The 144,179-nt window shown below is 40.9% G+C and overlaps 7 protein-coding genes and 1 long non-coding RNA gene across 10 annotated transcripts in view; 7 read left to right on the top strand and 1 right to left on the bottom strand.

Moving 5' to 3' along the window:
- LOC121526279 overlaps positions 1 to 1,691 on the top strand; it is a 4,060-nt gene extending 2,369 nt beyond the window's left edge. The window contains exon 4 of the long non-coding RNA XR_005993300.1: positions 1,076 to 1,691. This is a non-coding gene — a long non-coding RNA (uncharacterized LOC121526279). The remainder of the gene's footprint in view (positions 1 to 1,075) is intronic.
- A 21,882-nt stretch (positions 1,692 to 23,573) lies between these two features.
- LOC121517377 lies at positions 23,574 to 26,448 on the top strand. Its single transcript, XM_041799083.1, has 2 exons — positions 23,574 to 23,857; positions 26,323 to 26,448. The coding sequence occupies exons 1-2, from the start codon at positions 23,738 to 23,740 to the stop codon at positions 26,446 to 26,448; spliced, it is 246 nt and encodes an 81-aa protein (XP_041655017.1). The 5' UTR covers positions 23,574 to 23,737.
- Positions 26,449 to 33,138: 6,690 nt separating this feature from the next.
- LOC121526607 (sodium/potassium-transporting ATPase subunit beta-3-like) lies at positions 33,139 to 66,189 on the bottom strand. The gene is made up of 7 exons (XM_041813257.1): positions 65,838 to 66,189; positions 57,490 to 57,618; positions 57,156 to 57,254; positions 47,835 to 48,022; positions 42,450 to 42,500; positions 37,135 to 37,221; positions 33,139 to 37,017 (listed from the first exon to the last, which is right to left on the bottom strand). Exons 1-7 carry the CDS (start codon positions 66,118 to 66,120, stop codon positions 36,850 to 36,852), a joined length of 1,005 nt encoding a protein of 334 aa, XP_041669191.1. The 5' UTR covers positions 66,121 to 66,189; the 3' UTR covers positions 33,139 to 36,849.
- A 3,038-nt stretch (positions 66,190 to 69,227) lies between these two features.
- On the top strand, positions 69,228 to 88,007 carry nyap2a (neuronal tyrosine-phosphorylated phosphoinositide-3-kinase adaptor 2a). The gene is made up of 7 exons (XM_041810844.1): positions 69,228 to 70,546; positions 76,687 to 76,902; positions 79,629 to 79,939; positions 80,755 to 81,807; positions 81,995 to 82,117; positions 82,327 to 82,421; positions 87,675 to 88,007. Exons 2-7 carry the CDS (start codon positions 76,700 to 76,702, stop codon positions 87,897 to 87,899), a joined length of 2,010 nt encoding a protein of 669 aa, XP_041666778.1. The 5' UTR covers positions 69,228 to 70,546; positions 76,687 to 76,699; the 3' UTR covers positions 87,900 to 88,007.
- A 595-nt stretch (positions 88,008 to 88,602) lies between these two features.
- Positions 88,603 to 104,537, top strand: LOC121517370 (zinc finger protein 708-like). The gene is made up of 7 exons (XM_041799075.1): positions 88,603 to 88,676; positions 92,976 to 93,101; positions 96,594 to 96,720; positions 98,120 to 98,460; positions 98,667 to 98,709; positions 99,953 to 100,784; positions 102,081 to 104,537. Exons 2-7 carry the CDS (start codon positions 92,985 to 92,987, stop codon positions 102,847 to 102,849), a joined length of 2,229 nt encoding a protein of 742 aa, XP_041655009.1. The 5' UTR covers positions 88,603 to 88,676; positions 92,976 to 92,984; the 3' UTR covers positions 102,850 to 104,537.
- A 1,619-nt stretch (positions 104,538 to 106,156) lies between these two features.
- Positions 106,157 to 118,242, top strand: rnf168 (ring finger protein 168). Of its 2 annotated transcripts, none has more exons than XM_041805023.1 (8): positions 106,157 to 106,332; positions 109,180 to 109,345; positions 110,139 to 110,376; positions 110,522 to 110,592; positions 113,861 to 114,016; positions 114,092 to 114,183; positions 114,693 to 114,753; positions 116,812 to 118,242. In XM_041805023.1, exons 2-8 carry the CDS (start codon positions 109,229 to 109,231, stop codon positions 117,355 to 117,357), a joined length of 1,281 nt encoding a protein of 426 aa, XP_041660957.1. In that variant the 5' UTR covers positions 106,157 to 106,332; positions 109,180 to 109,228; the 3' UTR covers positions 117,358 to 118,242. The 2 variants fall into 2 exon arrangements, with proteins under 2 accessions (XP_041660957.1, XP_041660948.1); XM_041805014.1 differs by having other exon boundaries at positions 106,157 to 106,391.
- A 559-nt stretch (positions 118,243 to 118,801) lies between these two features.
- LOC121518418 (transmembrane 4 L6 family member 1) lies at positions 118,802 to 134,306 on the top strand. Of its 2 annotated transcripts, none has more exons than XM_041800713.1 (6): positions 118,802 to 120,366; positions 122,102 to 122,278; positions 122,466 to 122,534; positions 123,727 to 123,881; positions 126,502 to 126,694; positions 134,211 to 134,306. In XM_041800713.1, the coding sequence occupies exons 2-6, from the start codon at positions 122,102 to 122,104 to the stop codon at positions 134,229 to 134,231; spliced, it is 615 nt and encodes a 204-aa protein (XP_041656647.1). In that variant the 5' UTR covers positions 118,802 to 120,366; the 3' UTR covers positions 134,232 to 134,306. The 2 variants fall into 2 exon arrangements, with proteins under 2 accessions (XP_041656647.1, XP_041656655.1); XM_041800721.1 differs by lacking the exons at positions 126,502 to 126,694; positions 134,211 to 134,306 and adding exons at positions 123,139 to 123,229; positions 123,341 to 123,450; positions 123,541 to 123,621 and having other exon boundaries at positions 118,802 to 122,278; positions 123,727 to 123,858.
- A 9,576-nt stretch (positions 134,307 to 143,882) lies between these two features.
- spint2 (serine peptidase inhibitor, Kunitz type, 2) overlaps positions 143,883 to 144,179 on the top strand; it is a 15,003-nt gene continuing 14,706 nt past the window's right edge. The window contains exon 1 of the mRNA XM_041813192.1: positions 143,883 to 144,179. This exon is cut by the window's right edge and continues 457 nt beyond it. Within this exon, the coding sequence (XP_041669126.1) occupies positions 144,120 to 144,179 (60 nt within the window). The 5' untranslated portion in view covers positions 143,883 to 144,119.

Raw genomic sequence — 144,179 nt, 5'->3', positions numbered from 1 at the left:
CTTACAGTGTTTGACAGTTGGGTTCTTCAATAAATACACAACTTAAGAAATGAATATCAAATGTACATGTTGAAATTTTTCATTTTCAAAATATTAAAAAACACTATCTACTTCTTGATAGAATTAAGTGAAAATAAACCATTGGGATTATACATTTAAATATCTTTTAAATCACTTCTTAAAACTCATTTTTATAGACTGGCTTTTATGTGATGTCGTCTTCATCTTCTTATTATTTAATTTTTATCTTCTCACAGATTCTTACATATTTTAGTTTAATTTCGTCTTAATCTCTCCTTTACTCCCTGTCAACCTAATTTTATTTCCTTGCCCCCTGGCTGTTTTTGATTGTTACTGTCTTCCTCACTTTATTGATCTTACGTCTTCACTGCTTCCCCTTATGTTTACCTCTGTTATAATACTTATCAATTTTACTGCTTTTACAGGTTTAGAGCTGGTTTCACCCTGTTTTAATATCTGTTTTTGCCCTCTTATTTACATTTTACTGTTTCTCTTTTAATTTCTTATGTCTTTAATTTTGGTCCTCTCGGTCTCAGCTTGTGTAGCTGGGTTCCTACTTTGCCTGGGTTCCTATCATTTTATGGTACTGATGTCTGTGTCTTGCCTGCATCCTGATGTTCATGATGTCTTAGCTGTGCAGTTCATGTCTGCAATCTGATTGATGTCTGTGATGTCTTAGTTTGCATGGCATCACAGGTCATCTAGGTTTGGTTCTATATTGTTGCTCTTTATCGATGTAGATGAATTATTATCTGTCTACATGTCACGTTCTGTTTCTTGTCTTTTGTCTGGGTTGTTGCTTTGTTTTTGTACTTGCTTCTGCACTTGTCAAAGCACTTTGTAAACCCATGTTTTTAAAAGTGCTATACAAATAAAGTTATTATTATTATTATAAATATTTTCAGAATTTTGAGTGAAGTTTGACTTAATTAAAGATATTGCTTATTGTCATGAATATAGACATCACGTTTTGTACACTGATGAAACCCATTTTAACAAAGATGATTAACATTGATTTATTGACACCCCTATTCGATGGTTTTTTTTTTTCCAGATTGGAACCAGCATCCCCAGCTTCTGAGCCAGCAGTCCATCAGCTCAATCTTTCGCGTATAGGACACCCCAGCACAACAACTCAGTATGCCACTGCAGTAAAGAACGACAAAGTCACCATTCCACTTCAAGATGATAGTTTGACTTGAGCCACAGACAAACTGTTCTAAGCTGTTTTGGAACAAGTCAATTTCAGTAATGTCTCAGAGGATGCAGCAAGTGAATGGTGCCCCCTGTCTTGTGCTTGTGCAGTTTGATGACAGCATGGCCTGATGGATCAGTTATTTGTAGGCTAGTGCACTCTTGCTGAATTCTATTAATTGAACTTCTGTGAATTTTCTCGCTGAATTGTTTTTTTCAGTTTGATTTTTAGTTAGTGCTTCAAATGTCAGCATACAAATGGAGAATGATTTGACTTTTCTAATGCATTTACTTTATTTTGTGTCTTGTAAAGTTTTTACGGTCACCATTTTTGTAAGACAGACGTATTCTCCAGTACAAAATGCAATATTATGGTCTTAAAAGCTTATTTTCCATCCGTACATTAGACTCACCAAGACTGTATGTTGTTACACTTTATATATATTGTTTGAAAAAATAAATAAATCTGACCTGAATTTTATGCCGTCATTTTGTGATTATTTATTTATTTGACTTTTAGCATACAGGTAAAAAAAAAAAAAAAGCATTTTAGGATAATTGAAAAAAAAAATTAACACATTATGTGTTATTTTTATCATATCTGTTTTGAGAGTGTACTACGGGGATGGAGTGCGCACCATCATCCGTGTACCGAGCCGTTAAGGAGGACGATTTAGAGCGGCTCCTACTCTCGAGAGAGGTTCCAAAGAAAAGAGGCCAGTTATATCGGGATCATAATACCTGAATCGGATATGCTTGTTATACATGTTTAGTCCCCACTATTACAGCAGTCAGTTTGGTTAAAGTGGTGGCGCAGGCGTCTGATTACCGGAGGTTGGAGGGTGCGATCCCAGTCTTTGGAAGCTGCTATTTTTCATATATGTACATTTATATAGGCCTATACTATCATTACTAAAAATGATAACATGTTTGAATTTTTTTTTTATTGAAATTGGATTTAGCAATAGTAATGATATATAAATACATGTTATCAACTTTGATAACTGAAATGAGACATTAGCGCTACATGAGAGCGAGCTTACTATCAAGCCAAACCGCTGTTCTAAGAGTGTAATTCAAAACATCACACATATGAGAGCACACTGCTTTAAAAGATAAAGTATGAACTTTTGGGAGATCTCCCCCCTGCCAAACACTCACCATCGACAAACAGCTGGTGACCTCCATCCTGGGCAGGATCATCCCACACAAAGCCCCGGGCCCTGACAGGCTCCGAGGGAGGGTGTCCACTCAGTTCTCACCAGACTGAGAAAGTTGTGTTTGCATGAGTTTATATTCAGTACTTATTTATATAAAAATGAATTTGACTTTCTAGTTATGTTGGGCTGGTACCAACTTCTTACCACCGCACATCGGATGGAAATCTGAGTGACCATTATGAAACTCCGGGCTTTTTTTTTTGTCACCTCATTCCTAATTGGACAGGCTTATCTGGGCCCTTTTTCCAGATATAAAGGTAGACCTAAATAAAAGCCAAAAAAAAAAACGTATTTCCCACAGAAATAAAGTTCCACAACCATCCGTTTCATGAATGTGACACATTTATTGGATATGAAAAAACATGGTGGTGTGTTGTTCGAGCTGGGTAGGGGTATCTCGAAACTAAAGCCTTTTTTGAGGTCATGCTGCCAGAATAAATCCATATCCACGTATAAATCACTGGGATGTTTATAGGGGATGATTGAAGGCAACGTTGACGCACGGCGACACCTGCTGGTCATTTAAATTACCTACTCTCAGTGTGCCTCGTCGGTCTTGTCTTGTTGTGTCTTGTGGCTGACAAATATCTCTCTCTCACTCAATAGATAGCCTACTTCCGTGTAAACCCTGTACTGTACACAACTTGCTTTAATTTAGAATAGGTGCATATGGGGGCAGGCAATACAACGAAAGTCAGCTTCTCCATGCCTGCCAAAGCAGGAGCTTTATTTTAAAGGGTAGGACCTTTCACTGATTCTTGAGAATTTGGATAAAACAGTTTTTAATTTTGAAAATAAAAAGTAAGTCAAATTACAAAATCTGAAGGTATATCATTATAGACGAAGGTCTTGGCTGTTCAGCAATGTACTGGTGCGACCTCCTGTTTTTTTTTTATTTTTTTATTTATTCATTTTGTATATATATATATATATATATATATATATATATATATATATATATAGGCGTTTTCCCGATTATTACTTTGTTTATTACAAGGTTGCAGCCACACCAGCTACCATGCAGCTGACTACCAACACCCCACGTTTGATTGTGGCAGGTAAGAACTGTATGTGATTTTCAATGAGAATAAAACATGGGCAGCAACAGCTATTATCTTTCATACGGAGTTGGGGGTGGCAGGTGCAATCAAAATCAGTATACAGGAAAAATCATAATAGCCTTACAGTGTAACTGTTGCACATACTATGGACATGAGTAACCACTGAGCAAATCATAAGCATTTTGGGGGGAATCCAGTGTTTTTGCATCCATATTTTCTCCTGCTGCTTCACCTGGCTTCTTGACCCGGCTAACAAAATGAATTACTTCATATAATCATGATTTCCAGAATAATACCCCTCTGTGGTTATACTACATACATAATTATAACATTGACCCTCAAAATTTGGATGCAGACGAGACATCACTTTTGACTGGCAAATGTAGTCTTTGTCAGTAGTTCTCACACTTAAACACTGAGGACCCCTAAACTGATGCAAGTTAGACGGACACCCATTCAGTAAGATTTAGAGTTGACAAGAGCAGAAACACTTTGTGAATTATGGGGAATTTTAAACAATTTCTTTGGAATATTTTATCATCAACTTTTTAACAGTCATACATATAGTGCATAAACCCCAAATTCCCTCCCCTTCCCTTATAAACCAAACTGGGGAAGGAAAAAGAAGACAATATTAATAGAAATTAGAACAATAATTCCAAGACAAAAAAATGAGAGGAAAAAAAACAAAAGAAAAAGAGAGCCTGTGAAAGCAAAAGTTATTGTTAACTAATGTAGAAGAGAAAGCTCAGTTGCCCAGAGCATCCTATACTTTAGTCTGTCTCTTCAATAATGCACAATGTATCAATAACTGGTCAACATGTTTATTTTCATAATGTTAGAATCAAATTGATCAGATATTAATTCTTTCTGGGTTTTTTTACATTTCTATTGTTACTTTTCTAATCTGCAATATTTTTTTCAGGCCCACTGACTGACACAAACTGTTGGATGATGAGCATAGATAATGAGGAACTGTGTGAGCGAACATCTTTTGTGGATGGGCTGGCTGTGCTGTTCCCCTCCTACTATAGCTTCAATCTCCAATATCAGCAAGATGCAGCTTGCACGCTGGAATTCATCCAGAGATAAGAACTATTCCACACATACAATACTCAAATCTTAACACAAATGAAAACTACTGACACAAGTACAGCAAAAACAAACATATCTAACAATCCACAGTAAAAAACGTTGTCTATCTATTTTGCGAGTGAGTGTGTGCCTGAGCTGCTGCACTACATGACAGGAACAGGAGTAGAGTCACAACGTCTAAATTACAGCCTCTGAAAATGCAGTGTTACCCCTAGAATTGTCTTCAGGTTCAGTAAAACCCAACAAAGAAACTCAAAAAGCTAAGGGGTGCAGTGTGCAGAATGACAGGCATACTGGTGCAGTTGGATTTTTATTTTTTATTATTATTGTTATTTGTTTATTTATTTTACCATTTTTGGTGGATATTTCCTTTTTGCCATTTTTGCTTTTTTTTATATTTTGGTGACATTTTTGGGAATTTTTTTGTCATCTTTGCGATTATTAATTTTTGAAATTATAATTGAAAATTTTACATTTATATTTTCTTTAACTTTTCAAAGTCATTCAGTGGGACATATGACTTTGCTTATCCCGTGCAAACGTGTTGGCACTACTCCTTTGCACAACAGTCAACATGTCTCATTAATAGATTGTCACCTGAAAGACTGATTTTGTTGTTGTTTTACTTTGTTTTTCTAGATGTTGCCTTGACATCAATCCAGAGAGGGGAACAAAACTACCAATGTCAAGACACCAAGCAAGAGGAGCGGCAGGATGGTGCAAAAGAAGGCAACATCAGTAAATCCACGTCTGCACACTCATTAAGAAACTTGGTGATTTCAAGTGGGGCTTTGTGTGATTTTACACACACACACACACACCCACACACATACACACAAGTTGTAGTTCTTTTTCTTGTTTTTTTTTTCTCAATATAAATGGCATGTTGTTTATAGCAGAACTGTGCAGTTCAGTACAGTGCTTAAGTCTAACACATTTAGAACACGTACACTGAGACACAAACATGCACAATCAAATGCATGCACACACACAAGTACACAAGAGTTTCAGCTAGGTTCTTTCTATTGAAACTGTGTTCCTACATTGGCCCTATGCCCAAACCTGTGATACAGTTGTTAAAGTCTCTGTTAACCTTGACAAATGCTGTGAGGCTTTTAATAAAAAAAGTTTGAAAAGGAACTAATACCTTTATAAGTATAATACTGTACTTGTAAGTACAGCAAGATACTGTAGAAAATTACAGTATTTTGCTGGATCACTGCTGCCAGTAAAATACTGTAATTTTTACAGTGCAGTAAAAACTCCTCTCATAACAACAAAAACAATACTTTATAACTGAACATTGAATCCTAATCTGGACACAGACATGAGAGGTCGGCATGTTTGATCTTGACGCAGTGCTAAATTGCGCGTGGAGATGCCTCAGTCCATGACGCGTGCAGGGACGTCAGGGGATTCAGATAGAGTGGACATGCAGAAGAACGACTGTGGGGCTCATACGTGTGTTTAAAGTCAAGTTTTCACTCAGCAGGTGAGGGTTTGCTGCTCTGTAAATGGTAAAAGGGCAGCAGTGCTTGAATCTCCGCAAGAAAGAGCTAGAGTCTCTCTCTCTCACCAGGTTAAACAGGGCTCAGATCAGGTTTTGTGAATAGGTTGCTGTTTTAAAGCCATAAACAGTCATATTGAATGATATTCCAGTCTTGTAAATTCATCATCAGTGGATTCTGAAAATGTTAAAATCTGTAAAACTTCTCATATGTTACAAGGACAGCATATTTTTGCCTGATCTGTTTAGAGTACTTGCAAATAAATTCTCCTTCTAAGGTAGCTAATTAACCATTTAGTCTGCAAACATGCTGCACTCATTAAATGGTACCTACATCTATTATTGGATCGTTTCTCTCTATAAACATTACAGCAGCCTATATATCAGCTGTTTGTCGTACTGATATTGCTAAAAACAATTGTGCGGCCCACAGGATATCTCATTGGAGCAAATCCGGCCCCTACCCTAAATGAATTTGAGACCCCTGTGCTACAGCCTCCTCCACTGCTGGAGTCAGAGCCCCAAAACCTGTAGCTCATTCAGAAAGACCCCAGAAATGGGTGTCACTGGAGGCATTTGGTTTCACTGCCAAAAAGGAGAAGAAATGAAAAGCAGGATAGCCGTTTACACAACTGCACTTAATTGTTCTTAATTGTTGGTGCTGCTCTGAGTTTTGTTTTTCTGTTTGGCTGTTCAAAGTAAAATAAATAACTTGCACTGAAAAGTTATGGAGATGGTTGAATATTTGTATGACTACATTATAGCTGAGTTAAGCCTTGCAAAAAGTGTTTTATTGAATAGATTGAAAACATTGAAATTACATGAAGGAAACTAACAGAAAAGCTATTCAAAATTGGCCTCTTCCTTTCAAATGCTATTGGTCCTGAGAATCTTAATAGTGTAGGTGAAAGTCTTTTTACAACTTGAGTGCTTTATTAGAGAACAGTATACTGTGTAAATGCCCTTGGGCTAAGGGTATGTACACAGTATACTCCTTTTTACATGAAAACCTCTGGGAAGTGACTGATAGGCAGAAAAAAGGCTCTTACACGTGTGGTATGGTGGGTTGATGGTCGGGTAAAATGATTTGGTGTCTAAAAAAATTTCAGTCAAAAGATTTTTTTTTTTTTTGCTTTAATCCCGGGGACTTCTGGGCTGATTTTGTGCAAAGGAATTCACTCTTTTACTGTTCTATAATGTTCATGTTTCATTGCAAAGTTATAGTTATGCATGTTTATTTATTGGTTCATGTTTTTAGGGGAAAGTATGACACCATGAGTGAGGGGATTATGCTGTGTTCAATTTTACTCGGAACTTGGAAAGATCTGAACCGGAAATTCCAACTTCCGAGGTAAATGCGTTTCATTGCATAAGCTCAGAAAACATGGCCGGCCACAGAAAGGATGTGTTTGTTTTGATGTTATTCGAGGATTAAAAATTACTGTTTGGGAATTATATTAGCTACTTGAGGGAGAGAGAGAAAGAGAAACGTACGTATGACTTGAACGCACCATCATTGAACTTATACGGGCATCAAAGCGAGCTGTGCAGAGGCCTGTACTGTAGTAACACAAACGCTAAATTAGACGACACATAAAAGTAAAAGTTGAGGAGAAAATGACTCTCACGGTGTGCGACGCCATATTGCTACGTCATTCCGACCGACTCGGGCTGCTTGGATCCTACCCGAATTCCTGAGTCAGAGTCTCGAGCTCAAGGGCCGTTCTATTGCACTTTTCCGATTCGGAGGTCGGATTTATCCGAGTTCTGAGTACAATCGAACGCAGCATTAATGCTGCAGACTACCCTGCCTGTATGTGTCTGCAGCTGTTGTTCTAAATAAAAGATAGCTGCTCATGCTTCCTGTGTGAGAGCTTGTTAAACTCATTCAACCTATCTATGAGCCACTCCTCATCACAGTTTGACACAATCTGAAATCACAGAGCAGTTTGTCTCAGGACATTCTGTTGTCACAGTGGTCTATGGATCATTTAAAGCATCATAGCAGAGATTTAAACAGACTTTATCTCTTCTTCTTAGGTCAACAAAAGGTCAAGAGACAGGCTAATGGCATGAGTGCTTTCCTCCATTCAGATTGTAACATTTAAAAACCTGAGAGGATCATGTTCTTCCTGAGTGGGCGTGGCTTCAGCTCATTCTGGAGCAGATTTTACTGCCTCATTTTTCATTTGAAGCTTCATTTTATAAACTTGGAGATGCTTTATGTTACTGAAATTTGACCAGGGGGTTCATGACACAGTGACCTATCATACGACAAAGGTAAATACAGATTTATTTTTACTTTACAGGGTCTTTAAGTAATAATCAATGAAAAGAGAAGGTTAAGCAATCAAACAAACCTCCTCACGTGTTTGTCCAGGGAGTGTGTGTGGCTCAGTGTCTGGCTCTGCTCTGCATGCTCCTCTCCCCTGCCACTCAAATTACTTACTCAAAATGCTACTCCTCCACCCTTAGTGCTAACAGCACTCAGGTGTGCTGCAGCCCACAGGTAGTGGGAGACCAGAGAGCCAGGGAGAGAGAGGACATGCAGCTCTTCATATAACCATGGATTGAAAATATTGTACTTGAGATGATAATTTTAGAGCGGAGGCATGTATAATTAGAAAGACTTGGATGTGATCAACTCACAAGCCTACACTGGCTTCCTCATTTTGGCAGGAGTTCACAAGTCAAGTTGTTTCCACATGCCCACACCACGAGAAGTATCAAAGTTCTCGTGGGAATAGTTGTTTTCTCCACCCCCCTGTTATGTATCAACTCAAAAGTATCAACTCTGCACCTGCAGGTGTGAGGATGTTAGGTCACACACTCAGACAAGTTTTACACAGCTAAAACAGTTTGGGGTCAAACTGACCCAAGAGGAACACCAGTGCGTGCAATATGTGTTCAGCACATTGAAAAATACATTATCATGATAATTTTATGTTTAATCAGCTGTCCCCATCAAATTAGGAAAAGTCTTGAAATATGAAGCAAAAACAAAAAAGTCAACTATTATTTTTGAATGATAAGCATTGAAAGGGATCAAATTGACCTCAAGGATAATAGGAGGGTTAAGGAAGGTAGCTTTATAGTTAAAAATATTTTGTTGTAAAGGCATTCAAAATGATAGATAGATAGATAGATAGATAGATAGATAGATAGATAGATAGATAGATAGATAGATAGATAGATACTGTGCAGAACGTTTAAGCTTTTTAAGGGACAAAAATTGTCCCTAGCAAGTAAGCAGCCTGAGGGCACCATCAGGCAGGAAGAGAATTGACCATCCCTGGTCATGTTCTGGATGTCCTTGCATATTACCAGGGGCATGGGGGAAAAAAGGTAAAAATATAGCAAGAGTCCACACCTTTAGGGCGGAGTAAGCCCAGCTAGGGTAACATTCAGGCGTGTTATAGGGTTGCCACAAGTCCCTGGATGTCCTAAGGGCTGAAAACCCCTGGCGGTCTCTGGGTGTATTTCTAGGGGTGAAAAGGCTCAGAGAAAGGGGGCCACCTAGCTTGACCTTGGCCACAGATTTGTTTTAGGGGTAGAAGGAGGGTTTCCCAGATCTACACATGTGTGAGATATACTCTTAGAAGTAAAGGTGCTGAATAGAACCGTATAAGGTTCTTCGGCTTGTCCTCATAGGAGAACCCTTTTTGGTTCCTGTTGGGATCCTTTATAAAGGTTCCACCTAGAACCCAACATAAAGGGTTATACCCGGGACCATCTGTGAAAGGTTCCACCCAGAACCCTCTATGAGAGGTTCTACAAAGAACCCTGCAATGGTGTAGTGGTTTCATTTATAACCCTTACTGAGGGTTCCATCTAGATCCCACATAGGGAGTCCCACTTACAAGCCTTTTATATTTCAAAGGTTTTATCTAGAACCCGCACAGGGACCACTTTATAAGGGTTTCACCAATAACCCTCATGTCTTCTAATGGTTATATAAGGAACCACATTGCATTCTTCAGATCAGGCAAAAACATCGACTAATAGACTAAACATGCATAATAACAACGTTGCAATGAACATGAACATTATTAAAAATGGTGCATGTTTAGTTTATTAGTTGATGTTTTTAGTGAGAAGTGTTTTTTGAAGTGTGATACCATGAGTGAGGGGGTCAATGTTGCAGACCACCCTGCTTTTATGTAACAGTATTTGTGGTTGAAAATAAATAATAACCACTCATGCTTTGTGTGTGAGAGTTTGTCAAAGTAATTCAAATTGTCTGAGAGCAATTCCTTGTCACTGCTCACCACAACACCAAACTACAAAAAGCACCCAGAGAACATAGACTTCCACCATAGGCCCTACCTTCCAATAGTGAAGAGTCCTTTAAAAATATCACTGGATCCAAACGGTGATCTGGATCAGCCTGTTACTCAGTCCCTGGTGGGATAAAGCCACAGTGAGGCAAAGAACTGGCCTCAACAGATGTGGAAATTATGGTAAAAGCATTGTCTGCTGATGTTAACAGATGCGCTGACAGTCTCACCAATGGTTTTTTTGAAAATTTTAAACAGCCCCTCCCCTTAAAGAACTAAACATACTAAGTTATCTCAGCTTAACATGATCATTGCATCTTTCAGCTGAATAGTACAAACAACTAATTTGATTTAGTAATGTCAACGTTTTTTGACAAAACATAAAAGAATAAGTAATGATTGCTAAAAAGTTTAAGTAGAAACAAAATCCGGGTTTACAGTGTAGCCTGTGATAAACCTTGAGCACTAATAACTTCCTTACCTAAGTACTCTACACAAAGAAATTATAGTTATTTGAACTGAAGTGCAATTGTTCTTTACTTAAAAAGCCTTTTAAAGTACAACGCAAAAATCTCTATTTTAATCTACTAGGGTCATAAAGTTAAAGTTACTTGGTTTTTTCAAGGCAATCAGTTTGCATGATTTTTTAAAGTGAGGTTAACTAATTGGATTTTACAGTGTACTAGTAGTAAACATGGGCAAGCCCAGGGGCCAACATGGAACCCATGGAACCCATATGGGTGCCCACATGGACATGCTGGCTGGGATTGTATGGCATGAAATGATGGAAAAGACATTTAAGACTGTGACAGAACAAGTACAATTAATTGATAAGGGTATTACAGATACATCTGCATTAAAAATACTATTTGAAACATGGCTAAACATTTGAATATTTGAGGGTGAGGATCTTCTAATACCCATGTTTTCAACAGCCCTCGAAGAACTCCTTCCAAAAAGGGTTCTCTGTATTGAAACGGTTCTTACAGGAACCCTTAGTCTTACAAAGAACCGTTGAAGAACGCTTCTTTCAAAAAAAAGTTTTTCAGAAGCAAATGGTTCTGGGTAGAACTTGTGCCCTTCAGGAAGAACTCTTTTGGAACCCTTATTTCTAAGAGTGTACTATGAAGATTAATACATCAGCTGCTGCTGCTGCATATGCCAACATTTCATTACAGACATTATAACAGATAACAAAATAAACAGTGGTATTAGAAATTATTTTAATTATTTTCAAAAGTTGAACAATCTTTGGTTTTTAGCTCTTAGCCATATCTATGTGCTTCTTCTCTCTCTTTAAATCATTGTGAAGTGAACATTTTTGTGATTTGTCTGTTGAAATCAACATTTTCAGACCTAATTACTGGAACAAAAATGAAGATACAACAGGAGAGGGAAGGTGTGTTGCTGCTGCTGCAGCCTTTCTACCAGCTTTATCTTAATCCGTCATTTGGATGTTTGTCACAGGACCAACTGAGGATGTGAGTATATCCTTCACCATTGTTTTGACTTTATTTTGCTCATGCAAACACAAACATTTAAATGAGTGAGACACTGTGGAGATGACTCACAGCTGTAAATGTCTTTGTACAGAGCTGTGATGATTCATTCAGATCAGTGGAAAACACGTTTGGCTCCCCAATCAGAAGGTTAAGAGGAACTATCACCACTGTTGACTGGAAGTGATCTGATTGGATAAACAGGTTAGATTTATGTGCTGCTGTTCTTACTTTTCTCCAAGGCCTACAGACGGACAAATATTTCAACTTGATGGTAAGAGTTGATAGATGAAGGGATGATGATAAAAGTTGAGGGATGAAGGGTTATTGATAAGGCAGCGTCCCCTGCTTTGGATTTAAAGCGTGGAACGGTCAGAAGACCGCTGCCTGTAGACCTGAGAGTTCTGGCTGGAGCATAGCTTATTAGCTTATCTTTACTGTACTGAGGCACCAGGACATTCAGTGCTTTGTGAACCAGCAACAAAATCTTAAAATTGACCCTAGTTTGGACCAGAAGCCAGTGGAGAGATTTGAGGACTAACATGATATGTTTAAATGTTTGGTTCTGGTAAGAAGTCTTGCTTGAATAAACCATTGCAGTAGTCTAACCTGCTTGTAATAAATGCATGTACTAATTTTTCTGCGTTGGGTGTTGGCAGAAGGTTCCTTATTTTTCAGATGTTTTCAGATGATAAAATGCTGATTTTGTGATCTGATTTATGTGACCTTTGAAGTTTAGATCACTGTCCATGATAACACCAAGAGTCTTTGCTTCTGTATTGCATTTTAAGGAAACTGAACTGAGATGAGCAGTGATTTTATGTCTTTGAGTTTTGGATCCAAATATGAGAATTTCTGTTTTGTCTTTGTTGAATTGTAAAAAGTTTTCAGACACCCACAGGTGTATTTCATTTAAACTTTGGTGGATGAGTTTATGAGATCGGGATGGTCTGAGGATAGAGAAATGTACAGTTGTGTATCATCTGAATAATTGTGGTCGTTTATTCTGTATTGCTGAATGATATGTAGTAGTGGTAGCATGTAAATGCCCAATAATAATGGTGCAAGAATTGATTCATGAGGTAGTCAGCACTTAAAAGCTACTGTATTTGATTTAAAATCATCTATGGACACAGAGAAATCTGTCTTGTAGATAGGTTTTGACCCAAAGTAGGGCTGTACCAGACAGCCCCACCCATTCCTCTAATCTGTTGATTAAAACAGTTGGGCCACTGTATCAAGGCTGCAGAGAGGTCACGAAGAATTAGATCAGATATACCGCTTTCCCACTAAAATTAGCGTGTAAAAGCAGGTTTTTTAAATGCGGGTAAACCCCCAGACCGATCGCAGACGAGCTGCATGGCGCTCTAGTGCGTCATCAGCGCACTGAAACACAGCGAGGTAAACAGCTAGGTGGGGGGTGATGATATGAAGGCAGATGGAATTTGTTGCTGAGATGGCAAAGAGTTGCAGAAGTTACAGACGGAGGAGACAACAATGACGGAGGAGACAGCAATGCTCGTCCCTCTACTGCCGGCGTCCTTTTGTCGCCCCAACTTAAGGGCACAATATTATGATGTAGGTACTTTACGCCAAAGTCATCCTGCGTTCACCCGGGTGTGACGTTCCCACTGGAGCCGATTGGAGTCCATTGCAGGGTCAGTCAATGCGGGTCTGAATGCCTATTAGAGCCTTTCCCACTGCTGACAGGAGCAGATTGTTAGCACGTTTAAATGGGTTTTTCGGCCAGTGGGAAAGGGGTAATAGTTTGTTGCAGTCTGTGTTAAAGTGCAGGTCATTTATTACTTTGATTAAGGCTGTTTCAGTGCTATGGTAGCAGCAAAAGCCAGATTGATAAGTGTCTGAAAGGTTATTTGATGTTAAGTAGTTGATGAGCCGTAAGTAGACTGTTTTAAGTATTTTACTGAAGGGATGATGCTAAAGGCTGAGGAATGAAGGGTTGATGGTGAGGGTTGAGGGATGAAGGTATATTTTACCCTTTAAGACAAGTTTATATCGGTCTCAGAGGTCCACAAAACATGACTGGGAAGTTTGTTGCAGAAAAACACTCCAGTATTGATTTCTGCATGTTCAAAAACTCCTCTGTTTCAGCCCTGCTCAGAACCAGCTGTTTCTGTGTCTGTGGCTTTAAATGTTACTGAGCTGTCTGACTCCGCCCCTCTCAGGAAGTGGATGTGGCTTATGGATGAGAGGAGGGTGGATCGTTCTTCCAAGCGGGGATGGCCATCAGAACCTGGGGGCGGTGCTAACTCCCCACATGACATCATGAGGGGAAAATCTGAGAACTGCTTCATTCAGCACACATTTTCTGAAAGTTGGAGAAAGAGAGGTGGGGGAGGGGATGGATTTTCCTGGTACTTGAGGGAATTGTGGACAGGCCAGGGGCACATGTTTCTGTTAGACAAGCCTGAAAAAGTGATTTTTGCATAATATGTCCCCTTTAATAACGTACCGTTACGGCTCCAAACATTTCTATGAATATATTCCATCAGCTGAGGATCTGTACCTGACAGGGGGAACATCATCAAGGTGGAATTATTAAAAACATGGCACTTTTCAGCTGTAGAGATAAGAAGTTTAAACTGCACTTGTTAAAAAGGGGATTAAACATGGAATAACCATGTTTAAAAACTTTTCCAATTTTTGAAAGATAAATATAATGTTGGGTGTCCATACTTCATGTATGCAAATTTTCAAACCGCAAGATAAACGAATGCGCCATTTATCTTGGAATTAGCGTGTGAACTGATGAAAACAGTTCGTTGAAAATCTCGCCGAGATTCTACCAAGACGAGATTTTGATGGACCAAACTGATGAGGTCATCACAATAGGATCTCCTGACTGGTTCGTCCATGCTGCCAGCAAAGCGGAACAGACCGCCCCACAAGGCTTTTTAGCCGTTAGCCACCTAGCAGCAGAATAATTAAACACTTACCAAACAGATACGTCCTGCTCTATCCTTCACTGCTGCTGGTTCCCCCCCCTTCAAACTATCAGGATCAGACTCTGGGTCTAACACGTATGGGTGTATATCAAAATTCGTCATATTTTACTCAGTCGGACCGGTTCATTCAAAGTTTTCAACTACGAGCATAATAACATTAGCCACATTGGAGGGGTGGGCACAAACATTGAGTCCTGCCGCCGGCCAGCCTCTGGACAATCGGCCAATCGGAGGAAAGCAAGTCTGTGGAGCAGGGGGAGTTAAAGAGACAGCAGCGAAAACAAAGCGTTTCAGACGGAGGTTAAAATAAGGGTTTTTCAGGACGCCAGTGTGAGAAACATGAGGAGTTTTTTGAGCTGTAAACCATGTGAAGCTACTACGTGGATATCAGAGAGATGGTGTAAAGCCTTGAAAAAAGGCAAAATACCCCCAGTTTAACCTTTAAATGTTTATCAGTCTCGTAACTTCGGCTGTGAATTCTTGTTTCACGGACAATATTCCCAAAATGATGCTTTCTGGACAAACGACTTAAGTTCTGAAGATTTATCATGAATAACAGGATTAAAATTTATAAATCACATAACTAATATTGACTATAATGTATGAATTAAAATGGACATGACTAAATGTAACAAAAAGATATGATAACAATCTGATTTGATGAAGGGTGAGTGTGATCTGAAATCCAGGAAAATATTAAACTGTGGAATTTGGAAATAGATTTTGGAAAATTTGATTTGTGGCTTTTAATGGAACCTGAGTGAACCACATCAGCCCGTTCAGGAGGACTTAGACCAGAATCACCTACTTTACCGTAGAGGGATGGAGTCTGGAGGTGAGCCATCTAGATGAAAGAAGGGAGTCCGTAGCTACCGCTTAGATCGGCTGACTTGAACCTTTGATCGGGTCGATGAAGGGTTGACAGATTCTGTAAAGTGGAGTGGAGCCTGGTGGATCTCTCCAGCTGTGTCACATCCCCTGGTTGATTTAGTGAAGTCTTTTTTATTTTTCCTCAGGTTTCCCAGTCTTGTCATTTCCTGTTTTATTTTGTAAACTTACCTTGTGTCTCTCTTTCAGATCACTTCTTCCTGCCCATCCCAAATTATATTTACCATGATTGATTTATAAAATCTTTTTATCTGTGTTTAATAGTCCTTAGAAGATTGTTCATGCATCAGGTTGATCCTATGGAGTCTTTATATAAAATAAGTGAGGTTAAAGTGAGCTGGATGACCTGATCCTTGGTAAAAGGGGGTGGTCTACCATCTGAGTCATTTTCTATCAGGATTAAACCTTCTGAATAACCCGGCCCTGTGACACTGAAGAGCCTGATAGGCAGTTTTCACCTGAATAAATTTGCATGTTACAAGGTTCCTATTTAACCCCAGCGTTATTCCAGCAGCTGCAGATCTTCATTCTGAGCTGAGGGAGGAAGAGAGAAGCGGCGAGGATGGAGAAGATTCTCCTGAGCATCATCTCTGCAGCAGGCAAGTCATCCTAACTCAGGGTGTTTAAAAGTGGGGCTCCTGGACCCTGGGGGGTCGCCAGGGCGCCACTAGGGCGTTTGTTTAAAGTTGGAGGGAAGAGGGGGAAAATCAAACAGAAATAAAAGTTTACAATGTTATTTGTGACAACAATAGTTCAATATATACGTCAGTTATAGATGTTAAATGTTATTTTTCCATGGCAGGCTTCAGTTTAAAAGAAAACATTAAATGTAATAATGCAGCGGTGTCAGTCACAGCAGGGACCGGATTCTGAACTTAGGTCTGACCTGAGAGCCTAGCAGGGTCAACATTAAACCATGAACTGTCAACCTCATTTTCACTAGTAATGAATTATGGGTATAAAAAACAAACTCAGCATTGATGATAAGTGAGTTTGAGATTTAAAAAGTCAAAATTAAGGCTCAAAGGCTCAAAACCTGGGGTCAAAGGTCAAAATTATAAGTTTAAAAGGTCAAAATACACAAAATTAAAAGTCTAAATTACATTTTAAAAAGCAAATATATTAAATAACATTCAAAATCATGAATTTTAAAGGTCAAAATATGAGATAAAATTCAAAATCATGTCCTAAAAATGTCAGATTATTAGTTTAAATTTAAATTATGTGTCTAAAAGATCAAATATGAGATTAAAAGTCAGAGTAAGGAGCTGACAAAGTCTAAATCTGAGAAAGAATTCTAAATTTTGAGTTTGAAAGGTAAAAAATTAGATAAAAAAGTCAAAATTACATTTTAAAAGGCAAATTAAATAAAATTCAAAATTGTGAATTTTAAAGGTCAGATGATGAGATTCAATTTTAAATTGTGAGTCTAAAAGATTAAAATATGAGAGTAGAGTTACAAGTTGACAAGCTTTAAATGTAAAATAAAATAAATAAAAGTCTAAATCATGAGTTTCAAAGGTCAGAATTTGAGATGCGTCAAAAATATGAAATAAATACACAAATTAATTCATTTTCCCACATTCCTAAATTTGTATCTCATTATTTTAACCTTCAGTTGTTCAGATTTTTCGACTTAGGCATATTTTAAATCATCAAGTTTGAGTTTATATTTTACATGAGGAAATCTGCAGACCTCATACCAGTGAACCAGTTAGAATAAAAATATGATCTGATCTTGCAGGCCGGGTATAACTGTACCAAGGGCCGGATTTGGCCCCCAGGCCCTGAGTTTGACATTCCTCCATATTTCCCAAAGAAGTTGGGATGTCATTCTCTATTACCAGTGAACCTACTGACCTCTAGAATGCATAAGGTACTGTAGGTGTTTGAGAATTGATCAAATGTCAGTCCTTTCTTGCTCTTGTCCCAACTTTTTAGGAATAGGAATCAAGTCCAGAATGCATGTATAGTTCCATAATGTCAAGTTTACAGGTTTGAACATTAATTATCTTGTCTTTGAGTTTTATTGAGTTGAAAGATTTAGTACTTGTGTATTCTGCTCATGTTTCACACAACGTCCCAACTTTTTTGAATTTGGGGGTTCTATGACGTTTGATTGCAGGAGTTTTCTCCCAGAGACGATGGAAGCCATACTTGAATTTCTCAGTAATGTTTGTGGCTGAATCTGATGATGGTGCTTCTCTCCTCTGCAGGACTGTGTGCCGTTCTCTGTCATGCTGAGCGTCGGTTTCATTTTGTTTATGAGAAGAAGAACATGACCGAGGCTCGGAGCTACCGCAGAGAGAAATACACAGACCTGGCCACCATAGACCACATGAACCACATGAAGATCCTGAATGACATTGCAGATTTGAGCAGAATGGTCGACAAAGTGAGTCGTCTGTTCTCTGGTTTATGACGTCAACACCATTTTTATCAGAGTTTTTGAGCTTTCATTCACTAAAACTAGTCTAATAATATAAAGATTAAAAATGACTAAAATGTGACTAAAGCCTAAGAATATTTTACCCTAAAAGCAATCACTAAATATAACTGCAAAGTCCAAAGTCTTCTTCTAGATCAGAAAGCTACTGCATCAAATTTCTTGGTATCAACATCTGCATACCATCTTTTTAGGAGTAGGATTATTTCAGTGGTAACTGAAGTGCAGCTATCAATCTTCCTTCTCATGTCTTGAGATGGTAAAGTAAGTGCACGTAAACCCTCATACTCTTGCTTTAGTTCTGACTCAAACTTTTCTATAGAATGGATCATTTCACCCAACTCAGTTTTAGAGCACTCTTTCTTAAGTTTAGATCTTGACAGTTGAACCTCTGCTTTGAAGTTTACATATGTTGACATAGACTTTCTTTTTCTTTTTGTTATTTCGTTTCATTTAAGCTCAACCAGTTTTTCTGTAGGGTGTTTCTCCCTTTCTGTCAAGAACCATGGACCAGAACACAGGATAAACAGGACCCAAAAATGCAGACTCTGAGACAGGTTGACGTGAGGCAAAAATCAGAATCTTTAATTCAGTCCGAAGTCAAAAACCAGAAGTTCCAAAACTCACAGGCAAAGGTACAAAATAAGCAGCAGGCAGGAGCGGAGTCAAAAGGGCTGGCGTGGTCGAGATCGAAAAGAAACAAAGACTTGAGTATACTAGGGAGCTGGTACGTGACAGAGAAGGTCAGCGGACTAACAAAGGAGGTGGGTGAGCAGGTGAGTATTATACTATGACTAATTAGTGATGCAGGACCGGTGTGAGGAGCAGCGTGCAGGACGGAGAACAGGAGAGGGAGGGGACGAGGTGAGTGACACAAGAGGTAAGGAGAGTCAGTGAGGAAAAGGCGGGGCGCGGTGAGTGGAGTGTGATCGATCTAAAACAGAAAAGAGAAATGAGAACAAGCAAAAAATAAAACAGACATGAATGTGCGAAAAAGGTGGAAAAAAATAAACTTAACAGATGGGGATTGTGACACTTTCTGATCGTCTCACCTGCGTTTTGACTTGAGATGATGAAGACTGTGGTAACCCTGTCTTGTGTATTTCAAGATCTCCACATATTTCTCCTACAAGTGTCTCAATTTCTTGTCTTTTTAAGTCGTCAAGTTCAGTTTCTAATTTCTCTTCCAACTTTACTTTCTCATCTTCTAGAGCTGCAAGTATTTCCTCTAATGCACGAAACTCAGTTGTGCTCTGCTCCATTTTCAAAAATGATTAGAACTAACACCTTTGAAATATTTACAGTGAAAGGAAACTTAGAAAACTGCTGGGAGAATATGCAATAGGACACAAGTTACACTCTTCAATAATATACAACACTTTTCTCCTTTTAACTTAGAAATTAAAAGTTTCCAAACGTAAAATATACCATCTGACCTGGTACCTCAAAGGTGTTGTGACCTTTTGCAAAACTGCATTGTCCATAAATGTCGCCCTGGTACCTCTTCAGTCTGGCTGAATGTCCAGCGGATGTGGGAAGAAGCATGTATGTCTTCTACCTGGACAGCAAAGTCCTTGAAGCATGGCCCTGCAGGAATCTTGCTGCTTGCTCCTGGATTAGCCACGTTTTTCACTATAACTGCTCCCAAAGTCTTCTTCTCGATCAGAAAAGCCACGTTTCAACTGATGTTGACAAGATTTTATTTCTTTCTTGCTACAGCAAGTCTTCACCTTGAATCACCGTGAAAAACTAAAAAATACAAACATAAGAAACACGTTTACAAATTAAATTATAACCCTTAACACATGTTCATATAAACAAAAAACAATCACATACCGTGTGCGCCATCCGACTAGAATTCAGGAGTTGTTACAGTCATGTCCTTATGTTCTCAAAATTCCCCAAAACACACGTCCTCTCTCTGCATCCGACTGTTGACAGCCTTCAGCAGCCATGTGTCCCTTCCCAATCAGCCATGTGAACAGCGCATGCCTACCACCCATTTCAATACCAAGCCTCACCAGCAGGTGGCAGCAACAGACAAACAAGGCGCACACATCCAGAAACAAAACATTGTTACAGAAAAGGAACTAAAGATACATAGCCTGTTTTTCTGCGACAGCTACACTAAATTTAAAATAGTTTCTAAAGTTAACACTGAGGAGTATGGCAGTTTGAACAGTGTAGCCTGGCATTCAGACAGTTCAGTCTAAGCTTTATTTAAGATCAGATAAACTTTAATTGATCCTCTATTGGGGGACATTTGGTTAAAACAGCTCAGCAGGAGAGGGAACATTAAGACATGCCCCATTCTAATGAAGGATTTCTCTGGTTTGAACACTGTTGGGAATATTAGAGGTTAGTTAGAATTTAACTAGAGTGATGTTCAACTACTCAGAACATTTTCATGGTTTGGTAGATGACTCCAGTAATGATTCTGAGGACTTTTTCCACCACTGAAGCTGAAGAAACCATCAAATTTTGCTTTCAGCTAGCCTGGATCGGTCTGTACGACGACGTGAACAGTTGGAGGTGGTCACTGACAACCACAAGCTTCTACAAACCTGGAGAAAGCGACTTCAGAAACTGGGCAACTGGACAACCTAGGAACTATGACAGCAGACAGCACTGTGTGGCCATGGAACAAACTGGACTGTGGAATGACAAATGGTGTGAGGTCCACTATAAGCCAGTCTGCAGTGACGTTACAGGTAAAAACAGGAAACATTTGAGCTTCAACCAGTGAAGTTTCTTTACCTCTCAGCTTCTCGTTGGTTCAGGGATCATCATTTAAAGTCGTTTATTCCAGACTGTGTTGTTTCTGCTGTGTGCTAAGCTAAAACTTTTTATGGAAATGTCTTTAACCATTTTGATGTAAAACACCGTATTCAAGATTTAGGGGTGTGGTCACCATTACTTACTGGTTTGTTTGTTACTTATGTGGTTATGGTTGTTATTGAGGCTGAATAATGGTTGACCATGCTAGTTGTGCAAGAGTTTAACTCAGAACCATTCCTCATCACAATATGAAACCAGAAAAGCACTCACTAAATACAGACTTCCACCATTAATATTATCTCCCAATAGTAAGGAACCCTTTATAAACGTTACTGGATGCAGACAGTGCTCCAGATCAGCAGAGTACTCCCTCCTTGGTGGGGGTGGAGACATGGTGTGGCATAGCATCACCTTCCCCACATGTAGAAGTCATGTTGAAACATTGCCAGCCGGTGCCAACAGATGCACTGACAGTCTCACCAATGGTTTTGGGTACATCAACATATTTGAATCACATAGAATTTATTCAAAGAAATTACATAAACCGAATTTAAGTAAATTAGGTAAATTCTATGAGCTACATTTGTTTTATTCAATTTCATTACATAAGAGGTATTTACACTGTTTATGTTAGAATTACTTAATTCAATTGGATGGAAATTTGTTATGTAATTGAATTACATAAAACTGGCAAAATTGGCAAATTAGTTCTTTGAGTGTGAGGACAGATGTCCTTGTTATGTTGATCTCTCTCTCTTTGGTCTATCTCCAGGGTCCAATGTGACATTTGTCCTCGCCCCCACCGCCATGTCATGGTCTGATGCTGTTATCTACTGCAGAGAACACCACACTGACCTGGCCAGTGTGAGGAACATGGAGGAGAACCAGAAGATAAAAGAGCAGGCATCAGGACTAAATGTCTGGATTGGCCTCTCTAGGGAGACCCGGAAGTGGTTGGATGGAAGTAGGTCCACATTTAGGTACTGGGGAAGTACTGAACCCAACAACTTCCATTGGAATGAGACGTGCGTGGCAGCTTACTTTGGAAACTCTGGCAAATGGGGGGACTGGCCATGCAACAACAAGAGAGCATTCATCTGCTACAGCGGTAAGATCAAATTCAGTTCAGGTAGATGTAGCTAGCTGTTAGCTAGCTGCTGCATCCATTGTTGTCTGTTGGACTGTAGTTTGTTTTACAGGACATGGTGTATAAACACTCCTGATGTCGCCACAAATCAAGAAGTTGCTTCTCTATTTCTGATGTCCATCTAACTTCCTGCTTCATGTTTACTATTGTTCCTCCTTCAGTCAGCTTGCTTCCTGATTGGCTGTCATTCCATTACTTGCAACAATCCACAGAGAGCATTCCCAACTGTCCTCGGTGTTCCCGCCACACAGCAGGATTTCTGATCATTAATACTGAACATGTAAAATGTAGGGGTGCACAGAGCAATCTGCCAAAATCGGTATTGGCGCCGATTTCCTTAATTTTAGGAGATCGGCGATCAGCCAATCCTTGTAAATAAGATCGGTGGATAAGATTGGTTTCATATGCCTCTACCTACTAAAATGTGAAAAATGAAAGACTAAAGGAACTGATATATTTTAGTAGTTTGGACAGCAATGCTTTAAACTTTTCATTTATATTTGAGAGAACTACCTCATGTGCAGTTAAAACAACAAATTTGTATTGTTTCACGGGTATTGTTCAATGTTATTCAATCAAATAAGACTGGAACGTTTAAGGTGTATGCTGTCAGTTATAAAAAAAAATTGGTATCGGCCAAAATCGGAATCAGCAGGGAAGTCAAGTCAAGTCAGGTCAAACTTTATTTCTATAGCACATTTCATACACAAGGCAACACAATGTGCTTCACAATCATAGGCAAGTTAAAAACAAAAAACGAAGGTACAGAAGAAAAACGAAGGCAGAAAGACAAATAAGTACAACACACCCATCACACATTCGCCACACAGATTAAAGCATACAAGCACATACCTACAACCCCCCCCCCCCCACACACACACACACACACACACACCCACACACACACACACACACACACGTACAGCCACACTGTAAAACAAGCAATATGATCTACCCATAAACTGATGCAAAGAGTAAGATTTTCAGCTTGCTTTTAAAAGTGTTTACTGTTGGAGCCGCTCTCAGGGCATTCTGTTTACTTGGTGCATAGAAGCCAAAAGCAGCCTCCTCTCCTTTGGAAATTATGCATGGTATGGACAGAAGACCACTGCCCGCAGACCTGAGAGTTCTGGCTGGTGCATAGCTAATTAGCATGTCTTTAATGTACTGAGGTGCCAGGCCATTCAGTGCTTTATAAACAAGTAACAAGATCTTAAAATCAATCCTAGTTTGGACCGGGAGCCAGTGGAGGGACTTGAGGACTGGCGTGATATGTTCAGATTTTTTGGTTCTGGTAAGAACTCTTGCAGCAGCATTTTGAATGAGTTGAAGTCTCTGAATAGAATAGGTAAGGCTTTTTAAAGATCGGTGATTGGCCAGAAAATTGCAATCGGTGCACCCCTAGTAAAATGTTTTAGATCAGAGCAACTCTGATCATCTTCAGAGCAGATCAGGGAGGGTAAAACCACTCCACACACACCTCCCATCACAGGAAAATCTAGAACCTTCAGATGAGCGGTCCTTTGCTGACGCTGGTCATAAAGAGGGAATCAGAACCAAAACTGGCACGATTATCTTGTTTCACTAGGATGTTTGTAGGAATCCAGATGAATATCCATCACCAATGTTGATTTGTTCATGAACTTTCTTTTTAAAGTCCCACCAGCCTCCAAACAAGTGATCAAGGTGAGGCTGGTGAAGCAGAGCTCCTCTCTGGATCTGAACGACCCTGCCGTGCTGGAGGACATCCTGAAGGAGGTAAACCTTTATTATTCTAATCATTAAAGGTACAATGTGTAGAATTTGGCATTTTAGCGACATCTAGCGTTCAGATTTTAGAATGAGCCGATCTGTTGCCAAAACGTCACATCACTAGGCGACGAGAGCCTGTGAAGACCAAAAAGGATCGTGAGCCGGACATCATTTACAGCAGTGACGAGGTGAGGGTTTATTCATTCCTTTTTGTAACCATAATTTTTATAGATTATAGGTCAGTCTTCTTCTCCACCTGCCTTCCAGGTAGCTTTCAGGACCGGCGGGCAGGTTTGTATTTAAAAATCGCGTTTCGCTCTTTCTGTCCCCAAAACATTGCCATAGACAACATGGCGGTTCAATATGGCAGCCTCTGTGAGGGCGACCCGCGGTAATGTAAATTTAAAAAGCTTTTTTCTAATTTTGTAAAAAGAAAACAAAAGTTTTAAGGGGATGATTGTGCACTTATTTTAACATACTTCACATAGATATATAAACATTATATCCCATGTACACCGTTTCTGTTCAGCAAAATGCAGCCAAATTCTACACATTGTACCTTTAACCCTTTGAAGGTGTTGAGGTTATTGTGTGGCTTTATTTCGTCATTTTTATTATTTAGACTGTGTTCATGCTAAGAACATCAGGCTTTCATTTCTGAGTCTTTAAATTTGTAGTTTTTCCTGTTCATCATCAAATGTTGGCCTTTTTCTGTATTTACCATGAGGTGAAACTGCACACTTTTTCCTGATTTCCTGTTGTTTATTTTGCACTTGAACTGGCACTGAAAGGGTTAAACTCTTAAAACTAGATTAATATTTGATATTTATGATCAGGTTTGATCTTAAATGAAAAAAATCTTGCAACAAAAAAACAAGATTTTTTTGTATGTATAAGATTTTATTGATTTTTATGTATGGTCCCAACTGAGTGTAACAATTTATTAAGTCTTGAAATAAAAAAATAAAAAAATGTTGTTGTTCATATTGTTGACATATTCAGAGCTGTGATAATCCCTGTCAAGGAAATCCAAATTGTATACGGTATATGATTTTTCCATATTTATTTATTTATTTATTTATTTATTTATTTATTTATTTATTTTCACAGTAGAACAATTGGGGGTTTTGCAGTTAAACTGGCATTAAAGAGGTTCAGTTCCTAAAAATAAGTCATGTATAATAATATTTTACTACTGTTTATGATGTCCACTTTTGGTCACAAACAACCTGAGCGTAATAATGTATTGAAATCTTACAATAATAACAATAATAGTAATAATAATAATAATAATAATAATAAAAACATAAAATTTGAAGTTGTTTGCATCAGAAAAATCAGGTTTTTTCCACTTAAACTGGAATCAAAATGGTTAAATTCCTAAGAATGGATTAATTTCTGATGTTTACTATCAAGTTTGACCTGAATTGAAAAAATCTATCTATTATTTTTATTATCCAGTTTGATCTTGAGCTCAAAAAGGCCCAAAAAGACTGAGAGCATTTCCCTGTGTTACATTTTTATTGCTGTATGCTGTCAATTTATGGTCACAACACCCCGAGTATAACAAATCTCTCATTAAATCTTAAAATCTAAGAAAATATGAATGCATAAAAATAAAAGTTGTTGCTCATTATTAACATAATACAAGGTTGTGATGATGCCTTAAAGAAAATTCAGTTTGGGTGTGGTTTATGAAAAATATTTTCTTTTTAATATAAAAAACATCAGGGTTTTGCAGTTAAACTGACATTTAAAGGGTTAAATTCCTTAAAATTATTTAATATTTGACATTTATAATTGGTTTGATCTTGATTAAAGAATTAGTGCCAAAAGGGGACTTTTTAATGTATAATATTTTTATTGCTATTTATGTGTGGTGTCCATTTTTGGTCCTGAACATCCCAAATGTGAGAAATTCTTTTATACCATCTGAGAGTTGATTATCCTCTGCTGTAATTATTTATTTTACTGTTTTATATCTGTTTTTTCTCCTATCATATTTTTCTTACTATCTCCTTTAATATTTTTTTCTGATAATCTGTAGAGTACTAATGTATTCCATTTTCTTCTGCACATTTCTTTACTGGCTTCCAAATTATCATTTACTGTATAGATTGTGTTTCTTGTTCTATTTTCTTTTCTTTTTCATTGTTCCTATGTGCAATAAAACAAGATAAAAATAAAGATTATATTCTAAAGCAGGAATATCAAAACATTTCTTACATATAGGAACTATCAGGCTGATGGGGCCATGTTGGTCTCCCTCACTTTTAGTGTGTTAAAGTTAGTAAAACCAAATGAAACATGCACCATGTTATTATGTCAGTGACCATCATACATGGTCATTTGGCTTCACTTTAGTACAGCAGGCACAGACACGTCATCCTTCTTTATACCAGTCCATGCTCCTGATAAGGACCACGTTAGCAGTAGCTGGATGTAACTGACCACATGTTTGTGTCTCTCAGCTCAGACAGAATCTGAGGGATCAAGGGGTGACACAGGACGTCAGACTGAGCTGGAGGAAGCAGGCGGACGGAAAGGTGTTTCACAAAGAGAAGAAGAAGGAGAAGAAGAGAAAACCTGAGCTCTAGTCTCCTATAAGAGTTTTATGCTTACCACAGAACAGTTTTCCATTCTGCCTCAGTCCATTTTAAATGAGCTTTGGCATTGTTTCTGGATTCTGTGAGACTCTGCCTCTCTAAAATGCTCCTTTTATACCCAGTCATGTTCCTGATCTGTCACCAGTTAACCTAATTAGTTGTAAAACGCTCCTCCAGCTGTTTTTCATTAGTACCACTTTTCCAGCCTTGTGTTGCCCTGTCCCAGCTTTTTTGAGATGTGTTACATAGATTGTTTGTGTTTGCATTCTGCAGGGCCCCAGCCTTTTGGAATTGGGGTTGTTGTTAAAGAGCTCCTTTCTTTGTACTGACTCGATAGCATCAGGCTAATAAAGTCCCAATAATAAAGCAGCTGCTCTGCATTAAAGTCTATGAGTGAGTAAAAACACAGAGGGAGGCTGGCTGTTCTCTGTCTGATTCTGACCTCTAACTCTGTCTTGTATTGACCATCACTGTCTTTAGAGTTAGTTTTCTATCTGGACTTCACATTAAACTTGAATATTCATATCAAGCATCTAATGTGGGGTTAGATCCTGCTGATATACATTTATGTTTTTATGCTGGCTCCCCTGAGTTCCTCCAGTTTCTCATTAGAATTTGTTTTCCTCCCATTATACCTGTCTGAATAAAATTCCTGCCCTAGATTGACTTATTAGATGTGGATCACTAAGAACATATAACCTTGGACAAAATTCAAAATTAATCTTAGTGATATTTTTAAGACGTTTGTGAACCTTAAGCCAGTATCTACGGATCATGGGGCAGGCCCATAATAAATGAAGGAAAGTCCCTTCTAGTGATGGGAATTCCAGCTCTTTTCAGTGATCAGGATCATTTGGCTCGGCTCAGCAAAAACAGTCGGTTCTTTCGGCTCCCAAACGACTCTTTATTTGGGTACCAGTTTGGCTTCATCTGAGCAGCCAAATCTAGCAATGTCATGACAAATGATTGATATTTGGACAGGTATTTTACCCCAACTATGCTCTTTTTTAAAATTGATGAAGATATCACATAATTATTTTTCAAAATGTATAGTTTCCCAAAAAAAACAAAAAAAACTTGCAGGTCAGGGGTTATTTGACACTGGAACCATCAGCTTAAAAATCATAGCATAACAAACAGAGGCCCCATGTCCCAGATGCATCACCTTTATAATCTGAGAAAGAAGGTCTGACTTTGCAGGTGAACTTCCTTTCCCCATGATAGTGACCAGCAGGTGGAGTTGTAGATATTTACAGAAATTGCTCCTCAGCGAGTCATTTTCATGAACCAACCTCTCAAATGATTTTAGGTTTTCTCCCTCATATAAATCTGCCAATGTTATAATTCCCTTTTCTATCCATAGACTCCATTAAAGAGAATATTTCAATTTTTAACTTTGGGTTATTCCAAATACAAGATGAAGAATTTAGAGAAATATCCAGACGACAGGCTTGGGAAACCTTCTTCCCTACATTGTAGAGGTTGGTTATGATAGGATGAGACTTCAATTTGTACTTGACAATGCTTTTATGGGTGCTAAAGGGGAAAACAATCCTTGAAGCCCACCCCACCACACAAGGAACTTTTTACAGATGTGGTCAAACCCTTTGTGGTCAAACTTGCGAGGTACAGCAATGGGTAGATAGTGAAGCAAATAATCTATCCTTGGGATACAGTTCATCTTAAGAACATTGATTTTTCCCCATAAAGACAAAAAAAGTGAATACCACCTCTCTGTATGTAAAGAAAAGTGGGCCAATATTGTTTTCCAATATTCAATCTATTTGCTTTGGGAAAATAATACCTCAATGTTTTATTCCCTCATTAGTCCATTGAAATGATCCTCGCTTGAAATAAAGTTTTCAGGCGGTATGAGGTCAGGGGTCGAGCCTCTGACTTAGACCAATTCACTTTGTACCCGAATAACCTAGAGAATGCTTCGATGTTACCAGGAAGTGCTGAGACAGATTGGAGCGGGTCGGAGACAAACCATAATATATCGTCTGCATATAGCATAAGCTTATGTGTACACTTGTTCACTGCAATTCCCTGAATGTCTGGGTTACTAGGGGCTCGGGGCAACGACACGAGCCACTCTCCTCCTCATAGCAAAGCTATGGGAGGAGAGTGGCTCATGGCTTTGCCGCAAGCCACTATTGTTTTTCCGTGCGTTTCTTTCTTTTTTCTTCATCTTGCGGACAAAATTTCACCACGCTACCCCTCCTAGGGCTTTGAGAAAACCCCTGCAAATTATACATCAAAACGTGTGGTTTGTTCCTGATCAGTGTGCTTTGACTTTTCTAAGAGATTCGCCAATTTTTTGCAAAGTTATTCGCAAAAAACTGCGAGAAAAGTCCCATTAGAAATAAATGGGGAGAGGGACGATGAAACCACAAAAATAGGGTTTTTCACCACCCCTACTGCTTCGCCATACTTTCACCTACAGAGATCATTCAAACTTTAAAATGCAGGTATTTTTGTCATGTCTTCAGGAATGTCTTTGTTATGACGATGGGGTTTACAGTTTTCAATAGGCGAGTCTTCAAAACTCCTGTGCGTTGAGTGAAAATGCTTAAAAATCACCCTGCTAGAGTGGGTGATGTCATCACTCCAGAGGCTGGTAGACCTGACACATCAAATGACAATTTTGTGAACAACTACTGACTACAGCCACAAATCTAACACCACACACATTAAAAAATATATAAAAGCGGAGAAAATCTTGTCCTGCTACTGTCAATCCAAGAACCAAAGCCATATCATGCAAAGTTTTGGCATGAGAGGACCAACTGTCCCAAGTATGCTGACATCTCTCTCATCTGCTGCAGTGTTACAGAATCTGATACATTTGCCTTCAGAGTCAAAAAGATGCCCATTTTTTGCTCACCCCCTTGGCCACATTTCTCACACAATCAATACCAAAAGAACATCACTGTTAGTTCCAAGACTGCAGATGCTCAAGCCAAAATTCGTTTGATGATAGCATGTACAATTTTCGCACACGGAGACAAGAAAGAGACTGTGTTTACAAGCAAAATCACCAAAACCGGCTCTCTGTTCTCTCTGTCACAGGTGTAACTGCTCTGTGATCACTGATGATGATGATGTCATCGCCGATTAACACACATACAGACCTCAATGAGCTCTGATCACGCACACACATGGAGCTGTTCCAATAAAGCAGCCCATTTAAACAATGCTTTAACAGGATGGTGGGACACAGAGGGTGGCTTCTCATCCACATACAGTCCCCCATAAAGTCTTTGGCAACATCAGTCTCCATAACTTTTCAGTGCAAGTTATTTATTTTACTTTGAACAGCCATACAGAAAAACAAAAACTCAGAGCAGCACCAACAATTAAGAACAATTAAGTGCAGTTGTGTAAACGGCTATCCTGCTTTTCATTTCTTCTCCTTTTTGGCAGTGAAACCAAATGCCTCCAGTGACACCCATTTCTGGGGTCTTTCTGAATGAGCTACAGGTTTTGGGACTCTGACTCCTGCAGTGGAGGAGGCTGTAGCACAGGGGTCTCAAATTCATTTAGGGTAGGGGCCGGATTTGCTCCAACGAGACGTTGTGGGCCGCACAATTGTTTTTTTGTAATATCAGTACAACCAACAACTGATATATAGGCTGCTGTAATGTTTATAAAGAGAAACGATCCAATATTAGATGTAGGTACCATTTAATGAGTGCTGCATGTTTGCACACTAAATGGTTAATTAGCTACCTTAGAAGGAGAATTATTTGCAAGTAATCTAAACAGGTCAGGCAAAAATATGCTGTCCTTGTAACATGTTTATGTTATGTTTTAACATAAAATTAAAACATACGTAAATAAAATCAGTTGATATTACTTTGGCATTATAGATTGTAATAACCAGGGATTAAATCAGACAAGAGATTGAACTGAGTTGCTCTCAAAAGCGAGATACCATGTCTGCATCACAATTATGCAGGGAAAACATTTGTCATCCTGAGTGCAGCTGTTTTAATACCACTCAGGAGAAGTTTGGTTTTACAAGGCAAAAACCTCTGAATGCCTTTATAGACTTATTTAAACTCCTATCCATATCTCTGACCCTTCCTGTCACATCAGTGAGCTGTGATGTCTGCGTCGTTTAAAGAATGAGTTGAGGAACAGCAGCGGAGACTCTCAGACCAGCAACCTGGTAGCCTACTGCTGGCACTAAACTCAGACAGAACCCGAGCCCTGGACCAAGCAGAAATCATTGATGCCTCCGCCCTCAACATAACAACCAGAAGATTGTTTATTATGAACCATCAAACTAGCGTGTTTTTTCGGCTGCAGTGTGTTCATTAAATGCAACCCTGTCTTCTTCAACAGTACGTTAACTTCACAGAGACATCAATAAGTAACGTGTAGTTTTTTCCACTCTAATTTTCCAAATGACGGAAATCCGTCGTGGCGACAGAGAACTTTAATCCATGAAAGCCCATCTGTGATAATGGGAGGTAGACACAATTTTCAAGTTCCTAGCACCTTCACATCACAAGTTATGACCACTCATAGACGGAAATATGAGCAAAAAGAAATAAAACTACTATTTACACTACTTACAAATAGTAGTTTTATTTCTTTTTGCTCATATTTCTTTTTTTTTTACATTTTTCTGCTGCACTTTTTTATTTAGGGAAATAAACAATTTCTCCTTCACTGAAATCTTCTGACTACACTGGTGTTTTTGCAAACTTTGAGAGTGTCCTCGAGAGAGGCGGACTGGCCATCTGTGTGTTCTGGAGAATCACAGAACGGCTGGTATGCCAGGAAGGCCGGCGACCACCACGTAGTCATCACCAGTTTTTCCCAGCTAATCTACTGTTTCATACTCCAGTCCAGTAGGTGGCAGCAATGCAAGTTGGATGCCAGCCGCCCATAACCGGCAATTATTGAAAGGAAAAAGACGAAGGAGCAGAAGAAGAAGTAATAGTAGCAGCAAAGATGATAATTGAGTAGTGGAAGTGGATCTTTGGTAGTGGAAGTCATAGATATATATAGAAGAGTAAATACGACATGCCCCTTTGAGCTGCATGCCTACGGTGAGGCTAAGCTAGTGGGGGCAAAAGTGTCGGGGCATTCCATGGTTGTAGATGGCACGAAACTAAAACAACAAGGATGCCTGCACATTGTGCTGCATACGGTTGCACACTACACCGTATGGTTGAAACAAGGAAACTGGAAATAACCTTTCATAGGTAAAAATAGTTTTTGGCTCTTTTTTCATTATTAAATAATGAAAAAAGTTTGAGTCTGTTTGGTCTGATAAATGACAGAGGTTTTCCTGATGACTGATACCTCATTCTGAGACCTGAGGATGTCCTAAAATGTACACCGTACACGGGAGCCATACAGCTGTGCAGCCTCAGCATGGTACGGCCACCTGTGATGATGAGGGACAGAGGGATGAGCTGGTGGAACATGAGAAAGGGAGAAAGAGAGTTACTTTCTAGGGCTGATGTTCGCAAATATCTTTCAGGTTGCTACATTTTTATTTATAGCCCACCCAGTTTATGTAGTTCAGTACAATGCAAAAAATGAAGTGAAATGAAATGAAATAATGATTACAGTAGTTAAAACAGCTCCACTTTAAACATTTCAGCTGTAAAATGACACATGCAGAAGTAATATTAAGAAATATAAAAAATAGTACAAAACTGTTAGGGACTGTTGTGCTTTTACTTTTTAAGTTTTTGGTAACATTCCAGTTTTCTGATAATACTTACAATCTTTAAAGACCCTGAATACAGGAGTTACATTTGTAGTGGTGTTTTTCCATTAAAATGTGGTATTATTATTTGTTCAGTAAGATTGATTACTGCATAAATTAATTAAGATTAATAATAATGTAATTTTAAGATTGCATGGAATAGATGATATAATATGCTGTTATAATCAATTGGATACATAAAATATGTTTTTTTTTAAATCCATTCCATCATTACGTATCAAATAGGGGGAAGATGAAATGAGAATGAATCATAGAATGAAACTGTCTTTAATTGATTTAAACAACTTCAGCGTTGTGTGCCAGGCGTTGATGAGTTTCCACGCACCGATTATTGTGGGCCGGGCTGAGTCAAAGTCCAGAGCTGTTTTTTAGCCCCAGTCCATCCCTGGTCTTTGAGAGAGCTCAGCCACATTCACCTTTTTTCATTTTATCCCCTTCATCTTATCTATATCATCATTTCAGATATAGCAGAAGGTTGAGTCTACAGGGGTAATTCCCCTGCTATCCATATGAGGGAGCCAAACATTTCATGATGAAGAGAGTCATCTCCATTACTTCAGACAATAATTGTTAATCTTTTAGTTGGCTCATTGTCGGGAACACGCCATAACCACAGAAACATACTGTTCCATTGATAAGTCATTTCCTAATTCATCCTGTTCAATATCACTATACTAACGATCAATCCATTATCACACATGGGGGTTCCTGTTAAGATCACAGACATTAGAAAGGATCTATGGAAAAACTCAGTCCTGTCCTGATCCAGGTCTCAGCATCAATCTGGTTAAAGAATGGTTCATCTTTAATGAAAAACAAAAAATAATTAAATAAAAAAATCCATATCAGATTAAGTGAAAACAAAACTATCTAATAATGAATAGACTGACTCAATTTCACATTTCAAAGTTTTATTTTTGGTTGTAAAGGTCTATTGAATCCATACAGAATATTTATAAAGTCTTATTCTTCTAAAAAAGGAAAATGTACACAAACATTTCTGCTAAAATTGAAATTATAGACAAACTATGAACAGGTGGAAACATCTGTGGGTGAACTAGTGGTGCTGAAAGTTCTTCTCATCCTTATGGGGGACAAATAAGTGAGGCCTGTTAGATAAGGCTTAAAGGGTTAAATGGAGTGGTGGTGAAAAGAGGGTGGGCAATTACAAAGGTGGTGTTGATAAGTTGCTCACAGTTCCAACATGCTGCTGACAGGTTGGTGTGTGTATAAAGGTGGTGTAGACAGGTTGAAAGGTATAAGGGTAGTGTAGACAGGTTTAAACGTATAAAGGTGGTGTAGAAAGGATTAAATGTTTAAGGGTGATGTAGGCAGGTTTAAACATATAAGGGTGATGTAGACAGGTTTAAACGTAAAAACGTTGTGTCGACAGGTTTAAAAGTATAAAGGTGGTGTTGACAGGTCTAAACATATAAAGGTGGTGTTGACAGGTCAAAACATATAAAGGTGGTGTTGACAGGTTTAAACGTATAAAGGTGGTGTTGACAGGTTTAAACGTATAAAGGTGGTGTAAACAGGTTTAAAGATATGAGGGTAGTGTAGACAGTTTTAAACGTGTAAGGGTAGTGTAAACAGGTTTAAACGTATAAAGGTGGTGTAGACAGGTTTAAACGTATAAAGGTGGTGTAGACAGGTTTAAACGTATAAAGGTGGTGTAGACAGGTTTAAACACATAAGGGTTACGTAGACAGGTTTTAATGTGAGAGGTTGGTGTAGACAGGTTTAAAAGTATAAAGGTGGAGTAGACGGGTTTGCACATATAGAAGGGGGAGTAGACAGGTTTAAACCTATAAAGGTAGTGTAGACAGGTTTAAACCTATAAAGGTAGTGTAGACAGGTTTAAACCTATAAAGGTAGTGTAGACAGGTTTAAACCTATAAAGGTAGTGTAGACAGGTTTAAACCTATAAAGGTAGTGTAGACAGGTTTAAACCTATAAAGGTAGTGTAGACAGGTTTAAATGTATAAGGGTGGTGTAGACAGGTTTTAATGTGGAAGGGTGGTGTTGACAAGTTTAAATGTATAAAGGTTGGTGTAGCCAGGTATAAAGATATAAGGGTGGTGTAGACAGGTTTAAAAGTATAAGGGTGGTGTAGACAGGTTTAAAGATATAAGGGTGGTGTAAACAGGTTTAAAAGTATAAGGGTGGTGTAGACAGGTTTAAAGATATAAGGGTGGTGTAAACAGGTTTAAAAGTATAAGGGTGGTGTAGACAGGTTTAAATGTATAAAGGTGGTGTTGACAAGTTTAAACGTATAAAGGTTGGTGTAGCCAGGTATAAAGATATAAGGGTGGTGTAGACAGGTTTAAAAGTATAAGGGTGGTGTAGACAGGTTTAAAGATATAAGGGTGGTGTAGACAGGTTTAAAAGTATAAGGGTGGTGTAGACAGGTATAAAGATATAAGGGTGGTGTAGACAAGTTTAAACGTATAAAGGTTGGTGTAGCCAGGTATAAAGATATAAGGGTGGTGTAGACAGGTTTAAACGTATAAAGGTGGTGTTGACAGGTTTAAATGTATAAGGGTGATTTAGACAGGTTTAAACACATAAGGGTTACGTAGACAGGTTTTAATGTGGAAGGGTGGTGTAGACAGGTTTAAAGATATAAGGGTGGTGTAGACGGGTTTAAACGTGTAAGGGTAGTGTAGACAGGTTTAAATGTATAAAGGTGGTGTTGACAGGTTTAAATGTATAAAGGCGGAGTAGACAGGTTTAAACCTATAAACGTAGTGAAGACAGGTTTAAATGTATAAAGGTGGTGTTGACAGGTTTAAACATATAAGGGAGGTGTGGACAGGTTTAAACATATAAAGGGTGGTGTAGACAGATTTGAACGTATAAAGGTGGTGTAAACAGGTTTAAAGATATAAGGGCAGTGTAGACAGGTTTAAACGTATAAAGATGGTGTTGACAGGTTTAAATGTTTAAGGGTGATGTAGACAGGTTTAAACACATAAGGGTTACGTAGACAGGTTTAAAAGTATAAAGGTGGTGTAGACAGGTTTAAAAGTATAAAGGTGGTGTAGACAGGTTTAAAAGTATAAAGGTGGTGTAGACAGGTTTAAACATATAAGGGTGGTGTGGACAGGAATAAAGGTATAAAGCTGATGTTGACAGGTGGTTCTCAGCAGGTAGAGGATGGTGGCAGCTTTAAGCTTCACAGTGTCATCATTGAATATCTTTGTAAAATTTGAGCTGAAACCTCTTTTGGCAGCTGGTTGCATAATCATGAAGGTTCAGCTGAGATATAGAGATGTACTGAGCTGTCAGTAATCAGATTTCTATCCTAACATTGTGCTGCTACAAACAATTTTAACATTGATCTTGAAACTATTTATCATTTCCAATAGAAAAACCCTGGACCCTTGGATATAAAGTGCAAATGGTTTGCTAAAATGCTGGTCAGTATCAGGTCACATCATCAATGATCTTGACTGGAATGCTGTGCTTATAGATTTCATAAAAATGCTGAGGAGAGTTATTTGATTACTGCACTGCTGGAGTCTAGAGAAGGCTTCCAAAATTAAGAGGAGTAAACTTTAGTTTGAGTCTCAGTACGTTTACATGTGAACTACAGTCAGAGTATGCTTATATCTTCATTGGAGTATTGGACTGGGCTGTTTTTGTATCCATGTATCAATGGACCACGTCCAACTCAGCAACATTAGGTGGAAATATGCCGCCGTTCAGCTTGGTGCTTTTGATCTTCTCCCAGTTGACCATGCTAACAAGTTAGCAAAATGCTAATAACTGCATGTGGAACGGTAAAAACATGACCAAAGCATTTTGGCACCGTATGTTTCAAACATATTCTACACTTCACTTTTGGTTTGAGTGTCAGAACACCATCTGGAGGCTGACAGACTCTTAAGCATTCATGCAGTTCAACTCACCAGTTACAGCCATGGTTAGGAGAGGCTGTGGAGCATGCTCAGTATGGTTAGGGGAGGCTGTGGAGTATGCTCAATAGGGTTAGGGGAGGCTGTGGAGCATGCTCAGTACGGTTAGGGGAGGCTGTGGAGCATGCTCAGTAGGGTTAGGGGAGGCTGTGGAGCATGCTCAGTAGGGTTAGGGGAGGCTGTTGAGCAGTTTGGGTCTGATTACATGTAAACATACAGAGTGAGTCGATCTACAGCCATGTTATCTCAGAGTGTTAGTCTGACTGTGAGACATTTGATTTAGACTGACATGTTTACGTTGATATAACATTACAGTAACATGATAAATACACTGTTTATATCACCATAGAAACATACTGAGAGCTGCCCTGTTACTGCCTGCTGGGATCTGATTTTTATGACATCACAACGGACATGTAAAAACAACATCTTTGTGCTTCTGGATCACATGCTTCCACACCAGACCTGATCTGCTCCACTGGTCTGAACTGGTTGAACTGGAATCTTGCTGGTTTCTGATTGGTCAACAAAGGACCAAGGAACAGCAAGTGAACCAGGATCAAGTGAATAGGATTCTGAGATACAGATCTGACCCCTATAGAGTCTTACCCAGAAGAACCAGCCTCAGACACCAAGGATCAGACCAGGTCTGGACTCTGAGGTGTCTGGATCGAGGATTTCTTTTCTGATTGTGGTTTCCGTGGCGAGTCAAAGGTCTGCCTACTCAGACACTTTAACCCTGAAAATGACTCGACCCAGAAACTTGTCCCGGTCATCATTATTACGAAGGTCCGACCCTTCAACTTTACACTCCACAGTCTGCTCCACATCGTAGTCTTCTTTAGTCAACAGCAGCTGCACAGCGACCACGGGCTGCACGTAGTCAGGCTGCAAACAGAGATGGTTGGGTTGGCGTTAGGTTGGCATTTACAAAAAAAAGTCAACATTTATTCTGAAAGTTGATGACATAACAACATGGAAAACAATAATGAGAACTATACCCACATGAGCTTTCTTTCCATAGTAAGGGAAAAACATTTTATCCAGACGACCTTCCAATGGAAAGTACTTGATGTTTAAAGGTTTGTCTCTCTACCAGAGGAAGAGAGAGAAGAAAATAACTTTATTCAAACATGAACAAAACATCAAAAACATCATCAATATGTCTGTTTTAAATATAAATGAGTGTAGTTATCACAAAAATAACAAGAAATGTAGAACAAAAAACCCCTGTCAAGTGAAAAGAAGAGTCCTTTTGTTTTTGTTGATCTTTTTTTAATCCCCAAGTCACAGGCTCTAGTGTGTGATGGTTGGTAAACATGAAACAAAAAGAGGACCAAAACAATAGGCATAAGTCTTTAATTACCAAAAAAGTCAAAAGTATCAAACCTAAAGCTCACCAAAAAGACGAGGGGACACTGGAGACATAGGAGAAGCAGGAAAATACACAGAGAGAGAAATCCCAAGCTGGGAACTGACAACGGAAATGACATCAGACACAGAGAAAACAGAAACTACATAGAAAGAGAGCCATCAGACACAGGAAGACAGGCAAGGGCAAACAATACAGGTAAACAGGTGAGGGCAAACGAGACAGATAAAACAGGTGAGGGCAAATGAGACAGGTAAAACAGGTGAGGGCAAACGAGACAGATAAAACAGGTGAGGGCAAATGAGACAGGTAAAACAGGTGAGGGCAAACGAGACAGGTAAAACAGGTGAGGGCAAATGAGACATAGGTAAAACAGGTGAGGGCAAACAAGACATAGGTAAAACAGGTGAGGGCAAACGAGACATAGGTAAAACAGGTGAGGGCAAACCAGACAGGTAAAACAGGTGAGGGCAAACAAGACAGGTAAAACAGGTGAGGGCAAACGAGACATAGGTAAAACAAGTGAGGGCAAATGAGACATAGGTAAAACAGGTGAGGGCAAACAAGACATAGGTAAAACAGGTGAGGGCAAACGAGACATAGGTAAAACAGGTGAGGGCAAACCAGACAGGTAAAACAGGTGAGGGCAAACCAGACAGGTAAAACAGGTGAGGGCAAACCAGACAGGTAAAACAGGTGAGGGCAAACAAGACAGGTAAAACAGGTGAGGGCAAACGAGACATAGGTAAAACAGGTGAGGGCAAATGAGACAGGTAAAACAGCTGAGGGAAAATGAGACAGGTAAAACAGGTGAGGGAAAATGAGACAGGTAAAACAGGTGAGGGAAAATGAGACAGGTAAAACAGGTGAGGGCAAACGAGACAGGTAAAACAGGTGAGGGCAAACGAGACAGGTAAAACAGGTGAGGGAAAATGAGACAGGTAAAACAGGTGAGGGCAAACAAGACAGGTAAAACAGGTGAGGGCAAATGAGACATAGGTAAAACAGGTGAGGGCAAACGAGACATAGGTAAAATGGGTGAGGCCAAACGAGATATTTAAAACAGGTGAGGGCAAACAATACAGGTAAAACAGGTGAGGGAAAATGAGACATAGGTAAAACAGGTGAGGGCAAACGAGACATAGGTAAAACAGGTGAGGGCAAATGAGACAGGTAAAACAGGTGAGGGCAAACGAGACATAGGTAAAACAGGTGAGGGCAAACGAGACAGGTAAAACAGGTGAGGGCAAACGAGACAAAGGTAAAACAGGTGAGGGCAAACAAGACATAGGTAAAACAGGTGAGGGCAAACGAGACATAGGTAAAACAGGTGAGGGCAAACCAGACAGGTAAAACAGGTGAGGGCAAACAAGACAGGTAAAACAGGTGAGGGCAAACGAGACATAGGTAAAACAAGTGAGGGCAAATGAGACATAGGTAAAACAGGTGAGGGCAAATGAGACAGGTAAAACAGGTGAGGGCAAACGAGACAGGTAAAACAGGTGAGGGAAAATGAGACAGGTAAAACAGGTGAGGGCAAACAAGACAGGTAAAACAGGTGAGGGCAAATGAGACATAGGTAAAACAGGTGAGGGCAAACGAGACATAGGTAAAATGGGTGAGGCCAAACGAGATATTTAAAACAGGTGAGGGCAAACGAGACATAGGTAAAACAAGTGAGGGCAAATGAGACATAGGTAAAACAGGTGAGGGCAAACGAGACAGGTAAAACAGGTGAGGGCAAACGAGACAGGTAAAACAGGTGAGGGAAAATGAGACAGGTAAAACAGGTGAGGGAAAATGAGACAGGTAAAACAGGTGAGGGAAAATGAGACAGGTAAAACAGGTGAGGGCAAACGAGACAGGTAAAACAGGTGAGGGCAAACGAGACAGGTAAAACAGGTGAGGGAAAATGAGACAGGTAAAACAGGTGAGGGCAAACAAGACAGGTAAAACAGGTGAGGGCAAATGAGACATAGGTAAAACAGGTGAGGGCAAACGAGACATAGGTAAAATGGGTGAGGCCAAACGAGATATTTAAAACAGGTGAGGGCAAACAATACAGGTAAAACAGGTGAGGGAAAATGAGACATAGGTAAAACAGGTGAGGGCAAACGAGACATAGGTAAAACAGGTGAGGGCAAATGAGACAGGTAAAACAGGTGAGGGCAAACGAGACATAGGTAAAACAGGTGAGGGCAAACGAGACAGGTAAAACAGGTGAGGGCAAACGAGACAAAGGTAAAACAGGTGAGGGCAAACAAGACATAGGTAAAACAGGTGAGGGCAAACGAGACATAGGTAAAACAGGTGAGGGCAAACCAGACAGGTAAAACAGGTGAGGGCAAACAAGACAGGTAAAACAGGTGAGGGCAAACGAGACATAGGTAAAACAAGTGAGGGCAAATGAGACATAGGTAAAACAGGTGAGGGCAAATGAGACAGGTAAAACAGGTGAGGGCAAACGAGACAGGTAAAACAGGTGAGGGAAAATGAGACAGGTAAAACAGGTGAGGGCAAATGAGACATAGGTAAAACAGGTGAGGGCAAACGAGACATAGGTAAAATGGGTGAGGCCAAACGAGATATTTAAAACAGGTGAGGGCAAACAATACAGGTAAAACAGGTGAGGGAAAATGAGACATAGGTAAAACAGGTGAGGGCAAACGAGACATAGGTAAAACAGGTGAGGGCAAACAATACAGGTAAAACAGGTGAGGGAAAATGAGACATAGGTAAAACAGGTGAGGGCAAACGAGACATAGGTAAAACAGGTGAGGGCAAATGAGACAGGTAAAACAGGTGAGGGCAAATGAGACAGGTAAACGGGTGAGGGCAAAAAAGACAAGTAAAACAGGTGAGGGCAAACAAGGTATTTAAAACAGGTGAGGGCAAACAATACAGGTAGAACAGGTGAGGGCAAACGAGACATAGGTAAAACAGGTGAGTGGAGGAAAAAACACAAGGGCAGGCAGAAAGAAATATCACAAACAATCAGGTGAAAACTACAGAAAAAGGAAACACACCAGGGTAAACTAGAGAAAGAAAAAGATGCACATGAAACAACAAGATAACATACTAGAAACTGAATTAGGAAACATACAAGGACATGGGGGCACAGGAGATTGACACAAACACAAACATTTAAATAATTTTCTGAACCAGAAGATCCACCACAACAAAAATCAAAACAATAACAAAGTAAGTCTTGGCAATGTCAGACAGGATGTGATACTGAGATAAGACCAACAGCAACCAGTTTGGTACTAAACAGGACTGAGATAAGACCAACAGCAACCAGTCTGGTACTAAACAGGACTGAGATAAGGCCAACAGTTACCAGTCTCTGGTTCTAAACAGTACTGGGATAAGACCACCAGTAACCAGTCTGGTACTAAACAGGACAGAGATAAGATCAACAATAACCAGTCTGGGACTAATCAGGACTGAGATAAGACCAACAGTTACCAGTCTCTGGTTCTAAATAGGACTGAGATAAGGCCAACAGTAACCAGTCTGGTACTAAACAGGACAGAGATAAGACCAACAGTAACCAGTCTGGGACTAAACAGGACAGAGATAAGACCAACAGTAACCAGTCTGGTACTAAACAGGACTGAGATAAGACCAACAGTTACCAGTCTCTGGTTCTAAACAGGACTGAGATGAGACCAACAGCAACCAGTCTGGTACTAAACAGGACTGAGATGAGACCAACAGCAACCAGTCTGGTACTAAACAGGACAAAGATAAGGCCAACAGCAACCAGTCTGGTACTAAACAGGACTAAGATAAGATCAACAATAACCAGTCTGGTACTAAACAGGACTGAGATAAGACCAACAGTAACCAGTCTGGTACTAAACAGGACAGGGATAAGACCAACAGAAACCAGTCTCTGGTACTAAACAGGACTGAGATAAGGCCAACAGTAACCAGTCTGGTACTAAACAGGACAGAGATAAGACCAACAGTAACCAGTCTGGTACTAAACAGGACAGAGATAAGACCAACAGTAACCAGTCTGGTACTAAACAGGACAGAGATAAGGCCAACAGCAACCAGTCTGGTACTAAACAGGACAGAGATAAGACCAACAGTAACCAGTCTGGTACTAAACAGGACAGAGATAAGACCAACAGTAACCAGTCTGGTACTAAACAGGACAGAGATAAGACCAACAGTAACCAGTCTCTGGTACTAAACAGGACAGAGATAAGACCAACAGTAACCAGTCTGGTACTAAACAGGACAGAGATAAGACCAACAGCAACCAGTGTCTGGTCCTAAACAGGTTCTGAGATAAGACCAACAGTAACCAGTTTGGTACTAAACAGGACTGAGATAAGACCAACAGTAAACAGTCTGGTCCTAAACAGGACAGAGATAAGACCAACAGTAAACAGTCTCTGGTACTAAACAGGACAGAGATAAGACCAACAGTAACCAGTCTGGTACTAAACAGGACTGAGATAAGACCAACAGTAACCAGTTTGGTACTAAACAGGACTGAGATAAGACCAACAGTAAACAGTCTGGTCCTAAACAGGACCTCCTTGGCCACAGCGCTAAGTGATGGCATATGGGCGTGTCTAATGGGAGAGGACAACCAATCACAACAAAGAAAATGGAGAAGCAGAGACCATCCCAGTGCTCCCAGCTCAGCCTGAAGGTTATGTTAGAGCGGTAGTTGGCTATTGGCTGGACCTCTGAAGTCCTGATGAAGCCACACCCTCTTCTGTTAACTGTGCTACACACCAGCAGAAGATGTGTCAGGGGAAGTGTCACCACTCACTATCACTACCAACTTCCATTGTTTTAGTCATGAGGAACCAGCTATGGTAACAGATGCACTGCTGCTTTGGCCCCGACCCCCTACAACAATGCTAGGGTTAGAGTCTGAGATATGTCCCACCATAGGGCAGCTGTTATGATGTATGTGGGGTACCTTGGCAGTGCAGTTGATATAGGGGTCTCCTCGTGGTCTCAGTCCGATGACCTGAAAACAAACACCAGGATGACTCTTAGTTATCATTTCTAAAATACTCTGAACATTTCATTTCAATTAGATTCATTATTTTATCTTTTTCACTTCTTCCAGCATAAATCAGTTTTATTTCTGTCAAATTTGGAAACAATCTAACCCTAACCCTAAAAATATCTGATCCTCACTCTCCAGTTGAATTTGATCCATGTTGGACTGCTTGTTACTCTATAACCCTTTCACACACTTCACACATAACAACCTTCATTTGTGTCTCCAACTTTTCCTCCTAATTCAGAGTTCCCTGATAGACTTTGGGGGTATTTGGAGGTTTTCTTTTATTTTAGCCAAAGGCTCTATGCAGTAGGGAAAGGGGACCCCCTGTCTGCTTCCTCCTTTTAAACTGAAATTATTAGAAGAGTGTCCGTTTACCCGTACTCTTGACAAAGGACCACAATAGAGCACTTTAATCCAACCAACAAGGTCTGAGTGAAATCCCATTTTACCAAGTGTGTTACAAATCCAGCCATCCACTCAATCAAATGCTTTGTCAGCGTCCAAGCTGCTGATTCTGTCTCACTACAGAAGTTATATTTAGGGTTCTTCTAATTAGGGTCCTCGCTGCCCAAAAGGCAAGGACCCTATTGTATTTAGTCTGTTTCTTTCTTATTATTATTCCACAACCACTTTAAACCTTAATTTGACCCCTTAAACACACTCAAAAACTCACCAAAATTGGCACACAACTCAGATTCGGCGAAAAATTTGATAAAATAAAAAAATTAACTGCAAACATGCCAAAATGTGCTCTCTAGCGCCATCTAGGCACACTAAAATGGCCCTCACGGCCAGTCAGAATGTCGTAGAGAGATCAAACCAACATCGAAATAATTTTGGGAATCCTAATTGACCAAAAACAGGAGAAGTTTAATCTGATTTAATGTTAGACGGTGAGAAAAAAAAAGTTTGTGTGCCTTTTTATATAGTGTATGGAAACTTCTGGTTTCAACTGTACTTTCTGTAAGATGAGTGTGGCCTTTTCTTTTAAGTGTTTAAAGAATTCCCCTGGATACCCGTCAGTACCTGGCCATTTATAATTCTTTCGGTTCTTTAAAACTTCCTCATTTCTTCCTTCATTTGGAAAGTTTGAGATTTCAAAGAGGAGCTTCAACTTTCTCTGCTTTACCCTCCTCAGCCACTGAGTTATACACTTCTGTAGAATAACTAGTGAAAGTTTCTGCTACATCTTTAGGAACCGCTGTTTTTGTTAAAGGCTTTTTGAATCTGTTAAGTTTGCCTGAGCTTCTCGTAACTGAAAGGTCAATACCTGCTGGCTCTGTTCCCTGATCCATAATACCTCTGACTGGAAAATCCTCACATCCTTTCTGCCTTGTACATCAACAAATCATTGAATGCTTGTCAGTGTTGGTTACAAGTCCTAAAGACGTATTTTTATGATCCTGCTCTAATTTCTGTTTAAAGTTTTCTAGGTTTTCTTGTTTTTCTCATGAAATATCTTAGATAGATTAGATTTTTTGTACTCATTTTATCTAACATTTAACATTCTCTGAAATAATGATTTTTTTAAAAAAGTTTAATTATTTTATGAACATTTAAAATACACTAAAATAGTTTTAATAGATGGATTAATTTATTATTTCTTACATTTCAAATACTCTGAAATATTTTCAATAGATTCATTTATTATTTTATCTTATATTCAAAATACTCTAAAATACTTTTAATAGATTAATTTATTATTTTAACACATTTAAAAATACTCTAAAATATTTTTAACAGATTAATTTTTTTTTTCTTACATTTAAAATACTCTGGAATAATTATAATAGATTAGTTTATTATTTTATCTTACATTTAAAATACTCCAAAATATTTTAGATAGATTTATTTATTTATTTCATCTAACATTTAAAATACTCTAAAATAGTTTTAATAGATATCTGATTATTTTATGAACATTTAAAATACACTAAAATATTTTGAATGGATTCATTTATTATTTCTTACATTTAAAATACCCTGACATATTTTCAATAGATTCATTTATTATTTTATCTTATATTCAAAATACTCTACAATATTTTTAATAGATTAATTTATTATTTAACACATTTAAAAATACTCTAAAATATTTTTAACAGATTAATTTATTTTATCTTACATTTAAAATACTCCAAAATATTTTAATAGATTTATTTATTCATTTCATCTAACATTTAAATACTCTTGAATCTTTTAACTAGATTTAATTATTTTATCTGATATTTAAGTATTTAGAATAATTATTTTTAATAGATTTAATTATTATTCTATCTAGCATTCAAAAAACCCTGAAAAAACCCTAATTTCATTTTTATTTATTTATTTTTTAAACTCACATTCTCTTTCCTGGTAGGAAAGAGTGTTTTTATCAGAATTGTTATTATTTTACTTCACATTTTTTTTAAAACCTTATCATCTCAGGGATGTCAAAAATAATGCAGATTTAGAGGAACTCTGGAATCTCACCTTTGAGGTAGTACTGTTTCATTCCATTGGGTGGTGCTGTGGCTACACCTCCTCCCCTCTCACTGACTTTTACTGATACCCTAGAGGATCCACTTTAACATTTCATTTGGAGTTTTAGTCTTCACATGACTGGACATCATTTTTCTGTTGCTGCTTTCTTTAGGGACCTCAGCAGAGATTAGGATTAGGAGGATTAGGATCCTCTAAGAACTTCCTCTTTGTTTCTGAAATTAGACTGATGTTCTGCAGTTAACCACATGGTGGCTTAAACTTTGTTCTGATGCTGGTGGCAGTCTCATCCGTTCTATAAATGTATATCTTATTTGTTTTCTCTTTTTTCTTCTGCTTATTTATTTTCTCCTTTAGCTGCTGCTTATTTATTTTATCTTGTATCTGCTGCTTATTTATTTTCTTTCGTATCTGCGGCTTATTTATTTTCTGTTTTGTCTGCTGTTTATTTTTTTCTCTTTTATCTACTGCTTATTTCTTTTTTCTTTTTCCTGCTGCATATTTGATTCTTCTTTTTTCTGTTGCTCTTCCTAAATGGGTATTTTAATGATAGCCTCATAGGATAATGGCTTTAATCATTTTTGGCTAAATTTCATTAAAGGCCTAACTCTACATATCTCTCTCCTATAGCTCTTTATCCTATATCCTCAGGATAAATATATATATATACCCTACAGTTCATAACCACCCTATGCCTTAGTCATCTATTAAATATCTTTATTATCTATTAGTCACTTTTATTACCTCTGCCAAGGAGGTTATGTGATCAGCAGGGTTTGTTCGTTTGTTTGGTTGTTAGCAACATAACTCAAAAAGTTATGGATGGATTTTAATGCAATTTTCAGGAAATGTCAGAAATGGCATAAGAAAGAACTGATTAGATTTTGGGGACTGATTCGGATCACTGTCTGGATCCAGGAATTTTTTAAAGGATTTTGTACTATTGGGAGATAGGGCTAATGGCGGAGGTCTGCGCTCTCTGAGTGCTTTTCTAGTTTGTTATGTAGTCCTCGTGGTGGCATTTCTTTTTAGAAGAAACTTTTTCAAACATCTGGTAGAACTTCATGTTAAAGTATGAATAAAATTAAAGCTGCAAGCGGCACTGGACGGGTCTGTCGCATGTCCCTCATCCCCGTTTGACCTCCACTTTGAGGGTTTCATCCCTTTTTGACTTTTTGACCTGCTCAAAGTTAGACTGAGGTGTGTCCCTGCAGCTCTTACAGGAGCCTCAGACTTTATAATGGGTGGGTATTAGACATTCCATTTTCCCGCCTTCAGTGAGTCACATGACCAGCTGCACGGTAAGCTTATTGTAATGTTCAAAAAACCTGCATCTGTAAGACACACAAACACACACTCAAGCGCGCTTTGCGCGCTAACACACACACAAATGCACCATCTCTCCCATTCACTTCTTATGGGTTATATGTGTGGCTGTCTTTGGCGACTGACATCGCCAAAGACTTTATGGGGGACTGTATGTGGATGAGAAGCCACCCACAGTCCCAACCATCCCGTTACAGCATTGTTTAAATGGGCTGCTTTATTGGAACAGCTCCGTGTGTGTGTGTGATCAGAGCTCATTAAGGGGCTTCCCCTGGTTGCCATGGTAACTAATGCCTGCATTCCAGGTGCTTTCATCTGTCAATCAGTGAGTGACATCATCACTAACTGCTCTCTTGATCAGGAGTGAAATTGACTGAAATCTTTTTGAATCTCACCTCACAGATGCCACAATTTGGACCAAATCTCTCTAAAAATAAGATATTTTTGTAGTAAATCTTGTCAGGAATCCATCCATGTCATTTTTAAAGCTGTAGGACCTTTGATTTTTTGTGTAGAGGCCTAACTGCCACAGCTTATGCAGAGCCCTCCCTGCTGCCCCCATTCATTTGAATGGGAGCAGCAGGGAGGCCTGCTTTGGGGTTGACCAACTTTGAGGGCTTGGTTTTCAGAAACCGTTTGAGAAACAACAAATACATTTTGTTCGGAGCCCTTTTTTCCTGAAAAATTTTATTTTGAAAGGCAAATTGCCAGCTTCCTGTTTGAGATAGGTTAGGGGTGTCAGCGCGTGATTTGTGGGTCTCGATGAGACGTACGTTTCAACGTTGGTTTGATCTCACTACGACATTCCTACTGGCCGTGAGGGCCGTTTTAGTGTGCCTAGGTGGCGCTAGAGAGCACATTTTGGCATCTTTGTTTGTTTTTTTTTTTCATTTTATCAAATTTTTCGCCGAATCTGAGGTGTGTGCCAATTTTGGTGAGTTTTTGAGCATGTTTAGGGGGTCAAATTAAGGTTTAAAGAGGCTGTGGAATAATAAGAAGAAGAAAGAAACGGAGCAGATACAATAGGGTCCTTGCACGAAGGGTAAGGACCCCTTCTAGCTCCTGCAAGAAGGGGTCCTCGGATCCCAATGAATCCTATGTTTTTTCTGAAAACCTTAAAATATGACCTAGGCAATTATATTATGAGGCTAATGATGTTCTGCCTGACTCAGGGAATGTAATTACTTAAGGGGCCACATGAGGGGCCTTTTGGTCTTTTAACATCTTCATCTTCATATCTCTGCTTATTTGTACCGATCATCTGCCTGTGTAGCAAAACTCTGCTTTGGACATATGCATGACAAATAAAGTTATTGTTATGGAAGGCCTGAATGTTTTAAGTTTTATAGGGGGTGCTGCTGAGTCACTGGAGCATTACACCAATTTAGATTTTTGTGTCTTCATTTCATGAAATACTGAGACTAAATCTGAGCAGCATTTTGATTTGAATGGGGTTTAAGGACTGAATCAAAGCATTTCACTCACCCGATTCATCTTGATGATGATGCACGGTTTCCCGGCAGCGTATCCGAAGCTGGTGTCCGACAGGCCAGAGCACTGACGCAACGTACTGCGTTTAAACTGACACACTTTCTTCACGGGCTCATTGTCCTGTTCCGTGTATTCACCCACCATACACAAATCATTACGCTCCTGAATACTGTCGTTATAACCTGCAAACAGAAAAGTCTGTTTAATATCCTAACAAGGAATAAAAGAGCCACAGATGTTATTTTACAACAGATGATGAGTGTCCATAAGAGCAGACCCTGGTCTCTCAGCGGGACTTCAGGAACTTATTAAGCCTTAGCATAGACATCTGAAAGGACAGACAAGAGGAGAAGGTCGCTCAGGTCAGCTCTGGAAACCACAGTGCACTAGCAGGTTGGTCCTAAGTTTGATCTAATCCTAACTCTACCCTAAGGTTTTGGAAGGGGAGTAAAACTTTGACCAAACCCCAAACAATAAAAAAGAGGGACTCTATGGACTGAGATTTACTCATTTACTCATTAGATCCTGCAGTGTTTTCTGGCAGTGGATGACGCTTCAACAGCCCAGACCTAGATGTCTTTACTGCTGTGGCAGTCAAAGCAGTCATGGCTTCTGAAAGCACAGCCTACACATAAGAGGAGATCTAAGACCAGCGTTAGGTCCTCAGAGAGCTGTGCCTGAGCAGATCTTCTTCTGCAGAGATTATCCACGCTTACTGCTGCATTATGGTCCAAAGGAAATGGAGTAACCTTTACTTGCATGAACGCTAAAAAAATCCCCTGAGCCATGGCCAACATCACCAGCAGAGTCAAAGACAGGGCGTGGGGCACGAACCCAGAAAGAAAAATTTACAACCAAACAGCTGTTTTAAATAAAAAGACCGAAAGATGGCAGATGGAACACTTTATGTTCTAATTGGTTACGAGTGCTCCTTCATACAATCATCTACATAAGGAAACCAACACTGGCAGGCCATTATAAACAGGTAATAACTGCTGATGCATCACTAAGACCATCAGACGGTCAGGGTTGGGCTCTGCTGCATCACTGAGACTATCGGACGGTCAGGGTTAGGCTCTGCTGTGTCACTGAGACCACCAGAATAAACGGTCAGGGTTAGGCTCAGATTTATCTGCAGACAGTAGCCAGTCATGTTGTCACAGCTTAACTCTTGTTTTTTATCCTAGGAAAAACTGATTGGCTATAACTGGGAAATTATACCAACACTAGCAAGAGCCTTACTTCATTCTGTTAAGTCCATTAAACTAACTGCCCTTTTTTGTCGTCAAGCCAAAGCAGAAAAAAATATGGACATTCAGTGTTTAGTTATGTATTTATTTGTTGATTCTGTTTAAAATAGAGTTGTTTATATAGGTCTCCTAGTTAATTGTTTCTGTTCTGCTCAGGATGGCAGAGTAGAGAAAGAAGCCAGTGAGTGCTACATGCAGCAGGTTTCTATCAGCAGGTAAGAGCTGCAGGGGAGACATCAGAGATGCCATCGGTCAGTTTATTTGTTTTATTTGATTAATGAAAGTAAATCAAACCTTGTATTTGTTGGTGTAATCCAAAAATTAACTTTATGTGTGTGCAAGAACTATTTTCTTTCATTTAATACGTCACGCGGCACGCACTACTTTGTTTGTTTGTAGATCAGATATTGTTGAAAATTAATTAAGATTATTTACATTAAATTTGGTGCAATTTCAGTTTAAATGTAATGTTTAAAATACTGCCAGTGGGTAGTACATTTAATCTCAAAACATGATCTAACAATAGACAATTGATTCTGATTCTGATTCTGAAATAGATACATTAATAGATAGATACATTAGATACATTAATATGAGAATTAAATACTAATATAATCACATATAAATGTAAATTATTAAAGGATTTGATTTATAACAGCTGTACATTATTATTAATTAAAATAACTGAACACTTAATTAAAACAATACCAGTAATTCAATAAGCTGAAGTAAAAAAAATGCATTTCTGATGTAATTGCCTAGATTTAGTTGTCTATCTATAAAATAGATTTAAGTAATCTCAAAGTAATCTCAAAAGTTAACAAGATAAAAATGCAATTTCAGCTGAAATTGCGTGGAGATGCTAAGAGCTGAACTGTGGAAGAACTGCTGAAATAGCTGAAAAAGAAAAAAACAGCTGAAAATAGCATAAAAATCTCTGAAAATAGCATAAAATAGCATAAAAATAGCTGAGAATAGCATAAAAATCTCTAAAAATAGCATAAAATAGCTAAATAGCTGAAAACAGCTGAAAATAACATATAAATACCATAAATAGCAAAAGGCATAAAAAATACCTAAAAGGCATAAAAATGGTTGAAAATTGCATAAAATCTGAAGAGTGCAATACCTGATCAGTGAAAAAAAAAATTTAAAAAGAAAACATTTAAAAAGAGAGCCATTTAGAACTTTGACTCAAGATTTACGCTTAAGCATACTGTTTTATAATACTGTTCAGCTTTTAAACGATGAATTAAAGCCACTTGTATGCGACAGTTTAAGAGAGTGTTGATTGCGTGCCTGAAAGACTCCCAGGTTGCTATGGTGAGCAAAGCCTGTATTACATCATAGCAGTCACAGCTGAGATCAAAGCTAATTAGTCTCACACCTGTGAAAGCTTCTGTGAAAAATAGCTCAGAAAACTGAGTTGAGTGGCCAGAACATGCACTCAAACATGGTCAATTTAGGCTGTGCTTGTGAAACCTAGCAGACAACCAAAGGTATCGTGAGAATCAGCAGAAGTTGCTGTACATGATGATATATTTTTCATGCGTGGGAAGTGAAAAATCATGCTTCAAGAACAAGTTTAAAAAAGTGGTTCCAAAAGCTCACTCTCAGGAATCTTCGTTCAATAATTGTATTGCCGCAGATGGGGAGCTGAAGGGATGCCGGTCACGCTTTGAAGCTTACTGAGCCAAAACCTTTGATCCTTTTGACGTCAAATCTTTGTTGTGAGCAAGAGGAGACGTGTGGCTATATTTTGCTGTTTATATTATAACTGTGGACCAAATATTATTTTCAGGAGAGCAGTTTGTTTGGGAAGTTCTGCCTCTATTTCACACAGCTTCTGTGCTCTGAAGTGTGACATCATCACTCTAAGGCTCTTCATATACCCCCATTGTAAATTTAAAAATTTGCCAAAAAAGTTAAATACTTAAAAAATTATAAAAGTTATAAATGAGAAGCGATATAGCCATTATTTCCTAAAAGATCTGAATAGAATGATAATAGAATGATGAGTATAGCTCAGAGTGAAAGAGGAGATAGGGTTCAAAAAACGTACGGAAAAAACAAGATAACTGATGGGAATATCAATAGTGTGGACACTTACTCAGCATCCCCACTAAATAATCATTTGATTGAATCCAACTTGATCTATTAACTGTTCTTTAGTGAAACAGAAAGTTATGATTCAGTGAAGGGCTAAATAACAAATCAGGTTTTATTTCCTAGGTTGAGATTTCAACATGTTTATTTATTAATATACATTTCTTATTCCATTGGTTATGTGAAATTAACATGTCAATTATCTATTTTGTTCAGGTTTTCATCCGATTCCTTTTAAAGACAAATGAAAAGAGAAAAACTTCAACAAAACAAAGAATTAGGTTGTCCTGCATCCTCGGTTGTCACCTCCAACATCTTCAAGTTCAAGTAAACCTGCAATTAAACTAAAGAACTTGACATGTGCTTAAGGTAAAAAAAAAAAAAAAAAGTTTTCCTTACATAAGATTATCAGTTATTATAAATGTTGAATGGAAAGTCGTAGGTAGTAACAATGTGGTCCATTAGCATTGCCATCTTGGTAACCAGGGCTAGCCAACCTAAGATAGATTAATAAAACTAGGTGCAGTATTAAGGTGATTATTGGTAATATTGATCTGGTCAAGGTGAGCCCTAACCCTGTGGGGGCGACCTTGGTTCTGTACAACTCTGGCCCTCTGATGGACATCCTCCAGGCCTGCCCCATGACCATGCCCTATCTCCAGGTATCCTCCAAGAGGCACAAGGTCATCCCCAACCATCTGGACCAGCCCTTCAGGTCCTGGGAACCAAGTATGCATTGTCCTGGATCAGGCCATGGATTGCACACAAAGTGTCTAAAAAAGCTCAACTGCCAATCCTGTATCCAAACTGACCTTCTTATCCTCATATACCTGAGTATGTCACCATCAGACTGGTTTTCTAAAAATCAAAGACCAAAGAGAAGTGGTCACAAAGGAGTCCAGTCCCATCTTTGGCAAACAGTCAAGTGGGAAATTAAAGCCCCAACAAAGAAACTAAAGTCTCTGCGAGGACATCTACAGTCTCTACAAGAATATCTACAGTCTCTATGAGGACATCTACAGTCTCTATGAGAACATCTACAGTCTCTATGAGAACAGCTACAGTCTCTATGAGAACATCTTCAGTCTCTATGAGAACATCTACAGTCTCTATGAGAACAGCTACAGTCTCTATGAGAACATCTTCAGTCTCTATGAGAACATCTACAGTCTCTATGAGAACATCTACAGTCTCTATGAGAACATCTACAGTCTCTATGAGAACATCTTCAGTCTCTATGAGAACATCTTCAGTCTCTATGAGAACATCTTCAGTCTCTATGAGAACATCTACAGTCTCTACGAGGACATCTTCAGTCTCTATGAAGACATCTACAGTCTCTATGAGAACATCTACAGTCTCTACGAGAACATCTACAGTCTCTCCGAGGATATCTACAGTCTCTACGAGGACATCTACAGTCTCTACAAGGACATCTACAGTCTCTATGAGAACATCTACAGTCTCTATGAGAACATCTTCAGTCTCTACGAGGACATCTACAGTCTTTATGAGGACATCTTCAGTCTCTATGAGGACATCTACAGTCTCTATGAAGACATCTACAGTCTCTATGAGAACATCTTCAGTCTCTACGAGGACATCTACAGTCTTTATGAGGACATCTTCAGTCTCTATGAGGACATCTTCAGTCTCTATGAGAACATCTACAGTCTCTACGAGGACATCTACAGTCTCTATGAAGACATCTACAGTCTCTATGAGGACATCTACAGTCTCTATGAGAACATCTTCAGTCTCTATGAAGACATCTACAGTCTCTATGAGAACATCTATAGTCTCTATGAAGACATCTACAGTCTCTATGAGAACATCTATAGTCCCTACGAGGAGATCTACAGTCTCTACGAGGACATCTACAGTCTCTATGAGGACATCTACATTCTCTACGAGGACATCTACAGTCTCTATGAGGACATCTTCAGTCTCTATGAGGACATCTACAGTCTCTATGAAGACATCTACAGTCTCTATGAGAACATCTTCAGTCTCTACGAGGACATCTTCAGTCTCTATGAGGACATCTTCAGTCTCTATGAAGACATCTACAGTCTCTACGAGGACATCTACAGTCTCTATGAAGACATCTACAGTCTCTATGAGGACATCTACAGTCTCTACGAGGACATCTACAGTCTCTATGAGGACATCTACAGTCTCTACGAGGACATCTACAGTCTCTACGAGGACATCTACAGTCTCTATGAGGACATCTACATTCTCTACGAGGACATCTACCGTCTCTACAAGGCAATTTAAAGTCTCTATGAGGACATCTACAGTCCTTTAAACGTTAGTAACCTAAAGTTCGTTATTTTTCAGGCAAACGCCACTGCCTACTACATCATTTGGCCAATACCAGGCTGCGATTCATACGGTGTGAGCGCTATTGGCCAATCAGAGAGTGCGTTACATTGAGAACTGGTGTTCAACACTGGAGGACGGTGTAGGTGCACCTTTACATGCAGAATCAGTGACCTGATAGTTGGGCTGCAGTCCGTATGTTTGGCAAATAAAAGGTAAGTTTATGGTATTGCAAATAGTGACTATGAAGTTCCCTTTTTTCATAAACATTATGTCCAAACATATGTCGACTCATTGTGAGGGCAAAGGTTGCATGAGCTAATGCAAAGTACCGTGCGTAGCATTATCGTAGCTAGCATGATGCTAATCACATTACCGGTTAATAAAAACGGTAAAAGTACTAAAAACTAAATTATTGGCTTTAGATTTAAAGGTACTAAAGGTAATGATGTCCATACAAGAACATTAAGACATTCTTTTTCTGCTCTTTGTAAAAGTGACCTCAAAGCGTTTATTGTGTTATGATGTTGTTGACATTACTGATGCCCATGCAATGAAGTTAAGTCAAAGCGCTACAAAATCTCTGGTACTGACAAGGCTAAAGTCGCCGATGTCTTTGTTCCAGGACTTTTTGGCTTGTTTCCCTTGTCCTACACGTGATATCTGTTAGTGTCAGATCTGTATTTGTGCTTGAATTTCCGTCTGGATTAATAAAGTGTCTAACTGCATAACATAGTAGCTGTGATTCATCTGTGGTGATTGTGTTTGACATGTTTATCCACTTTTTTTGTAAAACTGTGTCTTTTAAGTGCTAGTACTCTCCCTAATCACCTGTTGTCAGAGTGCCACATAATCTTAGAACTAATTTGGGCGATATTGAACAAAAATCGTATCTCGGTAGTAAATTAGCTGAATTGCATTACATGATTTATATTTGCTCATTTTTAACTGACAAAGAAATAACAAGAACAGTCACCCCTTAGTTAAATCCACATGGATCAAATGTCCTGCTGTCACTTTTATTAACAACAAGCTGATCAGTGTCAATATGGACATGAGAAAATTACATAAAGATGAACTATATGTTCGGGGGGAAGACACACTATTAAACAATAACGCTCCTTAAATGAAATAAGAAAAATAAAACAGCTGTTTCTCCACTAGACCAAACATTTAAAATAAATTATTTTATGGTCAGTAAGCCTGTTATTGTTAGTGATTCATTAAGCATTGTTTTAAGATCATGTTGTTGTTTTGACAGGCAAGATGTATAAACTCTGGAGCAGCTGAGGTGATGTCGTTTTCTCTGGCCACCAAATCCCTGTCCCTGATTTGTAGAAGTACACCCTGATCTCTTTCTGGAGCTGCATGGAGCAACTGTTCTGCAGTGAGTGTTTCAAACTGAACTAGTTTTTCTTTCACCTCTCTTTTGACTGAGTTTCTCATGTTTGTATTTTTCTTGTTGGCAGACTATACACTTAATTGGAAGAAGGTGTGGAGCCTGTTAGGATCTTTAGAACTCTGCAGTATGTGGCCATAGGGTTTTCATCTTTGCTGGCATGTCCTCATCCATTGTGTGGAGTGCTGGAAACAAGAGGAGGACAACCTCATTGAGTGTGTTTACATGGACTTGACTATCCCAGTTTGATGGTGTTTTAAGTATCCTGTTTATGTGTTTGTGTGTTTATAATCATATTGTGATGGAGATATACACTGAATGCTTTGTTTTAAATCCTGCTCAGTGCTTCATTGTCAGTGGAATACACAATGACTGAGTGAGGTGTGTAATGATGGCTGTGCTTCTCATCTCAGCAGTGGTAACCAACTAGATGCACACAGGCATCTCTTCAGTAACACAGTAGCCTTACCTTAAACCTGATCAAACATTTGCCTGATAAAAGCTGCTGTTTGATTTACTGCTCTGAAAAACTCTGATGTGTCTTCTGCTAATGCCATGTTAATTCTGTGCTGTTTAATGTCATTTTTGTAACTGTTGTATTCTGCCAAGGTACTTTAAATTTTTGGTTGTTAATTCTTTTCCAGTGCATCATATGGAGCATTTAAACTTGATTGTATGTAGACCTTTTAAAAATACACGAGTGGGTTAAAGTGATGTGATTTATTATTGGATCATAATCATCTTGTTGCTAAAAACTGCAGTTTCAGTTGAGATATCTAAATTGTGTTTATCTGACAACTGAATAGAAAGTGTGTACTTTAATATTAAAATTAAAATCAAAAGGTAGTCTAATATATTTCCCTTTGGTTTGCACCTTATTTCCATTACTTGTCTTCTTCAGATCAAAAGTTCCAAGTCTCAAATTGAATCAAAGGTTGAATTAAAGATCTATGAACCCCTTACTTGAATGTTTGATACTAACCTTGTTTGACAGTCTCTCTCTGAATAAAGACTACCCTTTATTATCTCTTCTTGGTTCATTTTATCTTGGTAATGTTTGTGAAATAGCTGTAGTGATAACCAGTGTTAGCTCGTATAGCTGCAGGGGTCTGCATATCCTTAAGCAGATCCCCATACAACTTGAAATGTACTACTGCCTTTTCCCTGATGCTAAGCCATTTCAAAGAAAAACAGAATTAATACAATTTTCCCAGCCTTTGTCTGTGAATGGGGTGATGGGCCCATTGGTCTCCTATTGTGCATACAACACTCCAGAAAGAGTAGTATATAGGTCATTTTTCACTTCATTTCATAACATTTAAGTGTATAGATAACTAATACTCAATGGAAATCTTCCCAGAACGTGCTTCACAGGAATTTTAATTTTATCGTTATTGTTTGATGTAGATGCAGTTTAAAATCTTATGGATAGTAATTCGAAACACACACACACACACACACACATATGTATATATTAAAAATCAGAATATAAACGTATATAAATATGCATAGATGTGAATGTAAACACAGCCTTTAGCCGATTAGCAATAAAGTTACAAACAACACCGCTACTTAAAATGATTTCTGTAATAGCGGTATGTAATTTGCAGTGTGTTTTTCGTGATTTTTTAAGTTAGTGTAACCTCCTGTGTGGTTAAATGTAGCCAAATAAATGATTCACACATCTATCTACATCAAATTGATCGATCATTAGTCCATTCATTCATCTGACAGGTACGACAGATCTTTGAGCTCGAGACAGTTTTCCAAGCGCGCCATTGGATGAGCAGCCCGATTACGTCATACATATCGGACCCCAAACATAGCTGTCCGCACTATTTACCCATTAAAATAACTTTTAAAACTGATCAATCACCAAAAAATATGTGCACGAAATGAGAGTGACAACGGTTTCATTTTTACTTGTAATGGAATGAAGATTCAGCAGTCAAACGATTAGGTACTCCCTCGTCAGGGATCGTTTAAATACACGATATCTCCCATTGGCCCACCGCCTATTAACAATTACTGGTTATTTTAACTGATCAGTTATCAGAGTCAGTTTCTTCAGTTAATAGTTCTTCTGAGCAGGATTTGTTATTAATTGATTGAAGAATTGATTGATGAATTGATTGATTGATGGATTGGTTGATTGATTGATGGATGAATTGATTGATTGATTGATTGATTGATTTTTTTGGTTGATTGATTGATGGATTGATTGATAGTACTCACGCTGGAGCAGGTCATGGAGTTGGCGGGTGTACTCGCTGTACTTGCTTGGGTCGCTGCGGTTAAAGGAAATCTCTGCTGCATGCGGTCTAATCACCAAACCTGTTCTCCAAAGAAAAAAAAAAACACAACGAGTTAACTTGTTGTCTTGGCTGCAGAGTGTCTCACCTGTACAGCAGGTATCCCTGGTGTGTGCTCACTTTGATAATAATGATTTTTTTTTTCTTTATAAAATGATTAAAAGTCATCTGTAAGAGCCAGAATAAAGACAATGATGTGGATTGATTCTGGAATGAGTCTGAAAGGAAAACTTGTAGACAGGTGAACAGGAACTCACCCGGATGTGCCACTCGGTCTTGACGGCAAGGAACATTTTCATCCAGAGTTTGTAACATGACCCACATGGTGAGGAGGAACATCCCCGCCAGGAAGCCATAAAAGACGAGGTAGAAGAGAAGGATGAGACCTGGAGGAGACCAGATAAACAAAGATTCTGAATGAAACATAAGATACTTGTACCCTATCAGAGGATCAGTGCTCAGTGAAGAAATCCCTAATCCATCACTGTTTTCCTCCACAAGTCAACCGTGCAGACCGATGGGTAGTAAGAAACCCACACTTCACCGCATGGCCCACACAACCTCAACGGCATGCCACCTTCAGCAGACCCAGGCTCTGTACACGCAAGCTCCAGGTAGTGACAATGCCGATACTACCTTCCTTAACACCACTCATGATTGAGTATAAAGGCATACATTAGTAGTCTACTCACCGGTCATAACAGAGACAGAATTAAAAAGTTGTTCTCCATCTCTCCAACTAGTCTCAGCACTATGACGCATGAGCGCGTGCCGTATGAAGCTCTCTGTCAGGATGGATCCAGCGGGATTTTAAAAAGTGACATAGACACAGGCTCGTAGTACCAAACATTTTGCCACATTCTATGAATTTTTGCAGTGAAGGCAAATACAAACACGCCTGACTCAGTGTGCAAGATCCAAGTGTGTGGCTTTTGTCGGATTACGATTCCTGTGGAGCAGACAAAACTGTGCATGGCTCCACAGTGCAGCCTTGTAGCAACTTGTTATCAGCTATGGTCGTCAAACTACATTTCAACATTAAAAATATCCTTAAAGAGGGGGTATTATCCCTTTTTTTCAAGGGTTTACACATCTCTCTGATACCCATGTAGTAGCTTCACCTGGTTTACAGCTCAAAAACTCCTCATGTTTCTCACACTGGCGTACTGAAAAACCCTTATCTTAACCTCCGTCTGAAACACTTCATTTTCGCTGAACAACCCCCCCGGACTTGCTTTCCTCCAACTGGCCGATTTTCCGGAGGCTGACCGGCGGCAGGACTCAATGTTTTGTGCCCGTCCCTCCAATGCGGCTAATGTTGTTATGCTAGTACTTGGAAACTTTGAATGAACCGGTCCAAAATATGTTGAATTTTGATATACGTCTGCAGTGTTGGGCATGTAACGCGTTACTAAGTAACGCGTTACAGTAACTCCGTTACTTTTATCGGTAACTAGAAGTGTAATGCGTTTCTTTTCAAAATTTATAACGCCATTACTGGGAATTTAGATCACACGTTACTCGTTACTTTTACAGCTGACAACTCGTTGATGAAGGTTAGTAAACATCCGGTTCGGCGGACGACGTGACAGAGTGGTAAGCACATCAGCATCCTGGGAGAGAGTACAGCCTCTGCAGAAACAAACAAACACAGGCACTGAACCGCGCACACACACGTCATGGCTAAGCACTCAAGCGTGAGCTCTCTGTCTTGGAAACACCAGAATTACTTTTACCTCCTTGGGATAAAGGCCGCCAAAGAACAGGGAAGTAAACCTTTCCACCTCCACGAACAGCAATTTTAACTTCACGAAATACTGAGTTAAACAACACGCTTCAGCTAAACTAATTTCCGGAGAGCTAAAGACACCGTTAACCCAGGTACAGCTCACGGTCGTTGGGCAGAGCAAGCAGGGAGGAACCGCCCCATGTAAACAACCCAAGACTGGATTTAATTCACCGCCAGCTGCAGAGTGTGTCACTAAGGAAGCACTAAACAGACAGATAGCAAGGTATGCTGTTAAAGACACATTTCTGATATAAGCTATGTAGTCCGCTGTCTTCAGAAAAATAACGAGAGAAAATAATAGATAAGACGAGGGATAGGACCGCCATGTAAAAAGATAGTCAGAGAGCAGCCGGGATTTAATATTTACTCTGTCAGTAGAGTAGCCTAGATCTATTTGAGACTGCTTAAACAGTGTTAAAATGCTTTAACACTGTCAAAACTTGAGAAACATTTCTACTGAGTTCTTTTGTTTCTCCACTTTCAAACATAATGATAATGGCTACAATGTTATATAAAATTTGAGTTATTTTCCTCTCACACTGTCATAACTACACAAATTAATGTGATGTGTACAATAATGAGGACTGAAGTGAAAAAAGTAATGCCTGAGTTACTCTTCAAAGTAACTAGTTACTTTTACAAAGCAGTAACTCAGATACTAACTCAGTTACTTTTTGCAAGCAGTAACTGGTAACTGTAACTAGTTACTATTTTTCAGTAACTTGCCCAACACTGTACGTCCGTACGTGTCAGACCCAGAGTCACACCCTGATAGTTTGGAGAGAGGGGGAAGAAAACCAGCAGCAGCGAAGGATAGAGAAGGACGTATCTGTTTGGTGTTTAATTACTGTGTTACTAAATGGCTTTGATAATGGTGGACTTATCACTCGCTGCATTTAGTGGTGTATTTATTTATCTCTGTTCCTCTTGTGGGGGCGGTCTGTTCCGCTTTGCCAGCAGCACAGACGAACCAGTCAGGAGATAATATTGCGATGACCTCGTCAGTTTGCTCTATCGAAATCTCGTCTTGGGAAGATCTCGGAGAGATTCCCAATGAACTGTTTTCATCAGTTTACACTCTAATTCCAAGATTACTGCCTCACACATTTATCTTGCAGTTTGAAAATCTGCATACGTGAAGTATGGACACCCAACATTGTGACTTTATATTTATGTTTTAAAAATCAGACAAGTATAATACCCCCTCTTTAAAACTGTACGTGATTGTAGTTGCTTGCTTGAAGACAGTGGTTGTTGCTCCACCGTTAAAATGACAGGGAATAAAGGCTGTGCTGCTGTCTTCATCTTTCTCTCAATGCCATTAAAATACATAACCTCAAATATTGCTCTTCAAATATGCGACTGAAGCCAGATAAAGTTCCTGCAAGTTGGCATTCCAGTGGTTGAGAAAAATGGATACAAAGTCGTTTTCTTCAAAATGATCATTTTTCGTTTTTTCTCATTTTATGCAAGTCCAACATTTGAACTACTCATTCAATGAAAAAAGTAACACAAATGTGACATTTAAAAGCGTTAATTTTGTGTTTTATTCGGCTTACATAATAAAGTAATAATTGATGTGTTCATATTGGGTGGGAGACTATTATAGTGTTTAGATTCTATATAAACAGCAAGAAGTTTATCAGCCAAAAGATCTAGAAAAGTTTTATAGAAGTTGGTAGAAAAACCATCTTCCCCAGGAGCTTTATTGCTAGATAAAGAATTGATGGCAGCAATGATTTCATCTTTTGTTATGTCTCTGTCTAGTTCATGTTTCTCTGTTTGAGATAATATGGGTAGATCAACTTTGTAAAAAAAACTGTCTAATTCCTGTTTTGATGGTGATATTTTATTTCTATAGGGTTCTACATAAAATTCTTTGAATCTTTTATTAATATCTTTAGGGTCTTTCGTTATTGTTTTGGCTGCGTGCTAACGTTTTACCTGTCTTTTCATCCATCTCAAAGTTTTTGCATTTTAACTGATAAAGGGCAAAATTTCAGTTTATTATTTGTCAGGGAGTTTAGTTCAGATTTAACATTAGTTAATTCTTGATATATTGTGTCATTTTTAGGGGAGACCTTGTGTTTATTTTCTAGTTCTGTCAAGGTAGTTCTTAATTTTTCTGTTTGTGGGTTAGTCATTTTATTTTCATGAGAGGCATAGCTGATTACCCAGCCTCAGCAAGTGGCTTTATATGATTCCCATATTGTTCCAAATTGTAGTTCTGAATTGGCATTTTCTTTAAAAGAGAGCTCTGTGTTTTAGATAATCATTGTTTTGAAGTCTGAATCGAGCAAGAGGGAGTTGTTTAGTGACCATCTGGGGGACTTGAGGTTATGAGGAATATGGGAGAATGTAATAGAAATAGGTGAATGATCCGAGTATAGCATATTATGTATCGTGGCGTCATAAGTGCTGCTTAAGATGTCTTGAGATACCCAAAATGAATCTATTCTCGAGTAGCTTTTGTGTACACTAGAATAGGAGGGTATAATTTTTTTCTTCAATATGGGTGATTCTACAGACATTTGTTAGCCCAGTGCCCCTGCATAAATCATTTAGAGCGTTCCACATTTTAATGTCATTATGGGAAGGGTGATTTGTTTTGTCCATGATTGGTTGGGGAACTGAGTTAAAGTCCCCACCCAGAATTATTGGTGTGTTGCCAGAGTCTACCAAAAGTTCAGAAATTGTATTAAAGAAAGATATTTGATTATCATTTGGGGCATAGACATTAACAAAAATTACTGGTTTATGATAAAGGTTGCCTTTCAGAACAATAAAACGACCTTCCGGGTCAGTTAGAGTTGTTTCTTCCACAAAAGGGATTCTTTTATGAATTAACACTGCAACTCCTCTGCTTTTACTATTATGACAAGATGAAAAAAACTTGGCCAACCCACTTCTGTTTAGTTTACCCGTGTCATCTCTAGTTAGATGTGTCTCTTGTAGAAATGCTATATCTGACTTTAATTTACCAAGTTGTGTTAAAATCTTAGTGCATTTCAAAGATTGATTTAGTCCTTTGATATTCCATGAAATTAATTTTATTTTATTCTGTTGCATAACCATCTCCTATTTAAATTAACACTGACCCATTCATTTTAGTTGTTCCTGAGCATTCTCCCCTTTCTCGACGAAACGTAAAGACAAGACAAGCTTTGAAGAGAGTAGAAAAAGACAAATCATTATCAAAGTAAAGAAAATAGGTGTGTAAAAACACCTATAAAATACCCTGTTTTCAAAGTTACTACAGGGAGATGGGGGGGGGGGCGAAACTGCTGGGTGATAATTGGCCACCCAGCCTGGCATCGTTCCCAGTTTTGCCCAGTGAGATGGACAATAACAAACCGCATGGCTTAAACGCTGCCGCTCCCCGGCACATAAATACAGCTGTTTCTAGTTATCAACTTTTATTAACAAGCCTCAAGATGAACCCTGCAGCGAAGAAAAGTAGAAGAGATGATGAAGAAGCAACAAGAATTATCAACAGACTTGGGACAACTTCAGGATCACTCGACAGTGAAAGTTTGATGAAGATTTCCTGTGGGAATATTTTGATGAGCATCACCAGTCCAATTCAGAAGCTTGGTTTAGGTGGACTTTATGTAAATGTGGCTCTATTGTTCACGCCCATTACCTGGCCTGCCTGAAGGTGTGAAAAGTCCTAAAACTTTGAGCCTGGTTTTCTCAGAACAAACAGGAACGAGAAGTTAACATTCAAATGAGCATATCTTTGTAAAAAGCTCAGATTAAGGTGTATGATACACCATTTGAAAGCTTGGAATCTACGCTTTCATAATGTGTAAAAAAACTCAAAAATGACCTCGGACAACTTGCAGGAGTTTTTACCAGCTTTGGTCACATATAAGTTGGGAAAGGTTGCTTCATTAATTATACACTACTAAGAAAGTCATATTGAGTTATATTATATTACCGATGTTAAAGAGAAAATCATAATGACAGACTGTAAAATGGCATGACAGAAGTTTTACAACCCTTTCCGTCAAAATGACGAGCAACAAAAAAGTCCAGTGCAACCTCTGTTAGTGTGTCACATGACCATAGGAAGTAAACTAACCATGTTCTTCTGCCTCCCACTGCTGATGGACCAAACCCTCTGAAAGTGTTGTGGGAGGAGTGTTGTGGCCTCACCTCGACTAATGGAGAACACTGGCCTGTACGATGAAGCTACCCTTATCAAGATAACTTTAGGATTAACCCTGGATTTTCTGTACGACGACACTGGTTCACTTCTTCGTGGGATAAATCACCGAGGCAACTTATGCTGAACAGCTAACCTGCTCCGGCGCAGGTTGTAAACACACCGCCTCCTGACCATTCAGTTCTCTTGGAAAATGGCCTGCCCATCTTAGAAGATCCTGTAGACGTTGGTGCACGGATCACGAGAAGAGCGCTTAGGAGAGACAGAATATTTAGGGATAGATGATAGATAAATTCTGGTGATTTCATCCATACAACAGAGACAGTGTGGAGAAATAAAGCCTTGTCACTTGCCGCTTTGATGTATGTTTTTATATTTGATCTTCACTTGTTCCCAAGTCCTTTTGTTTCACTAAGGTTGCATCTGAAATAATGGGGTTGATAATAATGGTCTCACATGGCATAACTGCAGAAACATGGATTAATGGAATGCACAACTACTCGTGCCGTCACGGTGAGGAATTAATATTACAGCACAAAATTGTCTGAGAAAGCTCTGCCCCAAACATCTGTGCCATAATAAAGTGAAACTGAGTGATCAGAGTGCTGTCCGTTTATACTGTCCGATGAATTAATATTGTATAATCTGACGAATTTACGCATTAACAGAGTCGCCAATTTTCTGCCAGCATTCCTTCCTGGCTTTTGCTGCGACGACAGTGTTGCTTCTGGCCTGGATGATTGCTTTAAAGTCCTCATATTTTTAAGAATGATTGTCTGTTCCTCCATTGCGAAATACGCTGCTCTGCAGGCTTTCTCCATGTTTACAATTGGTCAGACGCTGCAAACACCACCCCTTTTATGTGAGCGCGCACTGATCCAGATTGGAAAACCCTGGGTGCAGTTAGTTGATAACTAGCTTTGTCCTACAGCTGATCTGGATTGCGAATGTCTTAATAAGTCAATCCAGCTAGCGGGGAGATATCCCGGGCATGTTAATCCAGCTTCACTGTACAGGCCTCAGGACTTTGAAATCAGGGCCCAGTTCCTCGTACATAGTTCAAATAATCAGAGCTAATGTCCTTTTAGCCTGATTCAATTAACGTGATGGTTGAAGGCTGGCTATGTCCGTTCCTCCACGGCTGAATCGCGCTAAATCAGTGATGTTAATTGGAACCAGACATGAGTGATCAGGATACTTGCGTGTGCCCGTTCTACATAAAAAGGGAGCAGTGTAGATCACAGAAATCAAGACTGTCTATCATAATTCATGGCGAATAAGGAAAGCGCAGCATTTTTCACACAGAGCAGCAAACAATCATGGACGAGTTTGAAAATTACAAAAACATTGTAACTGTGAAATCCAACACCTCAGCTGCAGCGAAGGAGAGACATGCAGTTTGGCAAAGGATTGTGGACAAGTTAAATGCACAAGTAAGGAATATGTGGGCCTATAGTTATGCATTGCTGTATAAGGCTATAGCCTAGGCTATTAATTTAAATGTGTAATGATATGAGCAGCAGATGTTTTGCCTCCCTTAAGAGCTGCCGTAGTTGTTGGAGCAAGCGCAGTGTTTACGAGCCTGATGAGCTGTAAGCTTACAGACAGCCGTACCTGTAAGATGTGAATGAATGAAGTTACTGTTATTAAAGTATTTCTCTTCAAGTAAATCTGGCGTATTAACTAAGAATCCACTATACAAACATGACACCTCGTAGCATAATGACCTGGATTAATTACTTTCTATCATTAATGAACCTTGTGTATTTTCTAAAGGTACTAGAAAGCATACTAATTTGAGACAGTATGTTTTATATAGCCTATAGGCCCAGCTATCTGTTTTTATATTTATATATTGTGCACTTTTTCTCCTCCTATCGCTTCATATAAAACAAACCCAAATGTCAAGCAAACTTGGGAACAAGTTAAAATAAAACACAAGAACATTATTCAGTGTGGTAAGGGAATATCATTTGCTCCATGGTGTTGAATTAGAAATGTTCCTTGTACGTGCCACTCGCAAAAAAAAACACAAAGTCTGAGTGACAGTAAGTACACGGCTGCGCTGGGTAGTATTGGCGATGAAGCTGTTGCAAATAAATAATGCCTTGTGGACTGCAACAGTAATGCTCATACAAAAAAATCATAAATCTAATAGTTTAAATCTAACAGGATAAAACTAATAGATTAAATCTAACTGAATAAATCTAACAGGATAATTCTAACTGAATAAATCTAACAGGATAATTCTAACTGAATAAATCTAACAGGATAATTCTAACAGGATAAATCTAACAGGATAATTCTAACAGGGTAAATCTAACGGGATAATTCTAACGGGATAAATCTAACGGGATAATTCAAACAGGATAAATCTAACGGGATAATTCTAACGGGATAAATCTAACGGGATAAATCTAACGGGATAATTCTAACGGGATAATTCTAACAGATCTAATCTAACTGGATAAGGCTAACTGAATTTAACCCTTTCTTATCCTCACCTCTATCTCACTCACAGCCCGCTAGAATGGACACGGTCACGCGCGTCTCTGCTGTTAACCCCTTATTCGGTTCTCAGTTCTGAGGAACCGGACCGTGAGGACGCACACGCGCATGCACGCACGCACACAGTCGGTGGTTCTCACCCCAGCTGGTGGCGGTTCGGCCCATGAACTCCCCGGTCCTCGGGTTGTAAATAAAATCCTTCCAGGACTCCTTCTTCTCCTCCTTCGGCTCATCTTTCTTCTTTTTCTGCTCCTCCGTTTTCTCCTCTTTGGGCTCCTCTTTCACCTCTTGCTTCACCTCCTCCTTATTACCCTCCTCTTTCTCAACCTCCTTCCCCTGTTCGTTCGGCTCGGGTTTTGGCTCGGGGTTCGGGTTCGGCCTCGGCTCGAGGCTCGGCTCGGGGTTCGGCTCTGTGGTCGACATGCTGCCGGACGAACAGACCCGGGCTAATGAGCAGAGAGCAGGTTAAACCGATCTGTGATCAGGCAGCAGCGCTCGAGCTGTGGCTGCACTCACGCACGCGCACCCACACATGCCTACACACGGACTGCTGCAGAACCACGCGCCTGCGCAGTGGAGCGCCCTGGGGCTGAGGGGTCTGCGTGAGGATGGTGAGAAGCTCAGAAATGATGTCGGAGAGACTCTGCTATCCGTGATGAATCCGGACACAGAAATCGAAAAAAGAGCATTTTATATGAATGAGAACAACATTTCAACCCAGGTGATGTAGTGACGTCAGGGCAGGTACCTCCTCAGGGTCTTAGAAAAATTTAATATTCTTAAAATCATCCGAAAAAGAGGAGTCTGATCAAGAACCAACAGAAACGATCCTCTGGTTAATCCAAATTAAAAAGAAAACATTCATACGCATTAATATCATCTAAAAATATATTTAAATTTATATAATATAGTATAACATAGTATATTATACCAATTTAATTTAATATAATATAACATAATAAATGTAAATGGATCTTTCATTACATCTAGGGTTTGGGGTCAGGATAAGATTTTGAAAAATATGTCAAATTTTCAGTCTTTTTATTGTATCTAAATAAAAATGTATCTTGTTTAAAATCAGAATTTAAAGCTTCTGAAAAATGAATTCACATTCACGTGAAATTATATAATCACAGCAGAGCTGACGACAAGTCACATGACCAAATTGCAGACATGTAATTGGATGATAAAGGACTGACACATTCAGCTCACACAGAAGAGTTGAGAGGAAGCACGTGAGGGAAAGGTATGAACATCATCAGCCGAATAGAGCCAGCGTCCAATCAGGACGGGCCTTCTGAGGACATGTGACCAGGGACAAAAGAACGACAACAGAAAGCCTAGGACGCCTAAAAAGGACACAGAGAGCCAGGACTCAAACCAGGAACACAGAGACCTAGGACACAGGGACCCAGGTCACAAAGACCCAGGACACATACCAGGAACACAAAGACCTAAGACACAGGGACCCAGGTTACAGATACCCAGGTCACAAAGACCTAGGACAAGGGGGCCCAGGTCACAAAGACCTAGGATACAGGGACCCAAGTCACAGAGACCCAGGACATATCAGGAACACAAAGACCTAAGACACAAAGACCCAGGTTACAGATACCCAGGTCACAAAGACCTAGGACACAGAGACCAAGTTCACAAAGACCTAGGACACAGGGACCCAGGACACAGAGGCCCAGGACACATACCAGGAACCAGAGACCCAGGTCACAAAGGTCCAGGACACAAAGACCCAGTTCACAAAGACCTAGGACACAGAGACCCAGGTCACAAAGACCTAAGACACAGAGACCCAGGTCACAAAGACCTAAGACACAAAGACCCAGGTTACAGATACCCAGGTCACAAAGACCCAGGTTACAGATACCCAGGTCACAAAGACCTAGGACACAGAGATCCAGGTCACAAAGACCCAGGTTACAGATACCCAGGTCACAAAGACCTAGGACACAGAGATCCAGGTCACAAAGACCTAGGACACAGAGACTCAGTTCACAAAGACCTAAGATACAGAGACCCAGGTCAAAAAGACCTAAGACACAGAGACCAAGTTCACAAAGACCTAGGACACAGAGACCCAGTTCACAAAGACCTAGGACACAGGGACCCAGGACACAGAGGCCCAGGACACATACCAGGAACCAGAGACCCAGGTCACAAAGGTCCAGGACACAAAGACCCAGTTCACAAAGACCTAGGACACAGAGACCCAGGTCACAAAGACCCAAGACACAGAGACCCAGGTCACAAAGACCGAAGACACAGAGACCCAGGTCACAAAGAACTAGGTCACAGAGACCCAGGTCACAAAGACCTAGGACACAGAGACCCAGTTCACAAAGACCTAGGACACAGGGACCCAGGTCACAAAGACCTAGGAAACAGAGACCCAGTTTACAAAGACCTAGGACACAGGGACCCAGGTCACAAAGACCTAGGACACAGAGACACAGGTCACAAAGACCTAAGACACAGAGACACAGGTCACAAAGACCTAAGACACAGAGACCAAGGTCACAAAGGCCTGGGACACAGAGATCCAGGACAAAGACTCAGGTCACGAAGACCTAGGACACATAGATCCAGGTCACAAAGACCCAGGACACAAAGACCTAGGACAAAAAGATGTGGGACACAGAGACCCAGGACACAAACCTGGATCAGAACCAGACTGATGATAAACCTGGATCAGGACCAGACTGATGTAAAACCCTGGATCAGGACCAGACTGATGATAAACCTTGATCCGGACCAGAATCATGGTAAACCTAGATCATGACCAGACTGACGATAGACCTGGATCAGGACCAGACTGATGATAAACCTGGATCAGGACCAGACTGACAATAAATCTGGACCAAAACCAGACTGATGTTAAACCTGGATCAGGACCAGACTGATGTAAAACCCTGGCTCAGGACCAGACTGATGTTAAACCTGGATCAGGACTAGACTGATGTTAAACCTGGATCAGGACCAGACTGAAGGCAAACCTGGACCAGAACCAGGCTGATGATAAACTTGGATCAGGACCAGACTGACGGTAAACCTGGATCAGGACCAGACTGGTGATAAACCTGGATCAGGACCAGACTGATGATAAGCCTGGATCAGGACCAGACTATTGATGAAACCTACCTGTCTGGTTTTTATCCAGGTTTCTGGTCTTTGGTTCTTCGAACAGCTCAGACCTTCATTTAGTGTTCATGTCTTTCAGGTAAATGTATTTAAAATGTAGACAAACGACACATAAACCTGATTGATTGATTGATTGATTGATTGATTGATTGATACATTTAGACTGACAACAAGTCTGAGACTCATGTAATGTTGAGGACACTGAAATGAAGAAGCAGATTGAAGAAGACAGTGTCACACTATTCCCCCACTCCCCCTCCCTCTCTCTCTCGCTCGATCACAGCAGAGGGGAGGAGTCGCAGGAGCCGGCTGAGGATGCTGTCAGGTTGCCGTGGTTTCGGCCTCTCGTTTCCTGTGGCTGCTGTGTGAGTGCGTGAATGCGTGAGTGTGTGAGGATTTCTGACAGGAGGATGGCGAGACAGAGAGATGGAGGAACGTAGGAGAGGAAGGACGAGAAGAAGGAGGTGTTGAAGGGTGGATGTGGATTAACGCCACCGCAGACCAGAATGACGGCAAGTCATCGTTTCCTCTGAGCCGCAGAGAGAACGACAAAAAGCTTCATCACTCCATCTTTGTTCAGCGGCTAAACGAAGAAGAGGACAGGGAGGAGAGGGAGAGACGAGAGGGATGACAGCAGGAGGAAAAGAGGAGCAAAAGAAGAAAGGAGACAAGGAGGTAGATAGAGAAATACAGGACAGAGGAGGAAATAGGAGGAGGCTCTAAGGGAGAGAAAAACAGACAAGGAGACAAGGACGTATACAAGGATACATACAAGGAAACCAGGAAATAAGGACACATACAAGGAGACAAGGAGATAAAAGGAGACAAACAAGGGGACCAGCTAGGAAATGAGGACAGATACAAGGAGGCATACAAGAAAACCAGGAAACAAAGACACTTATAAAGAAACAAGAACACATACAAGGAGACACAAGGAAACAAGGACACATACATGAAGACAAGGACATATAAGAGGAGACATACAAGGAAACAAGGACACATACAATAAGACGGGGAATTATAAGAGGAGACATACAAAGAAACAAGGGCACACAAAAGGAAACAAGGACAAATAAAAGGAGATATACAAGGAGACTAGTTTGGAAACAAGGGAACATACAAGGAAACAAGGACAGATAAAAGAGCTGTGAAAGGAAACAAGAAGCTAAAAAGAAAACAAGGCCACATACAAGGAGACAACGCTGGAAAAAAGTAGACATAGAAAGGAATCAAGGAGATAAACAAGGAATCAAGGACACATACAAGGAGAAAAGGACAAATAAAAGGGGAGAAATAAGGAAACAGATAGACAAACAAGGAGACAAGGACACATACAAGCAAACTAGGACAGATAAAAACAAAGATACAAGGAGAAGTTAGGAGACAAAAAACCCATACAAGGAAACTAGGACAGACAACAGGAAAGAAATCAGGAGAAGTTAGGAAACAAGGGCACATACAAGGAAACAAGGAGACAAACAAGAAAACAAGGAGACAAACAAGGAAACAGAGATACATTCAAGGTGACAAACAGGGAGATAATGACACATAACAAGTGAAAAACAGAGAGATAAGGAAACAAGCAAGAAAACAAGGAAACAAAATCAACAGGGATAAAAAGAAGGTAGACATCGAAGGAGAAAAAGGAGACTTCAGACGAAAAAAATTGAAATGGATGGACTCTAAGTCTGAACAGGTACACGTCCTTCCACTTACAATTTGAAATAAGTCTACAAGTGTTCATGGAAAAAAGAATTATCTTTCAAATGTCCACGTATTTCGTGGTTCCATTTGTGTCAAACTTCCATGTGTGTCATAGATCCATGTTTGTGATAGTTCCATGTGTGTCATAGATCCATGTGTCATAGATCCATGTGTGTCATAGTTCCATATGCCATAGGTCCATGTTTTTCATAGTTCCATGTTTGTGATAGTTCCATGTGTCATAGATCCATGTGTCATATTTCCATGTGTGTCATATTTCCATGTGTGTCATAGTTCCATGTGTGTCGTAGATCCATGTGCCACAGGTCCATGTGTTTCATAGGTCCATGTTTGTGATAGTTCCATGCCTGTTATTGTTCTATGTGTCATAGTTCCATGTGCCATAGGTCCATGTGTTTCATAGTTCCATGTGATCCATAGTTCCATGTGTGTGATAGTTCCCTGTGTCAAAGAACCATGTGTCATAGATCCATGTGTGTAATACTTCCATGTGTGTCATACTTCTGTGTGTCATAGTCCCATGCCCTTAATTGTTCCATGTGTCATAGTTCCATGTGCCATAGGTCCATGTGTTTCATAGTTCCATGTGATCCATAGTTCCATGTGTGTGATAGTTCCCTGTGTGTCATAGATCCATGTGTCATAGATCCATGTGTGTCATACTTCCGTTTGTCATAATCCCATGCCCTTAATTGTTCCATCTGTCATAGTTCCATGTGCCATAGGTCCATGTGTTTCATAGTCCCATGTGTGTCATAGTTCCATGTGTTTCATAGTTCCATGTGTGTCATATTTACGTGTCATAGTTCCATGTGTGCCGTAGGTCCATGTGATCCATAGTTCCATGTGTGTGATAGTTCCCTGTGTGTCATAGATCCATGTGTCATAGATCCATGTGTGTCATACTTCCGTTTGTCATAATCCCATGCCCTTAATTGTTCCATCTGTCATAGTTCCATGTGCCATAGGTCCATGTGTTTCATAGTCCCATGTGTGTCATAGTTCCATGTGTTTCATAGTTCCATGTGTGTCATAGTTCCATGTGTGTCATATTTACATGTGTCATAGTTCCATGTGCCGTAGGTCCATGTGGGCCATAGTTCCATGTGTGTGATAGTTCCATGCCTGTAATTGTTCCATGTGTCATTGTTCAATGTGCCATAGGCCCATGTGTTTCATACGTCCATGTGTGTCATAGTTCCATGTGGGCCATAGGTCCATTTGTGTCATAGTTCCATGTGGGCCATAGGTCCATGTGTGTCATAGTTCCATGTGTGTCATAGTTCCATGTGTGACATAGGTCCATGTGTGTCAGAGTTCTATGCACTTAATTGTTCCATGTGTCATAGTTCCATGTGCCATAGGTCCATGTGTTTCATAGTTCCATGTGTGTCATAGTTCCATGTGTGTCATAGTTCCATGTGTGTGATTGGTCCGTGCCTGTAATTGTTCCATCTGTCATAGTTCCATGTGTGACATAGGTCCATGTGTGTCATAGTTCCATGTGTGTGATAGTTCCATACATGTAACTGTTCCATGTGTATCATAGTTCCATGTCTGAGATTGGTCCATGCCTGTTACTGTTCCATGTGTCATAGTTCGATGTGTGCCATAGGTCCATGTGTGTGATTGGTCCATGCCTGTAATTGTTCCATGTGTCATAGTTCCATGTGTGTAATAGTTCCATGTGTGTCATTGTTCCATGTGGGATATAGTTCCATGCGTGTAATTGTTTCATGTGTCATAGTTCCATGTGTCTCATAGATCCATGTGTGTCATAGATCCATGTGTTTCATAGTTCCATGTGTCATAGATCCATGTGTGTCATACTTCATGTGTGTCATAGTTCCATGTGTGTCATAGATCCATGTGTGTCATAGATCACTGTGTGTCATAGTTCCATGTGTCATAGATCCATGTGTGTCATACTTCATGTGTGTCATTGTTCTATGTGTGTCATAGATCCATGTGTGTCATAGATCCATATGTTTCCGAGTTCCATGTGTCATAGTTCCATGTGTTTCCTAGTTCCATATGTGTCAAAGAGCCATGTGTGTCATACTTCATGTGTTTCATAGATCCATGTGTGTCATACTTCATGTGTGTCATTGTTCTATGTGTGTCATAGATCCATATGTTTCCGAGTTTCATGTGGCTCTTTGACACATATGGAACTAGGAAACACATGGAACTATGAAACACATGAAGTATGTGTCATATTTCCATATATGTCATAGATCCATGTGTTTCATAGTTCCACGTGTGTAAAACTTCCATGTCTGTCATAGTTCCATGTGTGTCAAAATTCCATTTGTTTCAGACACCCATGTGTTTCATTGTTCTATGTGAGTCACAGTTCCATGTTTGTCATACCTCTGTGTGTGTCATAGTTCCATATGTGTCATACTTTCATGTGGGTCATAGTTCATGTGTGTCACAGGTCCATGTGTGTCATAGTTAGGCCTGTGCCATAGTTCAATGTTTGTCATAGTTCCATGTTTGACATAGTTCCATGTGTGCCATAGGTCCATGTGTGTCATATTTTCATGTGTGGGATGGTTCCATGCATGTCATAGTTCCATGAGTGTCATATATCCATCTGTGTAATTGTTCCCTGTGTGTCAAGTTCCATGTGTGTCATACTTCCATGTGTGAGATGGTTCCATATGTGTCATAGGTCCATGTGTGACGGTGCTGATAGTGGTCTAGGTACTGATGTGAGGGGCAGTGATGGTGACAGTGCTGTTAGTGGTCTAGGTACTGGTGTGAGGGGCAGTGATGGTGACAGTGCTGTTAGTGGTCTAGGTACTGATGTGAGGGGCAGTGACGGTGACGGTGCTGTTAGTGGTCTAGGCACTGGTGTGAGGGGCAGTGACGGTGACGGTGCTGTTAGTGGTCTAGGTACTGGTGTGAGGGGCAGTGACGGTGACGGTGCTGTTAGTGGTCTAGGTACTGATGTGAGGGGCAGTGACGGTGACGGTGCTGTTAGTGGTCTAGGCACTGGTGTGAGGGGCAGTGACGGTGACGGTGCTGTTAGTGGTCTAGGTACTGGTGTGAGGGGCAGTGACGGTGACGGTGCTGTTAGTGGTCTAGGTACTGGTGTGAGGGGCAGTGACGGTGACGGTGCTATTAGTGGTCTAGGTACTGATGTGAGGGGCAGTGACGGTGACGGTGCTGTTAGTGGTCTAGGTACTGGTGTGAGGGGCAGTGATGGTGACGGTGCTGTTAGTGGTCTAGGTACTGGTGTGAGGGGCAGTGACGGTGACGGTGCTGTTAGTGGTCTAGGTACTGGTGTGAGGGGCAGTGACGGTGACGGTGCTGTTAGTGGTCTAGGTACTGATGTGAGGGGCAGTGATGGTGACGGTGCTGTTAGTGGTCTAGGTACTGGTGTGAGGGGCAGTGACGGTGACGGTGCTGTTAGTGGTCTAGGTACTGGTGTGAGGGGCAGTGACGGTGACGGTGCTGTTAGTGGTCTAGGTACTGGTGTGAGGGGCAGTGATGGTGACGGTGCTATTAGTTGTCTAGGTACTGATGTGAGGGGCAGTGATGGTGACGGTGCTGTTAGTGGTCTAGGTACTGGTGTGAGGGGCAGTGATGGTGACGGTGCTGTTAGTGGTCTAGGTACTGGTGTAAGGGGAGAATTTTGTTGTTTTACTACTACCCTGTTCTCTCCTCTATAAATTACTTTTATTTCCTTCTATGTTCCTCCCCTCCTCTGCTCATCTCCACCTCCTTTCCCTTGTTGTACTCCCCCCATCATGGACAGGAAGGATTACATCATACGCCACTGAGAGATGCTGCTGTTGCTAGGTAACCAACAGCTGACTCCCTGCTCTATTTTTAGATCCTTGGATGGAGACAGTGGGGGAGGAGAGAGAGTCTTTTTTTCTGGATTTTTCTTCTAATTAGCTAAATGTTTATGAATTCTGTTATTGAATTTTAACATTTAGATATTGACACATGCTTCAGGCATGTTGTTTCCTAGTGTTTATCCTTATAAAATTTATTAAAATAAAAACACTGAAAAAAGATATTGACATGGATCTAATCTCCAAACACAGATATTTAGTCCTCAGTGATCAATCAGTTATCACAGAATAATCATAATATTGTCAAATGTGTCATCACAAAAAATATTCTGAGCACTTTGAGATTCAAGTTGAAATGTCAAGAAAAAAGTCAAAGGTTTCAATAAACATATGCCAAAATGTTTTTTTTTTTATTTTATAATTCATACTGATAGAGCACTGATAGAAAAGAGAAAAACAATAGAGGTCAAATAGACCTAAAAATCAGACATTGATATAATAGAGAATTACAGAAGAGGTCAGATAGACCCATGTATTATACGCTGATAAAGAGAATTACAGAAGAGGTCAGATAGACCCATGTATTATACGCTGATAAAGAGAATTACAGAAGAGGTCAGATAGACCCATGTATTAGACACTGATAAAGACAATTACAGAAGAGGTCAGATAGACCCATGTATTAGACACTGATCTAGAGAATTACAGAAGAGGTCAGATAGACCCATGTATTAGACACTGATCTAGAGAATCACAGAAGAGGTCAGATAGACACATGTATTATACGCTGATAAAGAGATTTACAGAAGAGGTCAGATAGACCCATGTATTAGACACTGATCTAGAGAATCACAGAAGAGGTCAGATAGACACATGTATTATACGCTGATAAAGAGAATTACAGAAAAGGTCAGATAGACACATGTATTATACGCTGATAAAGAGAATTACAGAAGAGGTCAGATAGACCCATGTATTAGACACTGATCTAGAGAATTACAGAAGAGGTCAGATAGACCCATGTATTAGATACTGATCTAGAGAATCACAGAAGAGGTCAGATAGACACATCTATTATACGCTGATAAAGAGAATTACAGAAGAGGTCAGATAGACCCATGTATTAGACACTAATCTAGAGAATTACAGAAGAGGTCAGATAGACCCATGTATTAGACACTGATCTAGAGAATCACAGAAGAGGTCAGATAGACACATGTATTATACGCTGATAAAGAGAATTACAGAAGAGGTCAGATAGACCCATGTATTAGACACTGATCTAGAGAATCACAGAAGAGGTCAGATAGACACATGTATTATACGCTGATAAAGAGAATTACAGAAGAGGTCAGATAGACCCATGTATTAGACACTAATCTAGAGAATTACAGAAGAGGCCAGATAGACCCATGTATTAGACACTGATAAAGAGAATTACAAAAGAGGTCAGACAGATCCCTACATAAGACACTGATATAATACATGTTGATACATAATTCTAAATAACACATACCCATATATGATACTCTAATACAGGTTTAAATACAGGTCAACATCTTTAAGAGTAATGGTTACCCAGGTCGGGGTTGGATTGGTCTCTCTGTTTCTTAAGGGTTAGGGTTAGAATAGATCAGGGTTGGACTCAGTCTCTCTGATTCTTAAGGGTTAGGGTTGCACTAGGTTGGGATTGGACTCGGTCTCTCTGATCCTTAGTGGTTAGGTGTAGACTTGGTTGGGATTGGACCTGGTCTCTCTGATCCTTAAGGGTTAGGTTTGCACTAGTTTGGGGTTGGACCTGGTCTCTCTGATCCTTAGCGGTTAGGTTTAGACTTGGTTGGGTTTGGACCTGGTCTCTCTGATCCTTAAGGGTTAGGTGTAAACTTGGCTGGGGTTGGACCTGGTCTCTCTGATCCTTAAGGGTTAGGTTTGCACTAGTTTGGGGTTGGACCTGGTCTCTCTGATCCTTAGCGGTTAGGTTTAGACTTGGTTGGGGTTGGACCTGGTCTCTCTGATCCTTAAGGGTTAGGTGTAAACTTGGCTGGGGTTGGACCTGGTCTCTCTGATCCTTTAGGGTTAGGTTTGCACTAGTTTGGGGTTGGACCTGGTCTCTCTGATCCTTAACGGTTAAGTTTAGACTTAGTTGGGGTTGGACCTGGTCTCTCTGATCCTTAAGGGTTAGGTTTAGACTTAGTTGGGGTTGGACCTGGTCTCTCTGATCCTTAAGAGTTAGGTGTAAACTTGGTTGGGGTTAAGGTTTGATGAGTTTATGGTTCAACTCTTTCCTCTGATCCTTCTTCAGGTCTTTAGGAGTCATGACCTCTCAGGAGGAGGCGTCCTCCTTCAGGAGGTTTTTTCAGTACGTGGAGGACAGCGGCCTTCGGACCTACGACGGTCTGGTAATCCAAAATGCTTCAGATATCGCCCGTGAGAGCGACCGGATCCGTAACCAGACCAACTGGACTTACCTGCAGGAAAAACACCAGAAGAAGAGACGACAGGAAGAAGCCATAAAGAGGTCAGAATCCAGAAAACATCAGAGTGATCAAATATTTTAGCAGGTTCAAAGTGACAGACAGGAAATCAGATCTCTTTTTCTAACAGTGTATGTCACAGTTGAAAATACAGATGAATCTTAAAATAGCAGAGAGGATATCTGAGGCCCAAAGATGGCGGCAGGCTCTTTCATAAAGACACCAGGGGCCAGCCAGTGAGTGCTCATGAAGCAAAAAGTTGAATGAAACAGCAGCAAATGTTTGAGTCCATGATGGTCATCAGAGTGTTTGACTCAGCAGATACCTGTCCAGGTGGGTCCACCAATCAGCTGCTGCTCCCAGAAAAGGGAATCTCCAGCAGAGCTCTTGTTGTAAATACAGAGGACAAAAAACAATCCTCCCCTACCCTAACCCTCTGTGGAGAGAAAAAGGGAACAAATAAAAACATAAATATTATAAACTTATTATAATAAATATTTTAGGGCCGTCGAAATTCACATCATTATTAACACATGAAATCATATTCATTTAAATGCCACCATTGTTTTTGTCAAACAATTAACGCACACGTGATCTGCATGACCCTTGACCCATCCTGAAGTTTGTGAGATCAAGAAGTAGTGCCGTAGAGATGGGTACCTGCGAGCAGAAATGATAAAGGACAGAGACTTCTGAACGGTTCCAGGCCATGCTGGACGGTTTACCATGGGGACGCTCAGACAGCTCCGCAAGCAGCAGACTTTCAACAGTGGCTGCTAAATGAACGGCTACGGATTGTTGACAATTAATATCGTGGACGATGAGGTTCTAGAACTAATTTATCCTATGGCTGCACTGATGAACTTAGAGAGCCATAATCGTTAGTAAAATCCTAAAAGACTCTCCGGTCTTCATGTCTGCTCTCACTAAAGACTTGACTTCTCCCAGGAATCTGTAGTGTAATTCTCTACCTGTATTTATTCTCTCATATTTCTATCAACCTGTTGTGAGTCCTCATGGTGTAATGGGATGTTTCTGAGAGACTTTATTTCCCCCATGTGAGGCTGAAATTCTCTGCTTTAAGTGTGAAGAATCCAGGAATGATCATCGAGTGATTTAACCTTAACTGACCATGTCCTTTATGAATATGTGTGATGGTGAGATCTGCTGTTCTGTGTTGAGCTGCTGAGAACAACAGAAGAGTTAACTTCTAAGAAGTCTGAGGGTGGACTCTACATTGTGGTATAATTCAGTAATGTGACATTAAGGTAATTTTCTCCTTGATGGGCTTGAGTTAAGCATGTTATGCTCTCAGCAGATTTTTGAGCTTTCAGTATCTTTGAGGTTAATATGGAAAATGTTTGGACATTATCTGTCATTGTTTTGGGTTGTTGCCATGAACAAACAGTTGCATAAAGACCTCCAATGGTCCATCCATAAAACTGTTCATTGGTCTATCCACTGGTCTCTCTAACGGTCAATCCATAGGACTGTTCATTGGTCCATCAACTGGTCCCTCCAATGGTCCATCCATGGGACTGTTCATTGGTCTATCCACTGGTCTCTCTAACGGTCAATCCATAGGACTGTTCATTGGTCTATCCACTGGTCTCTCTAACGGTCAATCCATAGGACCGTTCATTGGTCCATCAACTGGTCCCTCCAATGGTCCATCCATGGGACTGTTCATTGGTCTATGGACTGGTCTTTCCAATGGTCCATCCAAGAGACTGTTCATTGGTCCATCAACTGGTCCCTCCAATGGTCCATCCATGGGACTGTTCATTGGTCTATGGACTGGTCTTTCCAATGGTCCATCCCAGAGACTGTTCATTGGTCTATGGAATGGTCCCTCCAATGGTCCATCCATGGGACTGTTCATTGGTCTATGGACTGGTCTTTCCAATGGTCCATCCAAGAGACTGTTCATTGGTCTATGGACTGGTCCCTCCAGTGGTCCATCCATGGGACTGTTCATTGGTCTATCCAATGGTCCATCCAAGAGACTGTTCATTGGTCTATGGACTGGCCCGTTTAATGGTCTATCCATGTGACTGTTCATTGGTCTATCCACTGGTCTCTCTAACGGTCAATCCATAGGACTGTTCATTGGTCCATCAACTGGTCCCTCCAATGGTCCATCCATGGGACTGTTCATTGGTCTATGGACTGGTCTTTCCAATTGTCCATCCAAGAGACTGTTTATTAGTCTATGGAATGGTCCCTCCAATGGTCCATCCATGGGACTGTTCGTTGGTCTATGGACTGGTCTTTCCAATTGTCCATCCAAGAGACTGTTCATTGGTCTATGGACTGGTCCCTCCAATGGTCCATCCATGGGACTGTTCATTGGTCTATGGACTGGTCTTTCCAATGGTCCATCCCAGAGACTGTTCATTGGTCAGTGGACTGGTCCCTCCAATGGTCCATCCATGGGTCTCTCCATTGAATTGTGATGGTGAAGGTTCTGATAGTGGTTAGGGTGCTAGTGTAGTGGGTAGCGATGTTGATCCCATAGATAAGCATATAGAATCTATCTATCTATCTATCTATCTATCTATCTATCTATCTATCCATCTATCTATCTATCTATCTATCTATCTATCTATCTGTCTATCCATCATCCATCCATCATCCATCCATCCATCCATCCATCCATCTATCTTCCCATCTATCTATCTGTCCTAAGAATAAATTAAGAGGAGTGTAGAATTTATAGAAGCTTTATGATACATTCATATGAATAAACTTTTTTTATTGGTCCATTCAGGATGGGTGAAGATGTTGCCATGGTAACAGAAGGGGCTTATACTGGAAAACATTTCAGGATGGGATTCATGACCATGCCACCACCACAGGACCGTCTGCCACCTCCCAGTCCGGGATTCACCGTCCGATCACAGTCCCTCCACTCAGTAGGTGGAGTGGACGAGGAGTCAACCCAAAACCCCAAACTACCCCCACCCAAACCCAAACGAGACCCCAGCACTAAATTGAGCAACAGCTCTGAGACAATGAATGGGTCTACTGTCAGCAAGAGGGACGGCCAAGAGATCCAGGAGATCCTGGAGCAGGCTGAAGGTATGAATGCTGCTAAACACCTGACACCTGGGCAACGCTGACACTTACTGGGCACACCTGACACCTGTGTACACCTGGCACCTACTGGCGCACCTAACACCTGCTGGGCACACCTGACACCTGGGCACATCTTACACCTGGGCAAACATAACACCTACTGGGCACACCTGAAACCTGAGCAAACATGACACCTACAGGACAAACCTGACACCTGGGCACATCTGGGCAGACTTGACACCTACTGGGCAACACCGACAACTGGGCACACCTGACACCTACTAGGCACATCTGACACCTGGGCATACCTAACACCTGCTGAGCACACCTGATACCTGGGCACACCTGACACCTAGGCAACCATGACACCTACAGGACAAACCTGACACCTGGGCTCATCTGGGCACACCTCACACCTACCGGGCAACACCAACACCTGGGCACACCTGACACCTGGGCTCACCTAACAAATACTGGGCAATCCCTGACACTTAACAAATACTGGGCACATCTGACACCTGGGCAAACATGACATCTACAGGACAAACCTGACACCTAGGCACATCTGGGTGCACCTGGCACCTACTGTGCAACACTAACACCTGGGCACACCTAACACCAACTTGTCACACCTGACGACTACTGGGCACAGCTGACATCTGGGCACACCTGACACCAGGGCTACCTGACACCCTGGCACACCAGACATCTACCGGTCACAACTGACACCTACTTGGCACATCTGACACCTGGGAACACCTGGGGACACTTAGGCTGTCTAAGTGTCTGTCTAACCTGTCTGTCTCCCTGTCTCGCAGCTCGGGACCACCTGCATGCTGAAGACCTGAAGAGGATGCCTCCACCTAAACCCAAACGGAACCCAAACACTCAGCTTAGCACTTCCTTTGATGAATCTTACATACAAACCCATGGGAACAAGAAGTCATTGCTGCGTTGGGACAATTCTTTGTCTCAGACTCAGAGTTCTGTGTCCCATGATATAGATGATGAGGAACCGGTGTATATTGAGATGGTAGGAAACATCTTGAGAGAGATGAAAGGTCAGGAGGCTTTGGAGGATGAGCAGAGTGAGTCTGTGTACGAGGAGATGAAGTACCCGATGGAGGAATTTTTGCAAGAGGGGCACTCTGCTATCATGGATCCTGAGGTCTGGTCAGCTCGGGATTCTGTGTTTGACATCCCCCCTCCATTCCCCAACCTCCTGACCCATCGCCCGCCACTGCTTGTCTTCCCCCCTGCTCCTGCTCAGTGCTCCCCAAACTCTGATGAGTCCCCCCTCACCCCCCTGGACATCACCCACATACCCATGATGGACAATGTCTCATACAGCAAGTCAGGTAGTGTGGAACAGCCCCTGAGCTCCAGCCACAAGCGGAAAGAACGAGAGCGGGATCCGGACAGAGAACGAAACCGGGACCAGGATCTGCCCTCTACCCACACCATCACGTCCTCTGGCCGCTCATCTGCCCCACCTCTCCCCTCCAACTTTTATAAGTCTGCTGGCTCCTCCCACAGCGGTCATGGTTACCCTCGCAGCCAATCAGCTTGCCCATCTCCAGTCAGCATGGGGCGCTCTTTGACTCCTCTGAGTTTGAAGAGACCGCCACCTTATGACGTTCTCATGGCAGGAGGAAGTATGCCTCGCTCTTCCTCATCTTCTTCCTCCTCCTCCCACAGGGCGGGGGATGGAGGGGCCAAACTCAGTGACTCCTCCTCCACCCATGGCTCCATGCAGAACGTGTCCATGAGGTCACAGACGCCAACAAGCCCATTGGACGATTTCAATGACCCGTTTACCTCAGGAAGACCGGCAATGAAGAAAGGAGGGAGGAAGAGCAAAGACAGTGAAGGTAAATATGAGCAGTATAAGTATTAGCATTATTAGTATTAAAAGTAGTAGAGTATTAACATAACTACTACATAAAGCACTGAATCATTAGCTCAGGAAGACCAATGATGAAGAAAGGGCAGAGACAATGAAGGTGAATGCTGCATCACCTTGCTCTGTTGATGTGTGATTGTGTCATATCTCTCTAGGAGACTCCAGATCTCTGCCTAGACAACACAGTAAAGACAGAGCTGGACAGTCCAGTCCATCTTCAGCAAGGATGGGGAGAACGTCAGTGAGCCCGACCATGATGCTGTCAGGAGGAGGAACAGGTGAATTCTTCATGTCATCTACCAATGAAGCACATTTAGACATGTTCTCTGAAGTTCAAGAGTTCAACATTAAATGCCTGTGGCCATGTTGATTGATGCTTTATAAAGCTGACTCCACCATCAGTGAATGAATCTGAATGACTGAGATTAAATAAAAACATCTAATGAATTGAATGAAAGGTGAGGTTTCTTTTGTCTTTTTTCTGCAGACTTAAAATCAGGTTGTAAACTTGGCCGCTCAGCCTCTACATCAGGTGTTCCTTCACCTGGCGGGACACCTCAACGACACCCTGCCCTCAGCCAGGTACAACACCAGTAAACACCTCTGTTCTATCCGTCTGCTCACCTGTTTGTCTGCTCACCTGTTGATCTGTTCCCCTGTTTGTCTGCTCACCTGTTGATTTGTTTACCTGTCTTTCTGTTCACCTTTCCATCTCCATCTGTTGTTAAACTGATCAAAATTCCATGCCCATGTTTAAACACAATCAGCTTACTGAAAATTAAACAGGATCCAACTGAAATAAAGCCATGAAAACATAAACAATGAAATATATGACATAATTAACATGTAAATTAAAAAGGTGACAACTTAGTCTGGGAACAAACTATCCTGTAAAACAGATAAAAATACGAAAAACTAAATCATGAACATAAAAACAAATGTGTAAACAGAAAAAATTTAAAAACTGAATCTGTAAATAATCAAATAAACAGACATGTACACATATAAAAATATAGTAAATTAAGACTGGCCACACTCTACAGGATTTGAGGCCAGATGTTCCTCCCCTGACAAATTGGCTGTATTATAGGTCATAAGCTCCACCCCCTCTGTTTTAATGAACAGGCAAACAGTCAAATCAACATCAACGGATTAGTGGCTATTGTCATGATTCTTCTTCTTGTGCTGATTTACGTCCCAGAGCTCGCCTTTTCTGATGAGGTTCATTTCCAGTGAGTTATTGAGAAGTTTGACTTTATGATTGACAACAGCATGGACCAATAAGACTCCTGCAATGCTGATTGGACAGAGTAGGGGAGGGACACTAAGAGGAAACAAAAAAAAGACAAAGATCAGAGTCATCAGAATCTTCATGAGTCTGGTTTTAGAGAAACACAAGAAGTGGGATCACCCTGAGAAACCTCAAAAAGGAAGGGGCATGGCTTGACCCCACCAATACTGCAGACCACTCTCAGACTCCAGTCTCACTCCAGGTCCCACATGGACTGATATCCCGCTCCAGTCTCACTCCAGGTCCTATGTGGACTGACATCCCGCTCCTGTCTCCCTCACAGTCCCACATGGACTGACATCCTGCTTCTGACTGGTCTACTAGCCTTTTAAATGGCATCCTGAACCACCTCAACTGACCTTTTCAGTACAGAGGAGCAGGGACTTTTCTCTGAGCCCTTCACCCTCTCTAAGGCAGAGCCTAGACTCCCTCCAGAAAAAACTGATCCTCATCCCAGCCCAGTGCCTGCTGAAGATCATGGCAGAAGAACTTATCAGAACCACATCATCTGTTAAAAAGCAGAGATAGTATTCTGAGCCCCCAGCTATGCTTCAGGATCCAGACTATTTAATGAAACACAGTATGAGTGATTGGGGCAACCATGGCTGAGGCCAACATGTAGCGGGTCTGACTCTGTGCAGAGGATGCTCACAGATTTCTCAGGGACCAAATAACCCTTAGCAACAGTCCCAAAGCGCTTTTGTCCCTGCTGCCATCAGCTTTCTAAATAGCTAGCCAAAGCCTGTGTTATTTCTTGTTTTTTTTGCCATTTTATTGTTGTATTGCACACAGTCTCTCGTGCTTCTATTTATTATGTTGTCATTGCTGCTTTTTATGATAGATCTGAATGTACGTCTTGACTGCTGGCTGCGAAACAAATTGCCCTTCACAGGGATATTAAAGTGAACCTTGAACCTTGAACCTTGAGTACCCCAAATTCCCCCCACATGGCCCCTGACCTGACTATTTATTAGTGCACATATGAAAATGAGGTGAGGCTTTACCACAGTGAGCCATGTCACACTTGCTTATTGGTTTGGAAATTCAATAAAACAGTGGAAGACAAAAAAAGAAGAAAATTAAAAGAAGATTAAAGTTTTACTTTTGCTAACTCTGTGACTGTTGCGTGATCATCAGACTGAGTCTGTGACTGTTGAGTGATCATCAGAGTGAGTCTGTGACTGTTGAGTGATCATCAGAGTGAGTCTGTGACTGTTGAGTGATCATCAGTGAGTCTGTGACTGTTGAGTGATCATCAGAGTGAGTCTGTGACTGCTGAGTGATCATCAGAGTGAGTCTGTGACTGCTGAGTGATCATCAGTGAGTCTGTGACTGTTGAGTGATCATCAGAATGACTCTGTGACTGTTGAGTGATCATCAGAATGACTCTGTGACTGTTGAGTGATCATCAGACTGAGTCTGTGACTGTTGAGTGATCATCAGACTGAGTCTATAACTGTTGAGTGATCATCAGAGTGAGTCTGTGACTGTTGAGTGGTCATCAGAATGACTCTGTGACTGTTGAGTGATCATCAGACTGAGTCTGTGACTGTTGAGTGATCATTAGACTGAGTCTATGACTGTTGAGTGATCATCAGAGTGACTCTGTGACTATTGAGTGATCATCAGAATGACTCTGTGACTGTTGAGTGATCATCAGACTGAGTCTGTGACTGTTGAGTGATCATCAGACTGAGTCTGTGACTGTTGAGTGATCATCAGAGTGAGTCTGTGACTGCTGAGTGATCATCAGAGTGACTCTGTGACTGTTGACTGATCATCAGAGTGACTCTGACTCTGTGTTGTTTATTCAAACAATCATCTAAAAAATGACAATGTAATCAAAAGATTTTGTACATAAACAATCTTGTAGAAAATAAATCTCATAAACAAATGATCAATTTAACAAATTATGTAAACAAAAGAACACATAAACATTAGATATTGTAAACAATCATCTTAGGAAGTGTTGTGTTTGACCTCAGATTTTTGTTTGTTTTTTATCGATTCCCATGTTTGTGATTTTCATTCCCACAGTAAAGTTCACATGTATTAATGTTCGCATCATGTCTGTATAAATGTTGTTTGTACAATTGTGTATGATGTTTAAATATCAATCAGCTGAAGCATGAACAGTGAATAAAATGTGAAGGATATATTCATGTACTGTTACTGATATGATATCAACACTGACTAACAGTCAGATAAAACTAACAAAAATCACCATGTTCAAAATATTTAATCTCTTCGAAAGTCATTCATCAAAACTAAAACAACATAATTTTCCTATTGGACATTACAGGATGTAACTAACCAGCTTCAGCCCACCCTCATTAACGTTAAACTAGCAACTAATCCCCATCTCCATCTATGATATAAACTCCTCCCACTCAGTTTAGATCCAGCACCCTAATAAACAGGAAACTGGATCTGTTCTCTGAAAACAGCCAGGTTTGGTCTTCTGCATTCAAGATATGCTGTGGATTCACCTAGCCAAGAACCTGATTCAGAGATCCCTGCCATTGTTCTACCTAGCCCTGAACCCTACTCTGAGACTCGTGCCATTGTTCTACCTAGCCCTGAACCCTACTCTGAGACTCGTGCCATTGTTCCACCTAGCCCTGAACCCTACTCTGAGACTCGTGCCATTGTTCCACCTAGCCCTGAACCCTACGCTGAGACTCGTGCCATTGTTCTACCTAGCCCTGAACCCTAGTCAGAGACCCATGCCATTGTTTCACCTAGCCCAGAACCCTACTCGGAGACTCGTGCCTTTGTTCTACCTAGCCCTGAACCCTAGTCAGAGACCCATGCCATTGTTTCACCTAGCCCAGAACCCTACTCTGAGACTCGTGCCATTGTTCTACCTAGCCCTGAACCCTAGTCAGAGACCCATGCCATTGTTCCATGCAAAGGCATATGTCATAGGTCCTTCAAGAATTTAGCCACACACCGAGGCCTGGTTTTTAGGTGTGGCTGGCCATCAACCCTATGCAGTGGGTTTTCTTTACACAAACAAGCAAAAAATGTGATGTCAGGGAGCAGGTGGCCTAGTGGTTAAAGGCACTCCCCATGTCCACGGGCAGCCCGGGTTTGGATCCGGCCTGAGGCCCTTTACCGCATGTCTCTCCCCGACTCTTGACCCTGTTTCTGACTCTATCCACTGTCCTCCTCTATCTAATAAAGGCACAAAAATGCCCAAAAATAAATCTTAAAAAAAAAAAAAATGTGATGTCAAGGTCAGAAACTGGTTAAAGAATCATGCTGCAAGGTGGTGTTTAGGCAGAGCATTTCAGAGAGACATCAACAAACAGACTCAAAAGGAACTAGAGCCCATACTGGTGTAGGACCTACATTGTTTTTCATGGTGGCATGGGTCACAGCATGTGGATCATGGCAGCGTGGATCATGGCGGTGTGGGTCATGGCAGCGTGGATCATGGCAGTGTGGGTCATGGTGGCGTGGATCGTGGCAGCGTGGGTCATTGTGGCGTGGGTCACAGTGGCATGGGTCATGGTGACGTGGGTCACAGTGGCATGGGTCATGGTGACGTGGGTCACAGTGGCATGGGTCATTGTGGCGTGGGTCACAGTGGCATGGGTCATGGTGACGTGGGTCACAGTGGCATGGGTCATTGTGGCGTGGGTCACAGTGGCATGGGTCATGGTGACGTGGGTCACAGTGGCATGGGTCATGGTGGCGTGGGTGATGGTGGAGTGGTTCTTGATAAAGCAGGCCATTCTGGTACTGGTGACATTAGCGAGTATTCAGCGTAAATTTGATGCAGAAGCTCCAACCAGGCTCTCCTGGTGAACTCCTATAAAATGTTGATCTATTTATCCTCATGAAGTCAACATCATTGAATCTGTTTTTTCAGAGATACCATGTATTTGAGTTTGACTGAAACTTTGAAATAAAAAAGTGGAATGACTCTGAATTATGACTCTCTAGACTATATTGTCTCGAATAAAAACTCTTTAAAAGGAGCTTATGGTGAAAAAGACACAACTACCAATCACCTGCTGTCATCACCTGATGGTCCAGAGGAAACTAAAAATGACTCCGTACAGAGAAGCACAGATAAAGATAGAAATATAAACATATCTGTTAGAAATGACCTAGTGACACACCTATGTAACATATAAAAATAAACACATGATGTATCATACTGTCCTGTCTATTATGTGCTGTATTGATCAGCGATTGATGGATTGATTTTATCATCTACTTTAATGTTTTATTGTCTTGTCGATAATGTGATGTATTGATCAGTGATTGATGGTTTCTATCATTTTATCTTTAATGTTATGCATTGATCAGTGATTTATTGATCATATAGTCCTGTCTATATTGTGATGTACTGCTCAGTGATTGATTTTTTTTCATCTTTTCTTTAATGTTATGTATTGACCAGTGATTGACTGTATCATCTTGTCTACAATGTACCTTGTTGATCAGTGATTGATCGATTGTATCATCTTGTCTGTAGTCGGATGTATTGATCATTGAATGATTGATTGATTGTGGAGCTGCTGCTGTTTCAGATGCCGTGGCTCTGCGGGGACGCCACCATGATGGACATGATTGAGAAGAAGCGTGTTTTATGTCGGGAGATTAAATCTCGCCAGCGTCCGGAGAAGAATCTGTGTAAACAGGACAGCATGCCAATCCTTCCCAGCTGGAGGAGAAGGCAGCCGCCACCATACTCAGCCCCGCCCACCTCCACTGCCGGACATGGCAGCACGGTGTTCTGGGACACCGCCATCTAAATCACATGACCACAAAACAAGCGCCAACATCACTGTGTTCTTATTTGTGATTGGTTTGTGGATGAAAGGATGTCAAAGAAGTGGAGAGTCAATAAAGTTTCATTTGAATGAATACATTATTTTTGACACATGGTGAAAACATGAGCTGACTGCCTGTGAACACGCCCATAATGGAGGTGATTTCTCACCCAATTAGAAAGCAAGGAGGTGTGGCCTATTAGTGTTGGTCCAAGAGCAATGATATGTAGCTAACAGGTGTAGCTTACATGTGTAGCTAAAAGGAGTAGCACAGAGCTTGGCATCTTACTGTTGAAAAAAAAACAAAAAAAATATTTGTACTCCTTTCAGTTAGTGAGAGCCTCCGATAGATCAGACTAAATATTAGATAGACAGGGGCATTCTGAATCGAATATCACTATCTTTTATTTTAGGAAAATTCTCTATATTACGAGGATAACAGGGACTGACTTAAAACCTGTCCCCTACATGTCATGATTGAGCTGTGGTAAATAAAATCTCTTTATCCTATGTGACGACGCATTAATCCATGTTGCTATGTTGATAAGTGGATAAATATGAAATGCTATTTAGATTAAAATCTCCATCCAGTGGATGTCAGACATACCTAGCAGATGGATCCAGACTGTAGGGGGCAGCAGCGCGCCTTATCTTCTTCTAGCCTGCCATACTATCAGAGGAAGAAGTGAAAACGGAAGTAAACAGAGCGCCCTGTTCAGGACTTAAAACATCTGGACGGTGTGTTTGACTTAATCACAGGTAGAGTCTGTCTCTTTTCATATTTATCCTGCTTTACATTACTTTAATACTTTATCATGGTTTCAAAAATCCTCTCATATTAATTCGTTTTGGTTTATTTCCGTTAACGGGGATTTAATCCGGCATAGACGGTAAAACAGACCAGTTTGAACGATTTTTTCACATGTAGAGCTCATTTCACTACTTTAGCTTCATCTCTGCCTGTTTAATACAGGTTAACACGGTTCAACATCGTTTAGTTCTGACTGACTCCACTTTTTATATACAAAAATAAAATATTTAAGCTGCTCTGAACCATCTAAACTGAGACTGGTGTAACGGTGTGGACAGTGACCGTGCTAACTGGTGACTGGCCGTATCCGTCGACAATCTTGTAGCAAAGAGCAAAAACCTGTAGCACAACATATAAAAAGGTTTCTTTCAGCTCTAAAACCAACCAGTACGCTAAAGATATGCTAATAAAGTAAATGTACTTTGGAGAACAAACCAAAACAGTCTACTGCATCCCTCAGCTAATGGCTAACAAAGCTAACAGCCTAAACTACAGCCCTCAGCTAATGGCTAACAAAGCTAACAGCCTGTACTACAACCATCAGCTAATGGCTAAAAAAGCTAACAGCCTATACTACAACTATCAGCTAATGGCTAACAAAGCTAACAGTCTACACTACAGCCCTCAGCTAATGACTAACAAAGCTAACAGCCTACACTACAGCCCTCAGCTAATGGCTAACAAAGCTAACAGCCTATACTACTGCCCTCAGCTAATGGCTAACAAAGATAACAGCCTATACTACTGCCCTCAGGTAATGGCTAACAAAGCTAACAGCCTATACTACAGCCCTCAGCTAATGACTAACAAAGCTAACAGTCTAAACTACTGCCCTCAGCTAATGGCTAACAAAGCTAACAGCCTATACTACTGCCCTCAGCTAATGGCTAACAAAGCTAACAGCCTACACTACAGCCCTCAGCTAATGGCTAACAAAGCTAACAGCCTATACTACTGCCCTCAGCTAATGGTTAACAAAGCTAACAGCCTATACTACTGCCCTCAGCTAATGGCTAACAAAGCTAACAGGCTATACTACAGCCCTCAGCTAATGACTAACAAAGCTAACAGCCTAAACTACAACCCTCAGCTAATGGCTAACAAAGCTAACAGCCTAAACTTCAGCCCTCAGCTAATGGCTAACAAAGCTAACAGCCTAAACTACAGCCCTCAGCTAATGGCTAACAAAGCTAACAGCCTAAACTACAGCCCTCAGCTAATGACTAACATAGCTAACAGCCTAAACTACAGCCCTCAGCTAATGACTAACAAAGCTAACAGCCTAAACTACAGCCCTCAGCTAATGGCTAACAAAGCTAACAGCCTAAACTACAGCCCTCAGCTAATGACTAACATAGCTAACAGCCTATACTACAGCCCTCAGCTAATGACTAACAAAGCTAACAGTCTAAACTACTGCCCTCAGCTAATGGCTAACAAAGCTAACAGCCTATACTACTGCCCTCAGCTAATGGCTAACAAAGCTAACAGCCTACACTACAGCCCTCAGCTAATGGCTAACAAAGCTAACAGCCTATACTACTGCCCTCAGCTAATGGTTAACAAAGCTAACAGCCTATACTACTGCCCTCAGCTAATGGCTAACAAAGCTAACAGGCTATACTACAGCCCTCAGCTAATGACTAACAAAGCTAACAGCCTAAACTACAACCCTCAGCTAATGGCTAACAAAGCTAACAGCCTAAACTTCAGCCCTCAGCTAATGGCTAACAAAGCTAACAGTCTAAACTACAACTATCAGCTAATGGCTAACAAAGCTAACAGCCTAAACTACAGCCCTCAGCTAATGGCTAACAAAGCTAACAGCCTAAACTACAGCCCTCAGCTAATGGCTTACAAAGCTAACAGGCTATACTACAGCCCTCAGCTAATGGCTAACAAAGCTAACAGGCTATACTACAGCCCTCAGCTAATGGCTAACAAAGCTAACAGCCTACACTGCATCCCTCAGCTAATGGCTTACAAAGCTAACAGCCTACACTGCATCCCTCAGCTAATGGCTAACGAAGCTAACAGCCTACACTGCATCCCTCAGCTAATGGCTAACAAAGCTAACAGCCTACACTGCATCCCTCAGCTAATGGCTAACAAAGCTAACAGCCTATACTGCATCCCTCAGCTAATGACTAACAAAGCTAACAGCCTAAACTACAGCCCTCAGCTAATGGCTAACAAAGCTAACAGTCTAAACTACAGCCCTCAGCTAATGGCTAAAAAAGCTAACAGCCTATACTACAGCCCTCAGCTAATGGCTAACAAAGCTAACAGTCTAAACTACAGCCCTCAGCTAATGGCTAAAAAAGCTAACAGCCTATACTACTGCCCTCAGCTAATGGCTTACAAAGCTAACAGCCTACACTACAGCCCTCACCTAATGGCTAACAAAGCTAACAGCCTACACTACAGCCCTTAGCTAATGACTAACAAAGCTAACAGCCTAAACTACAGCCCTCAGCTAATGGCTAACAAAGCTAACAGCCTAAACTACAACCCTCAGCTAATGACTAACAAAGCTAACAGCCTAAACTACAGCCCTCAGCTAATGGCTAACAAAGCTAACAGCCTACACTACAGCCCTCAGCTAATGGCTAACAAAGCTAACAGCCTAAACTACAACCCTCAGCTAATGACTAACAAAGCTAACAGCCTAAACTACAGCCCTCAGCTAATGGCTAACAAAGCTAACAGCCTAAACTACAGCCCTCAGCTAATGGCTAACAAAGCTAACAGCCTAAACTACAACCCTCAGCTAATGGCTAACAAAGCTAACAGCCTAAACTACTGCCCTCAGCTAATGGCTAACAAAGCTAACAGCCTAAACTACAGCCCTCAGCTAATGGCTAACAAAGCTAACAGCCTAAACTACAGCCCTCAGCTAATGACTAACATAGCTAACAGCCTAAACTACAGCCCTCAGCTAATGGCTAACAAAGCTAACAGCCTAAACTACAGCCCTCAGCTAATGACTAACAAAGCTAACAGCCTATACTACTGCCCTCAGCTAATGGCTAACAAAGCTAACAGCCTAAACTACTGCCCTCAGCTAATGGCTAACAAAGCTAACAGCCTAAACTACAGCCCTCAGCTAATGGCTAACAAAGCTAACAGCCTAAACTACAGCCCTCAGCTAATGGCTAACAAAGCTAACAGCCTATTCTAGACAGTACAATACAATACAAGAACTTTATTTATCCCAGAAGGGAAATTCAGTCGCCTGGGATTCTCATCTGTTTACTTTAGAATTATACAGTCTAAAGTCTATAGTCTATAGTAGTATAGTAGTATAGTAGTATTGTATAGTAGTACTATAGCAGTATAGTCTATGGTCTATAGTCTTTATATCATCACTATTAGATCATTGTAACTCACTGTACATGGGAGTCAGTCAATCCTCCTTTAAACGCTTACAGTATGTCCGGAACGCTGCTGCCAGATTTAACAGCTACCAAAAAATATGACCACATCTTCCCCGTGCTCTCTTCCCTCCACTTGCTCCCTGTCCATTTTAAAATCCATTTTAAAATTTACTACTTGTTTTTAAATCATTCCATGGTTCAGCTCCCTCCTATTTATCTGACCTTTTAACCCCCTACGCTCCAACACTTTCACTCCAGTCCTCTGATCGGTCTCTCCTGGTCATCCCTCAGATTTTAAGGAAATTCAGAGGCGACCGCTCTTTTTCAGTTGCAGGCCCTCGTCTATGGAATCAGCTACCCCCTCACATTAGATCTGCCAACTCGCTTTGCTCCTTCAAAGCACAGCTAAAAACACATCTTTTTCCTTGGACTTTGACTCAAATTAGACTGCTCCCTCATATCCCTTTTCTGTTAAACCAACACTCCCAGTATTAACGTCTCTTTACTCTTTGTATTTTTTGTCTATTGTTCTTTGCTGTATTGTATATATTCTTAATTGTACCTTTCCTCTCTCTGTAACTTTGGTCAGCACATGCTGTTTTTAAATGTTCCATATAAATAAATTGGACTTGACTATCTGGACCAGAGCCAATGAGAGATTAATAATTCACATCAACCACCAACAGATTATCTGGACCAGAGCCAATGAGAGATTAATAATTCACATCAACCACCAACAGATTATCTGGACCAGAGCCAATGAGAGATTAATAATTCACATCAACCACCAACAGATTATCTGGACCAGAGCCAATGAGAGATTAATAATTCACATCAACCACTTAGTTAATTATTAATCTCTATTTTTAGATTTCCAGAATGCACCTCACCGACACGTTCCGGCAGCAGACCGAGAGCATCCTGCAAATGGCAGCAGAGAGTGCTGTGTCCGTGATCCTGAGGGAGCGGAAGGAGGCCCAGATGGAGCGGGAGGAGGTGAGGAGATAAATTAGACTGGACCTCTCTTTCCCAGGGCTTATTGAGCTGGACCTTATTACTAACCCACACTGTGGAGTGAAAGACCCAGGGCCAGCTGAGTGCATGCTCCCCTGGTCCACTAGACCAGTTAAATAGAGCCTTTGGAAAAACCTCACCAGAGCCCTCTGCCTGTAAAAATCAGCTGATAGTTGACTGCTCTGAGCGCGCTCTCTTCAGCCCGGTGGTAGACTGGGTTGTGGACCTAAACATGGCTCGTCTTTGTAAAGTGGATCACAGTTTTCCAGGCTGTATGTGATCCACAGATGGATCCAAAATGTTTTGACGGCTGCTAAAGTAAATGTCTGTACTGAAAAGAAAACTCAAAGGTTTGTGTAAGCACTGGGTCATGTGACCTCTAAATCCAAAGACAGTGATGTCTTTAAAATACACTGCCTGGCCAAAAAAAAAGTCACTACCAAAAAAAAGTCACACACTCAAATATTTCATTGGACCACCTTTAGCTCTGATTACAGCACGCAATCAATACGCTTCTGCAATGTCACAAGATTTATTTTCATCCAGTTTTGCATTAATTTTAATATTGTTGATTGGAGAGTCTGACCCCTGCGCAAAGCCTTCTCCAGCACATCCCAAAGATTCTCAATGTGGTTAAGGTCTGGACTCTGTGGTGGCCAATCCATGTGTGAAAATGATGCCTCATGCTCCCTGAACCACTCTTTCACAATTTGAGCCTGATGAATCCTGGCATTGTCATCTTGGAATATGCCCGTGCCATTAGGGAAGAAAAAATCCATTGTTTAAGAAATGAGAAGTTACTCATTGCATCAGCTGGGGTTAAATAACTTGTTGCCAGCTGAAAGATAATCGCCCATGCAGTAACTATCCAATAGGAGGCTCATATCTATTTGCTTAGTTAAATCCAGGTGGCGACTTTTTTTTTGGCCAGGCAGTGTATATTCTATGCTGTTTTCACTCCAGTAACAGGTGGTATGGTGTCACTCTGTTGTATATGTCTTTGTTATATTCTCTGAAACTTCTTCATCCACATAAAAAAAAACATAGAAACGTACTGTAACCTGCTGTGAGAAGTACACCATGGCTGCGTCTCACTTCTTTTTATGGCTTGGGTCTTTGGCGTGAGTCTTTTCCTTGAGTCTTAGTCCCGCCCACAAGAGACTCATGGAGAGACTGAGGAATTGACGAGGAAGACTGAAGCCATAAGACCGATGTTTTACGGCCCATAAGACGTCCTTCCCTCTGCAGCGTCACGTAAAGCGACATCAGTTTATGATGACGGGGCCAGCTGATCATCAATCAGCTGTCAGGAGGCAGAAATAGCTGACTGTGTCTCCATAAACTTGTTCTCATTTATTCTAATAGAATATCTACACTGACAGTGTTTGGTCTCAGTGTGGGATCAGAAAACACCTGCATGAAGAGAAACCTGCAATATATAAAAAAAACATGCAGACTCTATCTACCAGCAAATGCTTTGTCAATAAGTTATTATCCTAACTATTCAGTTTGAAGGCTAATGATCAAACCTGACGCTCACTAACGATCAGACTGATAGAAACTTTATTGAGTCAGTGATGATTTAAGACTGCTGCTGTCTGACTTTAACTCTATTCATAATCTAATAAACAGAATTAACTGACTACTAACCCACCCAGCAAAAAGAAGAGTTGAAAAGACGTTAAAAAAACGCCTCCACTATATCCACATAACGTCTAGATTTAATAGAAAAGTGAAAGGTGAAATGCAGTCATTTTCGGGTCATTGAAAAGGCGTCTCTGTTAAGACTTCGCTGTAATATGGTCATATTTTAAACGACTATTATTGGGCTAATTTGGACTAAATCAGACTGACAAAACATAACTCATTTTCCTACGACTATCTTTTGACTAAATTAGGGCTATGACGAACTGAATGTAGAAAAAAAAACATCTAAATGATGTTGGTGTTTGGTGGGAAAGGGAAGATTTATATCTGATTCTGCTGATTTCATGAGATTTTAACATGTTTTATGTTTGAAGGTGAATCAGAAAACAAATCAAATATTAAACTCCAAACTGATTCACTCTTATTGATTTTATTAAACGTATTCTCAATATTTCACTATAAATGCTTATTTCAAACACTTCTTTTAAATCCCAGCCCATCATTTATTGAGCCTTTTAAAACTTCTGATGTTTTTTTCTTCTTTTTTATATTGTCTTGAAAGTCCGTTGAGTCTGTTTATCGTCTGTTATTAACTCTGTTTCTCCTCCATTATTTATCTCTGCTGGTGCTGAGAAGTTTCACTGACATCCACCGTGTAGCAGCGTCCAATCAGAGAGTGATATCTATTAAGGGGGTGTGTCTCTGAGTAAAAACAGTTCCGGGAAGCCTGCTTTCATGTGTCTTTGCTCATCGGTCTTCAAATCTCAGTTCTCGGTCTTATGGCTTGGGTCTTAAAACCACGTGAGGGTCTTTGGGACGGTCCTTAAGATGGCGGATCAGAAACCACTTCCGGTTCTAGCAAATCTGGAGGACCAAGGACCAATCAATAAGTGACTTGGGATCTGGCCCATGTCAGTAGCAGGCTGTTTCTAAAGACACGTCCGGCTCACTCAGACACCAGTCACATACTGACGTGGGAATATTTTCTCTGCTCCTCTACAAGGACCATATTTCACTGTTGTAGGCCAGGCTTGTGTATCTGAAGTCCAGTCTGAAGCAGCACTGATGCCCAATCGGGCGTCTCTGTTCTTGAAAATGACTGGCTGTCATTACCATGGAAACTAAATGGGAACATCCCTAATCAACAGGCCTAATCACAGAAGAAACTGACCCAGGATGTAACGTTACAATCCCAAAACGCTGTTTTACCTGTTGACTTTTTAGGTAGGATGGGAGCCACAGTCCTCATCTGAGACCAGGATCAGAGCCACAGTCCTCTTCTTAGGGTGCACTCACACTGGGCCATCCATACCATGCCTGGGCCTGTTTGAGCTGAGGCCAGAGTGAGTGCAATTGTTCTGTGTTTGGCGCGGCAAGCTTCGCGGCCCTGGCACGGCATGGATGCAAATGAAGGAGCACAAGCACGGGAATGTGACGTAGTGTGAAGAAACAACAAGAGGACCCGCCTTAGAGGAGAGGTAGCAGCTGCATTCTAGAGACAGCAGTATTTTTCAAGAGAGAGAGAGAGAGATATTTTGTCTCATTGTATTTCAACAAGTTACACAGATTTTATAAGAGCTTAAGAATTTAAGTTTGCACAGCTCCACTACGATCTCGTTCTAATGATCAGAGCCTCAATTCTCTACTTAGACCAGGATCAGAGCTACAGTCCTCTTCTTAGACCAGGATCATTGACATAGATGCTACGGAGACTGCACATGCTCACAGCTTGCTTTCTGTTCAACAGATAAACTTAAATTAACACTATGGTCCATTCTGACTTTTGGTTTGGCATTAATGGTTTAAGGATTATTTGTTTTCTCTTAGGCTCGCCTCACCGCCGTGCTCTGTGCCATGAGCAGAGAGGCCACTCGTCAGATTGTCAGAGTGTTTGCAGAGCTGTATGGAGGCATGCTGATGGAACAGCAAGCACTGAAGAACCAAGTCTTCATGGGTTGGTAGGTTGGGCTTCATGGGTTGGTAGGTTGGGCTTCATGGGTTGGTAGGTTGGGCTTCATGGGTTGGTAGGTTGGGCTTCATGGGTTGGTAGGTTGGGATTCATGGGTTGGTAGGTTGGGATTCATGGGTTGGTAGGTTGGGATTCATGAGGTTGGTAGGTTGGGCTTCATGGGTTGGTAGGTTGGGCCTCATGGGTTGGTAGGTTGGGCTTCATGGGTTGGTAGGTTGGGCTTCATGGGTTGGTGGGTTGGGATTCATGGGTTGGTGGGTTGGGATTCATGGGTTGGTGGGTTGGGATTCATGAGGTTGGTGGTTTGGGATTCATGAGTTTGGTGGGTTGGGATTCATGAGGCTGGTACGTTTGGATTCATGAGGTTGGTGGGTTGGAATTCATGAGGCTTGTACGTTGGAATTCATAGATTGGTAGGTGAGGAGGTAGGTGAGGATTCATGGGTTAGTAGCTTGTGGTTAATGGGTTGGTACCTTGGGATTCATGAGTTGGTACATTAAGATTCATGTGTTGGTGCATTGAGATTTCTGGGGTTATTACATTGAGATTCATGGAGCTTTGTTACATTGAGATTCATGGGTTGGTGCACTGAAATTTCGGGGGTTGGTTCATTAAGGTTTCTGGGGTTGTTACATTGAGATTCATGGGTTGGTAAACTGAGATTTCTGGGGTTGGTTCAATGAGATTTCTGGTGTTGGTTCATTGAGGTTTCTGGGGTTGTTACATTGAGATTCTTGGGTTGGTGCAATGAAATTTCTGGGGTTGGTGCACTGAGATTTGTGGGGTTGGTTCAATGATATTTCTGGGGTTGGTACATTGAGATTCATGGGTTGGTACATTGAGGTTTCTTAGGTTGTTACATGAAGATGTATGGGTTGTTACGATGGATTTTTGGAATTTTTGTTGTTCCTATGCTCATATTGCTTGGGTTTCCCATGTTTAGAGTTTTGAAAATAAATCCACCAGGCCACTCCTGAGGGTGGGTGACACTCATTCTGGATTAATCATCCCCTGAAGAATTTAAAAAAGTAGTTTTCTTCTACTAATATTATTGCAAACACCAGTATTACTACTGCCGCTACTAACATTTCTCCTTTTTATACCGTTACTTACACTATTACTACTACTTTTTCTATCAATGCAAATACTATTGCCAGTACTATTGCCAATACAAACTCTTATACTATTACTTCTACTACTATTTCTACTACTACTACTACTACTACTGCTGCTGCTACTACTATTACTACTACTGCTGCCACTGCGATTGCTACTGTTTCTTCTTCTACTACTTCAACAGCTACTATTTCTTTTATACTTATTTATACTTCTATTACTACTGCCTGTACTACTGGACTTCTATTGTCCTCGCTGTTTATTTCAGATGGCCCCACCCACTCCCTGGATGTCAACCAATCAGCAGCCAACCCTGCTGCGCTTGCTGCAGCCATCCTCAGCTCAACCAAATCCAGAAGACACAGAGGAAACACTCCAGTCCCTCTGGTCATCATCAGCCAGCCGCTGCCTGGACCAATCACAGGCCAGAGCAGCCAGAGAGGTCCTGCTAACACTTATGCTAATGCTGACTCAACAGTGACGCCACCGGATATAACCCCTTCATCACTCCAGCCTATGACATCACTTCCAATGGTTATTCACCAGCCAGTCAGAGAAGCCACAAGCCTATTAGACACACCCACACAAACAGAAGAACTGGCTGATGATGTAAGTTTCAATAGGAAGTACTAAAATGTCAACATCAAAGCATTTATTATTCTAATGAAAAATTTAAATGATATTCGTTTTATAGGATTAGATATATAAGACTCTTGACCCCACAGACCAAGATCATTGGTTGATTACTACTGTCTGTTTGATTTTCTCTGTCTGATTAATGGTCACTGTCTAAATTTATCAACCCTGTGTTTCAGATGAAGATGGACATTGTGGGACAAGTGCCAGAGACAGATAGAGGTGAGTTAAACTTCCTGTGACCTATTTTCAGGAACAATTTTACTATTGAATGCACGTCTGGAGGTAAGAAGGGGTTAATATGTAGTGAGCAAAGATATTTATAACTAATTTTAACTATCACTCATGTTTTTCAAAAAACAAAGAACTATTCTGACTTTATAACTGTTATTATAGTTAACTTTTTTTAGTTAAACATTTGTGTACCAGGTACAACATACACAAACAACTGACAGACGGTTTTCCCCCATAAAACCAAATGATAGCAGGCTGTTATGCTTAACAAATGGAGATATTTAGGGGTCTGTTTTTTTTTTGTTTGTTTGTTTGTTTTTTTGTTTTGTTTTGTGTTTTCTTGCTTAAGCCAGAATTAAAGCCAGCTGATGTTTTACATAAAGATTAAAAATATGCACTGACATAAGTCATATCGGAGATAGGTTAAGAATGTAAAATCCACCGTGGTCTGTTGCTAAACTGTTCTGTTCCTAACGTGGATCAGACTGAATGAAACCACATCAAACAGAGCAGGCAGGTCTACGTCTATGAAAGTAGCGATGGAACAGGAGACTGTCAGACTGAGTTTGTTATAATGTTGCGCCTTTTAGCTCTGGCAAGCTTTCTGCAGTTTTCAATGCCTGCTAATGCCCGCGGCTGAGGCTAGTGGCTGCTGCCGCTTCGTTTTAACGTCGTTAGGATGATGACTCTGAAGTGACTTATAAGATCCGTCGAGGACTTCTTTGTACTCTTTGCGACCTTTGCAGGGCAAATTCTACACACAGGGCTGTGTTAACCTCCCTGTAAATACTGAATAACGCCACCTTGTTGTTAGCATTTTAGCACAGGGGCTGCTACTTTCTCTTCTTCTTTGGTGCTTTAATAGCAGGTCGTGTACTACGGCGCCACCTGCTGTTTCGGAATGTGTAGTCTCATGAGAAAGAAAACAAAAGCCAGCACTGCCGTGCTGGCAAAAATATATATGTTATCGGGGCTCGTCGTAATGATATAGGACCGATAAGAATGACGTAATAATTTCCTGTTATCGGCCCGATAGTTATCGTGCACCCCTAATTTTGACTGTTAGCCATCTTGTCTCTTCAAGATATAAGCGATAGCTGTTTTTGTTGCCTTTCTGTCTCTTGTTGCCGGTTTTGTTGATGTTTATTCTGGAATGTGTTGACAGTTTACTGTTACAGCATAACCTTGTCTCGCCTCATTCCTCTAAGTGTTTAATGAGGTATTTCTGCAGCCCTAAAGGAGGAGCTGGAGGAGGAGGAGTTGAATGAGGAAGAGCAGAAGGAGCTGGAAGAGGAGGAGTTGAATGAGGAGGAGCAGAAGGAGCAGCAGAGGAGAAGGAGAAGAGAGCTGTACAAAGAGAAGAGGTTCTTCTGTGAGCTCTGTAACAAAGGTTTCCATCAGAATCACCAGCTGAGGAAACACGTCTCTAGTCATGTCAAACCCTTCCCCTGCAGCTCCTGTGACAAAGGGTTCTTTAAAGCCTCCGGCCTGCAGCGCCACCTGCTGTTTCACCAGCTGACGGACGCCAGGGAGAGTGACCCTGACCGCCTTCTGAGCTGCGACCAGTGCGACAGGAAGTTTACTCATCTGCGTCAGCTGCGAGCTCACCAAGTGTCTCACCGTCTGCAGAAATCTCCTCTGAAGTGTAACGTCTGCGACCGCAGCTTCACCTCAGCCGGCTCCCTCAGGTACCACCAAGTGTCTCATGCCCAAGTGAAGCCCTTCAGGTGTGACGCCTGTGGCAAAAGCTTCACTCGAAAGAAGAGCCTCCAAGAGCACCAGACCATCCACACTGGTGCCCGGCCTCACCACTGCTCCATCTGTGGGAAGAACTTCTCCACCGCTGGGAACCTCCGCATCCACCAGAGGGCGCACTCTGATGAGCGACCGTACAAGTGCAGCGAGTGCAACAAAGCCTTCAAATGTAAGATGGGTCTGCTACAGCACCGACTCGTCCACTCAGGAGAGAAACCATTCATGTGTCAGACCTGCGGACTGAGCTTCAGCCTCAAGTACAACTTCCAGAGACACCTGAGGTTGCACAATGGGGAGAAACCGTATAGGTATGCAAACATTAACCGAACAGGTATGCAGACATTAACTGTACAGGTATGCAGGGATTAACCATAAAGGTATGCAGACATTAACCATACAGGTATGCAGAGATTAACCATACAGATATGTTGAGATTAACCGTACAGGTATGCAGATATTAACCGTACAGGTCTGCAGGGATTAACCGTACAAGTATGCAGACATTAACCGTACAGGTATGCAGAGATTAACTGTACAGGTATGCAGGGATTACCCGTACAGGTATACAGACATTAACCATACAGGTATGCAGGGATTAACTGTACAGATATGTTGAGATTAACTGTGCAGATTTGTTGAGATTAACCGTACAGATATGTTGAGATTAACCGTGCAGATTTGTTGAGATTAACCGTGCAGATATGTTGAGACTAACCGTGCAGATATGTTGAGACTAACCGTGCAGATATGTTGAGATTAACCGTACAGATATGCAGAGATTAACTGTGCAGATATGTTGAGACTAACCGTGCAGATATGTTGAGACTAACCGTACAGATATGTTGAGACTAACCGTACAGATATGTTGAGACTAACCGTACAGATATGTTGAGACTAACCGTACAGATATGTGGAGACTAACCATGCAGATATATTGAGACTAACCGTACAGATATGTTGAGACTAATCCTACAGATATGTTGAGACTAACCGTACAGATATGTTGAGACTAACCGTACAGATATGTTGAGACTAACCATGCAGATATATTGAGACTAACCGTACAGATATGTTGAGACTAATCCTACAGATATGTTGAGACTAACCGTACAGATATGTTGAGATTAACCGTACAGATATGTTGAGACTAATCCTACAGATATGTTGAGACTAACCATGCAGATATATTGAGACTAACCGTACAGATATGTTGAGACTAACCGTGCAGATATGTTGAGATTAACCGTGCAGATATGTTGAGACTAACCGTACAGATATGTTGAGACTAACCGTACACATATGTTGAGACTAACCATGCAGATATATTGAGACTAACCGTACAGATATGTTGAGACTAACCCTACAGATATGTTGAGACTAACCGTACAGATATGCAGAGATTAACCGTACAGGTACAGGTATAATACTCATAAAATCATAACTATTTATAACCTTTATAACATTATAGTATTTATTACATTCACAGCACTAGGTAAGAGTTTACCTTTTCATTCCTCATTTTTTAACACAGATTAATGGCTTTCTCAAACATGAATGAGAACACCTGTTCATCTCACAGTGCTAATGTGCCTCCCATCCAACAGGTGTGATAAATGCGGCGAGGCGTTCACAGGTACATGGGCGTTGAAGACACACATGCAGATCCATGGCGTGGAGAAGGCGTTCATGTGTGACCTTTGTGGGAAGACGTTTTTCTACAACTGTCAGCTGCAGAAGCACCAGCGGCTCGTCCATGGTGAAAAAGTTCGAGAGCGGGTGGTGAAACGGCGGGCAACAGTGGTAAAACCGTTCGGCTGTGGGACATGTCTGAAGAGTTTCAGCACCACGACGGCGCTCAAGACACATGAGAAAAGCCATGCTGAGAACAAGGAGTTCACCTGCGACACCTGCGGGAAGTCATTCCACCTACGACACCTGTACCTGTACCATGTAAGGCAGCACAGCGGCGACAGACCCTTCGTCTGTGGCGTCTGCCAGAAAGGCTTCCTGCTCATGACACAGCTGAAGCAGCACGAGACGCTGCACACGGGCGTCAAACCGCACAGGTGTGACCAATGTGGCAAAGCTTTTAGGACGTCACAGAATTTCCACCGCCACCGCCTGGTCCACACCGGAGAGAAACCGTATGAGTGTGCTGTGTGCAGCAGGAAGTTCAGGCAGTCCAACCAGCTCAAGGCTCACATGCAGATCCACACTGGGGTTAAGCTGTACACCTGTGAGCGCTGTGGCCGTGGCTTCTCTGAGTCCAGACAGCTGAAGAAACACGGCTGTGGAGACGAGAGTGAAAGGACAGACTCCGACAGCAAACGTCGAAAAGAGAAGAACCTCTTCCCCTGGTCAGAGATTCACTGAGTAACATCAGAACTTTTTCATCTGGTCAAAGATTCACGAACAACAGAAGAACTTTTTCATCTAGTCATAGATTCACTGAGTAACATCAGAACTTTTTCATCTGGTCAAAGATTCACGAACAACAGAAGAACTTTTTCATCTGGTCAGAGATTCACTGAGTAATATAAGAACTTTTTCATCTGGTCAGAGATTCACTGAGTAACAACAGAAGAACTTTTTCATCTGGTCAGAGATTCACTTAGTCAAAAAAGAAGAACTTTTTCATCTGATCAGAGATTCACTGAGTAACAACATAAGAACTTTTTCATCTGATCAGAGATTCACTGAGTAACAACAGATGAACTTTCTCATCTGGTCAGATTCACTGAGTAACAACAGAAGAACTTTTTTCATCTGGTCAGAGATTCACTGAGTAACAACAGATGAACTTTCTCATCTGGTCAGAGATTCACTGAGTAACAACAGATGAACTTTCTCATCTGGTCAGAGAACTTCATAGAGTTAACAGAGGACTCAAAGTTGCTTAAAAACATTGGCATGTCTACCCTGGTTCTGTCCACTGATCAGCTGTTTTGTTTCAGAGAAAATTGATGGATTACAGTTGAAATAAAACTCTGAAAGGGTTTTGTGTTTCTTTATTTTCAATTTAATGAATCAAAGTCAGAGACGGTTTCACTGGGTTAACTAAATGAATATTGACAAGATTAATCCATCCATACTCTCATCCATCCATCCCTCCCCTGATTCAGGTTGACTCCTTATGAGCCAGATCCAATCACCTGTCCTCCCAGGGATCTGTTCCAGGTCCTCCTGGAAGATCCAGGGATGTTCCCGGTCCAGATGTGGAATAGAATCCTTTTAGTGAGGTCTGAGTCTACCTAAGTTCCCATCTCTCAAATGACCAAAAGACCACCAGAGAACTAAGGAGTCCATCATCCATGTTCTGGTACCAGGTAGTCTCATGACCCACGGTGCCCTAAACATGGCGTTGTTGTGGTCCAGTCATGACAAGCACCACTAGAGGCATGTCAGTTTGGCTAAAGTTCATAGTATGTCCACTTTATTTTGAAAGGTTTTTAATGAGATCAGAGTGTCTACAAGTATTTCACTCAGTCACCTCAGGTATGATCCTGGTTAAGCAACCTATGTCCAGGACTGCTCTGGCCCTTGATGGACATCATCCAGGCCTTCTCCAGGACCATTCCCTGTCACTCCAGGTATCCTCCACAATGCATGCAGCCATCCTTGTGGTCTGGTCCAGCCCACCAGGTACCCAGTATGCTGTTAGCAGATCTGGCCCCGGAAGGAGCACCAGGTGCCTGTAGAAGCTCAGCTACTGCTCCTGTCTCTCTTGTCTGACCTTTCCCATCCCTGCTCTCCTGACCACATCAACATTAGCCAGACCATATTTTTTTATCCACATGTTACAATGCTTCATTAATTTATTTATAGAGCATTTACCAGGACTTATAATCTGGTTTCACTCTCTTTTTCTTAGAAGACTGTCCTTTCCTGAGGTCTTCCTTTTTTCTAATAACAGCCTGAGTGAGTGGGAATATATATATCCATTAATGCATTTAAGTTGTAGTAAAATATAAATGTGGTGTAATATATATGAAAATGTATAGTTTCATAACTCCTTTTTCTGCTTTCAGGCTGCTCATGCTTTCCAAATAAAACTAGCTTATTTCTGCCTGCCAGTGATATTTCTCTGTGTCTGAAGACAGTCTATATCAGTGGTACTCAGCCTTATTCTACCAAAGAGCCTTATTGTCTTAAAATACTTTAGCGAGAGCCACATTCCAAAACTGGGGATGTGAGGAAGATCCATAGATCAGCTGATCCATGGTGGAAATAAAATGAAACAGTGAATTGGTGGAGTATTGTGTAGCTAAATTGGATGCAATAGACCACATAAAAATGTCTATAGTGGCAGAAGAAAGAACATGTTTCTGATAATGAACGTATAGTTTTTATTTATGTAAGTTCCTCCTGGTCTAATGGCGTGTTAGAACATTGGTTTGAGCTCTGAGAAGCTTTTCAAAGAGTTTATGAGTTATGGTTGGCTATTTGAGTGTTTATGTCTCATACTGGAGCCCTGCAATCGACCAGTCCAGGGTGTACCCCGCCTCTCGTCCAATGACAGCTGGGATAGGCTTCAGCGACCCTGCGACCCCTAACGGGATAAGTGGTATAGAAAATGGATGGATGGATCTCATACTGGGACATTTACTGTAGTTCTGTGGCTCTGTTTAACTTAAAAGACATGTTTTCTATTTTTTGACTCATTATTGATGCTTTTAGCTAAAGTGGGGAGGGGCCTCATATGGTCTTTGCCCCGGACCTTGAAATGACTAAATCCAGCCCTGCCTCACACCTGCAGCCTTCTACATCGTTCCAGCTCACCTAATTCTGCAGCTTTGGTTTCCTGTTTCTGCTCTTTTGACAGAGTTTATCAGCAGTACATTAAAGATCAAATAAACCACTCATGTTTGGACAAGTTTCTCTAGATATTACGTCATTTCAACATGTGATCCGTGTGTGTGCGGGTCACTGATGACGACGCGTATTGCAATGATCATCATAAAATATGAGTACAGAAGAGCATCAGCAGGAAGCAACTGAAGAAACTTGTTAAAATGAGGGCAGAAGAAGCTTCAGTTTGAACACAAGACAGCAGACCTGTATGAATGAGCTTACTGAAGAGATGCACCTCCAGCAGACTTCCTCTGCTCTCACTAATGCACAGTCCTCTGCTGCACAAACGGACGATAATAATACACAGATTAAAAGGAAATAAAAGTGTTCATTAAGACTTGGCACTAAAGAGCCACAGGCGGCTGGAGAGCCATGGGCTGAGTGTCCCTGCATTATACATTAAGCAAAAAGTGGTGGTGTGGTGCATTCCTTCAATAGTTTTGTTACTGTTTGAATTGTAATTCCTGTTAGGGGGGCTGAGGAACATTTTAGGGTGGCTTCAGGCCCCCATATAGGGCCTAACGACGTGCATGTATGGGAAAAAATTATTTACTCTTAAAAATAAGAAATGAGGAAAGTGCATTTAAAGCCTATTTTATGTTTGTGAAAGAAACTGGAGTAGCATAGAGAATATAATTTTAGTTTTCTTTTCTTTTTTTTTTTTTTTTCTTGTACGCTTCTTTAGTTATCTTATTTATTTTCACTAAGGTACGCTGGCCAACACTCCAGCATGGTAGGTGGCGGTAATGCACCAACACGCTAGTAGCCACCAGCCATTAAAACCCCAGGAAGAAGAAGGCCTTCCCTTTGAAGGCTTCGATTTTTCCCGCCCGCGCATGCGCTGTGAACCAATAGTTTCTCGCGGGCCTTCAGTGAAGTTTTTCTTCGACATGCTAACAGCCACATGCTAACTGTTAGCCCATCTACTACCGTTCACAGAAGCTAATGGTGGAACTAACGTTAGCATCAGCTGGAGCCTTACTCATCCAGGTGACCGAAACTCAGGTGAGTTTTAGAGTCACGGTGATGATGTCGGTCTGTTGATAGCTTCCCATGATCTTCAGGTGAGTTTTAACCCTCAGGTGAACAAAGTTAGATAAAAAGTTTATCAGATTCAGAGAAGTTAGCTTCCTTTTAGCATGTTAGCTGCTTCCGCTAGCTGCTGTGATTGAGAGAAAAACAGAAAAAAACTGTGGATTTATATTAAATACGGGTTTAATCGGATACTATGGGATCAAATTAGAGCTTAATGGAGTGTCAGGGATAAGATTAACGTTAATTTAAATCGCTATCACGTCTTTGTGATGGTTTAGTCATCAGTAACATGTAGTGAAGTGGGCTGAAGTCTGCCTCACTGTTTTTCACACATCGCTGATGTTTTTGTGCCATTTAAACATTACTTTCTGTCTCCAAAGCAACTTTTTCCTCAGACCCTGAAAACAGAAAGTTTAACAGACTGGGATTTAGAACCTTAAAGTGAAAATGTCTCCTTATTTTAGCATTACTGTATTTAAGTAGCCTACCAGTATAGTTATGTTAGTATTATTTTTATTATTACTAAACCACAGCATACTGATATTATAGTATTTTTATCTTCTAGCATTATTATTTTATATATAAAACTGCGTCAGAATAAACAGTAGAAAACAACAATCAGTACAATCACTTCAACACAGTCACAGGAAACTACAGTCCTAAACTCTATAAGAAAGGCGAGAATAAAAATATTATGTCCCAGTGAACATCAGGATGGTTAAAGTTATTTATATTTTAATATTATCATAATATTGTAATGTTTTAGTGTAACTATGCCATACCAAACTGTAATAATATGTCCTAAGTAGGGCTGGGTAATTAATCACAAATTAGATCAAATCGCTATATGGCCCGCAGCAATGTTCAAATCGCAGAAGGTGCAATATTTCTTTAACTTAAAATGTGTCAAAATACCAGTTTAATAAATCAAATTTTTTGCAGCGGCAGAGATTTATGCACATTTTGCAAACATTCAAGTGTATTTTTTTTATAATGTTTACAAAAATCCTCATTTTTTGTTTTATGTATGTTTTTCTTCATCAAAATGAGTGACATAAAAATGAACAAAGCAAATGGCATCACATTTGCAGTATGAGCAAAAACAGCTCATTTTATCTAAAACTGATGAAGCCTAGTGTTACTTCACAAAAGTCATACCCCGGCTGCGATCAGCTGGTAGCCAGCCAAACCTCTCCCACCCCAGCCGCCTCCTTAATAGCTTAAAGCTTGTTGCAACCCCATAGTCAGATTCATAATACTATGGATTAATTACTTTGGAAATAATTTCATTGTTTTCAATACACATGGTCTTATTTATGGAATTATTTATTATTTGAATTTGTTAAAAAATACATAAGATTAACCCAAGAATAATCACATATTAAATCGCAATATTTGGGGAAAAAATCACAATTAGATTATTTTTGCAAATCGTTCATCCCTAGTCCTAGGGGCGCACTCACACTAGGCCCTCTGTACCGTATTCTAACCGTGCTCAAGCCCGCTTGACCCCCTCCCCTGTCCCTCCTTTGGCCCGCACTAACTCTGCTCAGCGCATCCAGGCCTGGGCAGGGATTCGTCACACGCCGTATCCATGTTGATGAACTTATACGTGTTGTTGACGCAGTATACATCATTATTGTTTTTAGGCTGTAAAATAGCAACAGATTTATACCATATCTGATCTGACACCGGGGTCATGTCACCTGACCTGGGATCAGTCACTACATTAACTATACAGAGCCCAGTGAGGAGAGAGAGAGCAATTTATAGAGGAGAATTATCGCTCACAGAATCATATCTGGAGCCTGATCAGAGTTCCAAGCACTTCTGCTGAATGAAACCATGACTTTTTTACTCATATGAGCCCCTACAGCCATTCCTCTGCATGTCCTTATACTATCTGAATCCCCGTGGCATTCCTTTATGCGCCATGAACTGTGCCATCTTTCTCTGCATAATGTTGAATGCTTTTCAGTGCTGCACCAAAAAGCTCTCCTGTTATAGGACAGCCTGTGTCCAGCGCAGGATTTAATGTCCAATTAAAAGATTTTTTTTACTGTGGTGATAGCAATTTTAACCATCTGACAAGGGCTGTAAGTGATAATGCCACAGGATTAACAATGTCCCATTCAAATGACAATTTCACTTCTTGATAACATGAAACAGAATTAAAGGTATGTTAATTCAGTGGATGATAGTGTGATATTATAATTTCATAATAAGAGAGGTTAAATCAGCCGTGAGATTAACCCTGGCACACACTTGTCCGTGTATTTGGCACTCTCCTTTACGAGTGAAGGATGAAAGGTGTTTGTTATCCTGTGAGTTGCTGTTTGTGGCTCAATCAAGGCAAGAAGCTTGCATCCGTGCCGTGCCTGGGCCCACCTCGTCTTTCATGTCGGCGCTGCGAAGCGTGCCACACCGAAGCAAGGAACGAATGCGCTCACACTGGCCTTATATACCAGACTTTAGGCTCAAACAGGCCCAGGCATGGTACGGATGGTCTGAAAACCACTGGTCTAGTGTGAGTGCGCCCCTTGTGAATGTCAGGATGGTCATGGTCATCATTTCTCCCGAAACTCCTTTAACATCAATTACGAAAGAACATTCATAGTCTCATTATAATAAATGTTGAACCAGCAGGTCTTTAAGGAGGAACCCAGGGCTGGGCAATTAGGTCCAAAAATCAGTCTCTAATCAGCACACAATGCCGGCTTTACAGCACAGTGGAAAAAAACTAGGATGAGTGAGGAGTGATAACTAGCAGTCAGTCTAAATGCTCTGTTGTCTCATATGTTTCTCTGGGGTCGTCAGTCCTCCTGTGGGCTCCTAAATACCAACAAAGAAGAAGAAGTCTGGGGCAATGTCTCCAGCCTCAGAGAGAGGACGACCTCTGTCTCTGGACGACTGCCGCTGTCCTGTCTGTCTGGAGATCTTCATTGAGCCTGTGACCCTGCCCTGCACACACACCTTCTGCAAGGTAACACGAACAGTGGGGCAAACTATCAGACCTTCGACAAGGTAAAACTACCAAACATTATGACCGTCTACATGGTGAAAATACTGAACAATCAGACCTTCTGCACAGTAAAACTAGCAACCAATCTGACCTGCACTGTGAAAATACCAATCAGACCTTCTACAAGGTAAATCTGCCAAACAATCAGAACTCCTATGAGGTAAAACTACCAAACAATCAGACCTTCTACAAGGTAAAACTACCAAACAATCAGAACTCCTATGAGGTAAAACTACCAAACAATCAGACCTTCTACGAGGTAAAACTACCAAACATTCTGACATTCTACACGGTAAAACTACCACAATCTGACCATCTGCGCGGTGAAAATACTGAACAATCAGACCTTCTACACAGTAAAACTAGTAAACAATCTGACCAACACGGTAAAAATACCAACCAGACCTTCTACAAGGTAAAACTGCCAAACAATCAAAGCTCCTATGAGGTAAAACTACCAAACAATCTGACTTTCTACAAGGTAAAACTAACCAACATTTTCTGTTTTGTCTTTGACACTGTCCCTTTTGTTTCTGTTGTTGTCTCATACGTTGTCTCACTGACATTGTCTCTTCGATTTTGCCTCTCTGACGTTGTCTCTGACACTGTCCCTTTTGTTGTCTCTCTGATTTTGTCTCTCTGACGTCTCTGTGATGTTGTCTCTGACATTGTCCCTCTGGCGTTGTCCCTCTGGCGTTGTCCCTCTGGCGTTGTCCCTCTGGCGTTGTCCCTCTGATGTCCTGCGTGTCCATAGGACTGCTTCCTCCAGGCTGTTGACCAGGCGTCTCTGCTCTGTCCACTGTGTCGGAGGCGGATTGCTGTTTGGTGTCGTTTGAACAACAGGAACAACACACTGATTAATCAGAAGCTTTGGACGTCCATCCAGAAGACGTTTCCTCAACAGTGTGAGAGACGCCTCAGAGCACAGGAGGGGGCAGGGCCAGACAACCCTGAAGGGACAGGAACGGGGATCTTTGAGGATGACCCAGGAGGTACGTGTGGTGGGGATTAAGATGTTGTTTCTTTTTGTCCACATTGGAGGGAGGAGATGACGTTAGTCAGCATGTCCATTATCATTAACCACACTGCTCTGAGGTGATGATGTCACAGCAGTCTGATTGGTCTGTCTGTCTGTAGTGTCGGTGTGTTTTCCCAGAGTCAGTGAACCCGGAGAGCTGAGGCAGGAGTATGAGGAGCAGGTGAGCAAGGTGAGTCGGCCCTATCCATCAACGCACCAATGAGGATGGTGAAAATGACAACAACCATAAAATTAATGATAATAATAATAATTGTGACAATGATAATTTTAATAAAAACAATAATAGAAATAATATAAATGGTAAAAATGGTAAAAATGATGAGAGTAATGATAATTTAAATAAAACAATAGTAATAATACTAATGGCAATGATAAAATAGTTCCAACAGTTATAACGATGATGACAGAATAATTTAAGTAATAATTAGGGATACACCATATTATTGGCAGTATATCAGCCAATAATAGCTTTAAAAGTTAATTATCGTATCAGCCTATAATAAAATTTACGCTGATCTGTATGGCCGATAATGTGACGTCATACACACACGCACATGCGATGATGCCAGACGTGTGCCAACAACAAACTCAGCCTGTCGGCTGTGTGGGATAAGTTTGAGGTGTGGGAACAAGACAGCAAAGTAGCTGTTTGCATCGCTTGTAAAGTGCATGTGATGGAGGAGGAGCTCGGCAACACAACTTTCAGACCACCAGTTTAATTTTGCATCTAAATAAAAGGTCACCCTGATGACAAGAAGGACTTTCTTCAGATAAAGAATGACAAAACTTTGTGCCAGGGAAAACTCATCAGCAGCCTCTACTTAAGTCGTTCGACAAAGCAAAAAAAAACAAAAAAAAAAACAGCAGCGACAACCCAAAGGTAAGAAGCTGAACAGGAAAATCATTGAATTTATAGTTCTTGATAATCAGCCTTTCAGCGTTGTGGGATATACGGGCTTCCACGGGCTAATGATGGATTTAAAGCCCCACTACATTATACCTAGCAGGCGCTTATAGCCTTACCTGAACTGCAAAACTTCGTTTCCAATCACATGGAGAAACTCCTCGTTAAAGCTGAACATATTAGCTTCACCACGGACATCAAGTGTCCGTCCTGTTAGCATGTTGAGCCTCACTGCCCCATTGGATAGATGAGGATTCACTCTGTCCTACACTCACAGGAGTGCTCACTCAGCAGCTGTGTTTCAGCCGCTTTTGCTAACATGTTTGGGGTATGGAAAATAGAGAAAAAGAATGTGCATGTTGTGCTACATGACAGTGCGCAAAACATGACAAAAGCAACGATGGACTTCTTTTTTTTTTTTTTAAGATTTATGTTTGGGCATTTTTGTGCCTTTATTAGATAGAGGAGGACAGTGGATAGAGTCGGAAACAGGGTCAAGAGTGGGGGAGAGACATGCGGTAAGGGGCCTCAGGCCGGATTCGAACCTGGGGTGTCTGCATACATGGGGAGCACCTTTAACCACTAGGCCACCTGCTCCCTGCAACGATGGACTTCTGCGTGCCAATCCTCCCATTCATGGCATACACTTTGCAGGTGTCCTGTCTCCAGCACTGGAGATGTGGGTGTCACTGTGTTGTTCCAGAGCTGTTTACAGTGAAGTAAGTTAGTTTGTGCTGTTTAAAGCAGAATCAGGAGAACTACTTCAGTTGCAGTTTTATTTCTGTTGCTCATCTTGAGTCTCAAAAATTTAAAAGCATTTTTAAGCTCTGAACTATAGCTAGATTTTTTTGCATTTTAAGAATCGGTCTTTTGTTGTTGTTGTTATTCGAAACACTTTGTCAGGAGTATCTCGGGGAGCCATCCTGCAAACTGGCTGAGTAATAAGGAGAATTGGTCTAAATGTATAAGCTGTTTCTTTTTAGCACTGTGGAGCTCAGTGTCAGCAGGTTATTTTGCTGCTGTTTATTGCCCTCAAAGTTGAAGATGACTTTAGCTGTACTGTTAAAAATACTTGTAGCATGTAATACACATGTAACCCAAAGACTTTTCTGATTAAAATCAAATGTTTTGTCTGTTTCTAAAATAAATAGACTACCAGTATTTTTAAAAATATATATATTTTCAGTACAGGATGGAATTGGTGTTTTTTTTACAATGGAAAAAAATGTAATTAAATATGGGTATCGGTATTGGCCAAAATGAGTTTTAAAATACCGGATACTGGCAAAAATCCAGTATCGTCCCTAGTAATAACGATAATTAGAGCCACCGCGTTAACAGAATCTACTATTAAACAAGGAATTCTGCTGAAATTGACTTAGTTTGACAGAAATGTTGTTTTCGTGAGAGAGGATCGTTTATTTTAGGAGAATATTGTGGGGGAGGGGATTATTAATGGGTAACACAACCTGGTCCTCACTCCACAAACAGTCCTCCGCCCCCCTCCTAAACAGTACAATCACATGAAAGCACGATGTAGCTCATCACGGGGCTGTACAGTGCGACTACCTTCTACTAGAAAACTGCTCCTGATTAGGAGTGTTTTTTTCCTCATCATGCCAGAGAGTCATAGAGGTAGTGAGTTTTCTCTGTGACAGGTACACAGCTGTGACCTCAGGCTAACTTGAAGACCTGCTGACCCCTCGAAGGCTTCATATACTCGAAATTTTACGAACACCTGTAGGCTGTACGATGTAACATATGACTATCAATTAGGTGAATAATTCCTCCCATTAATACTGTAGTTCATTTTGATTGGTTAACGAGCAAATGTATGTCTTAAACTTTGCGGTCCGATATGAGGCAGACAGAGAGACGGCGAGGTGGAGAGATATGAGGAGACTGTTACAGTTAGGAGGTGAACAATGCAGCATCACACTGCATGGACTGTTACAGACTGAGAGTAAAGAAAAGTTTAGCTAACAGGTGTGCTTCTAACCATTTAACTTAACTGTTACCTTCTTATTAGGTTACCATCACTCCACTGCTTGAGTGAACAGAAGGGTTTTTTCATTTACATGAAAAAAAAAATCAGTCAGGACCCAGTGTAATTATGGAAGTATTCAAAACCCCCCAATTTTTTAAAGAATGTCTTAAAATATTGGAAGTACTTGACTGTTACACTGATTATCATTAGTTTATATCCAAACTGTGGCTCGAGGGCCAACTGTGGCCTTTCAATAAATGTAAAAAATTTAAGGTTATTTCTGTTTAATTCAACATTTTTTCCCTTACATAAACAGAACACTCTCTCTGATGGTGAAATTAATGTAAAGGTTAAAAAAGGAATTCCAAAAAATTAAGATGGAAAAAATGGAATTTGGCAAAAGATAAAACCGATTTCATAGGGCCCTAGATAATGTAGTAACAATGGTTATAATAACAGGGATGATAATCACCAAGTCTTCTGTTTAATGGAAATATATCTTTGAAGTTTGTTGGTGTTGTCTTGTTGTCATGGTTACTCCATCAGCTGACAGCAGAGAGGCGGGCTCTGGAGGAGGAGGAGAGGAGGGCGAGTGAGGAGTTAATTCAGAAGCTGCTGGCTGAGGAGGAGGAGGAGCTGCAGGAGGAGACGAAGAGGAGGGAGGAAGACGAGAGGCTGGCCAGACAGCTCAGTACCCAGCTGGTTAGTGTGACTCCACCCCAATCTTATGACCATTCCATGTTCACCATATCCACATGTTAGTCCATCTGTCTGCAGAACTCCATGGTCTCTCCTGGAGATTCTCGTCCTGCTGACATCACACCGGCCAAGAAGAAGAAGAAGGAAGCGTGTTCAGGACAGATCGAGAAGTAAGAGATGGAGGATTCATGCTGACATCATCATTGATCTGATCAATAAATCATCACCTATCTGATCAATAAATCATCACCTATCTGATCAATAAATCATCACCGATCTGATCAATAAATCATCACCGATCTGATCAATAAATCATCCCCTATCTGATCAATAAATCCCAGATCTTATCAATAAATCATCACCGATCTGATCAATAAATCATCACCTATCTGATCAATAAATCATCGCCTATGATCAATAAATTATTACTGATCTGATCAATAAATCATCACCGATCTGATCAAGAAATTCTCAGATTAAGACTATAGCAGACTAAAGACTGGTCCAGGTCTAAGCCAGTCTATGATCTAGATCTAGAGATAATCTGGTGTCTGACCATGGAGATCTTGGCCAGGATTTAAATCACTAATATTAGAATTAAAGACTATAGAGAATGATGACTGTGGTGTTGTGGACTGTTGTAGACTCTGATGTTGATGATTCTGTCTCCTTTTTTTAGGTTCTTGTCCCCATGGCCGTCTAGAAGCAGCTCTTCAGTCTGCAGTTTTACAGCCAACAAGGTCTGTTTCAGCGTCAGGATGTCATGAGGATCTCATTTTTCACCCAGAGACATCACTAGTAGATCCACAATAAAGACTAATTTTCTTTGATGTTGCTACTGTAGACAGCCTCTCTCTCAGCATTGATGTAGACCACCCCTCCCTAAAATATCATTGGTCTAGATCACCCCTCTCTAAGATACCATTGGTCTAGACCACCCTTCTCTAAGATACCATTGGTCTAAACCAGCCCTCTCTTAAAACGAAAAGGTCAAGACCACCCCTCTCTAAAAAAAACCCTCGGTCTAGACAACACTTCTCTTTAAAAGAAAAGGTCTAGACCACCCCGCTCTTAAAAGGAAAAGGTCTAGACCACCCCTTTATAATGGTATTGGTCTAGATCAGCCCTCTCTAACCTGCAATTTCCACATAGGACGACTGCACCGCGCACCAAAGTGCCGTGGGTTTGGTCTGACTAAAGGTGAGCGACCTCGCCCACTGGAAGCGAGTCTAGAGCGCTGCGGTGCGCAGCCCTAATCAACAGGAAGAGGCCACTGGAGAACTGCAAGTTCACTCAGGAATAGCATGGCAGCAGTGGACTATTTTTACCTTTGGGGCTTAATTTATCATCCTTTCCAGTCTAAGTCCATGATATTATTGCTTCCTACATTGGGTGATTACATAAGGAAGTTAAAGGTTAAGGAATTGTGATTTTATGCAAAATTCTTTGCCAAAATATCCCCAAAAGTGCACTTTTCCTCGTCAGTGGCGCCGTTGTAGCTCTGTGACCCACTGACCTCTCGGTGACCCTTTGCTCTCACTGCAGGATGAGATGTAATGTTGAAACAGCGATGATTTACGATCGGGAGTCTGTGCATTGTGTAGCTTTTTGAAAGAACCGGATTTTCTACACTTATGACTTCCTTTTCTGGAGCTTTCTGATCAACGGGTATTGATGCAGTTTGACAGTGGCCAGAACTGAAAATAGACCTGCAGCGTATCTCGAACGAAGCAAAGTGTCAGTCAGAGCACCGGCTGTGGAAATGCTCAGATAGACTACAGAGGGAGCTCTGTAGTATGACTCACCGGCAATGCAGTGCATTCGCTGTATGTGGGAATTGGCGATAAGAAAGCATTGGTCTAGACCTCCCCTCTCTAAAAAAGCAATGGTCTAGACCAGCCTTCTTTTAGATCGCATTGGTCTAGACCGCCCCTTTCCAAGGTGGTGTCAGTGTAGACCACTCCTCTCCGAGATGGTGCCGGTGTAGACCACCCCTCTCTGGAGTTGTGTTAGTGTTGGCCACCCCTCTCTAAAAAAAAGCAAAGGTATAGACCACCCCTCTCTGAGATGGTGCCGGTGTAGACCACCCCTCTCTGAGATGGTGCCGGTGGAGACCACCCCTCTCTAAGATGGTGCCGGTGTAAACAGGTCATTGGCTACATTCAGACGAGGGCTGGCTTTTTCTTATACAGGCACTTTTTAAGGCCGATTTGTTGGGGAAAAAAAACTAAAGAAATTGAATAAATGGTCTCATTGACATATTTTAAAACATTTTAATTTTCTTTCAAATGTATCTAATTTTTTGGCTCCAACAGTGAGATGAGTCCTCTTTGTCACAGCCAGCCACAAGGGACGATTGAAATCTTTTAGATGGATTTGCTTGAAGCCAAAAGTTGACATAGAAAGTTGCAGTTTTATCAGGAATTGACAAATTTGTGTTTCTCATGCATCATATTTCCTTGTAATGGCTGACACATGGTTTACTGAAACAAAACTGGGTGAGACAGGAAGTCAGCTTGATGAACCTTTCAATTTCACTTGGTTTTGGAATTATTTTAATAGCTGTTGGGAGCTTATTTTAAAAAAGAATACCATAACAGAACTTTTCCTCTGCACATCTTCTGGATTTGGAATTTGTTGATGCTCTGGGGGCCGGATGGAAGGATGCGGGGAGCCTGATGTCTCCCTCAGGCCGCCAGTTGATGGTCACTGGTGTAGACCATGAATTGTAGGGTCCCAGGCCGGGCTAGGCTTGCTGGTTATCTTCATGCTAAGTTAACGTAGCTTCTGTTTTCCAGGAAAACATCCTCCTACCTAAACGTGATGCTTCTCCACCTCCAGTCTCTATTACCTCTCCATCGTCCTATGAGGAGGAGCAGCTCCTCAGGGGTCACATGACCCCAGAAGTCAGTGGTCTGTGTGCGAAGAGAAAGAGCTGGGAGACTCCAGAGGAGGAAGAGGACGAGGTGACATCCTCCAAAAGACCCTGCTGTTCCTCCTCCTCTGGGCCAGAGGTCCAAAGGGAGGAGGAGCTTCTGAGCAGACGGCAGCAGGAGGAAGAGGACCGACGGCTGGCTCTGATTCTGCAGAAGGAGCTGGACCAGGAGGAGAGACTGAGGGCCACAGACCGACGGAAAGGATCCTCTGACGCCTACCTCCTGCGCCAGACCAGCAAGAGCACAGAGGAGGTCTGCAGGAGGCCCAGGAACACCTCCTCCTCCTCATCATCATCATCGTCCTCTGCTGGTCCTGCTAAGACTAACTCCTCCTCCTCTGCATCTTCATCCAGCAGGGGGAGCAAACAGAAAACACTGACAGAGATGTTCTCCAGCCTCAACAACTAATGACTGTCTCTGATGGCTGTGTCCCTAAACACAAGCTACAAACCACGGACTGCTACAGACTAAAGACTTAATACTACTACAGACCATCACATACTAAAGCCTAAATACTACTACAGACTAAAGACCCTCATGCTACAGTCTACATACTAGATACTAGATACCCACATGCCATAGACTGGATCGGACTACTCAAACATATGCTGCTACATAAGTTCAGCTGAGGTTCATCTACCCTGGAGGGTAAAGAAATGGGATGGAGGGTTGTCTTTCCTTCCTACTGTCCCTAATCAGCCACATCATCATTTGGTCTATGCTGCTTTCTAGATTTGATAATTTACCATGATGTCAGGTGGTAGACTAACCACGGGCTACCTGAGGGAGAGTCCAGGATATATGGGCATATTAGAATAGAACCAACCTTGTTTAGAAGAACATGGTTTATTCATGATCTACATTACCCACAATCCTAGAGTGCTACAGCGACGTCCCTGATTGGCCAGACCCACCTGTAGTCCTGAACCTCCCTGGTTTGATCCAGTAGTACAGGTAGAAGAGGATCTAACATCTGGGTCTGTTTACTGATAGTGACTGTTGCGGGAGGGTTAGGGCTTGGACCACATACTCAGCATGAGGACATGTTTACGATGTGGCTAAGGACACAGCCTTCATGTTACCATGGAAACATTCCATGGTGTGACCATGGTTACAGGAGAAGGATGTGGATGCTGTTGGAGACGAACTCAGAGTGCTGTTTTAAACAGATTTACACAAAATGACTCAGGGTGGACTAATCAAACATCATCAGTGATGTCATCATCACTTCATCTAATCACTGTAGAGCTCTCAAATACCAACTGTACCACAGAAATAAACATGTTAACAGCCGTCTGAGTCTCTGTAGATCATTTCTCTCTTCATTAGGACTAGAAAGGCTAGAACATCATCAGATCTAAAAGTCTACACTATTAGTATGATGGTTGGACGTTTGATTAATGGAAGGTGGATGTTTGATAAATGGATGGTTGGATGGATGAATAATGGATTGTTGGATGTTTAAATAATGGATGGTTGGATGTTTGATTAATGGATTGATGATCAGTGGATGGTTGGATGATTAATGGATGGCTGATTAATGGATTGTTGGATGTTTAATTAATGGATGGTTTGATGTTTGATTAATGGATGGATGAATAATGGACAGTTCAATGATTAGTGGATGGTTGGATGATTGATGAATGGATGATTAGTGGATGGAAGGATGATTAGTGGATAGTTGGATGATTAGTGGATGGCTGTATGGATGATTAATGGAAGGTTGGATTAGTGGATGGATGGATAGATGATTGGTGGATAGTTGGATGGATTATTTATGGATGATTAGTGGATGGTTGGATGATTAATGAATGTTTGGATGGATGATTAGTGGATGGTTGGATGATTAATGGATGTTTGGATGGATGATTAGTTGATGGTTGGATGAATGAGTGATGGATGGTTGGATTTTATTTTTTTTCAGCACACTGTCCATTGTGACACATCACCTCACCCGTTCCATTTGAAGGATTCACAGAAAACTGTAATGACCAGGAACTTTACAGTTATAATTTATTTAATTGTCATTATTACTGTCATCATTATAGTAATGATAATAGTTTTGTTGATTTATAATAAGTCACTGATAATCATTATAAGCAGTAGTATTTATGTATACTATTGTAGTGTCAGTATAAACATATTTAATATGGCCTACTATAATTATTGTCCTTGTTTCTTTCTTTAAATATTGTCATTCTACTTCCTCTCTGTTAAACCACCCGATCATCAGAATCAGCTGACAGCACATCACTGTCTGTGGTTTCCCATGAGGCTTTGCTGCCATTGAGTCACTCTGACATCTAAACAGATTTTAGTTAAAACAATTTAGCATCTGTGGCATGGTGAACTTTGAACTTCCTACAACCAACATTCAGAAACTTGTGATTTAAACTGAAATTGACATCCTTCCCACAGTGCTATGTAGCTTAGCCTCAGTGTAGGTGTCAGGCTTCTCTAAAAATAACAAGAGCAAAGTTCTCTAAAACTAAAAACAACCTTTTTTGAAGCTGAGATGAACACTGACACATTTCCTGTGACACAGAATGTTGTAGAATCTCCAGTTTCAGCAGAGTAACCTTCAGTCTCATTCATACCTGCGAAATGTAATGTTGTAGCAACTCCAGACTCAGCAGAGTAACCTTCACTCTCATTCGTACCTGTGGGATGAAATGTTTCCCATAGTGCATTGGTATTAGTTTTTTCCTTCTTATTGATATTTTTTCACTTTCAAGACCATTTCTGGACCTTTCTCCTACTAGCTTTACTGTAGTCTTTATGTTGACATCATAATGTTTGATTATTGTAATGGTTCTAGTAGAGTATGTTTTCCATGCTTCTACAGTTTGATTGACCTGATCAGTGCCACAGTGTTTATTGATCAGATCAATGCCATGGCGCTGATTGATCTGATCAATGCCACAGCGTTAATTGACCTGATCAATGCCACGGCGTTGATTGATCAGATCAATGCCACGGCGCTGATTGATCCGATCAATGCCATGGCGTTAATTGATCAGATCAATGCCACGGCGCTGATTGATCCGATCAATGCCACGGCGTTGATTGACCTGATCAATGGCACGGCGTTGATTGACCTGATCAATGGCACGGCGTTGATTGACCTGATCAATGCCACGGCAATTATTGATCTGATCAATGCCACGGTGCAAATGCCTTGACTTTTATTGATCTCTTTTTTTTCTGATTTTTATTGATCTGTATTTTCTTTCTGAGCCTCACAGACACACGCTGACATCATCTGTGGTTAAACACACGTTCATGCTGTAAACATGAGAAAAGGTGACTCGTCGTCACAGGACTTCCTGTTTCTTTCTATGGAGGAGGCGTGTCTAATGTCAGAGAATAAAGGTCTGATGCCGTGGCGAACGTTAGAGTCAGTCAGCAGCCTTGAGGGTGAGTATCACACACAGACAGCAATGATAGGGTTGACACATGCTCACATGTTTCTACAGTGTTTATTCTTAGTCTCAATTTTCCTGAACCTCACTCTGATTTAATCTGAGACAGCCTTTAATCTCTTATCTCCTGTCTGTGATTTCTCATGAGTCTCTGAACAACCAGCCGTCTGCCACTCTTTCTGCTTATTAACCAGCAAAATTAATGATTGAGATTTGACTGAATCTTAGATAGAGTATCATCAGATGGTTTGAGAGCTGCCACCATGGACATAGGAGTTTGTGCTTCAATGACGAAGGAGTTACAAGGTTGAGGCATTACCACTTTTTGAGTATTTTTACTGGTTTGACAATGATCATCAAGATCTAGGTGATCTGACCCTGCAGCCCTGATCGAGGTACACCTGACCCTGCAGCCCTGATCTGAGTACACCTGACCATGGAGCCCTGATCTTGGTACACCTGACCCTGCAGCCCTGATCTAGGTACACCTGACCTTGCAGCCCTGATCTAGGTACACCTGACCCTGAAGCCCTAATCTGAGTACACTGACCATGGAGCCCTGATCTGAGTACACCTGACCCTGGATCCCTGATCTTGGTACACCTGACCCTGCAGCCCTGATCTGGATACACCTGACCCTGCAGCCCTGATCTAGGTACACCTCACCCTGAAGCCCTAATCTGAGTACAGTGACCATGAAGCCCTGATCTGAGTACACCTGACCCTGGAGCCCTGATCTTGGTACACTTGACCCTGCAGCCCTGATCTAGGTACACCTGACCCTGCAGCCCTGATCTAGCTAGACCTGACCATGGAGCCCTGATCTGAGTACACCTGACCCTGGAGCCCTGATCTGAGTACAACTGACCCTGAAGCCCTGACCAAGGTACACCTGACCATGGGGCTCTGATCAAGGTACACCTGACCCTGCCACCCCAATCTAGTTACACCTGACCCCAGAGCCCTGATCTTGGAACACTTGACCCAGCAGTCCTGATCTAGGTAGACCTGACCATGGAGCCCTGATCTGAGTAGACCTGACCATGGGGCCCTGATCTGAGTACACCTGACCATGGGGCTCTGAGTACACTTGACAATGGGGCCCTGATCTGAGTACACCTGACCATGGGACCCTGATCTGAGTACATCTGACTATGCAGCCCTGATCTAAGTACACCTGACCACGGAGCCCTTATTTGAATACACCTGAACCTGTTGCCCTGATGTGAGGTACACTTGACCATGGGGCCCTGATCTAAGACAACTGACCATGCAGCCCAGATCTAAGTATGCCTGACCATGGGACCCTGATCTGAGTACAACTGACTATGGGGCCCTGATATGAGTACAACTTACCATGGGACCCTGATCTGAGTACAACTGACTATGCAGCCCTGATCTGAGAACACCTGACCATGGGGCCCTGATCTGAGGTACACATGACCAAGATAATTCTGATTCTTGCCTGTGGAGGAGGCCTGAGACTGATTCCTGTCGACTTGAGTACAGGGTCTAAGAGTCCTCTCTTAGTGTCCTGTCTCCTTAAAACCCTGGTTTACTCTCACAGGGGCCATTTACAGCTGTAGCAGTAGGTAGATGTGGAGGTGGGTAGAGGGTTGATGTTGATGTCTCTGAAATATCAAAAATGTGTTTTTTTTACTTTTATTTAAACATTGTAACATCATGCAAACATTATGCAAACACCTTGCTAACCAGCTGTCTGCTTACAGATGTGTGTGTCTCGGTGTGTACGGTGTGTCGGTATCTCTCTGGTTCCCCTGGCAATAGTCTGCGTGCTGTCCAACATCCTACTGCTATTTCCTGAACTGAAGATCCACTTCCTGTTGGAGGGTCATGTGACCAGAGAAGCCAGTTGGGCAACAGGACTGTGGGGGTCGGGCTTCCTTGTAAGTTTTTGAGTTGACTGTTCTTACAATGTAAAATACAAAGAAATATCATTAATATTAACAATGTTTCTCTGTTTACATCATATCTGCATTAAGGTTAATGGTGATAAATACACAGAGACATAATTAATGTTGTTTCTTGTTTAACGTCATATCAGAAGAAAAATGATTGCTGATTTGGTTTTAGGTTCTCCTCGGAGCACGAGTATTTGTTCAGAACAGCAACACCAGAGGATGCTGTGCCTTCAGGACCAAGGTAAGTTAACGATAAACCAGAAACTAAAGATGAGGGGAATATCTGACAGTTTTTGTTCAGTGAAAATGTGTTTTCAAACATCTTCATCATTTTGGTCCTCAGTTTTTTTTTATTATCTATGGTCAGTTAGCCAGGAAGGTTCTGTCTGATCAGATGAGCTCTGAGGAAGAATCTCCCTATGGAAGAGTGGAGAAAAGCCGATATATAGTATCTGGTGTCAAAAACATGGATGATTACAGACATGAGGTCAGTTTCAGCTGATTTTAACATGATCTTGTGGTCTGAAGCATCGTGCCCTCTGAGGACATGATGCTTCAGACCACAAGACCTCAAGGATGCCAGGGATCAAACATTTTCAGGAGCAAAACATGGACAATCAAAACCATTAAGTTACTGTAGTATACTGTGTTAGCAGTAATCTAGTCATTAAAACATAAAGGTAGAATTATGCAAAACAAGAGCTGACCTTTGTGTAACCTAGGTGTGTTCTGTGTGTGTCCCAGGCTTTTACAGCTGTGTCCTTTTGTGTCCCAGGTGTTACAGGTGTGTCCTTGTGTGTCCGGGATTTTACAGGTGTGTCCTTGTGTGTCCCTGGATTTTACAGGTGTGTCCTTGTGTGTCCCAGGATTTTACAGGTGTGTCCTTGTGTGTCCCGGGTGTTACAGATGTGTCCTCGTTTGTTCCAGGTGTAACAGGTGTGTCCTTGTGTGTCCCGGGTGTTACAGATGTGTCCTCGTTTGTTCCAGGTGTAACAGGTGTGTCCTTGTGTGTCCCAGGTGTTACAGGTGTGTCCTTGTGTGTTACAGGTGTGTCCTTGTGTGTCCCAGGTGTTACAGGTGTTTCTCAGGTGTTACAGATGTGTCCTAATGAGACCCAGGTGTTGCAGGTGTGTCCTTGTGTGTCCCAGATGTTACAGGTGTGTCCTAATGAGACTCATGTGTTACAGGTGTGTCCTTGTGTGTCTCAGGTGTTACAGGTGTGTCCTTGTTTTTCCCTGGTCTTACAGGTGTGTCCTTGTGTGTCCCAGGTCTTACAGGTGTGTCCTTGTGTGTACCAGGTGTAACAGGTGTTATCCTAGGTGTAACAGGTGTGTCTCTTTACTTTACAGGCATGTCCTAATGAGACCCAGGTGTGACAGGTGTTTCTTTGAATGTCTCAGATGTTTCAGGTGTCTCTGTGTTTCTGTGTCCAGATGCTATCCCAGGTGATTGTCTCAGGGGCTTGCGTGTTGGCGGCGGCATTCTGTTGTCTCGTCAGCCTCACTGGTCTCTCTCAGGGCCCTCTGTGTCGCTACAACTCCACCTCTGGGTACAGTTGGGGGGTCCCTTTGCAGCCACATCCAGACAGGTAAGAAAAGCATGATATACCATTAGCCACTTTATTAGTTACCCCTCCTCTTCATCTGCCCACAATTACAATTACCATCAATCATGTGGCAGAAACCATTGATGTGGACATGTAGATATGGTGAGGACGACGTGCTGAAAGTCATAGAGACAGAGAGGTGATTTCTTGAATGTAGCATGGTTGTTGGTGGCAGATGAAGAGGACATCTAGGCCATCACAACAATCTATAGAGTTTTCAGAGAGCCGAGAGGGACAGAGGGAGTCTCCAGAGAGCATCCGTTCATTCTATTAAAATGCTTTCGACAAGGCAGAGGAGAACAAACCAGTGGTAGTAGATAGTCAGGGACACAACACCAAAAGCGACCAGGCACAAGTGGGAGAAGACCACCTTGCTAGGCTGAGTGGAACACTCAGCTAAAGGATGGGACGGGAAGGAGAGGAGATGAGACATGACAGGACGAGACAGGAATGGTACAAGATGGGACTTAAAGAAATGAAACAAAACAAGATGAGACAAGATGGGACAGGACTGGACGGGACAGGATAAGACAAGACCAGACAAGACTAGACAAGATGGAACAGGCCAGGGCATGACTGCGGAATACAGGACAGGATTAGACAAGATGGAACAAGATGAAACAGGTTCAAATGTCTCCAACAAGGCAAAGGAGAATGAGCAGACCGTAAGCTGATGGTCAGGGACACAATTCCAAAAGCCACTGGATACAACCGGCAAAAGACCACCTTGCAAGGCTGAGCAGGACACTCAGCTTAAGGACAGGATGAAACAAGACAGGAAGGGATTGGACAAGAAGAGACAGGACAAGACGGGATATGATGACACAGGACGAGATGAGATGAAACGGGACAAGGCTTGACCAAAAAAGACGGGATGGGACGAGAAGACATGGAATGAGACGGGACGTGATAAGAGGGGAAGAGACTGGACAGGATGAAATGAGACAAACAGGATAAGATGAGACCGGACGGGATGGGCCAAAACAGGAAAGGATTAGACTAGACTTGACAGGACGGAACAAGGGGCAACAAGACAGGACAGGATTATATGAGATGAAAAGGGATAAGACAAGAAGGGACAAGACTAGGGGGGATAAGGGAAGAAGAAAAAGAGCAAGACAAAGCAAGATGAGAAGGTTGGGGTGGGACAGCACCAGACAAGACAGGATGGGATGAGACGAGATGGAAGGGATTCATGGGATGGGATGGGAAAGGATGGAAGGAAGAGGAGGGACAGGATAGAATGAGACGAGACAAAACAAGATGAGACAAGAAGAAACAAGACTAGACGAGATGAGACACATTGAGACGAGACAAAATTAGACAATATGAGACACAATGAGACAAGATGAAACAATATGAGACACAATGAGCTGAGACAATTTGAGAAAAGAGACAAACTTTGGCTCTTTGGTTGAGATAGGATTTGACACTGTCTCAAAGAAGACTTTCATGAGTTGAGGTCAGTCTTCTGAAGGATCTGAGACCTACTGTCCTTGGTTACTCGATCAGCTGAGACACAAAAGTGTAGGGTTGGGTATTGCTAAGAACCTCACGATTCAATTCGATTCGATTCTTTAGGTTGCAATTCTATTCGATATCGATTCAGTATTGTTTAAATGCTTTGATGTTGATTCAGTAATAAGTAGAAATACACAAATGACCTGTTGACAATTTTTAATAATTGTTTTCATGCCCATGTGAACATATGTGGTAGGTCACCTCAAATTTTTTAGCAATAAAACATCTGAAAATAAAAATTTGCACAATAGTAACTTATTTGTGCATAAGGAGTACAAAAGTAAAAAACATGCCAGTTCTGTATAAACACTAAAAAAGTAAAGTGCATGTAAACTTTTATAATATTTCCTTCCTCTTTAAAATTGTGATAAACCTCACATAACATGGTTATGGTTGGTTGTTGATTGGTTTAGTTTGGCCTCCGTCCATACAACACGAATCACACGCACAGTGACCCCCACTGGCCAGGAGGTGAATTGATTCAGAGGATTTGCTGAATCAATATTGAATTGAGGGGAGAAATATTGCGATGCATCGATTAATCGATATTTTTACCCACCCCTACAAAAGTGCATGGGACATCCTCCACTATAATCACCATTAGACCCTGTCATAGTAGATCCTGATTCTAAGTCCTGATCCATCTAAACATCCTTCACTTAGGTGGGAAATCTCTCGATGCTTCAACCTTTAAAGATTATGTGGAAAGAGATTTCCTCACACCTGTCACATACGCTGCACCTGAAACCAGCAGACAGGCTACAGAAGACCACAGCAGGTGCCAGTCTGATCAGCTTAGGACAGCAAACAGAGGCTACAGTTCACAGGATCACCAGAGGAGGACAGTAGAAGACTAGAATCAGGTTTTCCGGTCTGATTAGTCTGGCAGGCCTGTAGATTCATCATGGACGTGCAGCAAATGTGATGTTATCATGTCAACAAGGACCAGAATGTCTGAGAAATAGTTCAAGACTATGAGGAATCTACAGTGAAGAACCTCTGGGGGGTCCAACAGGAAACAGTCTAGGTGTCCCTAATAAAGTGGCCAGTAGGTGTACAGAGCTCTCTCTCTCTCTTTCAGTCATGCAGGTTACCTTTATAATAGCTCTCTGTGGTCCGGCGTTTGTCTCGAGCCCAGCGGCGTGGTTCAGTGGAATCTGGTTCTGTTTGGTGTGATGGGGGGTGCCAGTGGGCTGCAGGTCCTTCTCTGTCTAGCCAACGTCTTCAACTCCCTGCTTGGCCTGATCCTGGGACCTGGGGTCTGCAAGAACCAGGTCAGTGATTGGCCCCTGCTATAAGGGTCAGACCCAGGCTTGGATCACCAGGAAGAAGGGTTAAGACCTGATATAAGGGTTCAGACCAGGTTTAAGGGATCAGACAAAGTCCAACGATTCAGACCAGGTTTAGGGATTAAGACCAGGTACGAGTGCTAAGAGCAGGTATAAGGGTTAAGATCACGTTAATGGGCACAGATCAAGTTTAGAGATTCGGATCGGGATTTAAGGGTTCAGACCAAGTCCAGGCATTGGGTTCAGGTTTAAGGAATAAGACCAGTTTGAAAGATCCAGACCAGGTTTATAGGTTCAGACCAGATGTAAGGGTTCAGACAAGGTCTAAGGGATCAGACCAGGATTAAGGGTTAAGACCAGATCAGAGGTTTCACACCAGGTACGAGGGTTCAGACCAGGTCCGTTCATACAAGTTTTAAGGATTAAGATCAGGTCCACTGTTTCAGACCATGTTAAAGAATTTAGACCAAGTTTAAGAGATTAGACCAGGTCCAAGGATTCAGACATGGCCTAAATGTTCAAACCAGGTCCAATGGTTCAGACCAGGTCCAAGGTTGAAGACTAGGTCAAGGATTTAGACCATATCCAAGGGTTCAGACTAGGTTCAAGAGTTCAGACAAGATGTAAGGGCTCAGACTAAGATCAAAGATTCAATAGAGGCTTAAGGATTAAGACCAGGTTTTAGAGTTCAGACCAGGTCCAAGGGTTCAGACTAGATTTAAGGGTTCAGACCAGGTTAAGGGATCAGACCAGTTGTAAGAGTTAAGACCATGTCCAAGGGTTAAGACCAGCTTTAAGAGTTCAGACAAGGTTTAAGGATTAAAACCAGGGTCAAGGGTTAAGACAAGGTTTAAGGGGTGAGACCAGATTTAAGGAGTGAGACCAGGTCAAATGGTTCAGACAAGGTTTAAAGATCAAGACAATGTCCAAGGGTTTTTTACAGGTTAAAGGGTAAAGGCCAGGTTCTAGGCTTCATACCAGGCTCCAGGTTAAAGACCAGCTTTGAGGATTGGGACCAGGTTTAATGGCTTAGACAGGTCTAAGGTTTTAGACATGGTTAAAGGGTTTAAGGCTGGTTTAAAGGGCTTCGGCTGGGTTAAATGGACCAGGTTTTAGGATTAAGACCAGGTGTAATGGTTTGGACAAGGTATAATGGCTTAGACACATGGTTTAGGGTTTAAATCAGGTTTAGGGTTTAGATCAGGTTTAATGGCTTAGACGTGGTTTAGGGTTTAGATCAGGTTTAATGGCATAGACATGGTTTAGGGTTTAGATCAGGTTTAATGGCTTAGAGACATGGTTTAGGGTTTAGATCAGGTTTAATGGCATAGACATGGTTTGGGTTTAAATCAAGTTTAATGGCTTAGACATGGTTTAGGATTTCGGCCAGGTGTAAGGGTTTAGACTGGGTTTAAGGGTTTTGACCATGTTTAAGGGTTTACACCAGGTTAAAGAGTTTGGACCAGGTTTAGGGTTTTGGACTGGGTTTAAGTTTTTAGACCAGGTTTATGGGTTTAGACTGGGTTGAAGGGTTTAGACCAGGTTTAAGGGTTTTTTTTACTGGGTTTAAGGGTTTGACCAGAATTAAAGGTTTTTACTGGGTTGAAGGGTTTACACCAGGTTTAAGGGTTAAGACCAGGTTTAAGGGTTTTTTACTGGGTTAAAGGCTTTAGATTAGAATTAGAGGTTTTTACTGGGTTGAAGGGTTTAGACCAGGTATAAGGGTTTTTTATTTTTACTGGGTTGAAGGGTTTAGACCAGGTTGAAGGGTTTTTTTTTATTTTTACTGGGTTTAAGGGTTTAGACCAGGTTAAATGGCTAAGAGACATGGCTTAGGGTTTAGATCAGGTTTAATGGCATAGACATGGTTTAGGGTTTAGATCAGGTTTAATGGCATAGACATAGTTTAGGGTTTAGATCAGGTTTAATGGCATAGACATGGTTTGGGTTTAAATCAAGTTTAATGGCTTAGACATGGTTTAGGGTTTAGATCAGGTTTAATGGCTTAGAGACATGGTTTAGGGTTTAGAACAGGTTTAATGGCATAGACATGGTTTGGGTTTAAATCAAGTTTAATGGCTTAGACATGGTTTGGGATTTCGACCAGGTGTAAGAGTTTAGACTGGGTTTAAGGGTTTTGACCAGGTTTAAGGGTTTACACCAGGTTAAAGAGTTTGGACCAGGTTTAGGGTTTTGGACTGGGTTTAAGTTTTTAGACCAGGTTTATGGGTTTAGACTGGGTTGAAGGGTTTAGACCAGGTTTAAGGGTTAAGACCAGGTTTAAGGGTTTTTTACTGGGTTAAAGGCTTTAGATTAGAGTTAGAGGTTTTTACTGGGTTGAAGGGTTTAGACCAGGTATAAGGGTTTTTTATTTTTACTGGGTTGAAGGGTTTAGACCAGGTTGAAGGGTTTTTTTTATTTTTACTGGGTTTAAGGGTTTAGACCAGGTTAAATGGCTTAGAGACATGGTTTAGGGTTTAGATCAGGTTTAATGGCTTAGAGACATGGTTTAGGGTTTAGATCAGGTTTAATGGCATATACATGGTTTAGGGTTTAGATCAGGTTTAATGGCATAGACATGGTTTAGGGTTTAGATCAGGTTTAATGGCATAGACATGGTTTGGGTTTAAATCAAGTTTAATGGCTTAGACATGGTTTAGGGTTTAGATCAGGTTTAATGGCTTAGAGACATGGTTTAGGGTTTAGATCAGGTTTAATGGCTTAGAGACATGGTTTAGGTTTTAGATCAGGTTTAATGGCATAGACATGGTTTGGGTTTAAATCAAGTTTAATGGCTTAGACATGGTTTAGGATTTCGGCCAGGTGTAAGGGTTTAGACTGGGTTTAAGGGTTTTGACCATGTTTAAGGGTTTACACCAGGTTAAAGAGTTTGGACCAGGTTTAGGGTTTTGGACTGGGTTTAAGTTTTTAGACCAGGTTTATGGGTTTAGACTGGGTTGAAGGGTTTAGACCAGGTTTAAGGGTTTTTTTTACTGGGTTTAAGGGTTTGACCAGAATTAAAGGTTTTTACTGGGTTGAAGGGTTTAGACCAGGTTTAAGGGTTAAGACCAGGTTTAAGGGTTTTTTACTGGGTTAAAGGCTTTAGATTAGAATTAGAGGTTTTTACTGGGTTGAAGGGTTTAGACCAGGTATAAGGGTTTTTTATTTTTACTGGGTTGAAGGGTTTAGACCAGGTTGAAGGGTTTTTTTTTTATTTTTACTGGGTTTAAGGGTTTAGACCAGGTTAAATGTTTAAGAGACATGGCTTAGGGTTTAGATCAGGTTTAATGGCATAGACATGGTTTAGGGTTTAGATCAGGTTTAATGGCATAGACATAGTTTAGGGTTTAGATCAGGTTTAATGGCATAGACATGGTTTGGGTTTAAATCAAGTTTAATGGCTTAGACATGGTTTAGGGTTTAGATCAGGTTTAATGGCTTAGAGACATGGTTTAGGGTTTAGATCAGGTTTAATGGGAAAGACATGGTTTGGGTTTAAATCAAGTTTAATGGCTTAGACATGGTTTGGGATTTCGACCAGGTGTAAGAGTTTAGACTGGGTTTAAGGGTTTTGACCAGGTTTAAGGGTTTACACCAGGTTAAAGAGTTTGGACCAGGTTTAGGGTTTTGGACTGGGTTTAAGTTTTTAGACCAGGTTTATGGGTTTAGACTGGGTTGAAGGGTTTAGACCAGGTTTAAGGTTTTTTTTTACTGGGTTTAAGGGTTTGACCAGAATTAAAGGTTTATACTGGGTTGAAGGGTTTAGACCAGGTTTAAGGGTTAAGACCAGGTTTAAGGGTTTTTTACTGGGTTAAAGGCTTTAGATTAGAGTTAGAGGTTTTTACTGGGTTGAAGGGTTTAGACCAGGTATAAGGGTTTTTTATTTTTACTGGGTTGAAGGGTTTAGACCAGGTTGAAGGGTTTTTTTTATTTTTACTGGGTTTAAGGGTTTAGACCAGGTTAAATGGCTTAGAGACATGGTTTAGGGTTTAGATCAGGTTTAATGGCTTAGAGACATGGTTTAGGGTTTAGATCAGGTTTAATGGCATATACATGGTTTAGGGTTTAGATCAGGTTTAATGGCATAGACATGGTTTAGGGTTTAGATCAGGTTTAATGGCATAGACATGGTTTGGGTTTAAATCAAGTTTAATGGCTTAGACATGGTTTAGGGTTTAGATCAGGTTTAATGGCTTAGAGACATGGTTTAGGGTTTAGATCAGGTTTAATGGCATAGAAACATGGTTTAGGGTTTAGATCAGGTTTAATGGCATAGACATGGTTTAGGGTTTAGATCAGGTTTAATGGCATAGACATAGTTTAGGGTTTAGATCAGGTTTAATGGCATAGACATGGTTTGGGTTTAAATCAAGTTTAATGGCTTAGACATGGTTTAGGGTTTAGATCAGGGAGTTTAGGACCAGGTTTAGGTTAGAGACATGGTTTAGGTTTAGATCAGGTTTAATGACTGGGTAATGGGTGGTTTAAGGGTTTAGATCAGGTTTAATGGCTAGACATGGTTTAGGGTTTAGACCAGGTTTAATGGGTTTAGAGACATGGTTTAAGGGTTTAGACCAGGTTTAATGGGTTAGAGACATGGTTTGAAGGGTTTAGACCAGGTTGAAGGGTTTTTTTTTATTTTTACTGGGTTTAAGGGTTTAGACCAGGTTAAATGGCTAAGAGACATGGCTTAGGGTTTAGATCAGGTTTAATGGCATAGACATGGTTTAGGGTTTAGATCAGGTTTAATGGCATAGACATAGTTTAGGGTTTAGATCAGGTTTAATGGCTTAGAGACATGGTTTTGGGTTTAGATCAGGTTTAATGGCATAGACATGGTTTAGGGTTTAGATCAGGTTTAATGGCATAGACATGGTTTGGGTTTAAATCAAGTTTAATGGCTTAGACATGGTTTAGGGTTTAGATCAGGTTTAATGGCTTAGACATGGTTTAGGATTTCGACCAGGTGTAAGAGTTTAGACTGGGTTTAAGGGTTTTGACCAGGTTTAAGGGTTTACACCAGGTTAAAGAGTTTGGACCAGGTTTAGGGTTTTGGACTGGGTTTAAGTTTTTAGACCAGAATTAAAGGTTTTTACTGGGTTGAAGGGTTTAGACCAGGTATAAGGGTTTTTTATTTTTACTGGGTTGAAGGGTTTAGACCAGGTTTAAGGGTTTTTTTAATTTTTAGCGGGTTTAAGGGTTTAGACCAGGTTAAATGGCTTAGAGACATGGCTTAGGGTTTAGATCAGGTTTAATGGCATAGACATGGTTTAGGGTTTAGATCAGGTTTAATGGCATAGACATAGTTTAGGGTTTAGATCAGGTTTAATGGCATAGACATGGTTTGGGTTTAAATCAAGTTTAATGGCTTAGACATGGTTTAGGGTTTAGATCAGGTTTAATGGCTTAGAGACATGGTTTAGGGTTTAGATCAGGTTTAATGGGAAAGACATGGTTTGGGTTTAAATCAAGTTTAATGGCTTAGACATGGTTTGGGATTTCGACCAGGTGTAAGAGTTTAGACTGGGTTTAAGGGTTTTGACCAGGTTTAAGGGTTTACACCAGGTTAAAGAGTTTGGACCAGGTTTAGGGTTTTGGACTGGGTTTAAGTTTTTAGACCAGGTTTATGGGTTTAGACTGGGTTGAAGGGTTTAGACCAGGTTTAAGGTTTTTTTTTACTGGGTTTAAGGGTTTGACCAGAATTAAAGGTTTATACTGGGTTGAAGGGTTTAGACCAGGTTTAAGGGTTAAGACCAGGTTTAAGGGTTTTTTACTGGGTTAAAGGCTTTAGATTAGAGTTAGAGGTTTTTACTGGGTTGAAGGGTTTAGACCAGGTATAAGGGTTTTTTATTTTTACTGGGTTGAAGGGTTTAGACCAGGTTGAAGGGTTTTTTTTATTTTTACTGGGTTTAAGGGTTTAGACCAGGTTAAATGGCTTAGAGACATGGTTTAGGGTTTAGATCAGGTTTAATGGCTTAGAGACATGGTTTAGGGTTTAGATCAGGTTTAATGGCATAGACATGGTTTAGGGTTTGGATCAGGTTTAATGGCATAGACATGGTTTGGGTTTAAATCAAGTTTAATGGCTTAGACATGGTTTAGGGTTTAGATCAGGTTTAATGGCTTAGAGACATGGTTTAGGGTTTAGATCAGGTTTAATGGCATAGAGACATGGTTTAGGGTTTAGATCAGGTTTAATGGCTTAGACATGGTTTAGGGTTTAGATCAGGTTTAATGGCTTAGACATGGTTTAGGGTTTAGATCAGGTTTAATGGCATAGACATGGTTTAGGGTTTAAATCAAGTTTAATGGCTTAGACATGGTTTAGGGTTTAGATCAGGTTTAATGGCTTAGACATTGTTTAGGATTTCGACCAGGTGTAAGAGTTTAGACTGGGTTTAAGGGTTTTGACCAGGTTTAAGGGTTTACACCAGGTTAAAGAGTTTGGACCAGGTTTAGGGTTTTGGACTGGGGTTAAGTTTTTAGACCAGGTTTATGGGTTTAGACTGGGTTGAAGGGTTTAGACCAGGTTTAAGGGTTTTTTTTACTGGGTTTAAGGGTTTGACCAGAATTAAAGGTTTTTACTGGGTTGAAGGGTTTAGACCAGGTTTAAGGGTTAAGACCAGGTTTAAGGGTTTTTTACTGGGTTAAAGGCTTTAGATTAGAGTTAGAGGTTTTTACTGGGTTGAAGGGTTTAGACCAGGTATAAGGGTTTTTTATTTTTACTGGGTTGAAGGGTTTAGACCAGGTTTAAGGGTTTTTTAATTTTTAGCGGGTTTAAGGGTTTAGACCAGGTTTAAGGGTTTTTTTTACTGGGTTGAAGGGTTTAGACCAGAATTAAAGGTTTTTACTGGGTTGAAGGATTTAGACCAGGTTTAAGGGTTTTTTTACTGGGTTGAAGGGTTTAGACCAGGTTTAAGGGTTTTTTACTGGGTTGAAGGGCTTAGACCAGAATTAAAGGTTTTTACTGGGTTGAAGGATTTAGACCAGGTTTAAGGGTTTTTTTTACTGGGTTGAAGGGTTTAGACCAGGTTTAAGGGTTTTTTACTGGGTTGAAGGGTTCAGACCAGGTTTAAGGGTTTTTTTTTTTTTTTTACTGGGTTGAAGGGTTCAGACCAGGTTTAAGGGTTTTTTTTACTGGGTTGAAGGGTTTAGACCAGGTTTAAGGGTTTTTTTACTGGGTTGAAGGGTTTAGACCAGAATTAAAGGTTTTTACTGGGTTGAAGGGTTTAGACCAGGTTTAAGGGTTTAGACCAGGTTTAAGGGTTTTTTTACTGGGTTGAAGGGTTTAGACCAGGTTTAAGGGTTTAGACCAGGTTTAAGGGTTTTGTTTTTTTTTTACTGGGTTGAAGGGTTTAGACCAGGTTTAAGGGTTTTTTACTGGGTTGAAGGGTCTAGACCAGGTTTAGTGATTAATATTTTTGATGAATTCAAAGTTAACAGATGAAGTAAATCAGATAAATTATCAATAATGCATTGATCCCCCGTTTGTGTGTTACAGGTAGTTCCTGTTTCAGTTTAAAGCCCATCAATTTCAAACAAGGAGGCAAGAAGATACTTTTATTTTGTTGGGATTCTGGACTCTGATGCACTTTATGAATGAATTTAAATTATTTTAAATTATGAAATAAATAAATATTAAACTCTAATTCTGAGTATCTTTGTTTTTTAAGGTTCCCTCTTATTTTGAAGGGTTTCTGATTGGGTGATGCTTTTACAGTGATCAATCATTCTGATTATCAGTAGCACCTTTTACATCATGTGTCCTATCCTCATTGAATGTCACATGATAAATGGTCCTGCCCTGATCACTACTACCCATCAGCATCTTCCTTTGTCACACTGCCACCTACTGTTGAGGGCCGGTACTACCTCATAAACAGAGTTCACTGTGCTTATTGTTTTTTTTTGTTTGTTTGTTTTTTTAATTAAAGGTGCAGTGTGTAAAATTGGGACTATCAACATCTAACAGTCAATTCTGGAGTGTGATGCTCATTTCTCTGGTGATAACTGTGGGAACCAGTGAAGTTTAAAAATCAATACATGCTTAAAGGTGCAGTGTGTAATATTTAGCCTATTAGCATTTAACAAAACAAGCTTGGTTAAAATGAAACATAACATTTATAAGCAGATTGATCCAAATTAGTGTTGACATCTGATAACACATTTTTTAAATTTATGTTTTAAATTAACTCAGAATAAGCCTTTTATTCATACATAGGGAGGGTCCCCTCCAAGGACGCTGCCATCTTGGATTTTTGCATTTTGCCTGTTTCTATGGCACCATAGGAGGGACCAAATAGCAGTTAAGCATGTATTGATTTTTAAACTTCACTGGTTCCCACAGTTATCACCAGAGAAATGAGCATCACACTCCAGAATTGACTGTTAGATGTTGATAGTCCCAATTTTACACACTGTACCTTTAACTGTTATTTGGTTCCTTTTATGGTGCCATAGAAACAGGCAAAATGCAAAAATCCAAGATGGCAGCATGGAGGGGACCCTCCCTATGTATGAATAAAAGGCTTATTCTGAGTTAATTTAAAACATAAATTTAAAAAATGTGTTATCAGATGTTAACACTAATTTAGATCAATCTACTTATAAATGTTATGTTTCATTTTAACCAAGCTTGTTTTGCTAAATGCTACTAGGCTAAATATTACACACTGTACCTTTAAAAGGAACCCTGCATGATCAGACAAGTTCATCTTGTTGGATAGATATTTGTGTCTCTCTGATGTATGTTGAACTAAAAATCTCCCTAAATACCCTACATATCTACATTTTGAGTAAATTTTAGCTCATAAACTCACCGGGAGGCAGTGGTGGACAAAGTATTCAACTCCAGTACTTGAGTCAAAGTATTGATACTCGTGGTCAAATCTTACTCAAGTACAAGTAAGAGTTGCTTGGTGAAATTTTACTCAAGTTAAAGTATAAAAGTACTTTCTCTTAAAAATACTTAAGTATTCAAAAGTACACGCATTTAAAAAGCGTTGACTGTGATTGGTTTCCTTTTGTAAGGAGCCCATGTCTCTCTCGTAACTACAGTCAGTGATTCTAAATATGATATCATTATTATAGTGTATAGTATTATTATACAAACACCATGTCTCTCTGGTAACTACAGTCACTGATTCTAAATATGATATCATTATTATAGTGTATAATATTATTATACAAACACTATGTCTCTCTGGTAACTACAGTCACTGATTCTAAATATGATATCATTATTATAGTGTATAGTATTATTATACAAACACTATGTCTCTCTGGTAACTACAGTCACTGATTCTAAATATGATATCATTATTATAGTGTATAATATTTTACAAACACCATGTCTCTCTCTGGTAACTACAGTCAGTGATTTTAAATATGATATCATTATTATAGTATATAAATATTATATAAACACCATGTCTCTCTCTCTCTCTGGTAACTGCAGTCAGCGATTCTAAATATGATATCATTATTATAGTGTATAATATTATTATACAAACACCATGTCTCTCTCTGGTAACTACAGTCAGTGATTTTAAATATGATATCATTATTATAGCATATAAATATTATATAAACACCATGTCCCCCTCTCTGGTGGCTACAGTCAGTGATTCTAAAAACGATATCATTATTATAGTACATAAATATTATATAAATAGAGACTAGCAGCCCAGAAAACATGACCATAGTGTCACAGCTTGTGTTACTGCTGTGGTAAACCAGTGAAGACTACAGACCACGTGGTCTTTGATTGGTTGGATTATTGTGTTGAACTCTGCTGAGTGTTCATCAACTATGGGTGTATCTCACTTCTCTTGTTATAAGGCTTGAGTCTCTGGCGTGAGTCTTTTCCTTGAGTCTTAGTCCTGCCCACCAGAGACTCATGGAGTGACAGAGGAATCGACGTGGAAGACTGAAGCCATAAGACCGACGATTAATGGTCCATGGGACTTCTTTCCCTCTGCAGCGTCACTTGAAGCGACGTCAGTTTATGATGACAGTACCGGCTGATCATCAGTCAGGAGGCAGAAACAGCTGTGTCTGCATAATTTGTACTGTACACCTGCATGAAGAGAAACCTGCAGTAAACATCAAAAGTTTTAAAAGGCTCAATAACTGATGGGCTGGGTTTTAAAACGTGTTTGAAATAAGCATTTATATATTGAGAATATATTTGATAAAATCAATAATAAAGAGTGAATCAGTGGAGTTTAATATTTGATTTGATTTCATAAAACATGTTAAAAGCTCATAAAATCAACAGAATCAGATATAAATCTTCCCTTTCCCAAGGCAAGGCAAGGCAAGTTTATTTGTATAGCACATTTCAGCAACAAGGCAATTCAAAGTGCTTCACACAGGTCATTAAAATACATTGACAAAGGGAAAAAGAAACACAGTGAAAACATTTTAAACGAAGCAAGTAAAAGGTGATTAAAAACAGCAAATAAGATAAAATCCAAAAAAGGTAAAAAAACACATAAAAACATTTTTTAAAACAAAACAAAACAAAAAACAATAAAGATAAAAACAGATATTAAAGTAAAAGCTACAGTGCAGAGTTCAACAAAAATGGAAAATTTGAAAAGTAAAATGTTTTTTTAGTCAAAGGCAGCAGTGAACAGGTGAGTCTTCAACCTTGATTTAAAAGAACTCAAACTCTCAGCAGACCTGATGTTTTCTGGGAGTTTGTTCCAGATTTAAGGAGCATAGTAACTAAATGCTGATTCTCCATGTTTGGTTCTGACTTTAGGGACACAGAGCAGACCTGCACCAGACGACCTGAGTGGTCAGGATGGTTCATACTGGACTAGAAGGTCTCTGATGTATTTTGGGCCTAAGCCATTCAGTGCTTTATAAGCTAACAGGAGGATCTTAAAGTCTACTCTCTGAGAGACAGGGAGCCAGTGTAGAGACCTCAGAACAGGAGTGATGTGGTCCACTCTCTTGGTCTTAGTGAGGACTCGAGCAGCAGCGTTCTGGATCAGCTGCAGCTTGTCTGATAGACTTTTTAGGCAGACCACTAAAGATACTAGTACAGTAGTCAACTCGACTGAAGCATGACAACACCCAGATTTCTGGCCTGGTCTGAGGTTTTAACTGAAGTGACTGGAGCTGCATGCTGATTTTAAGGGATTCCTCCTTGGGTCCAAAAACAACTACCTCAGTTTTTTCTCTGTTTAACTGGAGAAAATTATGGCACATCCACTCAGTAATTTGTTCCATGTATTTACCCAGTGCTTGTAAGGGGCCATGGTCACCTGGGGACATTGAAATGTAGAGCTGTGTGTCATTTGCATAGTTATGGTAATTTATTTTGTTGTTTTCTATGATCTGAGCAAGTGGAAGCATGTAGATGTTAAACAGAAGAGGCCCCAGGATGGAGCCTTGGGGGACTCCGCATGTAATTTCGGTCTGCTCAGATTTTAAGTTACCTAATAACACAAAATAATCCCTGCCCTTTAAGTAGGATGCAAACCAATCAAGAACTGTGCCACACAGTCCCATCCAATTTTCCAGTCGGTCAAGTAATATATTGTGGTCGACTGTGTTGAATGCAGCACTGAGGTCCAATAACACTAAGACTGAAGTTCTGCCATGATCTGTGTTTAAGCGAATGTCACTAAACACCTTGACCAGAGCGGTCTCAGTGCTGTGATGTGGTCCAAAATCTGACTGGAAGACATTAAAGCAGCTGTTCACTGTTAATTGATTGGATTAAACTGTGTCATGGTGTTTAAGTTGTTTTTAGATGCACATAGCACAGATCCTGAACCTGGTGTGAATGGACTCACGGCCAGTCTAATATTCTGAACTTTCTCTCGAAAGAAAGAAGCAAATTCATTGCAGGCCCTAGTGGAGTGAAGTTCAGGTGCTATTGACACAGGGGGGTTTGTTAATCTCTCAAAAGTAGAAAACAACACTCAAGCATTACTTTTGTTTCTGGTGATCATGTCTGAGAAGAAGGACTGCCTTGCTACCCTCAGCTGTAGATTATAAGTGTGAAGTTTCTCTTTATAGATGGCAAAATGAATCTGGAGATTTGTTTTTCGCCACCTGCGTTCAGCTTTTTGACACTCTCTTTTCATTTTTTACAACCATGGCATTTCTCCATGGAGATCTTTTCTTGCTAGAGACAACCTTCAACTTTATGGGAGCAATGGAGTCAATAACATTTAACATTTTAGAATTAAAGTTATCTACCAGCTCACTGATGGAGCTACAGGGCAGGGTGACTGTGGAGGAAAAAATGTTGTTAAACATTTCACTGGTGTTTTCAGTAATGCGTCGTTTCATGATAACTTCTCTCTGATTACTTGTATGCACAGAGATAGAGCTCTCAAAGAAAACACAGCAGTGATCAGACAGGGCCACATCCCTCACAACAACCTTGTGTATGTTCAGACCCTTGGAGATAAGCAGGTCCAGAGTGTGCCCTCTATTATGTGTGGGCCCTGACACATGCTGACTCAGCCCAAAGCTGTCAAGAGTACAGTACAGTTCTTTAGCCCCTCTGTCCTGGGGGTTGTCAACATGGATGTTAAAATCACCAACAATGATTATACAGTCGTATTCAATACAGATTATGGACAGCAGTTCATTGAAATCATCAAAAAAGTCTGCGCAGTATTTAGGTGGCCTTTAAACATTTAGTAACACGGATGGAGGGGAGGAGTTCAGCTGAAAAGCCACATATTCAAAAATAGAAAAATTACTGAAAGATAATTTTTTAAGTTGGAAAGAGTTTTTAAATAAAACTGCCACTCCACCTCCTCTCCGATTCACTCTGACCTCACTAATAAAGCTATAGTTGGGAGGGTTGACTTACTAAGAACATCTGTGCTGTTATTTTGATCCAACCAAGTCTCAGTTAAAAACATAAAATTGAGGTTGTGCTCAGTGATAAAATCATTGATTAAAAAGGTTTTTCCAACCAGAGATCTGATGTTCAATAAAGCTAGTCTTAGTGTCGTAGGAACATCCTCCATAATTTTTGGGACGGACTGTGATTCACAGGGAATAAGTTTCAAGTTAGACAATCTTGTGTGCCCCAGTTTCTCAGCACATTTACCTTTGTTTTTCTTTGACCCATCAGGACAGGAATTTTGTAAACTGATAGCATACAGGGCCCCGGCTTGGCCTGGGACGACTCATGACTGCTGACAATCTCGCAGCCTGGACCCAGAACACATCAGTTTGTACTTGTAACATTTTGAACACAAGCAGCCTTATCATCCTTGTCGGGCTGAGGAGACAGTACATGATGCTTCCTCGGAGGGACAGGGGGCGCTGGGTGACTGGGCTTTGGAGCCTGTGTCAGAGGTGGTGGAGGTGGTCGATATGGGGTGCTAATAGGAGAGAAGATGGGAGAGGGACGGGGGAGTACATCTTAGTCCAGCACTGACCAGCTCCTTCATCTGATCAGTGAACTCCAAGTGGGGTGAGGAGGGAGAAAGAGAAAGTAAAGAAGAGAGGGACCTGGTAGGGGTTTGAGGGGGTGAGGCAGGTGGACTGTCATAGGTGCTGTGGTTGTTGAGGGGGATGGAAGCCTGTGGAGACCCCTCCTCCTCTAGACTCTGATGCCTCTCTGGCTCAGAGCTCTCCTTAGGTGGGGGTGAATGTTGTTTCTCTTCAAGGTTTTTATTCCACTTTGTTTTGTCTTTCTCCTTGGCTGATTCCTTTTGTTTAAAGTCCTTGGCAGAGGGGACTGATGAGTGACGCAGGAAGTAAAATAGGTTAGAAGCCAACAATTTTACTCCCGGCTTGTTCAGGAAAAGTCCATTAGCTCTAAAAAGATGTCTGCGCTCCCAAAAGATTTGGAAATGTTCAATAAAATGCACTGAATGGACAGTACACGCAGTCGAAAGCCACTTATTTAGCGCCCGCAACCTGTTGAATCTCTCCTCTGCATTTCTGAGCGGTGGTATGGGTCTGCTGATAAACACATCCACTTTCACAGAGTTCACTGTATTCAGCAGCTCAGTGAAGTCCTGTTTAAGCACTTCAGACTGTTGTTTAGAAACATCATTTGACCCTACGTGTATTATGATGTTCCTTACAGCTGGATGTTCAGCCACAATATGCAGAATCCTTTCTGTCATGTTAGAAACCATATCCTTGGGGAAACAGATCACTTTGGTGTTTTTACTGCACACCCTCTGTAAGTCTCTAACAGCGTTGTCACCCACGATCAAAGTTTGAGGCCCAAGCTTTAGCTTTCCCTGTAGCCTTTTACTGTTTGACATGCTATCAGTCCTTACCCCGCCATCTGAGGATGGATGATCTGACGGAGATTCAGTGTCCTTCATCAGCGGAGAATATCTGTTGTGCAGCTCAATACTTGGTTGTTTCGGAGGTTTGTTGCTCATCCTCCCTTTTGCAGCTTTCCACAGCTGTGTCCTTCCAGATACGGGAGTTGAGGAGGCACTTCGCCTGGGAGGGAGTGCAGGCCAGCCGGTCTCATCACATATCTCAGCTCGCTGTGCTCTGCCTGTTAAACGTCCTCCCATTACCCAGGGACATGATTTGTTCTTTGGCTTTGCTCCGAGGTGGTTCCAGGATGGACTACTACTTGTAGATTTATTACACAGAACAGAGCCTACCTGTTTTGTGGTAGCTTTTTCTGTGCTCGTTAGCCGTGTGTTAGCCAGCTTATGCCGCCCATTGATCACTCATGACTCAGGTTCCTTTTTTCACTGATGTTTACTTTATAACTTCATAAACACCGTAGAACTAAAAATACAAACAAATAAATACAATCAGAGAAAAAGTTCATTGTTAAATTAATAAATTCTTCATAAAAGAAAACTTTCTTATGAAAATAAATGTTCATATGATCATATGCAAACAAAAGACAAAATATACTAACCACTTTGCCTGCTTGCAACCAATGGGAGGGGTTAGAACGAATGCCTTTGAAGAACTCTGGACCTTTTCTTGAACATTATAAACATATCTTTCATTAGTATATATTGTACACAATCTTGATAGTCTCAAACATATATCTCCTACCAAACTACTCACTTTCTTGATGCACACAACGCTCCCACAATAATTCCTGACTGCTTCCAGACAGAGAAAACATGGGTCTGCTGCCAGCACGCAACCAAAACAGAAAAAGCAGTACAAACTGCAAGACAAAGAACTTAAACTTACAAAAATGATTAGAGCGCCACCAAGACAAGTGGTCAAACGCTGCAACTACACCAAACAATTAATGACTGCATTCACACAGCTCCTGTCTGCTGCTTTGAGCCAGCGGTAAAGTGGTGTCATTCCCACTTAGTCAGTTTACTTCCACATTAAATTCTAGGCGGTGAATTTTAGTCTCAAGCACAGCAATTTTCTGTAGAAGTTTGTGGTAGTCGTCTGTGGATAGAGGAGCCATCTTGAAGCTAATTAGCTTAGCAGAGCACTGCGTTTCCAAGTACAGGCTTGTGCTGTTGACAGGCCACGGTCAAGTAGCACTGAAGAGGATTTAAACATTGAAAAATGGCACACAAAAAAAAAAAACTCCTTTGTTTTTCAAAGGTATGTCTCCAGTGACTAAAGAATGTCAAAGACCTCCTGTCCGCAGCTTTTAGTCCAAAATAAAAAAAGATATTTTTGAAAGAATGTAAGCAAAGCAGGGAGCAAGCAGCAAAGCCTCTGCACTGTAAGGAAGCAGGAAGCCAGCAAACACCGACAACATTTAGAGGTTTTTTTTCTACATGCGGTCAGTCATAACCCTGAATTTAGACAAAAGATAGTCGTAAAAAATTATTAAATTATTTTGTCCATCTGATGTCGTACAAATTTAGCCCAATAATAGTCCTTAAAAATATGACCATACAGCGACGTATTTACAGAGACGTCTTTTTAACAATCTGAAATTTACATCTTTTCATCTTTCACTTTTCTATTAAATCCAGACGTTGTTTAGACAGAGCTGAGACGTTTTTAACGCCTTTTCAATTATTATTTTTTGATATCAAAAACATGCGGACTCTTTCTACCAGCAAATGCTATATTACAAAATTATTTATTACCATAATTATTCAGTGTGAAGGCTAATGAATAGCTCACCATCAGACAGATAGAAACTCTGAACCCTGCGATGATTTAAATGTGTTTCCTCCTGACTGCTGCTGTCTGAGTTTAATTCTCTTCTAGATCTAATAAACAGAAATTACTTAATAGACTACTATAACACCCAGCAAAAAACAGCTTAAAGAGGTTAAAACAACGTCTCCACTCTGTGTAAACAACGTCTAGATTTAATAGAAAAGTGAAAGGTGAAATTCAGTCATTTTCAGGTCGTGAAAAGAAGTCTCTGTAATATTGTCATATTTTAAACGACTATTATTGAGCTAAATTTGGATTAAATCAGACGGACAAAACGGCATAATTTTGTACGACTATCTTTAGACTAAATTAAGGTTATGACGAACCGAATGCGGAAATAAAAACGTCTAAATGATGTTGGTGTTTGGTGGTAAAGGGAAGATTTATATCTGATTCTGATGATTTTATGAGCTTTTAACATGTTTGATGTTTGAAGGTGAATCGGAAAACTAATCAAATATTAAACTCCATACTGATTCACTCTTTATTATTGATTTTGTTAAATATATTCTCAATATTTCACTCTAAATGTTTATTTCAAACACTTTTTAAAATCCCAGCCCATCAGTTATTGAGCCTTTTAAAGCTTCTGGTGTTTACATTGTCTTGTGAGTCCGTTGAGTCGTTTATCGTCTGTTATTAACTCCGTTTCTCCTCATTGTTTATCTCAGCTGCTGCTGTGAAGTTTCACTGACGTCCACTGTGTAGCAGCGTCCAATCAGAGAGTGATATCCAATAAGGGGGCGTGCCTCTGAGTAAAAGAGTTCGGGGAAGCCTGCTCTCATGTGTCTTTGCTTATCGGTCTTCAAATCTCAGTCGGATCCATAGGATCGAGGACCGATCTATAAGCGACATGGGATCCGGCTAAAGTGAGGGTGTTCATTAAGTAAGCCTTTTTCTCAGTTGAGCCCCTGCCCACCAAAGCGTCTGTGCACGTCCCTGGCTGCCGTCCTCTGATTGGCTGAGTGGGTGGCTGCAGCTGCAGTAGAACAGGTGACAGGTATCAGCGTTGAGGAGCGCGCGCGCACACACGCACACGCACTCCAGAGAAAGATCTGTCTGCAGTCCGAACAAAATATTGGTACGAATACTCTCCTTAAAAATATAAACTAATTACCCTGCAGCTTTCCCCATCGGTGTTTGACGTCATCAGGCGCTGACGCAGGCTGTGGGCGGGGCCTCGGTAGCCTCACCTGTCTGCCTTAGGTAAAGTCACGGAACAGGAAGTGAGCAGACATACTCCAGGCTCCCAGGGTGGACTCAGATTGTTCTAGTTCTGACTCGGTTCGTCATGGCTCGGCTCTGCTCGGCTCTACTCGTGCTCTGCTCGGCTCTGCTCCTTCCCGCGCTC

The sequence above is a fragment of the Cheilinus undulatus genome, linkage group 2 (assembly GCF_018320785.1).
Source record: "Cheilinus undulatus linkage group 2, ASM1832078v1, whole genome shotgun sequence".
Taxonomy (NCBI): Eukaryota; Metazoa; Chordata; class Actinopteri; order Labriformes; family Labridae; genus Cheilinus; species Cheilinus undulatus.
The sequence above is the reverse complement of the archived record's forward strand: the minus strand, read 5'-3'. Positions and strand labels throughout refer to the sequence as shown.

What these genes read in the sequence shown, in the direction of transcription:
- LOC121517377 (XM_041799083.1), top strand. Translation starts at nt 23,738, where the DNA reads ATGAACTTTCTTTTTAAAGTCCCACCAGCCTCCAAACAAGTGATCAAG. An exon ending in TGGAGGACATCCTGAAGGAG is followed by an intron (nt 23,858 to 26,322) that starts GTAAACCTTTAT and finishes TGTGTCTCTCAG; the next exon opens with CTCAGACAGAATCTGAGGGA.
- LOC121526607 (XM_041813257.1), bottom strand. Translation starts at nt 66,120, where the DNA reads ATGTCGACCACAGAGCCGAACCCCGAGCCGAGCCTCGAGCCGAGGCCG. An exon ending in CCGAACCGCCACCAGCTGGG is followed by an intron (nt 57,619 to 65,837) that starts GTGAGAACCACC and finishes GGTCTCCTCCAG; the next exon opens with GTCTCATCCTTCTCTTCTAC. An exon ending in ATATCAACTGCACTGCCAAG is followed by an intron (nt 37,222 to 42,449) that starts GTACCCCACATA and finishes TTCCTCTGGTAG; the next exon opens with AGAGACAAACCTTTAAACAT.
- nyap2a (XM_041810844.1), top strand. Translation starts at nt 76,700, where the DNA reads ATGACCTCTCAGGAGGAGGCGTCCTCCTTCAGGAGGTTTTTTCAGTAC. An exon ending in GATCCTGGAGCAGGCTGAAG is followed by an intron (nt 79,940 to 80,754) that starts GTATGAATGCTG and finishes CCTGTCTCGCAG; the next exon opens with CTCGGGACCACCTGCATGCT. An exon ending in GACACCCTGCCCTCAGCCAG is followed by an intron (nt 82,422 to 87,674) that starts GTACAACACCAG and finishes CTGCTGTTTCAG; the next exon opens with ATGCCGTGGCTCTGCGGGGA.
- LOC121517370 (XM_041799075.1), top strand. Translation starts at nt 92,985, where the DNA reads ATGCACCTCACCGACACGTTCCGGCAGCAGACCGAGAGCATCCTGCAA. An exon ending in CCCAGATGGAGCGGGAGGAG is followed by an intron (nt 93,102 to 96,593) that starts GTGAGGAGATAA and finishes GTTTTCTCTTAG; the next exon opens with GCTCGCCTCACCGCCGTGCT. An exon ending in CAGAAGAACTGGCTGATGAT is followed by an intron (nt 98,461 to 98,666) that starts GTAAGTTTCAAT and finishes CCTGTGTTTCAG; the next exon opens with ATGAAGATGGACATTGTGGG.
- rnf168 (XM_041805023.1), top strand. Translation starts at nt 109,229, where the DNA reads ATGTCTCCAGCCTCAGAGAGAGGACGACCTCTGTCTCTGGACGACTGC. An exon ending in CTTTGAGGATGACCCAGGAG is followed by an intron (nt 110,377 to 110,521) that starts GTACGTGTGGTG and finishes GTCTGTCTGTAG; the next exon opens with TGTCGGTGTGTTTTCCCAGA. An exon ending in GACAGCTCAGTACCCAGCTG is followed by an intron (nt 114,017 to 114,091) that starts GTTAGTGTGACT and finishes ATCTGTCTGCAG; the next exon opens with AACTCCATGGTCTCTCCTGG.
- LOC121518418 (XM_041800713.1), top strand. Translation starts at nt 122,102, where the DNA reads ATGTGTGTGTCTCGGTGTGTACGGTGTGTCGGTATCTCTCTGGTTCCC. An exon ending in TTGCAGCCACATCCAGACAG is followed by an intron (nt 123,882 to 126,501) that starts GTAAGAAAAGCA and finishes TCTCTCTTTCAG; the next exon opens with TCATGCAGGTTACCTTTATA. An exon ending in CTGGGGTCTGCAAGAACCAG is followed by an intron (nt 126,695 to 134,210) that starts GTCAGTGATTGG and finishes TGTGTGTTACAG; the next exon opens with GTAGTTCCTGTTTCAGTTTA.